The 141,285-nt window shown below is 52.2% G+C and overlaps 2 protein-coding genes across 7 annotated transcripts; both read left to right on the top strand.

Moving 5' to 3' along the window:
• Positions 1 to 71,825: 71,825 nt before the first annotated feature.
• Positions 71,826 to 121,548, top strand: CD82 (CD82 molecule). The gene is made up of 9 exons (XM_004763192.3): positions 71,826 to 71,969; positions 98,674 to 98,756; positions 103,050 to 103,122; positions 107,363 to 107,487; positions 107,626 to 107,700; positions 116,669 to 116,770; positions 119,806 to 120,012; positions 120,292 to 120,375; positions 120,631 to 121,548. The coding sequence occupies exons 2-9, from the start codon at positions 98,694 to 98,696 to the stop codon at positions 120,706 to 120,708; spliced, it is 807 nt and encodes a 268-aa protein (XP_004763249.2). The 5' UTR covers positions 71,826 to 71,969; positions 98,674 to 98,693; the 3' UTR covers positions 120,709 to 121,548.
• LOC123387752 lies at positions 121,458 to 127,633 on the top strand. Of its 6 annotated transcripts, XM_045065995.1 has the most exons (6): positions 121,458 to 121,598; positions 121,893 to 121,994; positions 124,242 to 124,395; positions 125,954 to 126,109; positions 126,572 to 126,689; positions 126,857 to 127,633. In XM_045065995.1, exons 3-6 carry the CDS (start codon positions 124,274 to 124,276, stop codon positions 127,400 to 127,402), a joined length of 942 nt encoding a protein of 313 aa, XP_044921930.1. In that variant the 5' UTR covers positions 121,458 to 121,598; positions 121,893 to 121,994; positions 124,242 to 124,273; the 3' UTR covers positions 127,403 to 127,633. The 6 variants fall into 6 exon arrangements, with proteins under 6 accessions (XP_044921930.1, XP_044921928.1, XP_044921931.1 ...); XM_045065993.1 differs by lacking the exons at positions 121,458 to 121,598; positions 121,893 to 121,994 and adding an exon at positions 122,001 to 124,117; XM_045065996.1 differs by lacking the exons at positions 121,458 to 121,598; positions 121,893 to 121,994 and having other exon boundaries at positions 124,263 to 124,395; positions 126,857 to 127,068; positions 127,308 to 127,633.
• The last annotated feature ends 13,652 nt before the right edge of the window (positions 127,634 to 141,285 follow it).

Here is a 141,285-nt window from a genome sequence, read left to right as displayed (position 1 = left end):
CATTGGAGATGGTGATGCTTCTTTTGTTCCTGGGAGATGCTGGGCCGCAAGGAAGTGTTGGCAGAGCCTGGATCCCATGGCAAACCCCAGACACACGGGGAGACTCCAGAGATAGCCCCAGTCACACTTCCCTGTGCAACTGATTGCTTGCTTGTTAAATAAGACTGGAGTGCCTTCCAGTCAGGCCCTGTTCTGGGAACAGGATGGTGGGGCAGGATGGAATGGCAAACAGGACAGAGAGGACCAGAGACAATGAGCAAGGACATAAAGAAAGATAGCAGACACTTCCAGATAGCAACAGATGCTGCAAAGACCTGAAGTATGGTTATGGGTATGGCATTGTCTGGGCCTAGAGGCCTGGAGCAGCTGCTCCAATCAGGTGGTCAGGGAGGCTTCCTGGAGGAGGTGACATGAGAATGGATCTCTCAGAGATGAGAAACAGCCAACCATGCAAAGGTCAGAGGGAAGGGTATTTTGAACAGAAAACCCAACAGACTTCAAAGTCCCCAAAGAAGGAGCAAGTAGGGAAGGGCAGAGTGGCTGGTGTGAACAGGGGAAAGGGGCACCAGATGCGGTTGGTGGGGTAGCAGTGGCTGCATAGACATGGAGCCAGATAAGTCAGGGGTGGCCAAGGGGAATGGAAGCTACTAGAGAGCCATAAAGAGAAGCATGGTGTGATCCGGCTTTTGTTTTCTGAAGCCCACCAGCAGTGGGAGGAAAGCGAGTTGTAGAGGGACAGTGGGAGGAAGTGGGAGACTTTGTGGGTCCATTTCAGTTCCAGCCAGGGGGATGATGGCACGGACTAGGGAGGCAGAGCACTGTGCAGAGTCAGGCTCTATTCTAGAAGGTTGAGTTGCCCGTGGAATAGATGTAAGAGGATGGATAAGTGGAGGGTTCAGATTTGGGGCTTGAGCAGCAGGCTGAATGCTAATGTCCATTTGCTGCCATGGGGGAGGAGGTCAAGGTAGCGCCACCTTCAGGGGGAAGCTGGACCTGAGGGCCAGACTCAGGTTTTCACAGAGCACTAGGAAGTTTATGGAGCTGCCACCAGATGTGGGAAAATCATGGGAGAAGTCAAATCCCAATTCAAACACTATTCCTCTTCTACTCCTCTTTTATGTTTTTTGTACCTAGAAATGATTTCCAGTGATTCATAAGGGAAAAAAAAAAAAAAGGTACTGGTTGAGCCTAGTGGTCAAGATTCCAGCCGCTGACACCCGTGTTCAGAGCAGTCTTATTCACGGCGGCCAAAGGAGGAAACAGCCCACGAGTCCATTCACAGATGAACAGGGTATGTAAGTACAACGGAATATGATTCAGTCACTAGAGGAAAAGAAATTTTGGGGGCGCCTGGGTGGCTCGGTGTGTTAAGCCTCTGCCTTTGGCTCAGGTCATGATCTCAGGGTCCTGGGATCGAGCCTCGCATTGGGCTCTCTGTTCAGCAGGGAGCCTGCTTCCCCCTCTCTGCCTACTTCTGACCTGTGTCAAATAAATAAATAAAATCTTAAAAAAAAAAAAAAAAAGAAAAAAATTTTGATAAAGGCTAAAAAATGGGTGGGCCTTGGAAACGTTACCCTAAGTGAAATAAACCAGACACAGAAGGACAAATATTACATGATTCCATTAATACGAGGTACCGAAAATAAGCAAACTCATAAAGACAAAATGAAATCAATGTTAGCAGGGGTTGGGAGGAAGTGACAAGGGGGGATTTTTATTTAATGGGCCCGGAGTTTTTGTATGGGATGACGAAAAAGGTGTGTTATAGATGGTGGTGATGGTCGCACCTGACTGTCTGCGTACCTGGCCCTGGGTGCAGGCAGATCTGCACCACCAAGAAGAGTGCCCCCAGGGGGAGGTTCACCCGAATTCACTTCTTTGTCTCTACCTGTCTGCCAGGTGCCTTCATGGGATGTCCCACGTGGTCTTGTCTTCGCTCAGGTTGCCGTAACAGAATACCATAGACTCGTTGGTTTACACAAGAGTTATTTCTTAGAGTTCTGGAGTCTGGGAAGTTCAAGATCAAGACATCAAGGTGCGGGTCAGTTGGATGCCTGGTGAGAACTCTCTCCCTGGGTTTCAAATCTTCTCGGTCTCATGTGGCAAAGGGAGAGAGAGTGGGGGGTGCTTTCTGGTATCTTCTCTTAGAAGGACACTAATCCTACAGGTTCAGGGCTCTGCTTTTAAGACCTCCTTGAACCTTCATTACTTTCTTACTTCAAATACAGCCACACTGGGGTTAGGGCTTCAAAACACGTGAATTTGGGGAGGGTGTTCACGGCTCAGTTCAGAGTGGCTTGATCCAATCTGTCCCCTTGACCCCAGGTCAGGACTTGGGGGACTTCCTCTTTACTTCTCTGTTCTACTAGTGGCAGCTCAGTGCTCCCATTCGATTCAGTGGTGGTCCTCCCCATCCCTCATCCTCATGTCCCAGCTGTGTCCTGCTGTCAGAGGGGTCATCCTAAAACACCAATCAGACCATACCTTCTCTATGCCCATTACCCATGTTCAAACACTCTCAGTGGCTCCCTGATGCCAACCAGATAACATTTAAAACTTACACCCTCATTTTCAAGGCCATCCCACAAAATGGCCCAAAACTGTCTTTCCAAGTACTCCCTTGTTTTCTAGTCAACTGTTATACTTTCCCAACCCTCAGTTTCTGCTCACACCCTCCCGTCCACCCACAGTGCTCTGCCCCCTCCTATCTATAGGATTTACATCCTCCAAGTCAAGTGCAAGCTGGACATCCTCTGAGGTATCTCTTCTGGCTATTCGGGCTGAAGGAGACCTCTCCCTCCTTGACGTCTTTTGTTTCTTGCATCAGTCAGTGACACCTTCGATAACGAGCAACAGAAATGCAGTTCATGTTAGAGTAAGCCCCCGAGGGGAGCTAATTGGCTCACGCGCCTGCAAAGTGCATGCTGAGAGCAAGTCCCAGAAATGAACACATTAGGACTCTCTCGCCTTTCATCGCTACACCCTTGTCTTTGTGGGGGCTGTGCCCTTATTCTTTCTCGCTACGGGTGGAGTACCTACCTCCATACTGTGGTGGGGGACGGGGCGGAAAAAGAACTCACTCTCAGCAGCAGGTTCCCATCATCCCAACGTATGGCCCCATCTGAAAGAGCCTTGGGCTACGACCTTAGGGAATGATTCTGATGGGCTGGGTTTGCATCATGTGCTGACCCAAACTGGATACTGAGACCAGGAGAATAGGGTCCAGTGATGGCCTGGCAAGCATCACATTACCACCTGGTAGGCCAGAAACCTGGAATACTGTGATTTGTATCTTGTCCATAATGGAGTAAGAGAGAAAGAAGCAGCTTCCCAAAGGACGGGCTATGTGGCAGATGAAAAACCGAATGTGCTTATTACATACTTTTTCTATTTGTAATTCTCTTTGCACGTGTCTATGTGCATCTCACACAGCAGAATTGAGACTTTGGGGGGGCAACAGAATGTGTCTTGTTTTTCTCTAGAGTCCCACATTTGCCTAGGATCTGACCCAGAAGTGCTCCTCAAATGCTGCTAGCTACGCAGAGAGTCCCCCTCTTCCCCACACACTGACCTTTCAAATGGTCCTGGGTGGGGGAGGGGACAGAGCAGGGGGCCGTGTTCTTCAAATAGTGCTACAGGGTCCCCAGGAGTTCTGAGACACTTCCCAGGACCTCAGAAGGATAATGAATCATCAGGCCTCTGTGTTGTTCCATTCCTGTTTTTTTCTGCTCTGCATAAAATCTGTTAGAGTTCTTATAGACAGTAATTTGAAGAAAGCCTTCTGTGTCTTTTTAGAAGTTTGAAAACCACGGTGCAGGGGAAGTTTCCATGAACTGTTGTTTCTTTGAGTCACCCTTCGCTGAAGGATTCCATGGTCGAATGAGCCTGGGAAACTATAGCCCCTTTTTGGAGATTAAAAGAAACAAACAAACAAAACACATTAATGTATCAAATGCTCTGAAAAGTCCTGCGTGAACATCTTGGATTGCTTAATTCCCTGATTTTCAAGATGCTTGAAATCGTCATTTGGCTGGTAATACCAATGCGCCATGGAAGCCAAATTGGGAGCTCCTGAGCTGGGGATCCTTAAGGCCATTTCTGGCCCTGCCCTTCTTGGTTCCCTATGAGGGGCGGCTGAAGGACTTGGGGACAAGGAGCCTGGAGGAGGGGACCCATGGTCACAGTCTCCAAATCCCTGAAACGCTGTCATGGGAAGAGGCGACTATTTTGTATGAATTCCATCCCCCCACTTGCCTTGAAAACCCAAGCTCTCCTAACTCGCCCATGAATTGGGTCAACTTTTCTTCAGATCCTTTTAGCAACGTGCCTAAAATCTGAAAAAGATGGGCATCCTTTGTTCCAGCTCTTCCATTTCTGAAACTTTATCGGCAGGAAGTAACGGCACAAACGCACAGAGGGAATCTGAACGAGGATGTTCATCAACTATTGGTGATGACCTTGAACATCATCTGAATGTCCAGCACTAAGACCTGGCAAACAAACACCGGGGAACACGGATGCCATGAAAGCGGGACGACCACTAGGCACAATGTGAGATGGATAAGGGAGACCCGGTATGAAGACAGGAGAGGGGACGGGGTACAAAACAAGATGCTTCTTAAAATAATATCTATGTGTGTGTCTCCCAAACCACCTAGGCTTGGAGGACCGCTTTGTCATGTCCATTCTGTTAACAAGTGAATACTTTTGGAAAACACAATACATACAAATGCGGTGGCCACGTCAAATCACAATAGAAGCTTCTCTGTGCTCACTCGTGTTTTTCACACTTCATGAAACAGTTGGCAGATCCCACTTGGCATTGCTCTGTTTTCTGTCTTATATAAAAGTCTGGGAAGGAATGCAACCCGGGGTCAAAATTGATTTTCTCTAAATAGTGAGTTGGGATAATAATTCTTTTTCTTCCCTGTATCTTAGCTTTGCAATAATGCATATGCATGGCTTGAGTCATAAGAGAGAAGCTGTTCTGCCCCAGGGGAAGAAGCCAGGAGCAGAGGGCCACGGGGGTTGCCTTCCAGTTCCCAGACCAGACTTGTGGCTGTCTTTGTAGGAGACACTATGGGTCCTAAGCTTCCTGCAGCCATAGTGGCAGAGGCAAAATGTTCCAGTTCTCTTGGCCCCCATCCCCGCTGTCTCTGCCACTCCATCCCCATCCCTGGGCACTGAATTTTCTGGAACCCCCAAGGAGCACGTGAGTCACCTGCTCGGCGCAGCTCCGCCTGCCAGTGCCAGACCAGCAGACATCCCGTCGGCGCATCCAGACTGGAGGCTGAGCCGCGGAGGAGGCATCCTGAGTCCAGGAGCCCGCCAAGGCCCCGGGCACCGTCTGCTGACTCCTCGGCTCTGAGAATTTTCCCAGGGACCTCCACCCTGCCGGCCGCCAGCCGAAGAAGGAGGGAGGGAAGGCAGGGGCTGTACAGTTGTGGTTAGCCAGGGAGGGGGGGCTGCGGAAAAGCTCTTCCCACCACCATTCCTGCGGGGCGGGGGCAGCACTGTCCCCTAGGACAGGAGTCCAGCTTTGTTGTTGTTGTTTCCTCAAGAGAAGAAAAGGCAGAGATGAGTTGCCACATCCCCCGCATCTCTCCCCAAGGCAGAGATGAGTTTCCCCCAAATGGGGAAAAATGGAAAGCCCTGCTGGGCTCACAAAGCCTCTTCTTCTGTGGTACCCAGGTCCTAGGGATGCTGGGAGCCGGGGCACCTCAGCGAACAAAACTGGCCACCCAGAGCCACTGTTCATTCTGGCCCCCAGAGGGAAGGCAGGTGACGTTGGGTAACTGTTCTTTTCTCTGTGCCTGCCCGAGGCCGCCAGCCGGAGAAGCGTTCAGACCATTCTGCAGTTTTGCACTAATTCAATGGGACACGAGTTAGTGTTAGCCTAGTTTTACAAATGTGGAAACTGAGGCTCAGAGGGATGTAGTCGCAGAGCTGGGAAGGGACAGAGCCTGGCTCAGACCAGGCCAGGCTGACTCTGAGATGTCATGCTGTCCCTGCCAGGATGCTCTGTCTCCGAAGATAATAAAGCACGTGAAGTCTGATTCTGGTTTGCGCCCACACCCCTTCCCAGATACCCTTGCTCCGTCGAGGGCCCCGAACTCCTGGCATACAGTCTCTGCTTCTCCCTGGCCTTCATCCCTGGTGGAAGGTGCCAAGAAGCTAGCTATCAATGTGTTCATTGCAACAATTTAGAAAGCTTCACCCCAGAAAGATTAGCATTTTCAGTGGTGGACTCTGGGAAATCTAAAATCTTTAAGACCCAAAGGAATAAATGTCTAATGGTGGAATTTCAGACATAGTGGCAGGTCATTGATCATGGGATCCTTCCTGGGACTTTTCAAATTGTCCTCTGCCCTCCATATATCTAGCTCCATTCCCACTGACCTGTCTTGAGCTGGATCAGAAGACCTAGATCTTCACCCAAGTTCTGAACCCCCTTAGCTGTGTGACATTAGAAACCTACCCTCTCTGAGCCTCAGGAAATCGAGGAGTGTGTACCAGAAAGTGATTTAGGGCCCACCTATATCAGAATCCCCTGTAAGTGTGATAATTGCAGGTTCTTATATTCTACCCCAGCCCTCATGGATGAGTCTGCCTGGGCAGTGATGCCTGGAAATCTACCTTTTAAATAGATTCCTCCGGTAATTATAACTGCAGAAGAGTTTGGTAATCATTGACCTAGAGGACATCTGAGGTCAAGTTTCGGGCTCTGCACATGACTGTGACCATAAGGTGGCAAGCGTTATCTGTTTCTCTTCCTGCCTCTCCACCCCCAGCTCCACCCTAGTTTCCTGGACTGAGGATAGGCAACTGTGGAAGCAGGGAGCTGGGGCCATCCCAGCCGCCGCAGCAGGATGGTGTTGGGTGAAGGGCTGGAGCCTGGGTGGAGTTGAGGGCTGCCCTGGGGCTTCCAGTCTGGATCTTTGCTCTCGACTGGCTGGCCCCGTCCCCAAGTCCTGAAGTCTATGAGGCCTGGAGCCTGGGCAGGGCCACTGCTTCAGCCCACACTGTCCTGGTCTGTTTCAGACACACCTCCCTGTGCCACAGCTCCAGCCAGGGCACCCGACCTCCCAGGCTCTGGAGGGCCTGCCATGGGCCCAGGTCTCCCTGCCCAGGCTTAGCTGTGTTAAGCTAACCCAGTCCTCCTTCAGAGATGCTTCTGGATGCTGTCAAGGACCAGGTATGGGTCAGACAAGGGTAAAAGTCTAGGCTGGGTCATTTTGATCTGTCTCAAACTTGGGAAAAGCAGTAGAGGCCAAGAATTCTGGCTGGGTTACGGGAGTAACCTGGGATTCAGGTCAAGTCCTTGGAAAGACATCAGCAATGACATTCAAGGAGAGGCGGAGGAAAGCATCTTATAAAATAAGATTTATAGAGCAATCCCATCTTTGTAAACACATGCCTTTCAATGCGTGTTTATGCGTGTAATTCCGTATCTTTATCCATATGGACCTGGAGTGGCGCCAAGCCTCGCAGCTAGAGGGCACAGCCTTCCACAGGACTCTCCTCCCTTCAGACACCAGCCTCTGGTGGTCCCCAAGACCACCTGCACCTCAGACCAGTGGGCTACAAACCTGGAGGTCCCCTTGAACTCCCTCAGGTTCAATAATTCTCTGGAAAGGCTCACGGAACACAGAAAAGCACTGTCATTGCAATTACCATTTTATTGCTGCATAAGCATGCAAGTTAGAAGAGATGCATGGGGCTCAGTCTGGGAAGGTTCCAAACCCAGCACTTTTGTTGTGCTTAGGACCACGGTACCCTCCTGGCATCGGGATGTGACAGAGTACTGCCAACCAGAAAACTCGCCAGGGCTTCAGCATCCAGAGTTTTTCATGAGACTTCACTTAGTTTCCCTGATGGATTCAACTCAGTCTCGAACCCTCTCCCCACCCCAGAAATTGGGCAGCTATCATGTGGCTCAAAGCCCTAACCTCTAATCCCAGGGCTAGTCTTTCAGGGGTGGCTAGCCCCCATCCTGAATCATCCTGTTAGCATAAACTATCAGGGGTGGTCAGAGGGACACCCCAAGAATAGTGAAGTCACTCCTATTACTCAGGAAACTCCAAGTGCATAGAGTTTGCCTCCCAGGAATTAGAGACAAAAGTTAGCTGAATGGTCTATGACACAACATGTACATGGCTTAGAAAAACGAATGGAAGGGGGTTCCTCAAAACATGAATGGTTGTTCTCAGAGCACCCAAGTTCAGGATGCAGCAGACACTGCTATGGGCTCCCCAGGACCCATCCCTTCTTTCTAACACATAATTAGACTACGTTTCCCATTCTCCCTTGCGATGGAGATGTGGCCATGTGACCAAATTCTGGCCAATGAAATGTGAGCAGAAATTCCGCTTGCCATTTCCAAGCCTAACCCATAAAACCCGCTGCACCATCTTTACTCTTGTTTCCACACCCACTGGCTAGAGACAAAGCACGTGGGGCCCTAGAGGATGATGGAGGCACACATATGAAGATCCTGGGTCCTGAATCATCAAGAGAAAGGCCATGTACCAAACGCTGTCAATGGACTTTTGTATGAGGAAAAATAATCTATGATGGTAAGCTGCTGAAATTTGGAGGTTTATTAACAGCAGGTGGCCTACCCCCATTAACGCATGGGCAATCTTCTTTTATCCCCTTTGTGTGAATTTTCTTAACATTCTATAATAAATACTACTTATTCTTTTCGTAAGAAGCAGAAGGAAACACCAAAGTTATTTTTTAATGACAACATGCAAAACATTAAATTAGATGGTTAGAGTGGAGGGCGCCTGAATAATTTTCTAATGTTTCTGAAGACAAATTTTATAGAAATATTTGATAGCCCAGAAAAAAAAGCTTTGTTTTTCTGGAATCCCTGAACCCTGAGGGGCTCTTCCCATCTCTCAGTGATTCACCCAGCAGGCCTTAAAAGTACCTTTTCTCCAGAAGCTACCCGCCTCTCCCCGCCCCCTGAACATTAAAAATATGTTCCCCAAGGGACTTTTCCCCAGCCTGATTCTTGGGTTACATCCCTGGAGCTTCTTGTGCTCCTACCCAGTCCCCTCTGCCCCTCCGCCTGGCTCACTGTCCTGCCCATCACCCCCTGCGGCATCCCCCCCGGTGGGCGCTTTGGAAATGTTAGAGCCCTAGCCCTCATTATGCCTTATATATGAGGAGACTGAGACTAAAGACATAGGCGCCAACTCAGCCGAGGACCCCAGGCTTCTTTCCATCCACAGTATTTTTCCACAAGGCAGGTACTTGTGTGTAGAGAAAGGTCTAGGCTCCTCACCAAATTCATTACTTTGATGTTTTCCCCAAGAAGGAGCTTTCTTGCCTTCTGCTGGATCTGCAGTGGTTTCACAAAGTAACCAGACCCAGCTCTGCCCCTGCCCCCATACCTAACACTCCAGGCCTCCCCAGGGTCTACTGGATGCCCTTCCAGTTCTATTTGAAAGAACCTTGCTGAAGACGGCTTCTTTCTCATTTTTTGTCTCTTGAGGTGGCTAGCGCTGGGCATACTTTTCTTTATCAATAAACACAGGATCTGTATAAGGGTTCTCTAGAGAAAGAGAACCACCAGGATGTGTGTGTATAATATATATATATATATAATGACAGAGACACAGATTTATTTTAAGGAATTGGATCATGCAATTATGGAGGCCAACAAGTCCAAAATCTGCAACATTGGTCAGCAGACTAGAAGCCCAGGGAATAGCCATTCTTGCAGTTCAAGTGCAAAGGCTGTCTTGTGGCAGGATTTCCTCTTGCTTGGGGAAGAGCCGTCTTTTGTTGTATTCAGGCCTTCAACTGATTGGATGAGACCCACCCACCTTATAGAGGTCCATCTGCTTTAGTCAAACTCCACCAAATTAAATCTTGATTTCATCCAAAAACACCCCCACAAAAACATCCGGAATAATGTTTGGCCAAATATCTGCAATTATGATTAACCAGCAAATATCTGCACATGCAATTAACCATCACGGGATCCTTGAAAGCCCAGCCTTTAGATCCGTTTCTCTTGACACCCAAGACCTCATACTCCAGGGTATCCACAAGTACCCACAGCCCGGGGTAATCCCAGCCACGGGAACAGGCTGGAAGGAGCCACCTGCTGAGCGCTTCCAGGTACTCCTTCCATCAGCATCACTACGTTACTGTTGCCACCATTGATATTCCTCCTCGACTGAGCACGTGCCCGATGTTCACAGTGACGCTGTGACTCTTCCTTCCGTTGCTGGGAAGAGAGAAAGTTTGACTTGAACTCAGACCTGGAACCCAAACCCATTACGCCGTGCTGTCTCTTTGAGCAAACACGGAAATGTCTACAACACAGTGTGGCACTGTTCTGGGCAGCGACAGCCACTGACCCCTGACATCCCTAGGATGCCAGTACCTCTAAGAGCCCATGTAACAGATGGGAAAGATAGAGCACAGTGGGGGTGGGGGGCAGGAAACCTGGCCCACGGCAGAGCCCATAGCTGGGCCACTGTGCTAGATGGCTTGTCTCCAGTGTCCCCCTATCCTCTCCATCCTACACACATTTTTAATTAATTAATTAATTAATTAATTTTAAAGATTTCACTTGTTTATTTATTTATTTGAGAGAGGGAGTGTGAGTGAGGGGAGGCGGGGAGAGAGGGAGGTTGAGTGAGGGAAATAATCTCAAGCAGAGGCCCTGCTGAGTGATGCAGGGCTCGATCCCATGACCCTGTCACCGGCCAGTTTCCTCATATCCGTGGAGTCAATGTGCTGCCACCTCCGTGGCATGGTGTCTCCTGACTTGTGGATTTCCCCCAGTTGTTTGCCAGCATCCTGAGATTGCTGGGGGTGTCCCTAAGAGGGAGCATTTCCCCCCAAGAGCCAACACCGGGCCAAGCCTGGGCTCCTCAACCCTTCTAGCAACCCCGTGAGGCAGGTGCTTTAGCATCCCCATTACACAGATGAGGCAACCGAGGCACAGAGCCATTAGGGGCGTGGTCAAGGCTATGCAGCCCCCCTCCCCCGAGTGTGGCCCAGCACAGGTCTGGCTGATTCGACAGTGGGAGCCGGTCCTGGAGCTTGCCAGGTGGACTTTTCGGAGACATGAGCTGAGCTCCTACTGTGTACCTGGTCTCAGTGTGTGCTGGGAACCCAGATGGGAGTGAGATGCCGGCCCTGCTCTCCTCCACTCGCAGTCCAGCCAGGCAGCGCACAAATATCTTATCTAACAAGCAAGCAGCTCGCCAGGACCCCACGATGCAATCCCTGGCCAGCTTCCCGGTCACAGCTTCCCAGCCTCAAGCTTGCCGCCCCGTGCCAAGGCCTGGCCTCTGCCACTGGCTGGTGGCATCTGCTTCTGCTTTGCTTGGGAAAACAGCTCCGTTTACAAATATTTGGACCGTGGAGCTTCTATCCCCTCTCAACCTCAGCTTGGGCCTCAAAAGGAAATCTTCCTGAAAGGGACCTGGGACCCTACCGATGGGGCTACAGATGGGGAAAGGGGAGCTCTCCGCTGAAATCATCATTTTCCCTAATGGTAACTGCGTTCCCCAGCCCCTCAGCTAAGCAGGGCTGCTGGTGGTCTGGAGCCCCAAGGGGGGTGGGGTGTCATTTCCAGATAGCAGGGCTGCACTGGTGGGGGTATGCCCACATTCAGACCCGGACCTCTCCCCTTGGCACCTCAACAAAAGGCCTTCGAATCCCTTTTCCAGTAACTCCCTCCCTGTTCTCCCTCCAGCTCCCCTAGTTCTGGCAGCCATTTTGGCCCTCCCTGGAGCTCTGCTGCTTGGAGAGCAGGTGACCTGGGATTGAGGGTCTAGCCTCATGGTGACCAGATAGTTCTTCCGGAGGGGAGCACCAGCTGTGTCTCAGCCAGGAATCTCCCTTGAAGATGCACAGGCAGGAGGCAGAGCAGTTCAAACTGCTAAGAGACATTCATAGCCAATTTTTGAGCTCCTAGTCAGGGCCTGCTCAGAACTAAGAGGTGGTGAGAAATCACACTGCTGGGTGGGAATTAAAACCAAGAGAGGTACTGAGGGGAAGAGGAGTTTGATTCTATGATGCTTGAAACAAAGAACCAGATGGGAGTCTGGGAAGACTTCCTGGAGGAGGTGATGTGTATAGTCTGTGTTCTGTTACATGAGTAGGAATTAACCAAAGAAGGGGCAAAAGAGTGGGAATCCGAGGTTTGGATGGGTAGGGAGATTTGGAGGAAGCGAATGAAGTTCTAGTTGATAAGAAGACAGGATCATGGGGAATGGGCTAGAAAACCATGGAGGAACGAAGGGAGAGGCAGACCAGACTTTGAAAGATGTGTTAAAGATCTGGGTTCTGACCTCAGCAGGGCTCCCAAGCTCTTCACCTTGGGTCCCTGTGCCTCTTGGGCAACTCGCCTAATGCCCAATGTGTCTAATGTCCATTCCTCATTTTGACATCCACACAGACACATTATCTATTTGATTTTATTTTGGCCATTCTTCCAGTATTCTAAGGAGATGTTAAATAATTTAGCCAAGTGATGAAAGTTGTTGGAAAATAGAAAAATGTTTTAAAACACAACGATTTCTTAAAAGCCTATTGCTGAGAAAAGTTTAATTATGAAACCACTACTGAGTCTAAGAGCTCAGAGCTGGCAAACTTGAGTTTGAATCCCAGGTCTGTCCTTGGTAAGCAGAGTGTCCACTTCCCCTTTCCCAAATTCTGTTCTCACCAGGAAATGGGAAAGTTCCATTTCACAGGATTATTGATAAATTAATGGAATGAATGTAAGCAAATACAAGTACATTGTGCTCAATTAACTGTCGTTACAACTGTCATTGTTGTCATTCATGAACTTTCATTTCCCCGCACCAAAAACATGTTCCGGCTTCTGTTATTTCTCATGTGGAAAAATAACCTCACCACTTAACTCATATTGTTCAAGCCAAAAACCCAGGAGTCACCAGTGAGTGTCCCCCCGCTTTTTTTTTTTTTTTTTTTTTTTTTTTGATAGCTCACTTCTTTACCCTCCAGGGCTGACCCATGTGCAAATGGCACAACTTCTTAAATCTGCCGCCATTTTGGCCTGCCATGTTGGCCATGTCGGCTTTCCTCCCCTCCTTCCTCTCCTTCTAATTCTCCATCATCACCCCCTCAGCTTACTGCATGCTTCCTAAGAGGTCTCCAGCTTGCCCCTGTCCCCTACATTCCCCTCTCCATAGCATGGCCACAGTGAACCCCCCTACCCTCTCAACTCTGGCTCCTCCTTAACAACTGAGCATACCTTAAATTTCAGTTTCTCAGGTAAGCCTCTCCTAACCACCTGTCTTAAGTCACCCTTCCTATGCCTCACTTTCTATCCCTTTACCTTACCTATAGCACTTTTGACTATTTGAAATTATCTTATTCATTTATTTGTTTATTTGCTATTGCCTAGAATGTAAACTCCTTGAGGGCAAGGACCCCTCTGGCTTACCACCATCCCCAGCACAGGATAAGGGCAGGGTAAGTATTTCTTAAATGAAGGGATTAATGTCAATACTGGTCATATGGAATTAATTTGGAAATGCCTCAGATGTCACCTCCTTTCTGAAGCCATCCCTGATTTCCCAGGACATTTTGTGCTTGTGCCTCCCAGCTAGCTGCCCTGTGGTTGAACTGGGTTTAAGCAAGTAGGTCCAGAGCAGCTGGCAGGAGCTACAGGGTTTCTCTGAGAGAGGAGCTGAGCCCTGTTGCCTTAGGGGCCTGGAAATCCTACCCAGCAACAGGCTGACACAAGCAAGGAGCCTCCATCCCTACCTTGCAGCTGATGGACCAGGCAACAAGAGGTCAGGGCCAAAAACTAGCAACATTTTTCAAAAGAGGGAGAAAACTCCAACCACCAACCACAGTGTAATGAAACGAGAGAGCCACCCAGAGAAAATTTGCATTTTAAAAACTGCGACCTTCCAGGGTTTGGTCTTACCAACTCAGTGTCTGGCTTCGGACCTGTAACTCAAGTCCTCACCCCATACTTGGAGCCGGCCCAGGTGGTTCTGCCCAGCTGGTCTGATACCCTGGAGGCTGCCTGGAAAGCTGGGAACCCCTGATTTCTTGGGCTGGATGAGTCAAAAGAGATGCAAAAAAGAGAAGGCAAACTCGGGTGAATCTGGACTTGGGATTTGGAGGTTATTACATGGGGTTCGGAAGAAGGAACTGATTTCTACCGGGTTTATCCCCATTGCTATGGTGGCCATGGGCAATGGAGTATGGAGTCACTGGATTCAAATCTTGGATCTCCCCACAATAGCTGTACGCCTGTGAGTCAGTTGCTTAGGTTTTCTGTGTCTCAGTTTCTTCACCTGTGAAATGGGGCTAGCAATGGCACCCACTTCACAGAGTTGCTGGAAAATTCAATGAGACAATGTATATAAAACACACAGGACAGGATCTAGCCACAATTTCCATGCTTGCTTTTAATACTGTCCTTTATCCACACAGATGGATTTCCCACAATATGATCCTAAAGCAAATCATGACAAAATTTGATCTCAAGGAACTGCAGATTCATGTCACCACATTGTCATTGCAGCAGGCAGGCCATACTTTTGGGTTCTTGTCAGCTCATCTGAAAGTTTTCAGTCCTAACAGATTATAAGAAGGAAGACATACTCGATACACTAGCCCACTTAGGGCTAAGGCCCCGCCCTGTATCTCCCACCTCTCCCGCTCCAATTTTTCCTAAAGGATGATCTTTCCGAAGCATAGATCTGAGAGGCAAGATTATTTTCATCTACCTACAAAGAGCAAGATAATTAATGGAAAAATTATTATAAACAATGGAACAACTTGGTACAATGTGTAGTTACAAACTAAATGTATAAAAATCAGTAGCTTTCTTAGATAGCAACAATAACCAGTATAATGGAAATAAAAATCCGTTCACAAAGGTAAGAGTAACAATAATAATAAATGAAATGCTGGGAATAAATTCCATTAAAAACTTGCAGGTTTGTATGAAATGTGTATTTATATATTTATAATACACACACTATGTATAATATATATCATACATACATCTATGTATGTGTATGTATAAATCTATACATATATTTATAAAATGTACACATATACATATAAAATATGTACATATACATATACAATTATATATTTATAATATATACACATGTATATATATAAAATCCCCAAAAGTATAGAAATGAGGACTTGAATAAATAGACACATACAATATCTTGTTCTTATCCAGAAGGACACAAAATTGTATAAATGCCAATTTTCCTAAGATGTGTTGAACAGTTCAACCCAATCCCAACCAAAACTCATGGTTGTTTATTTCTGGGGCTTGACAGAATGGTCCTGAATTTCATTCGGAAGAATAAATAGGAGAGAAGAAATATCTGGGGCAAAATGAGGTGAGAGGGAGAAGTTACACTAGCAGATATTGAAACACATTACAGATGGAATAAAAAGGATGCTTGCGTACAGGTTGGAAAACAGGCAGGTCAGTAGAATAGAGCAGAAAATGCGGCTTCATTTGGGAGCTCAGGACACTGGAAGAGACTTCTAATCAGAGGCAAGAGATATATTATTTAATAGATGATGTGAGCAACTAGCTAGCCAGTTGGGGGACAAAAAAGATGGATTCATACTTCTCTCACCAGAATCAATTCCAGATGGAATAAAATTTAAATGTAACAACCCAAACCATAAAAATATTAGAAAAAAAACTATGGAAGAATATTTTATGAGGATAAAGCCTTTATAAGTGGCAAATAAGACCCAGAAGCCATAATGGAAAAGATAGGCAGTTTGAGGTTTTACAGACCTCATAGTAAAATACGTTGCCAATGAAGTTGAAAGACAAGCTTCGCTTAGGAGAAAATACAACAGAGGTAGGTTTACTCTCCATGAGATAGAAAGAGCTGCTACAAATAGATGAGAAAAAAAAGCAAGGAGCCTGAACAGCATTCAAAAAGATGATCAATCTCTCTAATAATAAAGGAAATGGAAATTGGAACAATGAGATGTATTCTCCCCACATCACACTGACAGTTTGCAAAGATCAAATACTCGGAGTTGGCTAAGAGGTTGAGAAATCGGCATTTTCATACACTGCTGGTAGAAGTATAAATTGGTTCAAGCTTTTTGGAGAGGAATTTGGCAATATCAACAAACATTTTAAATGCGCAAAATGTGTAGAATACATCGCTGTTCTCTTTTAGGCTCTTAATACAGATCTTTTCATGTGAGAACAGCTGTGGCGTCGTGCGCGCTGCGGTGAACTGAACAGGGCTCCTTCCTGCTACTGAAAGGATTGACAACTGGGGGCTCACGGCTGCCTCGTGCCCCCACCCAACCACCCAGGGATGGCTCTTGGCTGGAAAAAAAACATCTTGCCTGAGGTCATGCCTGCCTCCTGGGGCAGCCGATAGCCAATGACTGGTTAACGGAGGTACAAGAAGACCCAACCTTCTCACCCCAATCTGGGGCGGCTCTGCAGGGTTGTTCTAGCTCCAGAACTCCTTGTGGGGTGGGCTGAAGCCCCCGGTGTGTCTGCATTGTGGCCCATCCTCTCCCTGGGCGCCCACACATGCTTCCTACACACCCTCTCAGACCTTGATGTTGAGAACATACCCCAAGAAGCCTGCTGCAAGCAAATCCCAGTCTTGGAGTCTGATTCCCAGGGCACCTGACTCATAATATGGGGCGCCATGAGTGACCCAAGAAGGCAGACTTTCAAGTGGGGTTTGGAGTTGGATTCTTTGCTGCCTGAATGACCGTGGGGACCCCATCACTGTTGGTTTGTGCAGTGCTGACCATCACTTGACCACAGTAGCCATGACATCACCGGTGTTTGGCTAGTGGTGAAATGAGATGACATGTGAGTGGAAGGAAATGATGACTGGATCATGTAATAGGGACAAGTATGGGGAAAGTCGTAATTCTAAGGAAGATGAAATTCAATAACTGTTGCTAAGGGCAATAGATGGGATGGAGATAGATAAGGGTGGGCCGAGGGTGTTGAACCAGCAATGAAGAGCTACTGTGAAAGCCAGAGGGCCTCTTTGGCAGCTTGAAGGCTAGAAGTAAGAAAAGCTGAGTATGTGGTCCAGAACATTTATGCTTAAGAGTAGAAGAGCGCCAGGGAAGGAATAACTATGGAAAGTCAGAGCTTTAAGAAGGAGTAGGACCCTGAGATATGTATCTGGGTTGATACACTTGAAAATCTTCTGTCTTCAGATGACCTTGATCTTCTGGTCATTGCTTATAGACAATGCAGGGATGTCTGACTTACAAGGCAATATATACCTTCCTTAGGATGTGCCTCTACCTCCCCTCCTGACCATCAGACCGATAACTAGGACTGATTCACAGCATAACTCATGCAGGCGGGGGAGGGGTGCCAGCCCTGTGGAAGGAGGACAGGGACTGAACTTTGAGGGAGGAGAGCCAGCCAGAGTTGACCCCACCAAGGGTATGTCTTAATCTACACCATTAAATTAAGGAATGAATAATCAGGAGTTGAAGAAAAACCACCTAAATAAAAAGCCACAATCCCTTGAGCAGTTTCTGATCCTGAGCCAGTTTCCAGATCTAGAACCCACTGGCTGAAGAAGAGCCTGGGGGTCCAGCGGGAAGAAGCCTTTATTACTAATGCAGGCGGATGTAATAAGGATTCCCCCAGCCCTTCCACCAGAGAGACCTACAGCCACGCACTGGGGTAACTGTACACCAGAGGAAGGTTTGAAGACTAAACATTTTGAGGACTAGGATGCCCAGGGCATGACACTGACATTAATACTTGGGGACTCAGAGCATCATCATGGGCTTTCCATTAGGGTAGGGACATGTGGGAGTCAGGTCCAGCCTACATGGGTCTATTGCCTTACTCAGATCATTTTCCTGGCCCCCACATTTATCATTAGAGTGTCTATGCTTGGAAGTGGGCAGAACACTTTGGTTCCTTGGTCTATTGCATAAGATCCAAGTGTAAACATGAATCTTAAACACCCTGACCAAGATAGTAAATAGTAGTAGTAGTAGTAATAGTAGTAGTAGTAGTAATATTAATAGTAGTACTAGTACTAGTAATAGTAATGGTAATACTAGTAATAACAATACTAGTAATAGTACTAGTAATAATAATAATTATATATATATATATATATATATATATATATATATATATATTTATCTCAGTGTTGGGAAATGTGTGTATGAGAGTTGGCAGCAATCAATTCCACTCTAAAAGTTCTGCCCCCACAAGAAAGCCAGGGAGACCCTGAAGGGTGACAAGTGCCACCACTGTGTTCTTCATAACATGATCACTCCTGGTGCTGTGGTGTCAGATGTGGCTTTTTTGTTAGAGCAGATCAGAGTGGGCTCCAGAAAATGATATATGACTGTGGACCCAGTGAATGTGTTATTTTCCATCTATTAAATAAGAAGGTCAGGAGCAGTTTGCTTTCACTCAGAAGAAGCCACAGTCTACAGGTATTGCCTTGCCCCCTGGGCTATGTGAACGCTGCCTAGTAGAATCCGGAGGCACAGGGCCTTCTGCAGAGCTCTGCATCCATCCTCCATGCTGATGGCATTGTGTTCATCACACTAGAGGTACACTAAGTAGCAAATAGCCTGAAAGCTTTGGTACAACAGGCACTCTGGGGAGCGGGAGGTGGAGAAAATTCAGGAGCCAAACTAGTGAAGTTGGGGGGAGGCAGTCTGGTCCTGATCTACAGCATCCCAGAACATTTCTTGTAAAGTAGAGGTCACACTATTGCGTCTTCCACCTGTCACCACTAAAACAGAAGTACAGGGTCCAGTGGGTTTCTTCAGGTTCTAGAGACAGCATATTTCACAGGTGTCCTAGCCCATATGTTCTGATGATAGGAAAAGCAGCCGGCCTGGAGCAGAGATGTGTCTGCAACAGATCCAGACATTAGTGCAAGAAGCCCAGCTGCTTGGGCCATGCAACTGACAGACTCGTAGTATTACTGGAGCTCTCCATGGTGGGGAAAAAAAAATGCTGTGTAGATTTTAGGGCAAGCTCCAGTAGGAGACTCTCAGTGTAGACCACTTTGAAGTTCTGGAGCGTGGTTGTGCTACCTGCAGTGGAAAACAATACACTTTTCAAAAACAGTGCCTTCAAGGATCCTGGGTGTTAATAGGGTTAGATCCTCTGACCGTGGACCATCAGGTCTCTGCAACCAGAGCTGGCCATTGTCAGCTGAGTTCACACACTATTGCAAAGCTGTGAGCTTGGGTAGACCCAACAGGGCCAGAGGGTCCAAATAAGTTGACCGAGCTGATAAATCAGATCCCCACATCAACTATCACTATCCCACTGACTCTCAGCTCTCACACTATGTCTATATGTGGGATCACTTATACACAACTCACAGAGGAGTGAAAACATTCACAGCTGGGGTAGCTGGACATGTGGGTGCAAGCCGCAGATAGATCCCAACTCCATGTGGCCTCACTCAGTGCTGAAAAACAGTGCTGAGGGATATTCTCCCCTGAGCAGTTTTGGACAGTGACCTGGGGATTCCCTCTGTGCAGAAAAAGCAATGGCCCATGATGAGAATATACATGGACTCACAGGCAGTGGTGAATGACTTAACTGGCTGTACAGGAATCTGGAAGGAGAAAACTTGGAAGAGTGGGAACAAGGAAGTCTAGGGAAGAGATATGGAGATGGATTTGAGGGCATAAATGGTGAAGACCTTTCCATCCTGTGTTAATGCCCACCAGAGAGCATCCATTTCAGATGGAGCACTAAACAACCAAGCAGACAGAGTGACTCAGCCAGATGATGTCAGGCAACATGGTATCAGCTCCCACAGCACTTGACCAGAGTAGTCATGGTGGCAGGGCTGGAGGGTGTGTGTGGGAGGGACCCACTTCTCAAGGCTGAACCTAGCTATAGCCTCAGTCGAACAGCCAACCTGCCAGCAATGGGGCCAACGTTGAGTCCCTGATGAGACACCATCCCTCAAGGTGACCAGATGGCTACTCAGTGGAAGTGACTGTGTTGAATCTCTCTACCCAGGAATAAGCAGATCTGTCTTCACTGAAATTAATCTGTCTATTCTGCCACAGGGCTTTGGCCAATACCTACGAGTCTGCAGATTTTAGCTGTGTGTTCATATACCCCCACAGGACCCAGCATACTACTGCATAGGAACCAAGCAACCCACTTTACAGCAAAGGAGGTATACCCTCCTTCCTCCACCTGCAGAGTACATCTGTCCTGTCTCTGTTTCCATCTTCACATTTCTCCAGTTCTGACCACCCTGCCTTCCTCTTGTGAGGACCCTTGGGATCACCTTGAGCCCACCGTGATAATCCAGAATTCTCCCCTCCCGCATCTTCAAATTCACCTTTGCCATGTACGGCAACATATTCATGACAGTCAGGTATGAAACTCTGCCTATAGTTCTTTTACACACTGTGATTTGAAATCTAGTGAACTGGTCTACCTGATCTTGGCCAAGAAAGAGAACAGAGCAAGACCATGTTGAACTTTGAGCCGTCGAAAGGCTGATGGTTTGGTGAGAGCTGAGGGGCGGTGGCGGCGGTGATGCTGGGCAGGAAGGTTAGCCCAGGGTCTCTGCACGGGATGGCGATGGAGACAGTGAGACACAGAAACTGACATGATAGAGCTGTTGTGTTGGTAAGAAAGGCTTCAAGCCAGAGTTCATAAATAGACCCTGGGTGCCTTGCTATCACAGTTAGAACACAGGAGAAACTGTTGATTCTGAGACCCAGAGGAGCAGGAGGGCCTCTTTAGCTGGAAGGAAGATGGGGTGATGCACATCCATGAAGGATAGGTATAAAGGGCATCACATGGCGCCAGGCATGCAGCTTGCTCAGGGAGCACCAGCCACTGAGATGGGGGCAGTCATAGGTCCACCAAGACTCATTCAAGTCCTTCTGGAGTACAGAGTTATGGTAGGCAGAGTACAGCCCAGCCACATCTCCCAGGCCTCTTGCATCTGTGTACGGTCATGCCCTTGTTCTGATCAATGAAATCTGGGGAGAAGTGATGAGTTTCTTCCAGACTCAGCTCATACAACCCCTCTTCTGTACTGTTTCTCGGGGGTCTGGTGGCTGAATGTTGAGGCCCAGCATGACCTTTGAACCTAGGGAGTGAAGATGGCAGGACCTCCATCTGCCTGAGTCCCTGAGCACAGAAGGTTAGCATCTTCTTGGTATCTCACTGCCATGTTTCTATTGTTAAACCACTAAGATCTTGGGGAGCACTCATTGTGTACCTTAACTGATATTGTTGACAGTGATTGTTTGGCCATCTGGTCAACCTGAAGATCTGACTCAAGATGTAAACTTGGCATGAGGCTCAGAGAGAAGCCTCAACAGATCTGAAAATGAAGGAGGGGACAGTGCATTGATTACAACCTTCAGATGCCAGGACAGACCCTTCTGGGCAGTTTGGGGCACACAGGCTACATGCCATGCCTGATGTAGATGGACCTGTTCCCCATGACAGATCCAAGTCATTAAGCACTTCTTATGTGCTGCTTCTCAGATGCTCTGTGATTTTCTTAAGATTGTACGCTGGAGAGCAGGGTACCCTCCCTATGCCCAGACCAGGGCACCCTCCCTATGCCCAGGGCACCCTCCCTATGCCCAGACCCCCTCCATGTTGAGCTGGTAGGAGCGAGTTGCTAGAATCACAAGGAGATTTTTTGTTTCAATCATGTCCAAGACATAGCTAAAGCCATCACATTAAGATGCTTAGAATCAGATCCGTATAATCAACAGAAAAGTCCTCAGGGGAGGGCTTTAGTTTATGATTCTGGGGCCAAGAAGTCTACAACATTTGGGTTAGAAGATCTAGAAAGAGAAAATGACCTGGCCTGTTTTCTCCCTCTCACTTCCTCTGTCTGGCCAACATCATTAATGTTTCTGGCATTTTTATTCTTGGCTCTTTACCTCAAACAAAACAAAACAAAACAATGAAGCTTATTTGTTATATTTTAGATCTTGAGATTTATGGGTTCACAGTTAAATAATCTTATGGGGATTAGGACAAGGGTGAACTCTCATTACAAATGTCAATATCTTTGGGTCCCAGATCCCTTAAGAGTCATCTGAAAGAGTCTGCATTTTATAAGCAAGCATTAGGAATATGGCATATTAATATCTATATTCATTATCTATTGCCACAATAATGCTGACTTATAGCCACAAAGACCCAGAGGTACACACCAATAAGCGTGTATTTGGCTCAAGTGTCTGCAGGGTTCTGCTGATCCCGGGCTTGGCTGGGCTTGGCTGACCTTGGCTGCATTCACCCATGCCTCTGCGGCCAGGTGTGGGTTGTCTCGGCGGCTCTGCCGATCTTGGCCAGGCTTGCCCACCTATCTGCACTTGGCGGGCTCTCAGCTGATCTGGGATGGTCTTTTCCCTGATGGTGAACCGACTCAGCTCTGCTGCACAAAGCACGTGCTCCAGCAGAATAGCCCAGACCTATCCTCATGGCAGGTGCAGAGGAGGAAGTAGAAATCTGTAGATGCTTTTCTAAGTGTGTCACATCCGCTAACATCCCATTGGTCAAAGCGAGTCCTATGTCCAAGCCAGCGGCAAAGAAGAAGGACACTAAAAACGTCTATAACAGGGATGCCTGGGTGGCTCAGTTGGTTAAGCAGCTGCCTTCAGCTCGGGTCATGATCCCAGCGTCCTGGGATCGAGTCCCACATCGGGCTCCTTGCTTGGCGGGGAGCCTGCTTCTCCCTCTGCCTCTGCCTGCATTTCTGTCTGCCTGTGCTCACTCTCGCTCCTCTCTCTCTGACAAATAAATAAAATAAAAAATCTAAAAACAAAAAACGAAACGAAACAAAAAAATGTGTATAACAAGATATAGGGAGGGGTAAAGAATTTGGCAGTAGATCGAGGGGAAGAGATCTACTGCACATCTGACCATTATTGTGTATTTACTCTGAGCCGGGTCCCGAGTCAGGTCCTTTATACATATCACCTCCAATACTCAGGCGTATTCTGTCTCTTACAGCCTCAGAGAGGTGGAGTGACTTGCCCAGGGTCACACAGCTGGTGAAGAGCAGGGCTAAGACTGGGATTCCAGGTCTACTGACCGCAGGAGGTGATCTTTTCCAGAGAAGCCCATGGCTTGGGTAGAAGCCTTTTTATGACTGATTTTGAGGATGTCTTACACCCTAACTGTCCAGATTTCTAACTGAAACAGAAGATATCAATGAAGAGGGTTTGTGCCTTTGTTGGTTTGTTCGTGTAAACCCTGTGAATATAAAATTTTACTATAAAATGATTTCTCCCAATTAACAAGAATTACAGTGGTTGTAAGAAAAACCTAACGTCCCGTGGGACGAGACCTAAGAATCGTCCGTATATTACGCTTCATTCAGGCCTCATGATTATCTTCTAACATGCTATCGGTTCTTCCTCACTTCACAGACGCCAGTCAGAGGGAGGTCCTGGCTAGAACACAGGTAGGATGGCTGGTTCCAACCATCACGCTAAATGGCTTCCTTCCTCTGTTAGGTAGAAAGCAATGTGTTTGGGGCCGCTCTGGGGACAGTCAGCCACGGCCGCACAAGCCGCTCGGCCCTCCTGGTGCCCCTCTTTATCTCAAGTGATTGATCTTCTCAGGCAGGGATGAGCCAAACCTGGGGTGGGGGTCAGGGTGGGTGGAGGGGAAGTTTCCAAAGCTGTGGCCAGGAAATCGTGTGGGGGTGGGGGGAGTGGGGGCCTCTGCACCCAGCAAGCAGGCACTGGCCACCAGGACCTGGCTTCTTGGCAGTGTAGCCTCCAAGATGGATGGCCATGGCCTTCGGGGCTGGACACCCTCTTCTCAGGCCTTTGATGCCGAAAGCAGAACAAATGGGAGCCGGCCGCCCGGCCGCAGCTGCCTCTCATTAGGGCCCGCTTCCTGCGGCCCAGGACAAGGTGGACCTGCGCGGTAAGCCGGGGCAAACACCAGATGTGTCCGCTGGCTGCAAAACCTTGCTCTTGACTTCTCGCCCCCCGCCCCTCACCCAGCGGACCCCAGTTCTTCCTGCCGGGTTCTGAAGTCTGCCTGGCCCCTCCCTCCCTGCAACCCCCACTTTCTCCCACTCGTCCAACCCCGTGCCAGCTCCGCTGTCGAAATATGTCCCTGTCGAAACACTCTCTCCACCTCCAGGTCCACTGACATGGCCCGAGCCAGGCCACATGCGATCTCTCCGGAATAGTGCAGTAGCCTCCTGTGATGGGTTGAAAAAGTCAATAATTTTAAACTCTTATGTTGAAGCCCTAGCCCCCGCCGACCTCGGAATGCAACCCTTATTTGGGAATAGGGTCATTGCAGATGTCATTAGTCATGATGAGGTCACCCTGGAGTAGGAGGGGCCCCGAATCCAATATGACCAGTGTCCTTATAAAAAAGGGAAATTTGGACACAGACAGGCACGCTGGTAGAACACCAGGGGAAGAGGAGGCAGACATCAGGGCGGTTCTCTGTAAGCCACAGAATGCCCGAAGTCGCATGGGCAAACCACAGGAAGTTAGGGGAGAGGCATGGAACATGTGCTCCCTCCCAGCATCAGAAGGATCCAGCCCTCTGACACCTTGATCTTGGCATTCCAGCCTCCGGGATGTCGAGACAGTCAATTTCTGTTGTCTGAGCCACCGGCCGGTGCTCCTTTGCCATCACTAGCAAACCAGGACATCCCTGAATTGCATTCTCTGCTTTCTCTCTTGCTCCTCTCCCCTCCCCCACAGGTGCGTCACACTCCAGAGAAGACGGATATTTTAGAATTCCAGTTTGGGCCCAGTCATGCTCCTGCTTGGCATTCTGCAACAGCCTCGTGTGGCCAGAGAGGCCCTGGAGGATATGGACTTCCAGGGTCGGGGACTTCCTCTCTTCTTCCTTCTCCCCAGCCTACTGCCCGCCACTCACGCTGGGCTCCACCATCAGTTTTGAGAGCACTGAGTCCCTCCAACTAAGGGCCTTTGCACATACTGCACCTTCACCCCCATTCAGAGTCTTTGTGTGGTCACCTTGGCTGAAGAGCCCCGGGGGACATGGACACCAGATGCCATCATCATGAGGGGGGTGGAGGATGCCGACAGAGAAGGGGAAGGGGCAGGGACGCTTTCTGATGGGAAGCTGTCCAGCTCATAGCTCTGAGAGGAGACTTTTGTTTGCCAAGGATTTTCACCTTTTGATAGGAAGACCCAGACTCTAACCTCTGTTCTTCTCTAGGCATTTGTGTAACCTGGTATAGTGAGTCTCTGGTGGAGTGGTGGGGTCTCAATTTACCCATCTGTAAAATGTATCTGTGTATGACCTCATTTAACCCTCCCCCAGTGTTATCTGGGGGATAGGTGAGATCTCCCTCGACAATCAAAGCTCTTACTATATTCATTTGGAGGAAGAGGGGAGAATAGACTGAGAGTGACAAAGGAACTTTCCAGCATGAAGAAGGTCAGAGCTGGGATTTAAATCTGACTGTCTCTGGCTCCAGAGTTCACATTGTTGGTCACTTCGCTTCAGGGCCTCCAAGAAGCTGGACCTCTGACTGTCCACACCAGTGAAATGGGCCAGTATCCCTGGAGGTGAGGTTATGAGGTACTGGGGACATCTGTCCTTGTGTGATTCCGTGGAGCTTTTCTAAAAGGTCAAGTCCCTGCGCGTATAACGTGAAGTGAAAAATCGCCCCCCAAGGACACTCACGATGGATGATGTACACGTGGGGCACACTGTGCTATCTGCTCTGGGGCTTAAATAGGAGAGAATCCCAAGGGAACAAGTCATACGCTGTGGGTTGCCTCCAAAGGCAACAGTCACTGCTCTTAGGGAGGGAGAAGTGGCCGGAGTAATCCTCTGAGATGTTCATTAAGAACTGAGGAATTTTTGCTGCCCACTTCAGCCCAGTAAGGGCCCCAGAAGCTCATTGCTATCAAAGCGTGGGGGTGACAAAGTTTTAGTACGTCTGCAGAATGAGGGCTCCTGGTAAATGAAAGTTTGTCCCAGAAGAATAAATTTTCCTGTATTAGTATGTGAGGTTTATAGCCTGTAAAACTTAGACCTGCCGGGTTGGTCCATCTCATGCTTTGAGTTGGTTCCTGCTAGAATGTCCAGCTCTCTGCACACCTACCCAACACACACACACACACACACACACACTCAGGAGGGTCTCTCCCTGACCCTGTGTGATGGGCAGAAAATGCCTCCCTCCCCACATAGGTCCACGTCCTAATTCCCAGAACCCGTGCTGTATTATGTTCCGTGATGGGGAGAGTAAGGGTTGTCCTAGTTCAGGTTCTCACAGAAATGCCCTGGGCCGGGGGGGCTTACACAACATGAACTTGTTTCTCACGGTTCTGGTGGCTGAGAAGTCCAAGTTCAAAGATCCTGCGGGTCCAGGATAGAAGGCTCAGGCCTTGGTGGCACTGTGAGTGTGAATATCTGAAAATAAAACTTGAACATAAAATGAAGACTCCCAAATCAAAATAGTGATGGAAGACAAAAACAAAGACAAAAACACAAACACAAACCCAGCATATACTAAGAACTGACCGCGGGGACCGGTGCTGTGTTGAGAGCTTCCGGCTTCCCAACTTAGAGGCAGGCACCTTCTGCTGTATCTCGCCCAGGGGCGAGGGACAGGACTAGCTCTCTTTCCCTTTCACTTCTTCTAGGAACACGGATCCCGTTGGGGGCTCCATCCTCAGGACCTAGGTGCGTCCTAAAGACCTCACTCTGAATGCCATCACGTTCTGGGGTATAAGACATTCTGCCCATAACAGGGTTACAGAAGGAATTAAAAGAGTTATGAATCTGCTAAATTTAGAGGGGGAGATTAGGCCGAATTATCCACGTGGGCTCACAGGAATCTCAGGGGGCCTTGTAAGTGAAAGAGGGAGCTGGGAGAGTTAGCCTCAGACTCCCGGAGAGGTCGGCGAGCAGGCTTGGACGGCTGCCTTTGAAGAGGGAGGAGGGCCCTGGGCCAAGGACTGTGGGACCTCTAGGCACTAGAGAGGGCAAGGAAATCCAGCCCTGCCAACACTTGATTTTAGCCCAGTCAAACCCATTTTGGACTTCTGACTTCCAGAACCATAAAATAATAAATCTGTGTTGCTCTAGCAGCCAACTTTGTAACAGCAGAGATAGGCAACTCATAAACCCACTTCCTTGGGGCATCCCTTTCCCTCTGCTTCCTTCCTCCCTGCTGCTATTCCCCTCATGCCATCTGACCACCATTCCCTTATTTTCCTGGGCGCCAAGACAATTGCTCTCCGTTCCTGGACCTCTAACCCAGTCTCGAGTGGGGCCCGCTCCTGGCACTGGGCAGATCTCCAGTTCTAGTTCCCATGGGGCGAGGTGGGAGTGAGACATCTGGGGCGGAGGCCTGGACCTTCCTGGGCCTCTCTAGTCTTTTCTGAGTCAGGGCCAATGGCCCCCACCCTGGCCAAGGGTGAGAGAGCCGACCGGGACTCCTGCTGGAATGAATGGCTCAGTGTGGGCCGGGAGCAGGAAAGGGGGTTGGAGGGGCCGCTGGAGGTGAGTGGAGGGGGTGGGAGGGACGGGGGAGGGAGGCCTTTCGAAGGTACCAGAGTGTATCACACCTCATAAAACAGTGCAAACCAGAGCGTGGAGAGGGACTGGCCTCGGGACTTTCATCTCCTGTCAGTAAAGCCTGATCAGCACTGAGCCGGGTTTCGGCTCTTAATTCCAGATGTGGCCCAAGGCCCATCCGCAGCAAGGGTCCTTTTCCACAGCCCTCTTCCTACCGAGGCCGAACAGGGCAATACTGGGCTGGCTGGAGAGGGACGAAGGCCTTTCGGGACTGTGCTCTGGGCTTCCAGGAGCCAAGCCAGCCTGGCCAGGCTGATGGAACATCATGGATGTGGAGGCAGTATGAGGCCATGAGCAGGCTGGTGGTGCCTCCCCCAAGAGTGTGTCTGTCTTGGCTGAGATGTGGGGCGAGGGCACACTCTCGACTGGGTGCTTGGAGGCCCGGACTTTGGAGGTTCAGGTCCTTCTCCTGAATGGCGACCTTGGGCAAGTCAATTTCCTTTTCTGGCCTCAACAGTCCTGGTAAAATGAGGAACTCGCTCTAGCTCCTTGCATTAGTCAATGATTATACACGAAGCGTGTAGTGCAGGTTGCTTTCTGTTTAGTCTCGGGAGATGCAGGAGGACAAAGGGTAGGTCTCTCTGCTTGTACACATTACCTGTTCTAGTGGGAAGAAGCAGGGATCCCAAATAAACACACAAAGAAGCAAAATACTCAGACCATGAGAAATGTAGTGAAGAAAGGAAATGGAATGGTGTGACAGAAAACTTTAGGGGAAGGACCTTCATGAGGAAGGTGATCAGGGCCACTCTCTCTGAAGAGGGGATGTTTGAGTGGAGCCAATTGGACAACGCAGAGGAACAGCATTCCAGGCTCAAGGAACAGCAGGTGCAAAGTCTCCAACTGGAGGACAAGTTCGAAGCATCAGAGGAGCTGGAAAGCCACTAAAGCTGGCATGGCATGAGGGAGAGGGAGAGGGATAGGAGGTGAGGACAAATGGATAGTCAGAGGTCAGATTCTCTAGTCTTAATAAAGATGAAGTTGAGTGCATGGCAAAGTCAGGAGGTACATAGTTTGGAGCTGGTGTGACACTACAGGGTCTGTCCCCAGTTCCTTCCATGTTGTTACTCCACACTCTCAGCACATGACTCACTTCTCATGATCCAAAATGGCTGCTGGAGCTCCAGACATCAAGGACACTTCCCAGTTATCCAGAAGGAGGAATTAAAAACAAAAAGAAGGCAGCCTTTCTTCTTTTTAGTGCACTGTACAGTAGTTAACATGACCTTTCTGCTTACAACTTATTAGCAGGAATGCTGGGAAATATACTCTTTATTCTAGGTGGTTACACTCTTTACTAGAGTAAAGAGTTAAACTCTTTACTCTAGGTGTCAACTAGGAATCAATGGAGGAAAGAGGGGACTAGGTATTGGCTTAGACAACAAACCACTCAACCACCTGCCTACAAGATAGAAAGTTCTCACCCAGAACCCCCAACCCCTGCTGCTTCTACCTCTCCAGCCCACATCCAATAAACTTACCCCATCAACCTAGTCTTCCCCATCTTAGAAATTGGTACCATCCATCCGTTGCCCAAGACAGAAATTTGACAACTGTCCCCCACCCTTCACAGAGACCCACATCCAATGTGTCACCAAGTTCTGCCTATTCAAACCTCGGAATAGATCCTGAATCCACCCTCTTCTTTCCAGCCCCCTTTGACCATCTTAATCAAAGTCTCAGCTCTTCCCTTGCCCACTGTAGTGGCCTCCAAATAGTCTTCCTGCTTTGCCACTATCATTTATCCACAGAGCAGACATAGATATCAATCTAGAAAGTCACTGGCTCTGTCCCAAGTCCTTCAGTGGCTTTCAGGATTAAAAATAATGAAGTCCCAAATCCATGACATGACCCTGTGATGACAAGGCTCCTATCTTGTCTCATCTCTCTCTCCCCCACACTTTTCCTCTCCCCTCCTGCACAGTGGCCTTCTTTCAGTTCATCAAAGACCCCAAGCTCCTTTCTGTCACAGGGCCTTTGCACATACAGTTGCCTCTGCTAAGAGTACCTCTCCTGCCTCCATTTTCATCTGATTAAATCCTATGTAAGAGGGCCTTCTTACCACCACCCTACCCTAGAAGAGGTCATTTTCTCCCACACTGCCCTGTGTATCTCACAAATAACATTCATCCCAATTGCAGAGGACCCGTTGTTTCAAGGTGTCTCTCTGGCCAGAACATCCACTCCCAGGGGCAGGAGATGTGTCATGTTCACTAAGAGGGTGCACAGTAAACGTTGGTTTAACGAATACACTGAAACTCTCCATCAAACTCTGCACTCAGTCTTGGGCCAGCTGAGTCCTCTCAGTTAAAGAGGGATCTCCAACATCCCAGGGTGGAGGAATGGTATGTAAGAGTAATGAGCATGTCACTTCTACTCTAGGCCTGCCTCAGTTTCTCCAACCATGAAAAGGGGATGGCTGAATTATCCAGAAGGTCCTGAGAGTCCTTGCTATTACTTCTCATGTTAATAAAAAGAGGAGCCCTTGAGTAGCTCTGAAAAATCTAGGAGACTTATTGAAATGTGAATCTATGAAGAGAGGCTCAGCTAAGCTAGGCGCTGATAAAGCCTGACATCTTGGTGGTGTAGCACATTAACAGTGTATTTCTTGCTCGCATAGTGCCTGCTGTGTGTTAGCTGTGTCATCTGGAACATGTGGCTGCTGAGGTCCGGAGCAGGGAAGAGAAAGATGAGGGAAGGCATGAGGGCTCAAACTGCCTTTGCCTGGAAGGGACAGCACTGTTTCCATTCAGATTCCACAGGCCCAAAGAGTCCTGTGGCCCCATCCCAGCTGCAAGGGAGTCTGGGAGATGGGAGGAGCCCTTGAACTATTTGGTGGGTTCCAACTGTCTCTGACACACTCCATGATGTGATGGTGTGTGTGGAGGGGTACTTTGTGTCACCCTCCCAGCACAGGCCCCCAAGAAGGCCCCCAAGCCTCCTCTCTTTGGCTCACATCCGCATTTCAGCTGACATTCAGAGACCCCGCCTCTGCTCTATACCCCTCGCCCCTCCGCCGAACATCCAGCTCCTCTTCCAGAAACATCTGGAATTCCTCTTTCCCAGTGGGAGACCTGGAGCTGACCACAGATGGTGTCTCGCCAATTCTGGGGGGCATCCTTGGTATGACTAAGGGGACATCTGTTCTCCCTTTGTCTCCCTTTGTATGGTCAACGTGAGTGAAAATGGAGGTGGTCATTGCACCAATGAGAACACACTTGACATAGCTAACTTGCTCTGTCTCCCATTCATTCTCCTACCACAGAGCCCATGCCCCCATCGATTCAGTTGTTCAGGACTCATGCGTACCAGATCCTGGATGACACTTTTGGAGTGCAGAGCCCCTAACAGGCGCAGAGGAGGGCTGAGGACCCACGAGAGCACAGTATCAGGAACCCGCCCTCAGGAGCAAGTCTAACAGGCTTGGCGAGATGAAGAGTCGGGAAGTAACCATGACAATGACAAGAGTGCTGAAGACCACGGTGACAGCTGCCATTTCCTAAGCGGTTGTGTGCCAGGCACTGGGTCACTGTGCTGAGTGCCTGACTGATAGGATTGCCTTTGGGCCTCAAAACGATCCCAGGGGAACAAGAACTATTACCCGCCCCCACACACACTTTTCTCAAAGGCGATTGGTCCAAAGGCAGTTGTGGTTTTCCTGTGCAGGGAATGTGGTGGTGTCTCCGCGGACCCGTAATACAGCGTGGTTGAGAGTGGGTCCTCGTAGCACAGGCTCTGAGCCTGGCTCTCCGGCCCTTGTCTGTTTCAAGTAGCTCCGTTTGGTTTTTGTTGCTTGCCACCAGGAGCTCTGTGTAGTTGGCATCAGCCTGTGGGTAAATGGGCCAGCGAATATAGGGGGAAACCCACCAGTCCTCCCACAGTGCCAACTCTTCCTTCCCCTCTGCCTCTATCTGGATCCAAAGCCACATCAACTCCCCCTGTCTTATTGAGATGGTCCCCTAAATGGTCTTCTGGGAGGCTCCTCTAGCCATCATTCGCATGGCCAGCAGAGGGCGCTTTTCTACGTTGATGACCCTCCCACCCAAGCTGCTTTGTGTGGTAACCTGTAGGACCAAGGCTCCCTCCACCACCAGCCTTCTTTTAGATCCGCCACAGCCTGCCTGGGGCCCCCGCTCCAGCCCCGCCTTCTCCTGACACCTCCGGACTGTTTTCCAAATGTGCCGCTGACCCTCAGAACCCTGAGACCTTCTTCACCCTGCCCTACCCAGGAGATCGTTGAATATGGAGCCCATGGAGGTCTTGTCTGCATCTCCAGGGTCTACCCAGTACCCGGCAGGCGCCGAGTCCCCGGGAAATGGTCATTGAACTAACTGAATTAAAATGGGATGGGACCCTGAATGATCCTTTCATTGAGAGGTTCCAAGCGGGTGGTCCACAGGCTGGGTTCAGCCAGCATCATTTAAAATTCAATTTGAAGCAGCTGTCTGCATTTTTAAAGCAGGAGATCGCTCTCAGGAGTGAACCCCAGCTTCTGACTTCTCTTCAATAAGCAGACGAGCTGCCCCCCACCCCCTTCCCAGGACCCACTCTGACAATGACCAGTGGTTGAGCTGGGTGGCAGCTGCTTCTTCCACACGAGGCGAATGCTCTTATTCTTCTGCAGCTCCTACCTAGCTTACTTCTGTCATTTAGGCAAAATGTGTGCTGGGCTTCTGTGGGCCCTGATATCTTTAGCCCCTGTCCCATTTTGCAATCAGACACAGGTGCCTGCCGGGGGTGATGCCCGGTGGCATTTAGTGGCAGAGGGGGGCTAGGTCGCAACCCCTCACCTCACCTTCTCTGGGCACCGCTCCCGGCGCAGCGCAACTGGCCCAGCACGCACCCCCCACGTGCTTGGAATCTCCGTTTTGGATTTTCCTTAAGCTCCTTTTGCTACAAGGTTGGGATGTTTCAGAGCCCTCCTAAGTCTACCTCGGCCCCTCCCATTAGCACCCCCCATGAGATGCTCTGTGCCCCTGAGCTGGGCGTCCAGAGCCGCATCCATCACAGACACTGGGCTGTCAGCACGGACACGTGCCCCACTCAAAGGCCTGAATCTAGAATGGATTTATCCCGGGGGGAGCCCCGGATGCTTTTATGTCTTCAATCCATTAGATTTTCTGTCAGCAGCATAAATCAGGGCTGGACCCTCTTCTCACACACTCGGGACTGGGGAAGACACGCAGGGAACAGATACGAAACGCCCAGAGGGCCGGACGTGGCAGATGGTGATTTTACAACTTTTCTATTGATCCCTTCGTTTTTTTTCTTTTTTCTTTTTCTTTTTTTTTTTAAACCACAAAGAGATCTTCAAGAGATCCTTTGGGGGGACAAAGACGGGTGAGGAGACTAAGATTGGAATTGTTCCTTTTTCATAATTCCACGAGATTGCCCCTAATTTCTTCCAATTCCGTAGTCCAAAAAAAATCTCCCTTTTTATTCTGTTCAAGTGCTCCTAAGGGAAGTGGTCGTCAAATAAACAGAAGCCAAAATCATAGTCAAGTCTTGAGTGTTCCTCACTGCAATTAGTACAAAATCCAAACTCCGTACCCAAGTCAGGCAGGACCTCAGGAGTCTGAGCCTCTCCCTCTCTCCATGTCATCATGTACACACCTGCCGCCTTTGCTTCATAAGCTGCAAAAACACTTTCATTCAATGAATGTTTAATGTGTATTAGCTAGGTGTCAGATACTTTTAATATGTCAGATACTTTTTTTTTAAAGATTTTATTTATTAATTTGACAGAGAGAAATCACAAGTAGACGGAGAGGCAGCCAGAGAGAGAGAGAGATAGGGAAACAGGCTCCCTGCTGAGCAGAGAGCCTGATGCGGGACTCGATTCCAGGACCCTGAGATCATGACCTGAGCCGAAGGCAGTGGCTTAACCCACTGAGCCACCCAAGCGCCCCCCCTTTTTTTCTTTTTAGATTTTATTATTTATTTGGGATAAAGAGTGAGAGCATGAGCCGGGAGACAGAGGGAGAGGGAGAAGCAGGTTCCCCCACTGAGTAGGGAACCCCACCCGGGGCTCAATCCCAGGACCCTGGGATCGTGACTTGAGCTGAAGGCAGCCACTCAAGCAACTGAACCACTCAGGTCCCCCAGGTGTCAGACACTTTTATAAACTCTTGGATTAAAGGAGGGAACAAACAGACAAAAACTCCTCCTCTTACAAGAGCTTACATTTTTAGTGGGAAAGAGGTGATACTACAAATAAACAATCACAGATAATATGTCAGTCTGTGGTAAGTGTTATAAAAAAGAAAATGAAATAAGGGATAGAGCATGAAAGGGGAGACTATTTCAGGTGGGATGACCCCAGGAGACCCAAGAAGGCAGTGCCATTTGGGTAGATAGTGGAGTAAAAATGAGGACACGAGCCAGCAAAACAGAAGGAGGGAGAGCTCTCCAGGAAGCCATACAGCAAGTGCAAAGGCCCTGTGGTAGGACCATGCAAGTTGTTCAAATAAGTACAAGAAGGCTCGTGGGGCAAGAGTGAAGTTGGAAGAGATGGCTAGAAGCTCATGCTGGGGCTATTGGCCATGGTAGGGACTCTGGGCATATTCTGAGTGTGATGGGAGCTCTGGGGGGTTTTGGCTGGGGAGTGAGACTCTCATCTTTACATTTTAAGAGGATTACTCCATGTGCTAGCTTCTGAAGGGACAAACCATGGGAGGCCTGAGGGAGTAATCTGGACAGGACCTGTGCTGGGGAAGGGAGACTGGGGAGGGAGGAATGGGTGGGGGATTCTTGGCATCAGAAGAATGGAGAAGGTGGGTCCCCTCACCTCCAGCACCTTCACCATCCCATACTTCCCAGATTCATATGTTGAAGCTCTAACCCCCAGTGTGGCTGTATTCAGAGTCAGGGCTTTTAGGAGGTAATTAAGGTTAAATGAGGTCAGGAGGATGAGGTCCTAATTCAAGAAGGTGTGTGGCCTTATAAGAGGGGAAGAGACTGAGCTAGCTCTCTCCCCCCTGCCCCACCCCCACCAGAGGCACACAAGGCCATGTGAAGACTCAAGGAGAAGGCAGGTGTCTGCAAGCCAGGAAGAGAGCTCTCACCAGGAACTATATTGCCAGCCTCTTGACCTTGGACCCCTCAGCCTCCAGAACCATGAGAAATAGACGTCCGTTGTTTAAGCCCCCATCTATGGGGTTTTGTTAGGGTGGCTTGAGCAGGTTGGAACAAGGGGTCTCTTAACTCTTGATCACGTACCTCTCCCCAGCAGTAAAAATGCTGGGCATTACCCGTGACGTATAGGTACTTAGAAATGTCATACATACGCCCCATACTCCACCATCAGTCTGTATATTAAATATACAGAAAATGTCAGTTTCTCATTTTTAAGATGGAGAACCAAAAATAAATCGAAGTTTAGCTCATCTCCTCACGGACCCCATTGGATTCTCGTGTCCTCACTTTACGTTGGAGAGATTATTTTAGAACTCAACCCCTGTTCCTCAGAAAAGCCTTTTCTGACCTACAACTCATCCACCCATCCATCCATTCACTCACTGAACAAATACTCATCCAGGACCTACTAGGAACAGAGTCAACACACGGGCACATCAAACAGGGTTCCGCTCCCGGTAAGCCTCCCGGTAAGGCAGTCTCTTCTGTGATGGGCTGTAATTGTTCAATTACCTGTTTACAAGACAAGACATCCACCTCCCCTAGCAGAGGACAGAGACAGTGACTGTCCTCACTCACTGTGGCCTCTCTTCGGGGCTTGACATAGAGTGAGCCTTCGGTAACCAGCGGAGGGATGAACCATGAATGAACCACCCGAGGAAAAGTGAATGACGGACTTCACTCTCCCTCTCCTTCACTGGCTCCCTTTCCTCCAGTCGGTCCTGCCCTGAAAACACGGTGGAGTAGCTCTGGGGCAGGGGGCCAGCCAGCGGAGTGGGAGCAGGGGAGGGGAGAGAGGTCTGCGAGCGGGAGGCCAGGTTAGCAATGGTTCTATTACATCCCATTAAGCATATGGTCATGATTATAATAAGCACATGAGTTATGGCGAGTGACATATGTTTCTTAAAAGGGGGGAAAAAAAAAAAGGAGCGAGGAGGAAGAGAGAAAGAAACACGGGAAGCCCCAGAAGCTGCCTGGCCGGCTGGGCAGGGGAATGGCCGGGAGGGGGCCTGCTCCGCCCTGGGTTTTAACCCCTTCACACCCTGGGCGTGGTGTGCAGGGTAAGAGGGACTCCTGGGGGCCAGGGAGGGTTGAGGGCCTCCAAAGGGGATCTTGCCCGCTTGACTGAGAGCCCCCAGAGGACGGGGATGTGGTCAGCTCAGCGGGGTGGCCCCAGGATCTGGAGCCCCGCTCGGACATTTGGTGTGGGTGTGTGTGGCTGGAGAGAGGGAGGACGGACAAAGGGAAGGAAGAAGGAGGAAAGGAAGGAAGGGAAGAGGGAGCGGAGGGAGGAGAACGGAGTTTCTCAGCTTCTGAATGTTCCTTCAGCCACAAAGCTCTGCGCTATACATGGCATGGGGGGAGCTGGGGAGCTCGGGGCCAGGGTCCTCCCTGGGGTTCACCAGACACATCCTGTGTGGCCATGGGAACGTCCGTTTCCTTCTCTTCATCTCACTGGTCTAAGGAGGTGGTCAGTCAAGTCTCTCCTGGCTCTGACCTTGTGAGGGCTGTAGACCCCTGGGTGGATGGAGGAAAGTCACCCTCCTCCTGTCCCCCCCGAAGTCTCCTGCCTCTTGTCTCAGCTTTCAGCAGCGGCACACCCAGCCCTTAACTGGGCAGGTCCTAAAAGTTACCCACTCGCTTTCTTTCTCACCCATTTTTCAGGAACAATGGCCTGGGTGTCTGTGCTGCTTGACAATGAACACACGAGCTTTCTTCCACCTCTCTTTCCTACCTTCCCCTTGCCCCAAGGTCAAAGGGGATTATAACCAGAGAATCACGGACCCAAGCATCTTTAAGCCCATCTTCTGAGACAGAGGAGAATTCCACATCTGGGCAGCACAGAGGACAAAGGCTCCTGGTCCAGAAAGCTCTACCTCAGACACGGGTGGCTGCTGATGGAGGGAATGGGACTGGAGACCTTGATCACCCCAAACCTGGGCCGTCAAGAAGTACCAAGCCCCATCTCTGAAAATGTGCCCACGAGCCAGCTCTCCCCTCCAGAACTGCTCCTACACTCACTCAAATGGTTTCCTATCCTCTTGCCAGACGGGGAGGGGGGCTGTCACAGCAGCAGGAGGCAAAACCAGGCTGGGACCCAGGCCCATCTGACTCCAAAGCCTGTACAAGCGACCTCCTCCCCAAGGCCTCTACCTCTTTGGAGGAGAGACTGGCTTCTCCTCGGCCAGTGGGACCGTGGGCAACGCAGGCTACCTCCATAACACTCGATGTCCTCACCTGCAGAAGGGGACCACCCTCAGAGGATGGCTGGAGGGGTAATCCCAGAGACACCAGGCACAGAGCTGGGGTAGCAGCGTGGGCCTTAGGGCTGGACCAAATTAGAGTTTCCCGGCCTTTTCCCCAAGGAAGGCTGCTTTTACTATCCTGTGTTTTGAAAGATCTTATCTCTTGAACAAACTTTGTTTTAAAGCAATAATTAATTTATTTCCCTCTACTTATCCCTCCAACATGCCTGTGGTCATCCTCTGAGTTGACCGCCAAGTCCATACTGGGCTGTCAGAATTCCAGGCACCTCCAAGACAGGACGCTCTCTGTTCAGCCAGGAGTCCCCGAGATGAGGGGCTGTAAGGGCCTCAGATCTGTGGGGACCCATTGTTAGCACCCCTCTGAGGACCCCTGGCTGAAAGCCCCTGAGAAGTGATGATGATGACCAACACAGTCACAGGACACCGTGGAGCTCACTTTCTGTGTGACATGTCGTTCCAGGAAGTCACCCTACGGGTTCCATTACATGTCCTCCTTCTACGCGGGAGGAACCCAAACTCAGAGACATTAGTAGCTCCTAAGGTCAGGAGACACGGCTCAAGCCCTATCTGATTCCAGAACGAGCCCTCTGACCCCCTTCCCATGCCTGAGTCTAGGATCCTGTGATTGGGGTGGGGGCGGGGAGGCACCCTGAGTCTTGCCTGGAGGGCCTCTCAGCCCAGGAAAGGTCACCAGAAATGAATTAATTTGCCCCAGCCTGCCAGGCAGCAAAGCACAGGCCCTGCCTCATTTGGCCAGACGCTGGCTGTTGGTACCTGCGGCAAAGCCAGGCAGCCAGGCAGCCAGGCAGCCAGGAGAGCATTGAACCGAATAGCTTCCTTCTCTGTGCCTGTTTCCCCCAGTATAAAGCACAGATGCTAATGCTTCAAAAGGCTCTTGCAAAGCTGCCAAGAGCTAGAGGCCAGAATGCCCAGCCATCAGGGCCTGTGGCTAACAAGAAGGGCCCTGGGCTACAGGCCTTCTCTGAGCCTTGCCACGCGGGGGTGGGAAAGGAAGCCGGGGGAGGAGGGCATTCTGGGGGCCTGTCCTGAGAACCGGGCCGTCCTGCAGAGTGATGGCCACAAGGGGACAGACCTGAAGATAAATAAGAACAGTCCGCGTGAGCCGGGGCTCATCTTAACACTAAGCAGAGGGCCCGAGGCTGGACTTGAAAGCCTCCGAGGGAGATGGATGGGCTGCTGCCGAGGCGGGGGCGGCCGGGCGTGGGGGATGAGTGATGGGGTGTCGGGGCGCTCAGTCCCCGCCAGCCCGAGATGCCGGCCTCTGTCCGGCCGCTGGGACATGTGCGGGGGCCCGCTCCTCCCACCGCTGGTGGGGATTTATGGCTTCGTTAGGGCCCGGAGAGGGGCTGCGGCCAGGCCTGCGGTGGGAGGGTTTGATGTCAGCCCGGCTGCCCCTGCTGGATTTCCGCCCAGCGCGGTGGAGGGGAAACCAGGCCAGCCCCTGCGGGGCTGCAGTGACTCGGGTCACGGATGGAGAGGGCGAGGCCTGGCCGCCTTCCTTATGTCAGCTGCCCCAGAGGGCGTCAGGGTGGAGAGGCATGGGGGCCTCCAGGTGAGGCCCCTGGGCTCCTTGCCTCGACCGGCGCAGGCGCCTCTGCCCGGAGTGCGAGCACGGGCTGCTAGGTTGGGAGTCCCATCCGGCCTCGCGGCCTTGGCCTCTGTGCCACCTGCTTTTGGAAGGCTCCCTTGGACACCCCGGTTCCAGCCAGGAAGGCTTAGGGGTTTTCCTTCTCAGGGCTCTGCCCCCTCCCAGTCCCCACCAACCCCTTCCACAATCACTGGGTCTTTGTCCTAAATGACCATGAGGCTGAGGGCTGAGAGCCCTTGTTCCTTCCCCTTGACACCTCCAGAACGTGCTCAGTGACATTAACCAAACTACCATTTCTTTCTTTCTTTCTTTCTTTTTCTTTCTTTCTTTCTTTCTTTCTTTCTTTCTTTCTTTTTAAGATTTTATTTATCCATTTGACAGAGAGAAATCACAAGTAGACAGAGAGGCAAGCAGAGAGAGAGAGAGGGAAGCAGGCTCCCTCTGAGCAGAGAGCCCGATGCGGAACTCGATTCCAGGACCCTGAGATCATGACCTGAGCCGAAGGCAGCGGCCCAACCCACTGAGCCACCCAAGCGCCCCCAAACTACCATTTCTTGAGCTCTTCCTGGGCGCCCTCGGCTGTGCCCAGTGTTGGACAGGCACGGAGACTGAGGCTCAGAGCATCTTTAGCCATGATTCAAACGGAGTCGGCCCAGTGCTAAACGCCTGCCTGCGGGCATACTGGGCCAGCGGAGAAGGCGGTTTCTCTTTGCCTCTGAGGGCGCCACCCAATGGCCGCTGTTGCATCTGCATGACAGTCCGACTGGGCACACCCTCTCCCCCTGACCCGTGCCGCAGTCCGCTGAGGTCAGCCTATGATGCTCACCCATCTTACAGACTGAAAAAAATGAGATGCAGAGAAGGGACGCATCCTGCCAGGGTCATGGCCCGGCCAGCGGCTGGCTGAGCCAGGGCTCCTGGACGTTTCTCTCCCGCCCCACACACAGGAGGGCCAACCCCCCGGGGGGTAATGCAGGGACTCCGCAGGTGGACTCTCAGCCTTTCCACCAGGGGAACAGAAGAACCTTCCAAAGTGCAGGCCTTCACTAACGCCTCCCCTGTCTGGGAGGGATGATTCCCTTCGGTGGAATAAAATGTCTGGCCAGCAGCCAGCCTGTTCTCTCCTGAGTCCGGGACACTCCCCCAAGCGGCCCTGACTTCCTGCTGACCTTCAGCCCTCTGGGCTGGGCAGTGGAGGCTGCGGAGGGTGGCACTGCCAATATTCCCCTTCCTGTCCAGGCCTGCCGCTCCAGAGTGAGCACAGCTGGTAGGAAGCAGCTTCTCCCACCACCTCGGCCTCCCTGGTAGGGGTTCTGCTTCAAGCAGGGGTGTGGGTGATGGTCCATCCAGGCTGTTGGGGACGAGTGAAACCAGGCAGGCTGGTTCTGTCTCTAGTCTCCCCCCTTTGCCCTCCACGCCCTCATGGCCTCGACGCTCACTGGCTCTCATGTTTAACAAGTTGGGACTCTCAGTGCCTGTCCCAAAGGATTAGTCAAGATCCCGTCCGCTCAGCGACTTAGGAGGGAAGGGAGGCTCGGAGGAGGGAATTGACAAGTGGCAACCTCTTCGGGATGGGAGCGGGGCCAGAAGTTGGGTCTGCCTCCATCATCCGTTTAACCACCTGCCTGTCCACCCACTGTGTGCAAGGTACTGTTGGCGGGGGGACTTAACTGTGTGAGGCCCTGTTCTGAGCGTCGAGATGCCATCATGCACAAGAAAGCGCTCATAGAGCAACAGTCTGGCAGGACATGAGAGAATAATCAACTCCAGCTGTGATAAATCACTTCCCCTCACAGCTCTGCTCAAATGTCACCTCCTCAGAGAGACTTTCCCTGACCCGCATGTCTAAAATCCCACCCTGTCAATCACCATCCCATTTCTTGATTACTCAATAGCGGCATGTGTTTTTGGTGCTCTGTACTCCTCCATATGCTATCTTTCCCATGCTCTGTCTTCACCACCTGGCAGATAGTAAATGCTCAATAAATACCCTTCGAATGAGTGATGAGTGGATGAATGAGTGGAGGCAGAGGAACGTCAGCTCGTGCAGCTCATGCAGAGCCCAGGATACCCAGGGGCACTGATAAGATCCCTTTTGGTGTTCTCACAGTCCCTGGAGGCTGTCCGAAGGGTCCTTGGGCAGACGGAGGGGGTGGGGTGGTGTTTTCCGGAAAGGCCTAATGCCACAAGGGGCTTTAGATCTTAGGATTAAATCCTAGATCTGCCACCTGCTCTGTGAGCCATCTTGGGGAAGTATTTAACCTCTCTGAATCTTGGTTTCTTCATCTGCAAAATGGGGATGAATAGAGCAGTTACCTTGTGGGGCAATGGTGAGGTCGCAGGGAACAGCATCTGCGGGTTTTTGCAGACTAGAGCTGCCCCGTGATGTAAGGGCTTTAAATCCCGGCTGTTGTCACCCAAGTGCTGCCTCTCTGGTCCCATGTAAAACTGGGCCATGGCATTGAGGATTTTAAAGAAGTGGGTTCTGGTTAGCTTCGGTTTAGGAATGATGGGAGGGAAAGTCAAAAGCACTGAGTGTTAGTCCCTTGCCAGTCTCTCCCTGGAACACATCAGCTGCCCCTCAGCCTCAGTGTCCCCATCTGCTCGAGGAGGCGTCAGCCAGCTTCTCTCCAAGGCTGAGGCTCCTCCCCCAGCCCATTTCCAGCCAAACTCCCTGTTCCCCAAGGCTTTAACTTCCCGTCAGAGACCTCAAGGACATGCACAGCCAGGCCTTCACCTCCTGCGCGAATATTTTGCACCTTCCCCCAGCCCAGATGTCCTGGAGTCTTGCCTCTTTGGCTCTCTCTGGGCCTGTTCTGGGCCTGCTCTCTGTCCCTGCTGGCTCTTACCCAGAAAGCCATTGGCTGCTCCCCATGCCCTTAATGCCTGCCGGGGGGCTGCTCTGATGTGAAAGCCCCCCAGGGCCCCCTGGACCCCACATTCCCTAATTCCCATCCACCTTCTACGGAGGAGGTCATGCCCGTCCTTGCGGTAATTAATTTTAGAGGGTTTACTCACAGTGTGGGTTGGGGGTTCCTTAGTCTAAAGGACTAAGGTACCCTGTACCTTCTATCTTGGGGAGACATGCCCCAGGAAAGTACACACACACACACACACACACACAGCCTCAAAAGGGCTGCAAAAGCTTTCCCCTGAGACAGAGGGCTTGTTCCAGAAACTCAGGACAGTGGGAAGGGGTGGCCAAGGGGCAGGCTCTGGCTGCAGGCCCAGAACTCTGGTTTCTGATGCTGTGGCTGCCTGGGGGTCGGAGGGGAGCTGGGGAAGGGGGAGGAGGGACGGAGAGAAAGCGCTGAGTGTGCATTTGAGCCGTGATGTGGAACATCTCACAGGGCAGACACTGGGGCCAGATGACCCCGCTTCGCCTAGTTTGGCGACCCCAGGGAAGTCATTGTCCTTCTCTAGGCCTCTTCTCACCTCTGCAAAATGTCAGTTGCAGAACTTAGGCAACATGTGGCCATGCAAAGAACAAGCAGACTCAGGTCACTGTCCCAGCCCAGGCCCCTGAGGACCATGTGGCTCCAGGAGAAAGCTGTACCTTACCTTAGAACTGCCATGAGGACAAGAACTACTATGGGGCCTTTGCTCACACACTCTGCCCTCGGCAGCAGTGACTGCTGTCTGTAATTCTGTATGGACCTATGGGATGTTTGGAAGAATGCCCTTCTTCTCCGCTGGATTACAAGCTTCTTGAAGGCAGGGACCTGAGTGTGGCCCACTGTAGGAGGTCAGGAAGCCAGAACAGGTATTTCAACTGAGGGAATTTAACACAAGGCACTCGTTCTGAAGATGCTGGAACAGCTGTAAGGCCTGAGCAGGATGGTGAGCATCCAGAGACAAGCAGCAGCAGCAGGAGACCGCCACGTCCTGTGACCCAGGGGACCAGGGAAGAAGTGATGACAGCAGAGCCTGGAGGAGGTGGGGTGGACACTGGAAACAGCTGTGCAGGGATTGCCCACAAGAGCTGGGACTTGGAGAGAGGGCCTGTCCCGGGGATCTGGAACCACGGAAATGAGTTCTTAAAGCCACTACCCAAGATACCAAGAAAGCAGGCATTGGGGGTACCTTGGCTCCTGCCCTCTGGTTCCCTACCTGTTCTTCCCATTGTACCTGGCTAACAGGAAGCCAATGGCAAGGGAGCCTGGGAGATGTAGTTTGGCAGCTCAGTCCTGAGATACAGTGTAGGACGGAGAGCAGGGGTCAGATCTGAGAATGAACAGACAAAAGGCAGGCCGGTGCCCCAACTCCTTTATCCGCTCACAAATGCTTATACAGTATTTACGAGGCACTGGGCCCTTGCTTTCTGCAGAGATGAGCTCATTTCACGAGCATTTGTGTAAAGAAGGAATGGGAGACACACAATAAGTGTGGATGGTCCTTGTTGGCAGTGCTGCTGTTGTCCATTGGGCCCTGAAGGGCTCAGTCCTGCTGTGATTCTAGGATTTTCCTGACTCCAAGACCGCCACCCCTGCCCTGGCCTTCTTGGGCCCAGCGAGCCAGCACCCAGGCCCCAGCCTCCTCCCACTGAGAGCAGAGGAGGAAGGGCATGGAGCCCCTCCATCTCCGCCCTGGGCTCCATGGGGAGTCAGCGCTCCCTTTCTGCGCCTGTCAGTCAAACTCAGCCTCTTGGAAGTTCAAGCGTGGCCAAAAGGAAGCAGATTTCAAAACACACCTCTGCTTGCCCCCTCTCCTTCCCCCACCCCTCATGGCTGCTGATCTGGGCTCCCTGGGGGGCTCCCTTGCCCCCGGCCTGTCCCAGGCAGAGCCCAAACCATACGGATCTGGGGCAGAGGCCCAGGGCAGGCTAGGGGCAAGGAGTGAGGGGGACAGGTTTGGGCCCCATCCCTGGCTGTGGGCTGTTTCCAGGGGTCGGTCAGAAAACAGAGGCAGATCTCCTGCCCCTTCTTTAGTGAGGAGGGACCATGGGGATGGCAGAGGAGAGGGGCCTAAACCCTGAACATCAAGGAGGCCAAGGGCCTTATTGTTTTATTGCTCTATCCCTGTACCAGGGCAAGCTTTGGCTTCTAGAAGATTCTGCCTACTTTTCTGTTGAATAAATGAATGAATGAGTATATGCCCTAAGGAGCTTATTTCTTCCAACTAAGAAGTTGGCCCCACATTGACACTGAAGGTAAAAGGGGGGTGTCGGGCTAGAGGGGCCTCTAGCTGTCTGCCAAGAACCAGAAGCTTTGTCTCAGCAGGGACTGTTGGGTCAGAGCATTTGGGATGCCATCTTGACTCTGTGGCCTTCTTGCCATGTGACGTTGGACATGCCTCAGCTTTCCTAACCTATAAAATGGGGAGAGACCTCCCTCCTCCAGAGCACGCTGGGAGGCCCCAACTGAATGGAGTCCTGCAAATAAATTCTAACACAGCCCCCGGGGTGCAGTTAAAGGATATCAATGACCTTTGGACGTCACAGAATGAGCCAGAATGTCCTCCTGTGGGGTTGTAAACAGAGTTAAAAGCATGGCCAAGGGCTCTAGCAAATAGCCATTGCTTCTTGTAATTTCTTGGCAAAAGCTGATGAAAATGAACCAGTGCCCAGTCACGGAGGCCTGCTCTAGAATGATCGCCCTGACTGTGGGGGTCTGCCCTGCCCAGCTGGTGGGTCAGGCTCTCACTGGTCTTTTCGTCCCTGGCCCGCCCTCCCTGCTCAAAGCCCAGCCAGGAAAGCAGGGACAGCTTTTCTTTACTGCCCTGTTGTTTTCCATTTGCAAAGTCTCTCTCCAGAACGGGCTTGGAAATTTTAAAGAAGTGAGTTAATATATTGATGATGTCTTTATTGTCAGGACACTTCCTGAATTAGACATAAAAGACTCTGCTGAATTCAGTAAAATGACACGGAGGGAAATGGTGCCCCCCCCTCCTCAGAATCAAAGCCCTCTTTTTGTGGCTAGCTTGAGGGGCCGGAGGTGGGGGTTGAGGGGGGGGGGAGCCTTCTGAAGTTCAGGGCTTTGCCTGGAGATCCCTCTGATAACTCAGAAGCAGGCTGGGCATCAGCTGCTCAGCTTCCCCCAAAGGCAAGGGAGAAATCCCTGCTCTCCCCCGAGCAAAGAGCGGGGCCCGTGGGTGCCCAAGAGGTGGGCTCCCTTCTGGCCCTTTCCTGGCCTTGGCGGCACCCCCCTCCCTGAGACACCCCTAGCCTAGGACCCACCCGGGAGCATGGTGCAGACCCTTCCGTCTGCAAAACTGGGAGGTGACAAAGCCTGAAGAGAACCCCTTCCCTTCCTCAGGCCCCACCAGACTGAGCTCTCATCTCTGTAGCCCCAAGGCCCACCCTACCCCCTCCTGATTGATCTTTTGAGTCTAAAGTCTGTCTAGGATTCCCTAGAAGAGGTAGACGGCAACGTGATCTGGAAAGATAAGGCTTTGTGGGCTCACACAGATCTGGACTTGAGCAAGTATCTTCACCTCTCTGTTTCTGTTTTTGCAAGTGATGTGAACAGCCAGCACAGGGCCTGTGGGGAATGCTGCTACTTAAGCATTCCCGAAGGTCTCGTTATCACTAGGAAAGAAGCGAGGTGGAGGAGAACGAGTCTACCAGATATTGGCAACGCCAAGAGTCGGCTAGCATAGGTTTCCTCCAAGGGGATACAAAGGAGGGGAGGGCCATTTTAATGAACACCTGCTATGTGTCAGGCATACAGCAACCTTACCACACAGAATCAGAGAGGTTAAGTTACTTGCCCAAGGCCACACAGCTAACAAGACGCTGAGATTCAGAGCCGGTCTGCCAGGATCCCAGGTCATGGTTAGCGTATTCCACTCTTAAGAATGTCTCCCCAGGAGCCCTGCATGGGAAGGAGTCTTGAAAGGCAGACTGTGGCTATCCATGGCTCTAGGAGTGGGCAGCACAGGAAGTCTCTCAGGACAGAATACTGCTGTAAGGGAGGGTGCGGAGGGAGAGCAGGGTCAGGGCAGAGGCCCCAAGCAGTCACCCCTCCTCTGGCAGCCCTCGCTGCCTGGGATGAGGGATTCTGCTCCCACACTGTACCAGGCAGGTCTGAGTGGTGCCATTTTTCCCTGAGGGAAACCCCCCATGTCCTGGGAACAGCTTGTTCACCCAGACGCCCGAGTGGGGTCTGTTGCCCAGTGTAACAGCGTCTCCAATTTCAATTCTCGTGTCTTGGTGATGGATTTGCCTGTTCAACCTGACCCCAGTCACTCTGAGTCTCTACAGTCTGCCTTCCCAGCCGCCATCTTGGTCCCGGTTAGGGCAAGCTCACGGGGGTCCAGGACCCAGAAACAGGGAGCTGGGGAGAACCACATTCATTGGCCAATCTTCTCTGCATGGGGTGAGGGCTCCCATGGTTTGGAACTCCCAGCAGGAAGGAAGCATGTTAGCTGGGTGGGGAGATAGTCCCCGTCACCCCTGGTCTGCACAATCCTCAGGGAGTCACAGGGTTGGGCCAGGGAGGGCACACCTTGACCATAGCTGCACCTTAGCCAAGGACAAGAGGGATTTTCAATCCTAGCAGTCTACCCCACTCTCATTCCCTCCAGCCACCCTGGGAAACAACAAAGATACCAGTCCCTTTGCTAGAAGTCTCTCCAGCTGCTGTATTCCTTGAGTGAGTGAGAGCTTCACTCTGTACCTTGTTTCCCCTGAGAGAAAAAAACAGAAGGGATGACACCCTTCCTTAGACAGTCCCCACTTTGGGATGGTAAGACCTTCTCTACCTTCAGTGTTCTCATCTTCCCCTAAAATAAGATGGCATCCTGCTCCCTCTTCCCTCTGGCAAGCCAGCTCTGTGTTCCATGAATCTCCAGCTAATCTAAGAAGGCATCCTGTGTTCCTGTGCTCACCCGCCCTCCCTGAGGCCTCCTTCCCCAGTTCTGCCGAGAAGGTCACACCAGTCTCGCGGCGAGGCCAGCGCCGCGGTCGCACCCCGACGCTACGGCCCCCAAGCCTGCACCCTCAGGTGTCTCGTGCTCCCTGTGTGTGTGTGACAGTGATGACCGCCACCGGCTCACTGGGCTGTCTGGTGTATGACCTGAGCTACCATGGTCTGTGTCACCCTCTTGACCCGCCTGGCCAAGAGTCAAGCGACCAGCCTTTAGGTTTCACACTGGTCCCTGGGGTAGGCAACTCCACGTCTTTGTGCTTTGATTTCCCCATCTGAGCAGTGAACGCATTCCTCCTCCCCCTCCGCCCAGCTCTCCTGCTGTCCCAGACACCCTGAGATGCCAGCGTGGAGGGTTTCGGGGGCCGCCGCCTGGGGAGGAGCTCTGTGGCCCAGCCTAGGGGCCCAGAGGAGGCTGCAGAGGTGGGAAGGGGGTGCCCCTCCCAAGCGCTGGCCTCCGGCACATCTGCAGTCCCATCTGGAGCAGCCGGGCCCCACCCGCACACACCGTCCAGTGGCCAGACCTCCAGCACGTCCCCCCCACCCCGCCGCCTGGCTGCCTTTCCCACCACCCCCGGATTTGTACCCATAATCTGCATTTTTAGCAGTTCACCACATTGGAGGCCAAACCATAAATCCTTCTCAGGCGGGGCCCTGGGAAAGAGCGCCCGGAGCTTCCGCAGAGCCCTAAGGCTCTGCTTCTGAGACCCTGCTCCCTGGGTCTCCAGGAGGGCGGGGTTGGGGGGGGGGTCAGCTGAGTCCTCAGGTGTCCCATTGTCTCCAGAGGTTGAGCCAGGCGGCTGAGGAACTAGGAAAATCCCAACAGTGGGAGGAGGACTGAAAGGGAAACATTCCACTCTCAGGCACTGAGTGAGACAGACTGGGCCATACCTTTCCGTCCTGTGGCAGAGAGGTAAACTGAGGCCCAGGTTCAGTCTTGAGTCATTCAGGGCCAACTCAGCAATGACGTCAGGATGACCTGGCATGTCTCGATGACCTTGCATGCCAATGCAAGTGTGTTTCTAATTCTTGAGTCCGGAAGCAGCTAGGAGCTATAGGCAGAACACAGAGCAGGAGCCCCCTCCCCCAACACTTGGTCTTTATTTCCAGCTCTGCCCCCAACCAGTCATGTGGTCACAGTAGTGGGTTTGACCCCTCTGAGACTGTTTCTGTCCCTCTTTTCCTTCTGGACTCTCTCTAGCCTCCTGAGTGAGCCTCTCAGCCTCCCACCTCCCCAGCCCCAAACCCAAAGAAATGGGACTTTCAGTGCCACTGATTCTCCTCAAAAAAAAAAAAAAAAGGAAACAACAGTCTCAGAAACTTGTTACCAAGAAATGTTCGTAGCAGACATCTCGGTGTCCCTGACCCATCCTTGAACCTGAGCCCTACCCTAACATGGTAGCTATGAGCACTTTCTGAGCTCTGTCTCTGGTCCCGATGGTACAGTATGCACTCTCTGGGGACTTTCTCACTTAGTCCTGACATCAGCCCCTTGGATAGGCAGGAAGATGATGAAGAAGATGGTGTTGCAGAGACGGGACTCCAAGCAGAGCTGTCCGTTAAGGAGTCCAAACCTCCACTCCCTCCCTGCGGATCCCGCGGCCTTGGGAGACCTTGGCTAGCAGGAACCTCCACTTCCTGCTCTTTGCTGTTCCCCTCCACCCCATCAGCCTCAAGGGGTACAACCTCCCTCCATCCCAAAGGGCAGGCTGAGCCCCCTATTCTCAGTCCTACCACCTGTAACCACCTTCCACTTCCGCTGTTCCTGGGGCAGCTACTCGCAGAGATTTATACCAACAGGTGACCTCCACCATCGGACCTGCTGCTAGAGACTCGGTCTCTCCCCCCAGCAGCCCCGGGTGCCCCTCAGAGCAGGACTGGGGGTTCCAGGCCTTCTGCTCTCTATTCCATTCATGCCTCTAACAAGGGTTTGTCGAGCTCCTGCCTCATGCCCAAAACCATTCTGCTGATGGAAATAAAACCTTTGAAAAAAAATGTCCTCTGTCTTATCACTTTTGTCACAGGCTGCTCCTGGACCTCCCTTAAGTGTCCACTGAGGGACAGAACCGAGAATTTATAAGAGAATTTACAAGAGAAATTTATAAGAGAAAAGCCATGCCTGGCATTAGAAGACCAGGGTGAAAGCGTTCGCTTTGCCCTTAACTTGCTGGGTGACCTTGAACAAATCTCTTGGCCTCTGGGCCTCAGCTTCCCCATCTGTCAAGTGGGAGACGGGGACTCCAGCAGCCCCTTGATTGAGTTGTTCCGGGTTCCACCGTCTCAACTTTTGCCGTGCCCACCTACCACTTATAACTCTATTAACTGAATATTATGCTTTAAATAAAGGTACTTTTTCCAATTAGATGAATTTATTTTAAAAGGAAATTTTAAATCAGCTCCACACATGAAAAAGCTCAGTAACGTTTGCCATGAGAAATAAAAGGTACCCAGAAAAATACATACAATGAAGACAAAATAATGTTATTAGCGTCATTGGAAATTATTCCCTGTCAAAAGCTGCAGTCCTAGTGCTCCGTTCTCTGCTTTATTCATTCACTCGACAAATGTTCCTTGAGCCTCTTCCCTGTGCCTGGCACTGTTCTGATGCCAGAGATAACACACTTAAAAGAAATAGACCAAGTCCCTGCTTGCCTGGAGCCTAGGGGCTGGGCGATGGTGGAACACATGCTGTGGAAGAAAGCAAACAGAGGAGGGGTGGCTCCTTACCCAGGACGGGCAGAGAAGGTCTTCGTGTGAATTCAAGTAATGCTCAGAAGGAAGCAAGGGCTCGAGCCATGAGGGTATCTAAGAAAAGACCATTTCGGTGAGAGAAAATAACAAGTGCCAAGGTCCTGAGGCAGGAAGGTGCTGGTGTGTCTGGGGACTCACAAGGACCCCAGTGTGGAGTGAGTTGGAGGGGAACAGTCAGAGCTGAGCTCAGAGAGGTGACAGGGAGCCTGCTGGGAGCCAGGAAAGGTAAAAGGATCCAAGAAGGGCTAAGAGACGCAACACACAGAGACGGTCTCCCTGGCTTGATGAGAAGGAGAGAAAGGAGAAAAGGAACAACTCTCTGGGCCCGTGACTCATTGCTGGGAACTGCTGGGTCTTTGTAACCATCTCAAGTCACGCCACGGAACTGCTGGGACAGCCCCATCCATCGCACGCGTCCCCACTTCCCAGTGAGCTCACTTTGGGGCAACTGGAGTTCTTTCCTCCTCTGGAGGTTCATGATTCCTCATGCTTCTAGGCTGGGCACAAAGCTGCTCAGAGAGTGAGTTGAGGTCTATGGACCCCCAGGAGCCTTACTTCCACCTGTCTGCCCTTCGTATCTCCAACCTTCCTGGACAGCCAGCTTCCAGACTGCCTAATTCCAAGTAAAGTACCTGGAAACCCTCTGTGTCAGAGACCCCATGAGCACAGGAAAAGGGGGTGGCCTCCGATCAGGGAGGCCCATCCATGTTCTTCTTCAGTTAACCCTTATAGCAACCCCAGTCGGGCCGACTGTTACTCCCCCATTTTACGGAGGAGGAAACTGAGGCATAAGGAGTCAAGACAAGACCTCCTCCTAGGAAGTCATGAGACATTTGGCCACCCAGGCTGGACCGGTGGGACCCCCAAAGCTTGTCCTTTTCCTCCATCCTGCGTGTCTCGCCCTGACAACAACACTGGTAGCGAACCACAGAGGCTCCTGGTTGAGAAGAGAAGCTCAAGGCTGTGGGGTAAGGGGTTTCTGAGGCCAGATGGAGCCAGACGCGTGCTCAGCTGGAGAAGTCAGAGAAATCAAAGTCCGGAGCTCCCCGCTCGGGCAGCCATCAGCATAGGGAGACAGTGCCCAAAGCCCTCTTTCCAGAAGGATCCACACTGGGGGAGGGGAGGTGGGGGGGGGGGTCAAGGGCTGGAAGGGGATGAAGAAAGTCAGCACTCAGGGCACAGAGTGGAAGGAGCACTCCCTGGAGAGTGGGTACCCCCACACACGGAGCCAGGTGTCTCCCTACACTTCGCTCCCTGGTGTCTGTCTTGCTTCACCCCAGTCCTGCCCTTGAACTGGTGCCCTGTCCCCCAGCTTCACCCAGGGCAGAAGAAACTGCTCCCGCCCCCCACCCTTTCCAACAGTCCACTGCTTAAGAGTTGCAGGCTTAGGCTCATGAATCAGGTTCTGCCTCCTACTCTGTAGGATTTGAGGCCAGCCCCTGAGCCTCAGTTTCCCCACCAGGAAAAGTGGAAAGTTGAACAAGATAATACCATCAGAGCATCAAGACTACTTGCAACGCATGCAGAGATGGGGTTAGGGGAGCCCACCGAAGATTTCAGGGCCCCACTTGTAACGAACTAAACCAGATTCTTGGGGTGGAGGGGCCCAGAAATTCCTATTTTAAGTCTGATGAAGCACCTGGTCTCTGAACTACTCAGACCTTTCCAGCTCTAGAGAAAAATGGCAGCCGTGCATGCAGGCAGGCGCTCATCCAATAAAGCAGCATGGATTTCCTGAGTGGCTAGAGCTGTCCTAGGTTCACAGCAAGCAGGAGGTGGTGACCGCAGTGCTCCCCTCATGGGACACACATCAGGTGATGAGGTGAGAGACAAGAAACAGGGTGAGATGGTTTTAGAGGATAAGATCCCGAGGAAGAGACACTGTGGTGGGAGGGGGGAGGTGCAGGGCCCCGTTAGCATCTTTCGAGATGCCTCTTTGAGAAGAGATAATTGAGCTGACACCTGGACGCTGTGACACTCTGGAGAAGGGGTGCTCCAGGCCAGGAGAACAATCGGTGCAAGGGTCCTGGGGCAGGTCCACTCTGGTGCATGGGAGACAGAGGGTGGCCAGTACAGATGGACGGTGGTGAGGGGAGGCAGGGAGTAGGTGACAAAGGGGTGAGGAGAGCAGGGCCCCAGGGTGAGGAGGGGAGGGTGAGCCTGGGTGAGGCATTTGGCCAGTTATAGTAGGGTGGGATCTTCTTCAACAGATGGCCCCGGGTCCTGGCCAAGAATGGACTGGAAGGGATGCCAGAAGAAGCAGCGAGGCAACCTTGGTTGTCCAGATAAGAAGGTCGGGTGGCTGGGGTGGAGGTGGGATGCACGGGAGGGAGGTCTGATCAGGCACCCTTTTGGAAGGAGGAGTGGTAGAAGTTCTGGATGGAACTACCTGTGCTCCTGTGGTTGGATGTCCTGGGGGGGATCTGAGCGACTCAAGGGCAGGGTGGGTCTTCCTGGCTAGCCCCTCCAGAGGCCAGGCCTGTTGGGTGTGTAAGAAAGTAACAAAATAGATACAAGCCCAGCCAAGCCCAGGTAATTCCCAATGTGCCCGCAAGATGGCAGAATTCCAGCAAATTCAGGAGAAGCTGACAGCCGCCTCTTCAGGGCAGTGGGGACTCAGAGCCTGGACCAATGGGTGGTCCAACGCCAGGGAACACCCCTCACACTGCATTCCATGTGAATGGTGCCACCTGGGGTGGCACAGTGGGCAGCCTGTCCTGGAGTCCAAGTTCTGGTTACCCCTAACCCTAACCAGTGAATGGGGACCAAGCAGGACCTCACCTGGCTCCCCGCCCGGAGCGACCAGCACCTCCTCAAAGCCCAGACTTGAGCTGTCCTGGCTGGGGCTGGGGCCTGGCTCTGCTGGGTACCAGACGGGACCCCGGAGGAGCTGCTTCCTCTACCTGTGCCTCAGTTTCTTCATCTGCACAATGGGGAAGGTAACAACCCCCACCTCCCTAGGGTTGCTGGGCAGATTAAATGAACTGATTCATAAAAAGAACTTGGGAGAGGGCCCAGCTCCTGTGGGTCCTCAAGACACAGGAGCATCTGTGATAAATGCCATGGCCATTACTATTCCTTTGTTTGGAAATTGATCAGGGAGGGAGTTTGGCTCAGGCAGGACAAGGAGTGAGGAGAGAGGATGTGAAGGCCCTTGGGGAAGGCAGGTGGGAGACGGACACCACCTGCTGGATGGGGCCTGGTTGAGCTGGACACGGAGGGTGCAGACAAGACCTGCTTGAAAAGCTTCAGGGCAGAGAGAATGTTCTAGCCCAGCAGGTATTTGTAGTGGGTATTTGCTGAAAGAGCAAAGGGGCCAGTACCTGAGGAGGGGTGGTTGGGAAGGTTGGGGAGGAAGGGGAGAAGTTCAGACAGAGGGCCTGGGGACAGAGTGAAGAGCTTGGAATGCTGCGGAGTGAAATTTCAGTTTTTCTCACTGGGCGTCCCTGGAAAAAAGATAATAAAATGATCTGCTGATGACATATACTGTGTCCGGTGTTTACACACCCCCTATGTCATATTCTGAATGATCCTCTTGTTATCAACAGCTAGTATTATCTGTTAGGAATGAAGACCCTGAGGGCCAGAGATGGGTAGTGATTTACTCAAGGTCACACAGCTGGGAAGTGGTCGAGGCAGGAGCAGAGCCTTGGCTCCCCCTCTGGGGTACCCTTCCAAAGGTGAGAAAGGTGGTGTGCTGGGCTGAACACTGGGGGCAGGTCTACTGTGGCCTTGGCCTTGCTATGTGACCTTGAATCAGAGGATCCTGCTCCTTCTATGGGAAACGAAGGGGAGCTGAAGGAGAGGCAGCTGGGAGAATTGAGAGATGGGTCTGGAGGAGAAGCAGGAGGTGGTGGAGCCCAGCCGTGACCTAGGCAGGAGCCAGAGGCTGGGTTCACCCTTGCTCTGGAGAGCGATGGTCTGGTCTGGTTGGGGCGAGGTCCCAGCTCAGTAGCGTCCTGGGAGCTGTGGCGGGCCTGGCCTGGAGTTAATTAGCCCCTGGAAGGGGAGTGTGCAGGCGGTGACTTTCAGAGGCGCTGGCCTCCTGCTGGCGCGACACCAGGCCAGCACCCACGCTATCCGGCCCACTCTTAAGCAGGCCCGAGAGAGGCTCCACGTGAGGGACAGAGGTTGGGTCCGGACTGGTGGAAAGGGCCTAGCTCAAGCTTGGAAGTCAGGGAACCTGGCTTCCGGCCCTGGCTCTGCCCCAGGCGCTGGGGACCTTGGACTACTCCCAGGTCACCTCTTGGCCAGTTTGCCACCCACCTATGAAAGACGACGGATGCAGCCGTGGACTCCCTTCTGGGGGCCTCCTCCACAGCCTGTGAGTGTGCGGAGAGGCCAGGGAGATGGGAAGTCCCTTGAGGGTGGGGCTGTCTGGGCTGTGGGAGGACCTGCAGAGTCATCAGACTCGCAGTGGGAGGGACTTTGAGGAAATGGCCTGTGCTTAGAGCCCTTTGAGATGCTCAGGGCCAGTGGTCGAGGGCAGAGCTCCTGGCCCTGCCCTTTCAGACCCCTGATGGCCTTGCTTTATCTGTTTCCACGCCTGACTCCCACAGGAGATGTGGCGAGAAGCAGGCTTCTCCAGCTAAAGTCAGCCTGAGAATTCCGGACCCAGCCCCATCTCACGGAGAGAACAGCGCAGAGAGGGGAAGAGACTTGCTGGAGTCACACAGCCGAGGAGGGGACAGAGGCGAGAAAGGAGTGCCAACCCCACCTCCCTTGTCCCGTTTAATTCTAGCATGGCTGCCCCTCTAGAAAGTCCCTTAGTCTATCCGGGTGGGCTCATGCAGGCATAGAAGTCACCCAGAGGTAGGGCCCACCTGGGCCACTGGCTCTCCTGACACCTTTGAGCAACCCAGACCATCTCATTTATTCCTCATTCTTTGTCTTTTCTTACTCAGAAATCCGGGCTGGTGAATTTTTCGTTTCGTTTCCATGCAGAGAGCCAGAATTGGTAAAGTAGGGAGGTCTGCACGTGGCCACAAACTTCGCCAGCAAATGCAGGGGAAAGGTCAGCCTAAAAACAAGCGACAAGAAGGGAGACCAAACCCTCACCGACTATCAGGGGTGGCCAGGTAACCTACCTGCGGCCGGTCATGGTATTATGGCTCCCATCTGGTGGATGAGGAAACTGGGCTCAGAGAGATAGACACCTGGTGTTCCCCCGCCAGGACCAGAACCCGGGGCCTTGAGACTGTACAGCGCATGCCTTCCAGGCTTCAGAACGACTTCTCCCCGGTGTCCCATCTGCTGGGCCAGCGGCATCCTCAGGTGTCACCCTCCCCTAGGTGAGCCTGGACCTCAGTGCTCAGGGCCCAGAGCTGCCCCATTTCAGAGACACGGGCGACACCTGGTGGGCAAATGTGATCATGACACGCTGCTGCAAGTTACCCCCTAAGGTGCCTGCGCATGCTCACTCCCACATTTCCTCCCCAAGTGCCTATTTGCTGAAGCCCTACTCTGCGCCAGGCAGTGTACGGTATCGGGAGCGTAGAACTAAATGTTTAAGTGGGGTCTTTAATCTCAATAAAAACTCCAACATAGGAGAAGATTCCTTCGAGAAACTTCCAGCATGTAATATTGTTGTATACCGATAATCGCAAAGTATGAAAACCAAGCTTCACATTTTTCTTTCCTTTTAATAAGAGCAAATGAAATCCTATATGGGAGTGTAATTTACTAGCCAACACTTTAATAGCTAGCACTTAGTGAGCATTTACTAAGTGCAGGACACTGTCCTCAGTGCTTTGTGTGAACAAACTCATTTAATTTTCCTGATGACCCTTAGCAGGCAGGCACGATTATTATCTCCATTTTTACCAGCTACACACCACATCATGCACATGTTAATAATATCATTAGCTCCATTTGCAAACTGGTAATCAGAGGTGAGTAACCTGCCCAGGGTCACACAGCTCAAGAGATGCAGAGTCAGGATTTGAACTCGGGCTCTAGAAGCCTCAACCTTCACTTCAGTGTTATAATGCCTCTGGGTAGAGCTGATAGAAATGAGCCTTCTCTGGATGAAAGAGAGGGGGATGATTTAGGAGTCATGCTTGTTCATCCCGTCCTCTACCTCCTGTGGATGCCCAAGGAGCCATTAACAGCTGTTGACCTCGGTGTGGAAATCGGTGCGTACTTGATGTGGAGACATGGACAGGTTTTAAATGAAGATGAGGAACAATTAGATTTTTGTATTGTAATGTGGGTGTTCCTTCAGAGTGGAGCAAGGGGCTCAGGACTGAAAATTGTGATCACAGTTACTAGGCTGAATTGGGGCAGTAGCCACAGGCGGAGGGGGCAGGAGGACAGAGGTGGAAAGGTGATCTGTCTTCATCATAGAATCATGTGGACACAAGTTTAGCTCTCCCTTTACTTAGAAGGAGGGAGATATGTTTCTAGTTTGCTTCATGAACCAATCGATTCCTTCACTACTATGTGTAGAACACTTGCTATGTGTAAGTCAGTGTTCTAGATGCGTTGGATAGAGTGGGAAACAGGGATGTTAGGTCTTGTTCTCCCAGAGCTGAGGCTATAGTTGGGGAAGTCCAACAATAATCTAAAAAGTAAATAAGATAAATGCAGATGAGTCAGATAAAGCAGGACAGGGTGTCCAGAAAGGCAATATTTGTAGCAATTCAAAGTAAAGACTTCGGAGCCAGACCTGCTGAATTCCCACATTGTCACTTGACTCCGCAGATCTGGAGACACAGTGTTTCCAGCAGAGGGAGCAGCAAATGCAAAGGCCCTGAGGTGAGAAAGTGCTTAGGATTTTAGAGAAACAAAAGTGTGACTGAAGCATGGGAGGGGAGGAGGTCAGAGAGGTAGGCAAGGGTCAGACCCCACACATGGCAGTAAGCTTGGAGCTTGTCCAAGGTGACGGAATATGATAGGAAAGTTTGGGGCAGGAACAGGACAGGCTCCGATTTGTGTTTTTAAAGAACCACTCTGACTGCTGAGCAGAAAAAGATTACAGGATAGTAGGAGTGGAAACAGGGAGTCCAGTTAAGAGGCAACTATTTTCATCCAGGAGGGAGATGGATGGTGACTTAGAGTAGAGTGGACATGGCAGATACCAAGAGAAATGAAGGGATTCAGATGTTTTTGGAGATAGATTTGGCTGAGCTTACTGATTGGTTATAAATGAGGTGTGCACAGGGAAGGGAGGAATCAAAGTTGTGTTCAGAGGTTGGACTACGGATGACTGGTGCCATGATTTGGTGAGACATGGAAGCAGAAGGAACAGGTGTGCTGCAAGAGACTGAGGGAAACATGCATATGTGTGGTCCCGTAAGAAGAGATGAGGCATAAACATACAGATGCAGTAATCTGGAAACAATTGAACAGATCAGATCTAGAATTATAAATTTGGGTGTCATTAAGAAAAGGAATCCATGGGCAGGGAGAAGATCCTCACAATTCTGTCTGGGCACATAATACATTTATCAATGTCACTGTTAACACCACCAATGTCAATACTAGACCATGATCAATGGAAATGTCAGTACATTACAGTTATCAGTGTCATCAATAATTACAATAACCATCACCACCATCAGCAGCATCATAACCATCAATGTCACCACCATCACCACCACCACTTCAATTTCACTGTTAACACCACCAGCAACACCAACAGCCATCCTAACCACGCCATCAGCATTGCTATAACTATGACTATAATCAGCTCTGTCTCCAGCGTGCCCATCTGTACCACTACTGCTGTCACCATTGCTCAATCACATGACCCTCACTGGCAGTAGCAGCAGCGTATCACCATACCGCCCTTGCCATCAACACCAGCATCACTGTCATGATCCCCGCTACCTCACACCATACCACCACCATCCTCCTCCTCATCACGATAGCCAGTGCCATTACTGTCAGTGTCATTACACCGTCATTACTGCCATCCCCACCATCACCCCCTCCATTGCCACCAGTGTCACCATGAACACAACCAATACCATCCTTACTATAACCCTACCGCTGTCACCCACCATCCCCAGCATCCGCACCATCCCTGCCATCCTCTCCATCACTTCCACCCTCTCTATCCCCTCCAACCCCACCATCAGCAATAACCCCCATCACCCCCTTCACCAACACCATTACCCCTCCATGACTATCACCGTCATCCTTATCATTATTAGCTCTTGAATTTCACTCTTCCATTTAAGCCAAAAGCCCTTCATGTGTGATCTCACTCCTCTGCCCTATCCTCAGTGATGTTGCGCTCACACTTCCTACTTTGCAGATGGGGGTGAGGGGAGATTCAAGCAGGGAAAGGACCTTGTTGAGGACCAGCTGTGAAATAAGAGACAGGTTTTGCTTCTGGCAATGTGGATTTGAGCCATGGGTCCTAGAATTTGAAGATGAGTTTGGGGAAAAGGTTATCCTTTTCAGTATCCACAGACACTGAAAAATTCTTTCTAAGACAAACTTCAGGGATACAGATAATCTGCTGCTGGATGGACTCCAAAATCCAGTGGCATCAGCAAGATGGAAATTTATCTCTGTTTTGGGCCAGGCTGGCGTGTTGCTCCAGGTTGAGGGGGACCCAGACTTCCCATCACATTTCTCCAACATCCTCAACCTGCAGCTTCCATTTACAGCCCAAGAAAGCTTGCCCAGTTCTCACTGCTATGTCCACATCCCAGGCAGTGGAGGGGGGACGAGAAGGGCATTCCCATCTCTTGTGGAGACACAATGCAGAAATCACACACATCACTTCTCTGCACACCCACTGGCCAGAGAGAGGGGTGTCCGTCCACCCAGAACATAATTTGGATTCTACTAATACTCTAATACTAGCTATCATATTAATAAAATCTGTTGCTTATCTGGTAACTACTAAATGTTAAAGTTAATGCCAAGAATGTCATACACACCCTTTATAATCGTATACAATAGATATTACTGTTTTTATGTGTGAGAAATATGTTGTTCAGAAAGCTTAGGCCGTTGATCTCTGACATACCTTTCAGGCTCTTCTCTGGATCAGGGAGCAGGCTGACAGTAAGACATCAACAACCTTGTCTATTCACTCATCCATCAATCCAAGGTCAGAAAGCCTGGATTCAAATGCTAATTTGATGACAGTAATAATGATGATAAAGGTGATGGGAGGGTAGTGGTGGTTGGGAAGGTGTGGTAGTAGATTGTCGTGGTGTGGGTGAGAGGTGATGGTGTTGGTAATAACATTGATGACATCAGTGGTGATGCTGTGGGTGGTGATAGTGGTGGTGGTGGTCCTAGTGATGCTGCTGCTAAAACAGATTTTTCTTTTATGTGAATGTTCAGGTAGGTGGGCCCAGCTGAGTACAGAGTTGAAACACTAGTTCTTTCTGTCTTATTATTCAGCCCCCTCAACATTCAACTGTTATTTTGAGGTCTAAGATTGCTGCTGCCTCTCCAGCCATCACATCTGTATTCTAGCCAATGGAGCAGAGGAGCAGAGATGGGGGAGGAGGAAAAGTTGGTCTTCTGGCCTTTTAAGGGCACAACTTGGAAATTTTTGAAATAGAACTCAGAAAACGTTCTTTCAAATATAGCAATTATGGATAAAGTTTATAAATGGCTATCTCCCTGTGCATAAAGACCTGCAAACGAATTCCTCTCAGATTCAGAAAAAAAGTATTTAAAGCTTGTTTTGTTTTGCTTTGTTTGTTTATAGATTTCAACATATAAGAGAGATCCCACAATATATGTCTTTCTCTATCTGACTTATTTTATTTAGCATAATGCCCTCAAGGTCCATCTATGCTGTCACTACTGAAATGGCAAATTTTAATTCATTTTTATGCCTGAATACTATACTATTGTGTAATTATACCACATCTTCTTTATCCATCCATCCTTCAATGGACACTTAGGTTGTTTCCATATCATGGCTATTGTAAATAATGCCATGATAAACATAGGGATGCATATATCTTTTGGAGTCAGTGTTGTCATTTTCTTCTGATAAATGTCCAGAAGTGGAATTTCTAGATCATATGGTAGTTCTGTTTTTAATTTTTGAATTACCTCCACAGTTTTCCACAGTGGCTGCACCATTTTGCATTCCCCCCAACAATGCAAGAGGGTTCCCTTTTCTCCACATCTTTGCCAGCACCCTATTACCTCTTGCCTTTTTAATGACAGCCATTCTGACAGGTGTGAAGTGCTATTTCATTGTGGTTTGTTTTGCATTTCTCTGGTGATGAGTGATGTTGAGCATCTTTTCATGTACCTGTTGGCCATATGTATGTTTTCTTCAGAAAAATGTCTATTCAGATCTGCTCATTTTAAAATCAGATTGTTAAATTATAATAACATATTATGAGCAACTATCTGCCAATGAATTGGGAAAAGTGGAAGAAATGGATGCATTCCTAGAAAGAATAAACTACAAAAACTGAAACGGGAAGAAATAGAAAACCTGAACAGACCCATAACCAGCAAGGAAATGGAAGCAGTAATAAAAAAAAAAAATCTCCCAACAAACTAGAGGCCAGGGCCAGATGACTTCCCAGGGAAATTCTATCAAACACTAAAAGAAGAATTAATACCTATTCTTCTGAAGCTGTTTCAAAGAATAGAAACAGAAGGAAAACTTCCAAACTCTTTCCTTAATGAGGCCAGCTTTACCTTGATCCCAAAACCAGACAAAGACACCACCAAAAAGGAGAATTACAGATCAATATCCCTGATGAACATGTATGCAAAAATTCTCACCAAGACACTAGCCAATAGGATCCAAGAGTACGTTAAAAGGATTATTCACCATGACAAAATGGGAAAATGGGATTTATTCCTGGGATGCAAGAGTGGCTCAACATCCACAAATTAAGGAATGTGATACACTATATTAATAAAAGAAAGGACAAGAACCATGTGATCCTCTCAATAGATGTAGAAAAAGCATTTAACAAATACAGCATCCTTTCTTGATTAAAACTCTTCACAGTGTAGGGATAGAAGGTACATACCTCAATATCATAAAACCAACATACAAAAAGCCCACAGTGAATATCATCCTCAATGAGGGAAAACTGAGAACTTTTCCCCTAAGGTCAGGAACATGGCAGGGCTGTCCACTCTCATCACTGTTGTTCAACATAGTACTAGAAGTCCTAGCTTCAGCAATCAGACAATAAGAAGAAATAAAAGGCATCTGAATCAGGATGTCAAACTCACTCTTCACAGATGACATGATACCCTATATGGAAAAGCCAAAAGACTTCACCCCAAAACTGCTGGAACTCATACAGGACTTCATCAAAGTGGCAGGATATAAAATCAATGCACATAAATCAGTTGCATTTCTATACATTAAAACTGAGACAAAACAAAGAGAAATTAAGGAGTTGGTTCCATTTACAACTGCACCAAAAACCATAAGATATCTAGGAATAAACCTAACCAAAGAGGCAAAGGATCTGTATGGTGAAAACTATAGAACATTCCTGAAAGAAATGCAGGAAGACACAAAGAGATGGCAAAACATTCCACACTCATGGATCAGAAGAACAAATAATGTTAAAAATGCCTATGCTACCCAGAACAATCTACACACTCAATGCAATCCCTATCAAAATACCATTAACTTTTTTTTCACTTTTTTCACGGAGGTGGAACAAATAACCCTAAAATTTCTATGGAACCAGAAAAGACCCTGAATAGCTAAAGGAATATTGAAAAAGAATACCAAAGTTAGTGACATCACGATTCCAGACTTCAAGCTCTATTACAAAGCTATTATCATCAAGACAGTATGATACTGGCCCAAAAACAGACACATAGATCAATGGAACAGAATAGAGAATTCAGAAAAGGACCCTCAACTCTATGGTCAACTAATCTTTGACAAAGCAGGAAAGAATGTCCAATGGGGGGGGGGGGACAACAACAGTCTCTTCAACAAATGGCATTGGGAAAATTGGACAGCCACATGCAGAAGAATGAAACTGGACCATTTCTTACACCACACACAAAAATAGACTCAGGAGGAAATCAGAGAGGGAGACAAACCATAAGAGCAAAGTAAGGGTTGCTGGAGGGAACGGGGGTGGGGGTGAGGTAATTGGGTGATAGACATAAAGAAAGGCACATGATATAATGAGCACTGGGTGTTATATAAGACCGATGAATCACTGAACTCTACCTCTGAAACTGATAATCAATTATATGTTAATTAATTTGATTTAAATTAAAAACAGCAATAAATAAATAAATAGACTGGATTGCATCCAATCTATATATATTGCAATCATATATATATATATATATATATATATATTTGCTATTGAGTTGTCTGAATTCTTTATTTATTTTGGGTATTAGTCCCTTATCAGATACATGATTTGCAATTACTTTCTCTCATTCATCTCATTTCTCTCATTCATCGTCTCCTTTTGTTGCCTGGTTTCCTTTGCTGTGCAGAAGTTTTTATTAGTTTGATGTGGTCTCATTTATTTTTGCTTTTGTTGCTTTTGCTTTTGGTGTCAGATTTAAAAAATCATTGCTAAGGCCAATGTCAAGGAGTGTACCACCTACGCTTTCATATAAGAAGTTTTATGATTTCAGGTCTTATATGCAAGTCTTTCATCTATTTTGAGTTAATTTTTATGTATGGCATAAGACCGATCCTTTCTTTTGCCTGTGGCTGTCCAATTTTCCAGGCACCACTGACTGAAGAGACCGTCCCGCCCCCACCGCATATTCTTGATCTTCTGTTACAAATTAATTGGCCATGCACACTTGGGTTTAATCCTGGACACTCTGTTCTCTTCCATCGATCTATGTAATCTGCAGCTTTCCTTTCCTGTAATGTCTTTGTCTGGTTTTGGTATTAGGTTTATGCTGGCCTCATAGCATGAGGTAGGATGTGTTCCCTCTGTTTCTACCTTCTTTGATTTTTTTATTCACGGCTAAATTTAGAGCACACACCAATGAATATAAAACTGTATATGTTCATTATAAGGACAATGTTAAAAACAAGTGTCTGTCTACCCAAGCCAGGACTTGCGACCTTGGGATAATGACTCGACCTCTCCCTTCACTTTCCTCTTGTGTCACCTACCATCAATCAGGATAAAGAAAAAAACCTCACCTACATGCCTGTTTCAAACATGAAATAAATTACACGATAAAAGCTTGGCACAGTGCCCTGGACAAGGGAAGTACTCATAATACTCATTATCACTATGACCAGGTCTATAGCTTTGTACCGAGAGGTATGCCTCAGTGTAAAAATCTGATCCATCCCTGAAGTGTTAGATAGTAAATTTTGCAGAGTGAGGCACTACACTCTTTTTAAGTGGGAAAAAGAATGCATTCCTTACCCATCCAAAATTCCTAACAAGTTCACCAAAAGTGATGTGACGATACATAATAATCTGTATAACATAAAGCATCTAAAACAGCTATTGCCTAATTGTTCAACCACCAGTGGGTCCATTAGTTGGTCTGTTTGTCCACACGGCAAGCCCGCCTGGTGCCCAGGGGCTCCTCGCTGGGTGGAAGTTGTGGGTCTATCACTCAAGGTTTTTCAGAAACACCATGTCATACTCAGGAAATGTGGTAATGCATTTCAGAACCAACTACACTTTTATAATTGTCTTTTGCTTTCTTAAAAAGGAAAAAAAGTAGAATCAGTAGATGGAGGTAGATGTGTGGCCAAAGGAATGGTTTCAGCCTCTTGTTTCCTTCACTACCAGACTTTTCTATTAGTAGATTAGATTTTCTAGGTCCCTTGGCTCACCTCCTCTCTTCACAGGCTTTTCCTCACTCAGGGAAGACATTTACATTTAATAACGCAGGGTCGAGGATCTTGGTGGCTCAACCCCTTGGACAGTGTAGACACTGGCTATGGATCTCTGGGAAGAACTGCGGAGGTGCTGTGGGGACTCACGTGAGTCTTCTCACTGATCCACACAGCATACGCATCCCAATGCCACCATCCTGCAGACTCATTAGAGCAGGCTGTTTGCTCATTAGGCAGAGAATAAATTTGGGGTAAACATTTTTTCAAGTCTGTGTGTGCGCATGCGCGTACATGTGCACGTGCACCGCCCTCTCTTCAGAAGAAATCTTATTCTGATATCTCCAAGAGTGGAGAGCAGGGCCAGAGGGAGAGGGCAGTGGGCCCAAAGCCCCTCCCCACTGAACCACCATAGTGGACTCCAGGTACATCGTCAAAGGCATAAAGCTGATCATCACCATAAAGCTCACTCTGGAAAGCACTGACCCCAGTTCTTTCTCTATTTCCAGCATTGCAGGGGCTAAAGTGTGGTCAGTTTGGGGCTCCCCTGCAGAAGCTGATGAAGAGTTCTGCTGTGTGACTTGCTTTAACCAGTGGAATTTGGGCAGAAGGGACACACGCGACATCTGAGCACAAGTTATGGGACCCATCCTGGGGCTTGACCATGAAAAGAGCCTGTCCCAAATAAGGGCCGATTTTCATCTTGAACCTAGGAATGACAAAGACAACAGGCAGCAGGAGCCACCTGACCCACAGAAACCTTCAGCAGTCATTCACATACAAGAGAAACAGATTTTTGCTGTTGTAAGTCAATGAGATGTTCCGGGTTCTTTGTTCCTATAGCATAACCTCAGAAAAGCTGACTAATACAGGGGTGGGGGCAGTTAGAGAAATATTTAGGTTGAAGACCCTTCTAGGCCCTCATTCTAGACTCTCTGGTTCATTCTCAGTAAATGGACATGGGTCCCGAAAAAGAAGGCACTGAAAGGGGGCTATATAGCATATTTTTAAAGTTTTGGAATCAGGCAGTCCCTGGCTTGCCACCAGCTTTGCCGCTTACCAGCTGGGGGTCTTATTTGAATGAATTTAAATTCACTGAGCCTTAGCTTTCTTCTCCACGAAAGGGATGTGATAATGTTCCCACCTCAGGGGGACGAAGTATGGATGAGAAGAGGCTAGCCCAGGGCCAGGACCATGCCCAGACCTTCCGGTGGGCAGAGCGTTGGGCAGAGCGGTCTATTACTCTCACAGCTGCCCTGCCCTGTGTCTTTTGAGTAGTCTTTCTATATTTAAGGAAATTCCCACTGGACAAGTTCTACTCCCCAAAGTGAGCATCAGAACTCTGGGCTCTGCCAGGGGCTCGCGTGCTTTACTGGACTGATTGGGGTAAACTCCTGCAGGGGGGTTGGTGGCCCAAGGGCCGCGAAGTTGACTTCCTAGAGCCTGGGGGGCATTGGATAGAGCATAGTGACAGTGACAGTTGTCCTATTAGGCCAGTTCTGCAGTGGGGTTTGAGTCTGACTCTCCAGCCAATCCCACCCCTCCCTACAACAATTAGGGGGCTTGGTGAGTGCCTTTGAGTGAAGTTTTCTACGTCAACAACTAGATCCCACTTCTTGTGCTTGCAGTGCCTACTGTGGTTAATATTATTTTGTCACCATTGTTAAACCGGAGTCTCCAGGTCCTCGAGGCCTCCAGACACCAGGGGGACTGTAAGCCCCCAAGAACCCCCTCTTGAATCCCACACCCCATTTCCTTTGGTGGGATGAGTGGGGAGTCTAGCTGAGGTCGGCTGAGACCTAATTTCATGTCTACCCTAGCCTGGCCCTCATGCCAGGGCCCCACTTTGCTCCTGGGGGCCTGACTGAACGGAAGCCAGGACCAGGTGGGGAGCAGGTTGGGACCTATCTCCCACTCCCCCACCCCCTCCCTCTCTAGGTCTCTCTCCTGCCTCTCTGGATTGGCTGCACTGAGCAGTGTGGACACCAGGGGGCAATGCAAGCTCATTTTGGAGGGAAAGGTGTGGTGACGTTTTGTTTGTTTTTCTCTCCACCTCTGTGGGGGACAGCAATGACTTGAAGATAACCAGCAAGTCCGTCTTACAGCGCTAAGGTAGCTAAATGCTATGTGTGCACCTTACAGGCGGGGAAACAGACCAGGAGAGGTGGAGGGGGGGAGTGTGCCTCGGGTCTCAGGGCTAGGAAGTTAGCAGAGAGGGGCACTGGAGCCTGTGCCATCTCTCCCAGGGGGGCTTGTACAAGCGAATCCTGTAGCTGTCCTCGGGAGGATGGTGGAGAGGAGGGGAAAACAGAACAGGGTGTCCTGGTCTTCCTCAAAAGTCTCTGTGCTGCCCCTACTCAGGAAGCTCTCAGTGTGAACACCAGTTCAACCAGCATCTGTCCCACCAGGGATTGCAAACCCAGCTGCCCGCAGAGCTCACAGAAACAGGAGAAGCAGGTTGGGTGGGCAACAGGGAGTGGTGGGGACTGTGGTCAGCTCTAGAGTATAGATTATGCGTGAAGGGGATGGCCACACTCAGGCCCAGCCAGTTGTCCCTTGTCAGAAGATTTATCAGGGTGTTTGGATTTCTTATTTTTCAACAGAAGCTGCCAATCTACATGTTATGTGAAATTTCCCAATTTTGAAATGCTGGTGACAAATTCAAAGCTTTTTCAACTCACCACTCTGAGCTTTGGTATTCTCAACCCTACCAGCGGGAGTGTGTCTACCCTACTGGCTTCGTGGGCCCAGGAGTGTTCTCTTTGAGGATCTCACACGGGTTTGGTGCAGCTCTACCCAGTGGTAGGCGTAAAATGGCAGTTCCCCTTCCTAAAGCATCTCCCCGTCCACCTGAGGGACTCGTAAGTATCTGGAGATACCGAAGTTAAGGGTCGCCCTGAGCAACATTCTCTGTTTTCTGCTCCAGCAACTCTTACCAGGGCATGAGTGGGCAAGGAGGCTGTGACAGCTGGACTCCGATGTGAGCCACTGGCTTGCAAGGGAAATATAATTGAGAGAGGCTTATCATTCTTTATTTTTATTTTTGTACATATTTAATATTTTAAATATTTTTTCTCTCATATGTTTAAGTTTTGTTTCTGTGTATGGTTCAAAATATCCAAAATGGCTAGTGAAATTATAATATATCTCAATAATAAATCCATAAACTAACATATGTTGGGGCGTGGGCTCAGGACTGTTTGGGGTGCCCTACCCCCTGCCACAGGGTTGAGCTGAAGCCTGAAAGGGAGGGAAAACAGGTATCCAGGGAATTGTGGATGGGGAGACATCACTGAATCATTTCCAACAGTTAAAAAAGAAAAAAAAAAAAAAGCTTTATAATATGCGAAGTGCTTCGCAAATGCTAGCCATCAAATTAGTTAAATATATTCGAAGTCATTTTTTAAATGTCCTGTGCAATGTGACAGCTTACCTGGAAAATGAAGGTTGTTTTTTTTTTTTTAAGATTTTATTTATTTATTTGACAGAGAGAGAGACCACAAGTAGACAGAGAGGCAGGCAGAGAGAGGGAGGGAGGCAGGCTCCTCACTGAGCAGAGAGCCCGACACAGGACTCGATCCCAGGACCCCGAGATCATGACCCAAGCCAAAGGCAGAGGCTCAACCCACTGAACCACCCAGGCACGCATGAAAGTTGTTCTTACTGATTTCCCTTTGCAGTTCACATTGTAAGCCTACCGTGCACCCCTGTTTATGCCTCAGCTTCCCCACTGTGCCAAAAGGCCCTGAGATCAGGGCTGGGTGGCATTAACCTGCACACCCCGAGTTGTAGCAGGGGGTCAGAGGTGGGGATCAGAGCAGGGGTCTAAATGCTTTTTGTGAAATGGCTGAGCTGGGAAGGAATTCGTGGTCAGTGTCTCTGGTGGGAAGACGGGCCCTCCCCAGCTACAAACAGCTATCAGGGCCTTGGAGTTCAGATCCTCGTGGAATCCTTTGGAGAAGCTAGTAAAAGTTGGTGGCCCTGCGGAATGCATTTAAATGAGCTCAGGTTTCAGAAACTGCTGTTGACTACTTGTGAGCACGGATATTGGAGCAAGACTTGTGTCAAGTGAGGGCTACAGCCCAGTGTTCCAGGGAGCGGGGACTTGCATCCTTTCTGCTTCTTAGGCAGGAAGCGGAGTCCCTTCAAGGCCCTAGAGGGAGTTGTCGTTGTTGTTTAACTCACTGTGAGCCTTTAGGGATGGCCTGCATGGCTCAGGGTTGGGTGCTCAGAATCTGGGTATTTGGGTTCTGCCCAACTTGGGCCTCTCCCCAGGGCTCACAGTCTGCAACAGCAAACTGGGTTGGTGACAAACTGTCATTTCTCTCTCCTCCATCACTGACTAGCTGTATGACCTTGGGCAAGTTACTTACCTTCTGAGGGTCTCTATTTCCACATCTTGGAAATGGGCATCCGATCTCTGAAAAGATTGTGGAAGCCACTCTTAAGAGGATCAGATGAATGGTGTTTACATGTACGGATTTAAGGAGACAGTGTAGACAGCGAGGAGTCTTAACTCTCTTCTGAGGACTCTCAGAAGAAGGAAGATCTTAAGTAACCCAAGTGTACCAGACTCATCGCCCACCAGCCTTCTCATCCATCTGTGCACGAACATATACCTTTCTCTTTAAATCGGCTTAATTTAGACACTCAGTTCCCACTAGAGGAACTTCTCCACTTATTCGAGGACCCACTTGGTGCAGACTGTGTTTTCCAAAGATGTCTGTGACAGTCTCTTCTCTTCTGCAATCTCTTCTAGAACTTTGCCACCCTGTCCTCAAGAAAGGGAGACTATATCTCCTCCCCTTGAACCCTGGGGGCCTCTGCGGTTGCCTGCACGAATAGAATACAAAGGAAGTGATGCCACATGGCTTCGGGCTGAGGTCCCAAGACACCATGTGCTTCTACCTTGTTCTCTGGTTGCTCTTAAAACCCAGCTGTCTGGCACTGAGGAAGCCCCAGCAGCCTTGCAGAGAGGCCTCGTGGAGAGGAAGTGAGGTCTTGGTCCGCAGCTCTCTCTGAGTTCCCAGCTAGCATCTAGCACCTCCCAGCAAGCATCTAGCACCACCTGGCTAGCCATGTGAGTGCACCATCTTGTGAAGGATCTTGGACATCCAAATGAACCAGCAGATGTTGCCTAGAACAGAGATAAGTCTTCCCCGATGAATCTACCCCAAACTGCAGATTTATGAGCTACATAAATGATTGGGTGGTTTGCTACACAGCAACAGGAAACAGATACACCATTCTCCCTCCCTCCCCCCTCCCAGAGTTGTGTCAAAGTCTTAGGGTCTTACCTAGGCCTAGGTACTTAGGTACCAACAAGACTCTGACAACTATGTTTTTGACCATAAGGACCTTCAGGTCTCCTGCTCTGCAGCTCCGGTGCCCCTTTGAAGTGGGGGATTCATCTGAGAGACTGGGAACCCCATAGCCATACCATACCCCCTCTTTTTTTAAAGAGAGAGAGCACAAGACAGGGAGAGATGGAGGGCAGGGGGAGAGAGAGAGAGAGAATCTCAAACAGGTTCCATGCTCGGCATGGAGGCTGATGTGGGGCTCGATGTCATGATCGCAGAGATCATGACCTTGGCTAAAATTAAAAGTTGGACACTTGATGGACTGAGCCATGCAGGCGCCCTTAACCTTTTAAAGTCTTGACCATACCACCATCTCCCCTACTTCCAAGCTTTCCATCTGGTATCTTCTCTCAAGTCTTTCTAGAGTAGTTCTTCCTGTTCCTTTTCCCAGCTCCTAAAATCCAGGCTTCACTTCTGGAATGGCCTGAGGAGTTTCCCAAAAGAAGGAAGTCATCTCTCTCACTAGAGGCTGCCCGGCAAAATGCCCAGGGTAAATCATGACAAAACCTGACTCTGGCTGGAAGAGGAAACACGGGGGGGAGCCAAGCCAATCTGATATTTTAGTAATACTTCAGACGCACATCTCCTCAATGACTTCAGCTTCCAATACGTAGCAGGCAGTGTGCTAGGTGCTGGGGAGATAGGGACAAATATCGGGGCCACTCACAGACCGAGGCAAGAGGGCCACCTGTGTCCACTCAGAACCTACACCTCACTGCCTTGCACAGTCATGCTTCAGATAGCCAAAGCCCTAGAAACCTCTGCCTAAATGGTCCACATAAGCAAATTCCCCAGGTCCATCCTTCCGAGGGTACAGGGGCACTCCTAGAGGGGTGAGTGAGGGACAGCTGTAGATAAGAAGTATGGACAGAGTTTGGGCACATGGGCTAGGGTGTATATGTGCCCAAGCCCTAGGCCACTTGTGTGCACAGGACAACAGGGCGCTGGGAAGAGAATCTGAGCAGATGGGCTGAGGTTTGAGAGTCAGGGCTAACCCACTCCACACTGCGATGTTCCTGCAGAGAATTCTAAAGAGTCCAAGAGTTCTAAATTCGAACATGACCCTCTTGGTCATGATAAAGAATATTTCTTAAACATTTTATTTGTGTGGGCCTCAATTTTCCTATCAACATGTTATGGGAGTTCTGTGCCATAGGACCGATAGACTCTGAGCTCCTCTAGAAGGACCCTTTTCTAGGGGGCTCTAGCAGGTGGTAGGGGAGTACGACAGAGATTCTAGAATCTGCCTGCGACTGGCCCCTCCGTGTTGCCACAGCTGCCACTATCTCTAATCTGGAGTGACACACCAGAAGGGGTAGCAGATGGGACTCATGGAACTGAAAGTCTGCCTGGTGGGGAAGGAGGTACTGATGGGATCCAGCTGTTTTGCTAACTGCCAATCGCCATCACACACCCCCGGCCTGAAGGGAGGGGCATGGAACAGGGTAGAAGAGGAGGGTATTTTTATGCCCATTTTGCATGGATTCGCTAGGAAGTTGGTCCAAGATGGAATAGCACAGTGGTTCTGAAAGTGGCCGTGGGACCACCGGCATCAACATCATCTGAGAGATTACTCTGCTGGCTGCTTGCAGCAAAGATGGCATCCCTCTGTGGGAAGGACAACAGAGTGGACCCTGCTGGGCTTAAAGACCCCCTAGCCTCACTCCCCCGACCCCAGCCCCACTCTCCCGACTTGGTGTGGAGATTCTATAAAGGGGACTTTTTACTAGAAAGAGAACATTTACTGAGTGTGCACAGTGTGCAATAGCGGGAGAACATTTCATGACCATTATCGCACTTAATTCTCAACAGCCACCCTCGAGATTGGTGGTATAACTATTCCCCTTATATGGGTGTCTCCCAGAGAAGTTCAGTACCTTGCCTTGCCTTGGGTCACAAGGCTCCCGGGATGCTCCCTGTCTTCCTGATTCTTAGACCACCGCACCTTCTTCGCCATTATGCCTGACCATGGTTCTCAGACTTGCTTGTGATTCAGAATCACCTAGAGACCTTGTTAAAACAGATCGCTAGGCTTTTACCCCAGAGTTTCTCATTCAGTTGGTTGGGGATGGGGCTCTGAAACACACTTTCCTAACATGTTCCCAGATGCTGCTGAGGCTGCTGCTGAGGCCGCTGCTGTTCCAAGGCACCACGCTTTGGGAACCACCGTGCTGGGCTGGGCTCCAAGCTCCCCGCCCTACTCCACCCAGGCACAACGGGCATAATCATACCCTCCCCACAATGGCGTCCTTGTGAGATGCCAATGAGATAATGGGAGTTAGAGAGCTTTGTCAGCTGCAAGGTGAATGGTCCTGGTCATAGCGAGGAAACCTGCCTGGGGCTGATCCCTGGGCCTGGGAGTGCGTAGGGCTGGGACACAGGTTCAGGCACCACGGCTGTCTGGAGATCTTTGCAGTCCATCTTAATTCTGAGTCACTTCTTAAGGGAGAAAACCAGCTTCTGGGGCTCAGGCCAGCAGCCCCTCCTGCTACCTGCCTCCTCAGCCCACGCCTCCTCCCTCACCCCTGGCAGCCTGCTGAGCACAGCCCCAACAATTAGCTGGCCTGGGTCACTTTTCAGGAGCCAGTCCAGACAAGCCCGGGTAGCATTGAGCTTGTGATTCAGGGCTTGGGACCGGATCCGGCTCCTCTCCAGCGTGAGACGCAGAGGCCACGACTACCCTTCTCCCAGCCTCAGGCCGTTCACCCGTGAAATGGGCGCAACAAGAGTACCATCGCATAGAGTTGTGTGAATTTAAGGGCCAGTCCTTTTAACAGGGCTTGGCGTTGAGCTCGGTTGCTGGCAAGGGTCCAATCAGTGCTTGTTAGTATTTTCAAAAAGCGCCTGGGCCCAGGGCGCCTGCTGATAAGGGCTCCGACTTGGAACGCAAACCGCTCCCACGCCGTCCCCGGCCGCACCCGGATACACCCGCCCTGGAATGCCAGCTTGGGGGCCGAGGCCGGCCCGCCCCGGGTTGGGGCTGGCAGGGCAGAACAGGATTAGTGAGGCACTGAGGCAGGGAAGGGCGAGCCTGGGGCGGGGGTTCGCCCGAGGCTGCTGGTCCCGGGGGAGAGGAGAACGTGACCCGGGCGCGGTGGCGGGAGGGTCTGGGGGGAGTCTGGGACAGACAAAGAGGGCCCAGAAGGGGCGGGGCCGCTAGGCAGAGCAGTGAGTAGGGCTTCCCCCCCACCAGCAGGGCTCGAGCGCGACCCGGGTAGGGGTAGGAGCCGGGATCCGGCCTTGAGGGGCCGGGTGGCAGCAGCGGCGCAGAGTACCTATCTGAGGAGGCGTGGCGAGGAGGCGGGCACAGGGGCAGGCCTGGCGCGTGAATTAGGGAGGCCACAACGAGCGGGGCGGGGCAAGAGGAGCCCCTCCCACCCCCAGGCCGGGGGCGGGGCTTACGGGTATCTCCTAGGGAGGCCTGGTGGGCGGAGCCGGGTACGGCTTGGAGGCAGCAACATTCCGGCAGGGCAGGGGGGCGTGCCCAGGGCGTGTCATCCGGGGGCGGGGCCTGCTCCAGTCCCTGCGTTCCCCGACGGTCGCCAGGAGAACTGCAGAGTGACTGAGCTCAGAGCTGCGCAGTCGGACGCGGGTGGGCGCGAGCGGGCGACGCCGGGCTTGCAGCGCCGAGCAGAAAGCAAAGCCAGAAGGTGAGAGGGGCAGGGGGGAGGCCGGCCGGACCAACAGCAGCAAAGTTAGTTTTCGTCTCCACTTCCAGAGCCCGCCTGGGCGGCTTTCTCGGAGCAAGTGACAGCAGCAGCTGGTGGGTGAAAAGGAGCCTAAGTCCCCGAGTCCTGACCCCCAGTTTTCCGGCTGTGTCGTCTACCAGCTGTGTGGCCCCGGCCCCGGCCCCGACTCCCCCACCCTGCTCTGGGCTTCTTGGATTCCGTAAACGGAGTAGGTTGAACCAGGTGAACTCCATGCTCCGGTTGCCCTTTCTCACGAAAGCCCTGGAAAGCGAGGGCTGGCAGGTGAGAGCGGACTGCAGTTCAGTCGCCGGTGTTCACAGCGTGCTGGCTGGTTCTCCCTGCCCGGTGGCGCTGGGCCAAGGGAACGTTCCCCTAGAGTTAAGCGAACTACTTTAAAGTTCACACTAGTTTCTCCGATGGGGCTTGAACCCACAAGCCCCGGGGAAGCAGGGTAAAGCAAGGAAATGTCAGTCTCGCCTTCCCCCTAACACTGAGATCCCAGTAACACTTCAGACCACATCCTCAGCAGAGGCTTTTGTCCCCTTCCTGGGGCATTTCCAGGTGACCTGGCCTGGGAGGCCGTGGTTGGAAACCAGGGGACAAGTTCTTGGTGGGGTGGGGAGAGAAGGGGAAAACCCCGACAAACTTTGGGTCCAGAGTCAACCCTGGGGCCCGGGGCTCTTGCTGCATGCTCAGGGTTAGTTCACTGGCCTGGAGGTTTCTGTTCCTGGTGCTAGTGTGTGCTCTGTGCCAGGGCCATTGTAGCTAGGCAGCCTCATTCAGTGGGCACGATCTGAAGCTCTGGGACCAAACTGATTAGGATTGCACTTCCCTCCAAGCTTCAGTTTCTGCGTCTGTAAAATGGGAGTCCTGGCAGAATCCAAGGGCAGTGGCGAGGACTAAACAGAGTAATTCATATACAGTGTTTAGCAAGGTGTCAGGCACCCAGTCAGCCCTCGCTATATGACAGCTGCTCTGAGGCAGGCAGGCAGGTGATGGACTGGCTTCCTGCCTGGGAATGAGCCTGTTTTTGGAGAGCAGGCTGCAGCCATTCTTGACCCTGTGAGTGCCAGAAATTGCCACCTGCCACCTGCATCACTTTGTCCATTTCACATTTGGGGAGTGTGTCATCTGGACCAAAAAGTGGCTGAGTTTTCTGTCATAGCGCTTGGGGCTGGTGGTTGTCCAGTTACAATGTTTACTGAGCACCTACTATATATGAAATGGAGCTAGGGGATACAGAGAAGACCTAGACAGACCTGGGCTCTGCCCTCATTTGGGGCTCCTGACAGTCAGGCTCCACCATGCCCCTGCTGGGGAAGATAACACACACCCAGAGCCTGGAGCCAGATGAGATTTCATGGGTTTGCGCTGCTCTGGTGTCTGGAGCCCAGCTATTCCACTGAACACTTGTCTTGGGTTGAAGGTGAGGGTCAATGTGGGCACTTGTTAACCTGTTCAGTCAAGGCTGGGCACCGAAGGAGACCGGGGGTGCTGCATGTCGGTTCCCGGAATGTCCTGGGGAGATGAACCCTGGAACACTCTGGAACCAGCTAGAAAGTAGTATGGGACAGAGTGTGACTGAAGCCTGCTCTATAGGGAGGAGACTGTGTGTGCCTTTCAGAGGGGAAGGTGCTTAGAAGCAGTGAGATCCTAGAGAAACCAGGGCAGAGGGTGAGGAGCTCCTGGGCTCCCAGGAGCCAGTCCTGATTGGGCTTGGATCTGCTTGGGGCCTCAGTCTCCCCTGTCCAAGCATGTGAACAGCTCAAGATTAGAGTGTGGTATTGTGGGGGAGGAAGAGGGTCACTAAGTGGGATCCATGGTGGGGGATAGGGGGGTAGGGGGTTGGGGAACGAGAAGATGTTCATTTCAAAGAGTACTTAGGAAGCAAATACTAGAAGTGCCCCCCCCTCCCTTCCAGCCCACATGACGCATGACAAAGGATGACACACTGCCTCTATCCTCAGTTGCTTACTGCCTGGGAAGGGATACCAGTGACCCTGACAGGAGATCAATGAAAAAAGTATTACAGGGAACTTTCATGGAAGAGGTGGATTTGGAGTGGGTCTTAAGAATTGGGAAGGTTTCCCCTGCTGCAGTGACAGTTTTGGGCATTGGGCAGAGGAAAACACCTAGGCAAAAGCGGGAGGTCACCGTGTTCAGGGACTTTTTAAGAAACTGCTAGTTTGATCAGTCTGGCCAAAGAATTGGGACTCAGCAGGGCTGTGAAGGGGGGAATGGTAAGTTGGATTAACTCATGGAGGGCCTTCAATGCCAAGGTGAGATGTTTGGATCTGATTTGCAGAAAGTGAGAGCCACTGAAGGTTGTTGAACCGGGGAGTGACGTATTCAGAGGGGCGCTTTAGGAAACCAGTTTGCCAGATGTGCTGGGGTGAGGGACTCAGTGGTCAAGGGAGAAGGATCGCAGGCCTGTGGTGATGGGGAAGGAGGGAGGGACTTGCGGGCTTTTGGGGTGTCTGCTGCTAGGAGTGAAGGAAGAGGTGACATCAGAGGGGTGGGTGGAGAGCCAGGGTGACTAGGGGATGTGTGCCCTGTTTTTTTTCGTATTCCTCCCCCCAGCCTTGACCCTAGTGTCTAGCAGGGGCTCAGAGGTGCTGGGGAGGGTGAGGCATGCTTTGGAGTGATAGGGAGGGAAGCTGCCCAGTAGGCCCAGTATTTGCCTGTGAGGAGGCCAACCACAGGCTCAGGGCCTCTGTCCCAGGCCCTACGGGGCGAGAGGTTGTGGGGGGGACATCTGGGCAAGTGGTGGGAGCTTGCTCCAGCCAGAAGTGGGTTTGAGAGCAGCGTAGGTGGGGAGAAGTGCCTGGGGCTCTCCCCTTCCTGGCTACAGTCCAGGGAGGGCTGGGGCGAATGGTCAGGCGGTGGGGACACCAATTTCCCACGTGTGGGGGTGTGGGTTTTGGTTGGCTCTTCTCAAGTTTCTGCCAAGTGGGGCAGTCCCGTCTCTCTCTCTTCCCTTCTCTCCTCTCTCTCTCTCTCTCTTTCTCTCAGCCTCAGACTTTTGAGCCACTGCCTAGCTCTCCCTCCCCCCAATACCTCCCCAGCCTGAGGACCCAACCCTGTTCCACCTGAACACCAGACAGCCCCCTCCTGGCCTGAGGCTGAGCAGACCCAAGCCTCGAACATTCCCGTGGATTTGGAGAATCTGGGGCCAGCTGGCACCCCCTGGTTTGGGCGTGGCCCTGACCCTTTACTCCAGACCGTTATAACCACTTCTTCCACCCCAGGGGAAGCTGAGAGGAGGCGGTTAGGGTTTAATCAAGAGCATCAAACAGTCAGGAGTTGGCTCAGCAAGAGCCTGGGCCCCCCTGTGGGACAGGATGGGGCCAGGGCTGGGGGGCCTGTTTCATCTCAGCAGGAGCTGCTCTGCCCACCGGCTTCCCCTCCTCTAAGCCTGGATCCGAGGAGCCAGGAGGGAAGCCCAGAGGTAAACACAGTGAGCCCTGTGGTATGTGTTGCTTCCCCCCTCCCCACACCCCATCCCGATGTGGCCTGTGAGGAGGCCAACCACAGGCTCAGGGTCTCTGTCACAGGCCCACTTGGTGTCTGGGGGCTGGCTGGTTCCTGACTCACCCCTGGGGTTCCCCCTACACGTTGGTTTTCCTGTCAGCAGCTGATTCACTCTGTGCTGACACAGAGAAGCAGCTGAGCGGGAGAGAAGAGGCCTTGGGTTCTGGTTCTTGGAATTAGTTCCGGCTCCTTTGTTTATAGGTTGTGTGACCTCGGGTAAGTTCCTTCTCCTCTCTGGGCTTCCCTTCTCTGTGGTGCTTCGTTCCTTCCCTTGGCCTTTTAGGAAGTTCTGGGGCCTGGAATCTGTTGTTTGTAAAGTGGAGCCCATGTGAACACATGCACGCGCGCGCGCGCACACACACACACACCCCGGGGTGAACTGCGTGATTCCTCTCACACAGGCAAGAATTGAGACCACCTCCTTCCCTTACCCTTGCTTACTGCACCTGAAGCCGCCTTACCTACCTTCTGCCTGTCTGCCGGATCAGGGAGATGGTAGAGCATGGCGAGAACGGGACTCTGGAGCTAGAATCTTGGTTCTGTCCTTCCCAGCTTTGTGACCCTCTCTGAGCCTCAGTTTCTGAATCTGTGAATTGGGTAATGGGAGCAGCCTCATAGGATGACATGAGCATAGAACAAAAAGTGCATTCCCCGGGGCATGTGCCTCCCCAGTGCAACCCCAGGCTTTCTGAGGGCAAGGAGGTCTGAACGTGGATGGCAGCTTTTTTCTAAACCCTTCCTTTCTCTCCCCCTTCCTCTGTGCTTGTCTGCACTGAGTACTTTACTCTCCCGCTGCTCTTTGGTGGCATATGGAGTGACTCCATGAACCCTCTCAGGCAGGGATTGCCCTGTCCATCTCTGTATCCTTGATTGCTGGCACAAGACCTGGCCCACAGCAGGCTCTCAGGAAATGATGGTTGAATGCATAAGTAAGTGATTCTCCTCGGGGTGGCCCAGCAGGACCCAGCTCGGTGCCAGATCCTTGGCGACTCCTTGGCAAAGGTGGAGCTGGGAAGCCGGGTCTGGATGCCCATGCTTTGCCCTTTGGGCCTGCCCATTCTGCTCCTGGAACCTGGGACCAGGGAGGCGAGAATGGTTTGGCTGGCCTGGGACTGCTTCGGTCAGGGCTTCAGCTTCCCTTGTGAGGCCTGGCCTTTCCCCTCCTGAGAGGGGAACAGCTCGACTTCCTCTGGCTCCAGCCTGGTGAAGGGTCTCTGGCTTAGTTCGTGTTATTTGTGGAAGGTGCTACTGTCCTGTGAGGGCACAGGCTCCAGGCTGGGGGAATGGGAAATTGCCCTGTGGGAGGCCCCTCCCTGACAGTCTCTTTGCAGGCCACTAGGTGTGTCACTCTGGGAGGCCCCTCACTGTCCCTTCTGCCTTCATTCCCCACAGTGGGGGTTTCTGACTCTACTTTGGGCCCTGTGCCTGACTTTTTTTGTTGGTGCTGAGGGGGGGTATCCTGGAAAGAAGTGGTTGTTTCTGAACCTAGGCTTCTAGAACCAATGTAGGAAAGTGGAAGAAGCACTGGAAGTCTGGGTTCACATCCTGGATCTGATGGGAAGTTGCAGGGTGACTTTGTCTAGGGAGGTGAGCCTCTAGGTTGGTTTTCTTTCTTTCTTTTTTAAGATTTTATTTATTTATTTGACAGATTGCAAGTAGGCAGAGAGGCAGGCAGAGAGAGGAGGAAGCAGGCTCTCCACCGAGCAGAGATCCCAATGAGGGGCTCCATCCCAGGACCCTGGGATCATGACCTGAGCCGAAGGCAGAGGCTTAACCCACTGAGCCACCCAGGCGCCCCTAGGTTGGTTTTCTTCTTCAGGCGGTCAGTGCTCCAGAAGCTGGCCTGGGGACCAGCTGGGGTTGGCCTAAGTTGGGAAGGAACCACAAGTGATGTCCCAAACCTAACTGCCTAAAGGTGATTCTTGCCTCTGCTACTTGCCTGCTGGGTGAGACCTTGGGCAAGTGTCTTAGCCCGTCTGTGCATCCATTTTGGCATCTACAATAGGGATCATAATAGTGTTTACCTCATAGGCCTATTGAGAATGATGTGATTTTTTTTTTAAGATTTTATTTATTTATTTGACAGAGAGAGACACAGTGAGCGAGGGAACATAAGCAGGGGGAGTGGAAAAGGGACAGGGAGCCCGATGCGGGGCTCAATTCCAGGACCCTGGGATCATGATCAGAGCTGACGCCAGACACTTAACAACTGAGTCACTCAGGCACCCCAAGAATGATGTGAATTAATATACATGAAGCACTTATGACATGTGCTTGGCACATGGTGAGTGCTACATACATACGTATTTCAGCTGGTTTTGGTAGTGCTGCTATTATTAAGAGGAAGCAGAATTTCAGTCCTTGGGGGGTGAGTCTTTGGGGAAAAGCTTGGTGAATAGCCTGAGAGTGGGGATCAGGAGACCCTAGCCTGTCCTTTATTTGCCTTGTGACCTTGAAAAAGTCACAGCCTTTCTTGGGCTGCAGAACTAGAAACTGTTATCCTGTATTTGCTGCAATTGACTTTTGTAAATGAGGCACACGTGACGTCACAGCTGGCAGTCTCAGGGATTTATTCCGAAAGAGGACTCTGGGTGCCCAGTCCATTCTCCTGCACACCAAGACAGACAGCCAGTGTAGGTGGGCAGGTCCTAGTTTCCCCATGGGGGCTCTGTAGACACAGAATAGCAGAGCTTCCCCCACCCCACAACTGTACTCCAGGCTGAAAAGTAGATGAATAAGTACGTTTAAATACACAATAATGGGATTATACAGATCAGATTGCAGACCTTTATTTTTTCCTCCTTCCTCAATTTTCTGAATCTCCTGCAATGATTCCATAGTCTGATGCTCACGAAAGAAGGAATGGACTTATACAGTAAAGTTATGGAGAAACTTACGATACATATTTAAACAGAAAGATATTATTTGAATTTGGGATCACAGTCTGGTTTTTGTTGTTGATCAATCATATTTGTTCCCAAAGGGATTGGGTGTTGGTTTGATGTATCAATTGCCATGCCTTTTATCAAAAGACGGAGGGAGTGTCTGTGGAAGCAGTGGCTACGTCCACTGGCCTCAGAGCCTGGGAGACGAGTTGGATATATTTGGGAATGTCATCCTAACTTCCATCCCCGGGGAATACACCCTGAACGCTGCCTGCCTAGAAAGCTTTCTACAGTCCTTGACACCAGAGGGCTTAATTTCCTCTTGTAGAGAATAGAGATGATAATAATCTCTCATTCGGGGCCGCGCTACAAGGATTGAAGGATCTTAACATATGTTGAGGTTTTAGAGAGACCCCCTTCTTCTGAATTTGGAACCAAATGGAAACAGATGACAGAGATGGGGCTCGGACAGGAAGCATCAACACTGAGAAGGCTGGCCGGAGAACACGGCTTTAGATCCGGGGCCAAGAGGGCTTTCCAACCGTCTGCCGTCGAACTGGCAGAGTTACCTGTCCGGTCACAAGCAGCGCTGGACAGGGGCCAGCCTCCCTGCAGGAACAGGTGGTAGGAGCGGAGGGCAGCCAGGATGGAAGGCTGCATGCCCCGCCGAGCATGCCCAGTGTGTTTTTGAGACGAGCCAATCACAGAAGCCTCTGTTGGGGTCCAGGAAGTAAGGGAGGAGGCGGAGCGAGACTAGAGGTGTTCTCCTGGTAGAGGTCCCTCCTTAGGGAAACAAGTGGAGAGGACAATATGCGTTCCACTGATAAGTAGAAGGCACTTGGAATGATGTCAGGTAAGCAGTAAGCACTCAATACATGTTGATTTGTCATTGCTAATAATAATGGTAACAATGAATAATATTACTGTGGTCGGAAAATCACTTTCACAGTCACTGGTTTAGGAGATGGTTTATTGGAATGTTGTTGCCGTGGGACCCGGTGAGATGCTATGGTGTGTAGAGGAAATAAGTCAGTGGGGCTGCGGGAGGATTGGTTTGTCTGAGGTCCTGCGTGAGTGAGTGGGCGGCTCGTCCTTGGGTCCCTGTGGGTCACGTGGACAGCTCACCTCCCCGACCTTTCCTGACCACACAGCGGGGGAGTAATGGAGGCAGGCAGGATGTGTGGGTCTACTTGCGCTGAACATTTAGAGGCTGGGCAAGGCCCCCTGATCCCCTTCCTCTCTGCCCACGCCCTCTCCTGCCCTCTTTTGCCGCGACACTGTGACACTGTGGAGCGTGCTTTTCAAACCCTGCGTGTCAGAAGTCCCCTGGGGGCATGTAGGGGACCTAGATGTGGGCCAGCTCGTCCTCCCAGCATCTGCTCACCTTTGGGCAAGTTTCTCAACCGCCCAGAACCTTGGTTTCCTTATCCGTGAACTGGGGAATGATAGTGGGACCTCTCCCGTGGCTTGCCCGCGGCGGGGGTGTGGGGGGGCGGGTTACATGAGGTAATGGGTATGGGTGAAACACTTAGCAGCGGGCCCAACACAGGAAGCCCCCTCAGTAAAAGCCAGAGAATGGCACATGAAGGCTGCGCCTACCACTGCTATGGAGAAATAAAGAGTCCTTCTCCCCTGCACAGATCTGACTTTTTTTTTTTTTTTTTTTTTTTTAAGATTTTACCTATTTATTTGAGAGAGAGAGAGAAAGCATGAGAAGGGGGAGAGTCAGAGGGAGAAGCAGACTCCCTGCCGAACAGGGAGCCTGATGCGGGACTCTATCCCAGGACTCCAGGATCATGACCTGGGCCAAAGGTAGTCGCTCAACCAACTGAGCCACCCTTTGGGTACAAGGGACTCCAGGTGCCCCAGATCTGACTCTTAAAAAAATATATGTGCTACAGAATTTAAGCAAACCTATTCTCCCTTAGCTTCCACTTACAGTCCTAATCTTGTGCACTGGGATGACGTCCACATGGAATGTGGACATTCCCTGGGAGAGGCCATGTCCCCCTTGTAGCAGAGGCCACCCAGACCGGTGGTTCTGAGGTAGGAAGGCTAGCTCTCTCAACTGTTTAGAAACGTCTTCTCCATCCGAACCAAATGGGCAGACACACACACACGCACAAACTTTATAATTACTGACAAAATTTTTTTGTGTGGAAAACCTTAGAGGTTAAGGGATAGATGTAAAGGAGGCAAGAACCATTCAGAAATAAGTACTGGGAACAGTTTGATGTACACACAGACACACACTCACAGACACACACACACACACACACACACAGTTGGGATTATACCATACGAACCACTTCCTCTGCCGCCACGGTGGGTTAACATAGTAAAGGGAGGATTGTTCCATGTTATTCAATATTCTTCCTCAGCACGTTTCCCAGCCCCATAGTATCACACTGTGTGGATCCACCATGACCCAGTTTCGCATTCTCCTACTGTTACACGTTTCGGCCATTTTGAGTTTTTCATTAGCTCCCAGGTCGCTAGAGTGACTGCCTTGTCCATACATATATCTTGTGCTCACATCTAATACTCTCCACAGAGTAGACTCCTAGAAGTGGCTTTCTAGCCAGCTGGTTTTTAAACTTGGAGTCTGAGGGACCAGTTCTCAGGGAAAAATCCTTTCCTCCATACCCACCAGAATGTATCCCCAAACTTAGCTCTAGCCCCACTAGGGAGAGAGGGTGTTGTGTCCCTAGGAGCTAGGTAGCAAGCACATAGAAGGAAAGGGGCCAGTGCTTGGGATCTGTGTTGGGGGGAGGCGGGTAAGAGACAGAAGGAAAAAGACAGATATGGGGAGCTGTTCCTCTTCAACTAGAGTCTGAATCTGACTTTTGACCCTCCTCCTGTCTCCTTTCCAGGAGCCTGTGGTGTCATTAACTAATTATGAGATCTCTTTAGTATTTAATGACCTTTCTCCATGGTGACTCCTTCCTTCTCAGCAGTCTTCTGGGAGCCAGGGAATGAGAAGATGAGTCTGTGGGAGGAAGTTTGTCTGGAGTAGGAGGTGGGTCATTGGGGGGGGGGGGCAGTGGTTCCCAAACTCTGACATATGGCAGAATCTCCTGGAGGGTTTGTTAATGCATGGTTCATGCCCCTAAGTCTTCTGATTCCATTGGTCAGAAGGACCAATGGAGTTGTAGGGGGCAGCCCAGGAAAGCAGATGGCTAATAGGTTTCTAGGAGATGCTGTTGCTGCTGGTCTGGGAACTACAATTGGAGAACCAATGGAGTCGTAGAATGGGCCACTGGAGGCTCTGTGGAGAATCTTAGCTCCCAGTAGGAACCGTTTGGTCCCACCTGGTAAAGGCGTGCATGAGGCCGAAACTCACCTTCCCCCTGCCTCCACCTCGTCAGCTTTTCCAGGATGTGCAATTATATATTTATGTGCAAGAGGATAAGATGCTTATCACCATCCCCATTTTGTAGGAAGGAGAACTAAGGCTCTGACAGGGAACCTAATATGTCCAAGTTAGCCCTGAAAGCCATCGGAAGCACTACAGAAACCCCAGCCTTGTCACCTCTCCGTGCTCCCCCTCAACAACACTCCCCACCCCAAACTGTATCATATACTCTGGGCTTCCATCATGTGGGTCCGGTGCGGGGGCAGAGGTGCATTCCGTGAACACTGAGGGGGACCCAGAGGGCCCCAGGTGAGGGGGCTGGGGGAGGGAGGGTCCCCCACACTGTCTCTGAACCAGGGTCTTGCTCTGCTTTTTATTCCCCCCCACCACCTACTAGCCATTCAGTAACGTGCCCTTCTAAGATCTAATGTTTTCAGCCCATTTATATTCCCAGTTATTGTTCGGGGCATTTTTCTGGGAGGCCAGGGAAACGTGTGCCTAAGCCTGGCTGTGGTTAGGCAGGCACAGCAGAGGAAGAGGAGAGAGCCCTCCTCTGTTGGGAAGCTAAGATGTGCCAGGCCCTACCCTGGGCACTTTGCAGCCGTGGTGTCAGTGACCGAGTGGCCCCTATTTTACAGATGAGGACGTGGAGGGTCCCAGGGCTGTAGCAACGTGCCCAAAGCCACAGCTGCAGGGCTCAGAGCTGGGCTTCCGTTCCCAGATTCCCTGGTCTAGAGTGGCAGCAGGTCCTGGACCGAAGGAGCTAAGGGTTGGTGGGGGTGGGCTGCACCCATCAAAGAGGGTCCGTCGGAGGGGTATGGCTACTCTGGGACTCGTAGTCTGGCTGGGGGAGGGCCCTGGTCTACCCATCTGGAGACCCAGGTCACACAGTGCTGTGCTGCCACCTGGCTGTGTGACCTTGGGGAAGTCACTCCCCTCCTTGGGGTGTCAGAGTTCTTATTTCTGCTAATGATACCTTATGCTTTATAGCTTTTAGCCATGGACATTTTCTCACGTACTTCTTCCCCACAGGCCTCCCCACACCTTGTGAAGCAGGCAGCAAGGGTGTTATTTCTGAGCCCATTTTACAGATAATGACAGGCTATGGGTGACATGCCTGGGATCTGACAGCTAAAGAGGTGCTGGAGCCAGGACTGGAATCCCTCTTACCTTTTCTCCCTGTCCTGAGCCTGGCCCATCGCCCCCAAGCTGCCTCCTTACAGAGGAAGGGGACCTCTAGCCTCCTCTCTATTCTCAGCCTCTGCTTTGGAGGTCCCAGGGCCTGGTAGATTTGGGGTGCAAGGGTCTCCAGAAAGGGACTGCACCGGGATCCTTGCTTTGGCCCAGGAACCTGTGGAGGGAAGATAGGGTGGTTCCGGCCATCCCTGTTATAGGCTCCTGCCTGGGCATTTGGGGCCCCTGGTGGTGATGGGCCCCAAATGCCCAGGGAGTGGGGTTCAGGCCCGGCTATGCCTCCTCCCTAACCCCCGTCTTCCCCTCTGGATTGTGTCTGCCCTCCTGTACTCCTGAACAGTACAGAATTTTCCAGACTCCCAGACCGAGGTGCCTGGGCCCCATAGCTCCGTCTGAATGCCTTCACCTCCTCCCCTGTCCCCTGACCTGAGTCTTCCTCATTCTCTGAGGCCCGGCTCTGGCCACCATCTTCCCTGGGGCCAGCCGTGGCACCTGGCCAAGCCAACTCAGCTTTCTCAGGGTCTGTCCATTGGGTGAGCTAGTTAACAAGCCCCCAGAGTAGAGGCTGTGGCTGCTGTGGGTCTGAGCCCCCCAAAGGTCTGCCTGGCTGGTAGGGCTCAGGGTGCTGGGTCTGTGTGTACTGGGGGCGCCTGACCCCTTCAGGGTCAGCCTCAGACCTGTGGCTTTCACACTTCGTGATCTCGAGCAAGTCCCCTGTCTTCTCTGTCCTCTGGCTTCCATCTCCTAAAAATAAGAACACAACTTTCCTCACTGACCACTTGCAAGCCTTGCATGAGATAAGCGTGCAAAACATCAACCTCTGACGTCTGGTGGGTTCCAGGCACTCAGGAAATGCCTGTCCCTCCCTCCCCTGCAATCAGCTCAGGCTTCATTCTGCCTCCACCCACCTGACACCCTAGAGCAGGTGTCTGGCTGGGCTTTGGTCTAAGGCTTGCAGTTATATCTGCTCTAGCCTGGGTGGTGTTCTAGACTGATAAAAGGGGACAGATTGGGCAGAAGGACAGAATCAGCTGCAAACAAATGTGTTTAAACAGGCTCTGCTGGTTCCAAGTTGTGACCCCAGGCACAGTACCTCCCTGAGCCTCAGTTTCCCAATCTGTAGAAGGGGGATACTCCTACCTTCTCTGTTCTTAGGATCCCAGTAGAGGTGGGGTAGGGGTAGGAATCCCAGTGGCCTGAAGCCCAAAGCTGCCTCCCAGGAGCCTTGAGTCCAGCCTGCCGTGGCTGATTTATTTGTTTGCTTTCCTACTGCATCACAAACAGTCCCTTCTCTCTCTGGCCACCTGGAGGCTCACCAGGCCATTAAGCCCTTGGCTCTGGTGCTGGTATGCTGGGCCGCCTGGGGGAAACAGCATGCCTGGGGTGGGGGGCCAGGCCTGAGGCCCTGCCTAACTGCCTGAGACCAAGGTAGTGTCACTGCAGGTCTTTATGCTGAGAACTCTTGGAATGCCAGGGGCCCCTAGGGACAGAGACCCTTTCCTGTAGTGCCAAGCACCTTTCCTTTCCATTTCTGTCCATCTGTCTATATACCCCTCCTCCTAGTTCCCTGTGGCCTGGAACCTTCTCCCGGTGATAATAATCACATGCTTCCCTTCCTTGTGCTAGAGCATTTTGATTTCTCAAATCTCCTACCTCCCTGTAAGGTAGGAACGAACTGTTGTTAGCCCAGAGAGAGAAGGGGGCTTGCCAAGGCCCATGGCGGGGACTCGTGACCTTTCCACCCACACCTATTCCCCACCTCTTGGCCGTGCTCACATTCTTGGCTAAATTTTGCCTTGCAGTGGCATGCCCCAGCATGGGAGTGGGAAGCAGGTTGAGAGGAGGTGGAAATGGCAGAGCCCTAGGTCTCCAGGGTGAACGGTCCTAGATTCTGGCCCCAGGAGCTCTGGAAGCTGGCATAGGGCTGGCCTGCCCCGTTGTACAGAGAGGGAAACTAAGGTTTAGGAAAGGGCAGTGATTATGGGGTAGAGCAAGCTGGGCTCGGTTGCTCTCTTCTTCTGCCTCCTAAGGACCCTGGGGACTCAAGTTAGGGGACCCCACGGGGCTGTTTGGGACCTGGGTGCTCATTTGGGCTGAGCTGCTGCTGGCTGAGATCAAGTCCTCTGCCTCCATCGGCAATCTGAGGGGTCCATGAGTGGCTCCAGTGCTCCTTTGGGTGATTCAGACCCAGCCTGCTCAGAAGGGGTTATCAGAGGGGGCAGTTTCCACCCAGGGCTCTGCCTGGTGCTCCCAGAATCTGGGGGAGGCCAAGGCTGTGGAGAATGTGCTGGGGAGGGGATGGGCCATTGTTGATGACTGGTTGTGGGGAGGACAGTGTGGGTAAGAATGGGAGGGTGCAGTCTCTCAGGGGGGCCACAGGGAAGGCAGGCTCTCCTGGCTATGGAAGAAGGCGAGGGGTGAGCAAGGGGGAGGCGGAGCTGGGCTGGCTCCCAGGGCCAGATCCTGTCTAGGTGAGCAGGGCCTGCATTCCTGGGTGGCTTTTGCCTTAGGCTCCTCTGGGGGCTTCCTGTGCAGACCTGAAAGGGCCGGAGGCCTGTGGGTTGGAGTTGGGGATGCCCAGGAGGCTCCCTTCACCTGGGATCTCTCTCTGTGTTGCCCACCCCTGTCATTCTGTCTCTCTTTCCTTATGTCTGCGTCACTGCTCTTTCCTGCCACTCTTTTTACTTCCCGCCCAACAGCAGCCTCCCACCAGTCAACCTTTGCCTGCCCTCCAAGTACCTCTGAAGCCAGAATGTCTCCAGAAGTGCCGAGACCCAAGGGCACCCTGGCTGAGGCTGCCCAGGCCTTGCTCCTGGGCAATCCCAGAGGACCCGACAGGCCTGGAGCCCTTTCTCCCTGGGGATGGAAACCTGTCAGGCTGTGCCTCAGCTGTCAGGTATCTGTGCTGCTTCAGTGTCCCCTACTTTGCCTGGGAATCCAGGCCTTGGATGCCCACAGCCAGCTGTGGAAATGGATTTCTCCAGGCCACTCCTCCCTGGAGCTTGGTGCTGGCCCTGGGGAAGGCTGGCTAGGCTGGAGCCGGGAGCCTGTGTGCTGGCCAGTTGCCATGGGACATCCTGGATGTCAGAAGCTCTCAGGATGCAAGAGGAGGAGACTTGAGAGCTGGTCTTGGACACAGGGATGAAGCCACTGGCAGAGACAGGGATGTACACAAAAGGGAAGACGCAGGTGGGGGGGAAGGACTGAAGGAGAGAGTATGAGACCCTAGAGAGCCCTGACTCAGAAAAGTCAAGTAACAGGGGCAGATAGAGCCAGGGCTTGACACCACGTGTCTGATGCCCACCCTGTCTGATGCCAACCCTAACTACCCATGCTGAGAGAGTTAGGGCCACCAGACAGTGCTCTGAGAGATCCTGTGCAGAAGAGTCTTCTGGGAAGGCTGCTTGGAGGAGGTGGCCTCTCAGCTGCTCGTTCTCTTTCTTCTTGAACCCAGTGCCTCCGAAGAGGATGCCGTGACTGAAGGGCCTGCCTGATGCCATGTGGGGTCCCTGATTAGAGCCCCCTTCTTCATCCGCAGTTGCCTCCCCAGGACCCACAGTTAGCACCCACCCTCAGTCTTGGGAACCCCAGCCCTGGCCCAGAAGTTAACCCTTTATTAACCACCCGCTGCCAGGCTCTGCGATGGGTGTGCAGGCTGGCTCCTGGTGCCCCGTGTGGCTCCAGAGGTCTTCAGTGGGCTGGGCTTAGAGACTGGGCTGTAGAACCCAATAAACTCAGGCTGGGCCTTGGTGAAGCTATTTTAGTACCTGACCATTTGTAAACTGGTTTCTGCGGGCCATGTCGCCTGACAGCAGAGGGTCGGACTGTGGGGTTCAACTCCTAGCTTTACGATTTGTGTGACCTTGGGCAAGTCCCTTTCCCACGCTGAGCCTCACTTTCTTCACCCATTTACCCATAAACTGGAGATCAAAGCAGTCGTCCCCTCATCGGCTCATTGCAAGGATGAACCAAGCCACGTGAAGCACTTACACGATCTGACCAGTAGTCATGGCCAAAGCGCTGGCTATTGTTACTGTCCAGTACTGGACACTGTGTTCTCAAGTGACTGTCTCATTCCAGAAGGAGAGCGGGAGGCTGGGTGCTACTTGAACATGATGTTGGTGTGTAATTGCTCCCTTGCAGGGCTCTGTCCCTCCAGACAGGGCACTCCCTGAGGGCAGGGATGGGGTGCGTTCATCTGTTCCCATGTCCAGCTCAGGGCCCGCCTGGAGTGGGGATTCCATGCACTGCAGTGGGCTTGGCTTGGGGTGGAATCTCTGAATAGAAGTGACTACTTGGGAGTCCCGGGCCTCGGGCTGTCTGAGGTCGCCTGTGCTGATCAGGCCCGAGTCCATGTCCTGGTGTTTCAGCCCGGCCCTGCAGGCTAGTGTGGGGTCTGGGTTCTGAAACACTTGTGCGTGAATCCTGTAGGTGCCTGGCCCCACCCTGGTGGCTCTGATTCCATGAGTTCAGGAGCCAGGAACTGCTGCCCTCATGCCAGGCTTCTGTGACCCCATGTGAGGAGGCTTGGCAATGGGGAACAGGGTCACAAAGTAGGCGGGACACTGGGCTCCAGAGTCAGAGGGTCTTGGGGGACACAAGTTGGGCCCCCATCTGCCACGCAACAAGGGCAAGTGCTGCCCCATTCCTGAGCCTCGGAGATCCTGCTTATAAAACAGGGACGTTGAAGCCCCACTCTCTACCTCACAGAATGGTGTGGGGTTCAATGAGGCCAGATTCGTGAAGCCGTGCTAGTATGGGGATGCTTCCTAAATTTACATAAAATTCCATGAATGCTCCCATTCATCAGTCCTCCCTCTGCCCAATGTTGGTTTCAAGTTCTTGGGGACAGCAACCTTCCAGGGACAGTTTGTAGGAACCTGTGTGTCCTGCATCTTAAGGGACCTCCTGTCCTGTGAGTGGGGTCATCGTTTTGCCCAACTCCTCCCCCCACAGTCTCGTGTCTCTGTATGCCTGCCCCCAAGGGCATGGCAAGCTGATTCCACCTTCTTCCTGGCCAAGCCTCCATATCCCCATTTGATGCCGAGGCTCAGAGTGGGTAGGCAACTTGACAAAGTCACACAGCTCTGTGAAATGGGATTGGCATTTAGGTCTCTCTCAATCCAAAGGCTGCACAATCACCCAGTTCATCATTGTTTCCCCTGCTGTGGGGCTGGGGAGGGGTCTGGAGAAGGAGACTAAATTCTGAGGGCCCACCTGCGAATCAGGGTCTTCCTGCTGAAGCCCCTGGAATCTGGGGCTCCTGGACAGCCTCTTAGCCAGTTCTAAATATTCCTCTAACTTAGGGCTTCCCAACTGAGATGCTGAATGTGCCCAACACTTTAGGATGGTTGGTTATCTTCTCAGCCCCTGGGGACAGAGAGAGCTCTGGGCTGGTCACTGTAGACCAGGCGGGATTCTGTCTGTCCACCTCTGTACCAAACAAACAGATATGCTTCTCTACATGAATCTCGAGGTGAAACACAGATGGCTTTAACAAGTCCCCTCCCTGCCCCCACTATACATACTTAGCACATACCTTCCCCAAAAGGGTGGGGCCTCAGTCTCTTCAAAGGATAAATGGGGATGAAGTCAGTGATGTCAAAAGCATCCTTTTGGTGCTATGGAGTTTGTAAGCCCTAGAACTGGCATTGGGAGGGAGTAGGGTCTGCAAGGGGTCATGGAGAGGGAGATGTCTGAGGCTATGGCTCAGCCTCAGTTTGAGTCTTTGGCTGCATGGTTGCCAGGCAGAGAGGCTGGAAAGCTCCAGGTACCGGCTCTTCCCAACATCGCACCCTCTGTAGGAGTGGCCCCTTCTTGGTGCCGATGGCCTCCCAGACTCGTTGCTTGGTTTTGGAGCAGAGCCTCCTAGGAAGGGCCCCATGGAAGAACATATTGGCCTGGATTGGTGGGGTTCATCTTTTCTTTCCTGACAGGAAGCCAAGAGTCAGCCTCAGAGCTAGGGCAGGATGAGGAGCAGGCAGGCAGGCAAAAGTGTGGAAGGGTGGGCTGAGCTGTCTCTGCCATCTCCTTCCTTCGCTTAGACAGTAGGGGAGGTGGGGGGAGCTCTAGTCTCAGGTCCCAGCTGAATTTTAATCAGGGCTTAGCCACTTACCTGTGTGACCTTAAGCAAGTCACTAAACCTCTGAATCTCAGTTTTTTTAATCTGTTAAATAGGGATAACGGTATCTTGGGGGGTTGTTAGAGAGATTAGATAAGAGACAGTGGAAATGGTGTGCTCCAAACTATAAAGTCCTGTTATTCCTCTGCCACAGTCGGGCCAGGAGGGGGTCGGCTGCTGCCTATGTTCCTGGGTACCCTTGGCCATCTTCCCTCAAATGCCAGATGTCAGTCCCAACTTCAGGTAGTAAGTAAGGTCCGCAGGAGAACCAGAGCCTCTCACCCTGGCTTGTGGGATCGTGTGGCAGGAGTGTTTCTTATTGGGCCTCGGGTTCTGCATTTGTAAGACAAACAGCAGGACTCGGGGCTTCAAAATCCTATGATCCCTCAGAGAGTCTGATCTGGGCGAATATTTACTGACCCAGGCTGGCAGAGGTGGTGCCGCCGTGTAAGAGATGAGATTTGGGGGCTCAGAGAGATTCAGTAACTCCTTTGTTCCAGGTCACACAGCTAGTAGGAAGTGGAGCCGGGATTCAGACCTAGGTCTTGAAGGAAACTTGAGCCTAATCCCGTTCTATGGCCTCGTGATCTATTTTTTTTTTTTTTTTTTTTTTTTTTTGTGTTAGTTGTTTATTTATCAAGACAATTCCATAACCCAATATTCATGCTTCATAGTTCAGGAACACAGGTCAGTGACAAACTTCAATTGAACTCAACCCAAAGAAATTCTTTACATTCCAAAATCACTTTGCACTCTGAAAGATACCAGCCCTCCTCATCGCCTCAAAATCTTTCATGGAATCGTAGTTTCTGTAGAAATCTGCATATGCATTCTATGGCCTCGTGATCTTCCCGTCGCCCAGAGAAACTGCCTTTTACTTTTTCTTTTCTTTTTTAAACAACAGCAGCAAAAGGTAAGAGACGAGAATGGGAAATAAGATCATGATGAGGTCAAAAAGCCAGCCCCCAGAGCTAGCTGAGGGTTCAGGAAACATATCACCTGTCACACGTGAAAACAAACACAGCCACCTGTGACTGGCCTCTTTTTATGGATGACCAGGACAAAGTCCGGAGAACTGGAGAGCTGAGTGGCTAAGAACCAGCTTGCCCATGCAGAGCCCCCAGATAGGCAGGCTTCCAGAGCAGAACATTTGGGCCAGACTTTCTCATTCTACTTTCTGCCTGAGCAGGCTGACTGAGCCCACGTGGTGAGATCAGTTGTCAACTCACCAAACCGGCTCGATCTCCAGGCCTCAGGCAGGCCCCTGGGGCACAGCCAGAGGCCCAGAGACAGAGGCTGTGCCCATGTGCAGGGCAGAGGCCCTGTTCCTTAGGCCGCCCAGGCCTCGCCCTGCTTAATCCCTACTCTGGCCCATCCCTGCCCTGCTTAACCCTCACCCTCTTGCCAGGGAGTGGTAGTCATCACGGTCTGACATGGAGGCCTCCAGGCCTGGCATTCGTTAGGAGGCTAAATTAACACCCCCTGTCCCCGAGGGTTTTAGACTGTTGGTCAGGCGGTCAGCAACTTCTGGATAGTAATTGTTGTTCTTATGATCGGTAGCATATATTGGACACTTCTGGGTGCCAGGCACTTTGCAGAGACAAGCTCGTGTGCATCTTGCCATACATAATCCATTAGTAAGTCCATTTTACAGGTGGGGAAGCTGAGGTACGGTGAGGAAGTGATTGCTCAAGGCCACACAGCTGGTAAAGATGGGGCGGATTTGGCATCTTCGGGCAGGGAGAGTGGGAGGAGTGACCAAGGGGCCCAGTGTGGATTGAGCCCTACTCCGCACTAGCCTGATCGTGGTTCTTCTTCATACCTGTGCGGGCTGGTTGGGGGCGGTGGGTGCTTAGTGCCCTCATCTGCTGAGAAAGGCAGCTCCACAGTGTCTCCCCAGGTTATGGGGCCGCTCTGGGGGTGGGAAGGAAAGGTACTGTGTGATTCTTCTGTACGTCTCTGTGCAGAAGAAAGGCCCGGGGAGCCAGGGCAGGGCGGCAGGTGCACCGGGGATGGCCAAGTCTTCTGCTGTGTGTTCGGCCCTGATGGTGCTGTGTGACTTGCAGACTCTTGCTCTCGCCACCCCCTCTGAGAAATGCAGTGATCTCGAAGGTCTTCAGAGTAGATATTGCTCCTGGAGTAAAGAACCCTGGAGGGTGTTAGCCTCCGGGTTAGCAGAGGTGCTGGGAGCTGCATGTGAGATTCTCTCCAGCTGGGCCCTGATGCCCAGACCCGCCTGCCTCCCCCTCGGAACAGAGGGGTCAGGCCGTGCTGAAGACCAGGCCTAAGGCAGTGGGTCTCAACACCTTAGAATCCTCTGGGAAGCTTAAAAAAAGATCCCAATGCCTAGACTGTGCCCCAGACCAACTTACTCAGGATCTCTGGGAGGGGGACCTGGGCATGAGCAGTTGTATAACTCCCAGGGTAAGTCTGACATCGCTGAGATTGGGGACCACTACTTGAAGGCAGCTGGGCTGGGAGAAGTAGGCACGTCTTGGCATTCTAGGGTTAGTGATTCCCCTGAAACCCAACGGAGGCATGTGCCTGCCCGTCTGCATCTAGGGAGAGGGCCCACAGCTCCCACCAGCTTTTCTGACACAGAGGAGATCAAAATCGATTCTTGGGAGTAAGCAGCCACCCCTTCCTGTAAACCAGCAATGTCATTTTAAGGACCAGAAACCCCCAGTTGCAGGATCTAAGTTGGTTTGTTCCATCTCCTTTAAGAATTCCTTCCTGATCTCCCCAGACACCTCCTTCCCAGTTCTTCTTTCTGCAAATGCACACCAGGTGCTGAGCATGTGCTCGACACTGCTCTAGGCTCTGGGATCTAGGGTGAATGAGACACAGACAGCCCTCACCCGAAGGAGTCAAGTTCAGACCGGGCTCTAGAGGCACTCATGAACCAGTGCGCTAACTGCAGTGAGTGGACCATGTGGCAGGTACACCCCCCTGACCCCCACCGCCCCCCATCAAGGGTGCTATTCTGACAGTCAACAGGGGAACCTCCCCACTACCCCCAAGATTCTGATGGTTGACTTGGTCGGGGCAGGGTCGGGAGCTGGGTGTTGGCAGGCTTTGATTCTACTGTGTGGCTAGAAGCTGGGCCTGCTGTGTAGATCAAGTATTCGGGGAAGTTCCCTGGGAGGAGAGAACTTGGCCCATGGGAAGGGAACGAGCCAGTGGATGGGTCTGAGGGGACCGCCAGGGCAGAGGCACTGAGCCGGTCAAGGGCCTGGGGTACTGGCATGACACAGAAGCGTGGCCTTGGAAATGAGTGTGCGTACGGGAAGCAGGGGGTGTGCCAGGGACAGAGGAGGGGCAGGGCAATGCGGGCAGGGCTGCACGGCTCCAGAAGAGCCTGGATTTTGTAGGAACTTGTGTGGCTGTATCATGGTTAGAGGATTGTATGTAGGGGAGTGACGAGGTCTGGCTTACAGCTTTCAAACCTCTTCCTGCGGTGTGGATAAGGCCTTGGGGAGGACGGAAGGGGAACTCGTGACCAGCAGGGAGCTATACTGGGCCAGGCGGGAGGTGAGATTTGGGCCGGGTGAGGTGCCGGACGGGAGGAGATGCTTTTGGGCTGCGGGGTAAGAGGGAGGAGGAAGGAGAGGGGGTGTGGATGAACAGGACTCCTACATGTCTGGTCTGGGCCAGCCCAGGGGACAGGAGAGGGAGAGGAAGGGCCATCCCCAAGGGACATCCCCTGTCCCCTGCCGGAAACCCTACGGCACTGAGACTCCTTAGTACTGGCCCCCAGGTACCCTCGAGAGCCTCTGGTTGGGCTTTTCCTAAGAGGCGCTCCGTGCAGTGTTGAGGGCTGCTAAGGGAACAATGGCTTCAGCTTGGCCATGCTTGCTGCTGGGTGAGTGGAGAGGTGAATGGCCTGATGTGCAGGTGGCTCCTGGGGAGAAGTGACCCTCCACAGGGCAGGTGACCGCAAACCCTCCTGTCCTCAACAGCGCGTCTTCTAGGACTCCGATTCTGAGGAGCCACTCCTGAAAACACTGCTCTGGCCCCAGCCCGTCCTTGGCCCGGGGAGGGCTGTCACTGGGCTGGGTCTCATCCCTTGTGTTCTGCTGGAGCAGGGGTCTGAGCCTGCATCTCCCTAATCTGGGCCCGCATGTGCCAGGCCTTCATGTAGCTCCCTTACCCCAGGGTTAACCCATGCTCGGGTTCTAGGATCAGGCCGGAGGGCTCCTACCCCATTCTCAGGGGAGGGACAGACCCACCCTCCTACCCTGCAGGTGCGAATTCGCAGGCACCCGCTGCAGACGAGGGGTTTTCTTGAAGGTCCCAGCTCTTCCCCAGACCCACGTCCTGTACTCAGTCTTCGGGGAAGGTGAAGGAGCCTTGGCAGCGGGTTCTGGCACTCAGAGCTGGCTCGGGTGCTCACCCCCCAGAACGCCCCTCGCCCCCACCCCTTGGATGAGGACAGGAGAGGCCTGAAAGGGCTCAGCTGTGAGTGTCAGACCCGTTTCAGGTGGCTCGAGCATATGGCAGTCCTGGTATTTTATGTGGAAGTCTCTCCTCCCTTCATGCCTCCATCTCTCCGTTCTCCTGTCCATCCGTCCCTCCTGCCAGCCTCCTCCAGCCCGCCATTCCTCTGTCTCTTCAGTCCTCTGCTCATGCCTCCATTCTTCCATCTGTCGGTCCATCATCCCTCCATCCCCCTCCCCCCACCCATTGCTGCATCCAGCCACCCATCCCATCTTTCACTAGGCAACCGTGGCTGGGAGCCTCCTTTGCTCTCATAAATAATACATAGTCTTTCCTCTCGAAGTATCACAGGTTCACAGGGAAGATGGGACAATTTACGCAGAGAATTACTGTATAGCATCAGACACGAGGACAGTAACCTCCGTTTATGGAAAGCCTACCCCATGCCAGGCATTTCATCCACATTATCTAATGTAATCTCCGGGCAGAGCTTCCGAATAGGTTTTCTTTTCCTCCTTTCACAGCTGAGTTAGGTGAAGCTCAGAGAGGGTAAGTCGTTTGTCCGAGATCACACAGCTAGGAGGTGAGAGAATGACATTCATACCCAGGCAGCCCAACGCCCTAGCCTGATCTGAGAACTGATCCAGTATCCAAAGCTACTGTAAGGAAGCGGAGAGGGAGTGTGGCTAACCAGCATGCCTGTGGGCAGGGCCAGGGTGATGGGGATGAGGCTGGCTGGAAAAGGAGGCTTCCTGGAGGTGATCTCTGAAGTCAGTCCCGAGGGATGAGTAGGAGTTAGTAAAATACCAGCGCAGTCATTTCATTGTACGAATTGATTTGGCGTTAAATTATATATTTGGTCAATTTAAATTGTAGCTGCTTAGAAACGATCAATTTCCCTACTGTAAAGCATAACATAAAATCAGGACCTCCTTCCTACTGCTCAGACGGCTGCCAGCGGCTGCTCTGGAATTTTCCACTCAGATATGCATGCGTGTCATTCCCTTGTGTTGTTGGCGGTCCATATAGCTCGCAGGAAAGTACAGGCTGACCCTCCGGTGTTTACAGAAAGTGTATACCCGGAAGCGTAACGTGGGGAGACATTTCTTTTGTTTAATTTCGTCTGCGGATGAAACCCTCCGCCCTGACTGGTTCCACAAGTACTGAGAAGGGTCTGCCCGACCCCCTGCCCACTGCACCCTGTCCGTACCAGCTACCGACCTTCCTCTGTTCATAGTGGCGGGTTCCGTTAGGTGAGGGGACAGGTGAGGTTTCGACAGGTGAGGGGATCAAAGACCTTCCCTCTCATGTGCTGGCGAGCCAGCGTTTGAATCCTTATCCGGGGGTCTTCTGTCTTCTCTCTCCCAACTGCAATTCTTTACATTCAATTCTTGCCACCAGATTGCTCACCCCCCAAGATCTCAAGCTAACAGCGGTCCTGACCCTTGCTGCCTCTTACAGACGTGTGGGTGTACGTCATCGGATCCCCTGCACTGTGGGCTGGCAGACTTGTTCCAGAACAGGCCAGGGAGTAAATGTTCCAGGCTTTGTGGGTCCAGTGGCCTCTATCGTGATGTCCACTCTGCCACCTCAGTGCCAGAGCAGCCAGGGACAAGACCTAAGCTGGGGAGAGCATGGCTAACTTCAGATAGGGCCATTAAAATGTGAATTTCTTGGGCTAAAAAATAGATTTTTTTCAACTGTTTAAAAATGTAAAATCTGTTCTTAGCTCACAAGATGTACAAAAAGTAGGTGGCAGGTTGGATTTGATTTAAAGACCCCGTTGGCCAGCCCCTGCCCTACACCAGCCCTTAGAGCCACCGCATGGATGAGAAGACTGAGGCTCAGATCCCCCAGGTCATCTGAATCCAACTTTGGGCGGGGGTGGGGTCCCTGAATTTGACACCACCCCACATCGCGATGCCACCTGGGCATGTTCTCATCCTGAGCTGACCCCCCAGCCTTCTTGGAACTGCCCATCGTCTTCTCTGTTTTGCTTTGAGGGGGAAACATCTGTACTTGGAGGGAACAAAGACCATAAATCCTTGGATGTTGGCCAACATGCCCAGGAGCTGCCACCCCAGGCTCTGGTTCTCAGCACCTTCTCCCCCTCCAGGTGGTTCCCAGGTGGTCTCTGGGCCTGCCCAGATTGGCTGGACTGTCTGCCAGGCATGGGGCAGCCTCGACTCCCGTTCTGGCATTGGAGCTCACCCAGATACCTCCTGGAGAGGATCAGGGAGCCCGAGGGGCTAGGCAGCCTGGGTTCTGTCCTCGATGGTCCATGTACTGGTGATCTGGGGCGAGCTCCTTCAGCCCTCGGTGCCTCAGTTTGCGCGTAGGACACTGAAGGGCTTTGCCCGAAGCCTAGGACAATTTGTATGAGTCCCTGAGACCAGAGAGCTTGCTCAGAGTCTTGGAGCATCAAGGAATAACCGTTCGGCAGCCTCTGCCTCCTTCTTTCCCACTAGGGAATCCCAGCCATCCCCGAAGATCCCTTTATATGGTCCAGATCACTTTCTGGAAGGAGGCACTTCCCAGTGGACAGACCTTGGGCTCTGGAGCCCAGCCCTGCTTGCGAGCTGTGTGTCTTGGATGAGTTATTTCACCTCCTGGGCCTGGGGGGATTGAAGGGGATGACACACAGATTTTGGTGGCTGCCTGGAGTCCCTCCCGTTCACCGGCAGCTACCCCTCCCTCAGGGGCCCCAACCGAATCTACTTTCGTCCACAAACTGCTCGTTTCTGAGCATCCCCAACCCTGCGAGGCTGCCCTGGCTGGCCAGCCTGAGCAGAGGATGTGGGAGCGGAACCTGTAGAAACCCCCTTCCCGTACTTTCTAGAAGCAGGCAACGGTTGCCAAAGACCGCTTGCGTACTTTTCCAGTTGCACAAGAACCCAGCGCACGCCGTCAGGGCCTTGGTTGCCCCTAGAGTATAGTCACTGAGGTTCTTCCCAGTAAAGGCGTGACCTTTCTGTAGATTGGGGTGCAGCCTGGGTCACCCCCCCCCCCTCGGGGCCTCCTGAGTCACTTACGGGGAGGAAACCCAGCGAGGAAAGCTGGTCCAGGTAGGAATGAGAAACGTGACCCTGGGTGAGAGGATCTCTCCTCTGCTGCTGTTCTGCTCTGTGCAAGTGTACGCAGAGCCTGTGGTCGGTCCAGAGCTGTGTTGGGACCATTCGCTGCAGGGCTCCCTCCGGCCAGCCTGGGTTCGGGATCTCCTGCCACAGCGTCGTCCTTGTTCGCCCCACACTGGGTCTGGGGTCAGCCCCAGGTGGAGTTCCCGAGGGCAGACCTCCCTGGCTCCTAGAGTCCCTGGTGTCCCTGCGTTTCTTGGGCCCAAGCCTTGGACCCTGGTAGACCGGAAGAGCCATTCAGTCTAACGTCTCCAGGTAGCACTTGAATCCCCAAAGTAGTAACTCACACTTTGCTTCCATGCTGCTTGTGACAGGGTGCTCACTACCATCCCAGACAGCCTTTTCCTTCTTTGGGCAGTGTTGCTTCATGGTGTGCCCCAGTCCGACCCCCAGCAAGGCAGCTAGAGAACATTCTCCCGAACTGAGATGTCAGAACCCCGAAATGGACCCCCTGGGAGGTAGTGAGCCCTCCCCGCTTCAACCCTCTCTCCTCTCCCTGAAGGTATAGGGAGTCAAAGCTGAGCTCCGCCTGGCAAGGATGATAGAAGGTGGTTACTTCCAGAAAAAGGCAGAGGGGACTTCCTTATGGAGTGGGGAGATTCACAAGGCTTAGGACTGCCTTCTACCCTTGCAGGAGGAAGAAGGGGTGAAGCCAACCCATTAGTTCTCCTTCCCTCTGCTTTGTGCCCTGCTCTCCCCCCCCCCCGACATAGGGCCTGTGGGAACAGGACTGGGCCCAATGCCTACTTCCCTGCCCCCAAGCCCCACTCTGCCTGAGCAGCTGTCCCATGCAGCTGTCCCGTCCCCAGCTGCCCCGCACTGGCTCCTGTCACCCCACAGGGCCCGAGAGCTGGCCGCTGTCATTCCAGGATTGTGTGGCTTCGGGGAAGGGATGAGGGCAGCCAGCTTCCCTCTCTGAGTCCTGCCCTGGCCTGGGGTCCGTCAGTGTGGAGAGACACACCAGCGCGCTCCAGCATGGTCTGTGCTGTTTCAAAAGCACGTGTGTGTGTCACCCAGGATGACAGTGAAAAATGGGCAACAGCCGTGTGTCTAATGTCGAGTACTGACTACATGCTTTGGGACAAATCTGTATCTGGGACTTTAACCCTGGGATCCTTGGGGGCTCCTGAATGGGCTTAATGGGGCTTCTGAACCCCCAGACATTATATGTAAAATGCTGCCCATACCTGAATTTTCTGGAGGAAGCTGACCCTCCAAAATGTGAAACGATCAACAGGATGGAATCCTACGCAGCAGGTGAAGTTACATTGTGGGGCATTTTACCAGCACACACAGAGTGTATTGTCGAATGAAAAAAGCAGGTTACGGATCCCTCTATACGCTAAGAGCCCGGTTTTGTTTAAAACCATCTGTGAAACACACATGCTGCAAGTTGAGCTACTAAAATGAGGACAGTTTTTATTTCTGGGGTGAGAGAAAAATTTTTTTTTAATTTGTGTTAACTCTGTTGAATGTTCTGTTCATTGGATGTTCGACAATGCACACTTGTGCCCTTTGTGAAGAGATGGTGGAGGGAGCTCTCGGTCCCTTTTCTGAAAGGCTGGACCTCCCTCCTGACCCAGCAGGCCCCTGGCCCCAGAGAGGGCTACAGATCTGTGCCACAAGCCACTGTCTCCCCTCTGGGTCTCCAGCAGTCACCCGCTAACTTCCTGGCCTCCTGGCTTTGACCAGCATCCATCTGGGTATTTCCAAAGTCCGAGAAGGTCTTAAATCATTTCCCTCCAGGCCCTGCCCAGTCGAGGGGCCTGTCCAGACTCCCAGCTGTCAAACATCAAGCAACCGAGATGGCCTGTAGGCCTACACTGCCTAGCTGTGTGGCTTTGGGCCAGTCATTTAACCTCTCTGGGACTCAGGGTGCCGTAAAATGGGACCTCATGTTAGTCCCTCCCTCTGGGAAGAGCTGCGGTCGGCGGGTCCAGGATGCCTGTCAGCTTTGTTCCCTTTCCCTCCTGGCCTTGACCCACCTGCCTTCTCTTCTTCCTGCCAGGGAGCTCCAGGACCATCAGGATGGGGTCAGCCTGTATCAAAGTCACCAAATACTTTCTCTTCCTCTTCAACTTGCTCTTCTTCGTAAGTATGACCTGCACCAGCCCACTGCCTCCCACAGAGACTCTCCCCTGGGGCTACCCAGGCTCAGACCCCCCAGAGACTCCAGGCTGCAGGGTGGTGGTCAGGGGCGGTGGGTGGGGGCTGAGGACAGACCATGGTGAATAGAACTGGGAGGGGCCAGCCAGGAGATGGCCTGCATTCCAGCTGGTTCTGTGGCAGAACACTGGATGCCCATCCCCGCTGTCCCCTCTCCTGGGGCACTGAGGGCTGGGCTGGTCCGGGTTGGAGGTGGGCATGGATGGGAAAGAGCCCCCCGGGTGTCCCCTAACTCATCAGCAGAGACGTCTCTGTGCCGGCCCCTGACCCTCCTGCACCCCCTCTGAAGATCTTGCTGTTACAGCTGCCACCCCTCCCCCGCCCTCATGCCCACTGTGGGGGATGTACCCACACCCCCAGAGGGTGTGCAGGAGACCTGCAGGCTTGGGGCCAGTGTGGGGACACACACCCCCGACCCCAGACCCACCCTGGCATAGGGCTGCCCAGATGTGTAAGGCCGGTGCACATCTGAACTGGTTTTCCTGGGACCTCAATTTTCCTCTCAGGCCTGACACTGACTCCTCTTGCTTGGAGTGTGTGTGTGTGTGTGTGTGTGTGTGTGAGTGTGTATGAGTGTGTGCATCATGGGGCAGGGGGAGGGTGTAATGTGTGTGTCAGTGCACATGTGTGAATGTATGTGTGTGCATAAGCATGTGTATGTGTTGGGGAAGAGGGAGAGTGTGATGCGTGTGCAAGTGTGCATGTGTGTAAATGTGTGAGTGTATGTGATGGGGCAAGGGGAGAGTGGGGCATATGTGAGTGTGCACATGTGTCAATTGTCTGTGGGTGCTTTAGTGTGATGGGGCAGCAGGAGAGTGTGATGCATGTGTGAAGTGTGTGAGTGCATGTGTGTGTGCGATGGGGCAGGGGGAGCGTGTGATGCATGTGTGAGTGCACGTGTGTGCATGTGAGTGTGCATGAGTCCATATGTGATGGGGCAAGGTGTGTATGCATGTGTGAGTATGTCCGTGTGTGAATGTATATGTGAATGTGTGATGGGGCGGGGGAGCGTGTGATGCATGTGTGAGTGCACATGTGTCCATGTGAGTGTGCATTAGATGTGCGATGGCAGGGGGAGTGTGTGATGCATGTGTGAGTGTGCATGTGCGTGAATGTATGTGTGTGCAAGTGTGTGATGGGGCAGGGTGTGTGTGCACATGTGTGAATGTGTACGTGCATGAATGTGTGTATGATGGGGCTGGAGAGCGTGTGATCCATGTGTGAGTCTGCACGTGTGTGTGTGTGTGTGCATGAGTGTGTGTGTGTATGTGTGAGAGAGACGGGGCGCGGGGAGTCCTGAGAGGCTTTCCTGGGTGCAGGGTGCTGCTGGGGGCTGTCTCCTCTGGGTGGCCGGTTTATCCCCTACTGTTAGAAAATCAGGCTGAAAAATAGGATGTTTATTATTATATTTATTATGATTCATATTTACTCTTAAAAAGTGCACACGTCCAGGGATATTTTTGAGAGAAGAAAGTGCCTCTGAACGTTCATTTTGGGATTCCTGAGAATTTGGATTTTATTCTTTATGCTTTCCTGCCCCTTTTCCAAGTTTTCTACAGCGGACACGGATTCCTGGGGGAAAAGTTGTTCTACATTGCAAGTTACATAGGGTCGTAGACAGTTTGGGAAATAATCATTCTCAATTCCCCCTCCTAACTGTGCCCCAACACACAGAAATGAGCGTGTTCCCGGCACTCCTACAGACCGCTGAGGTGCCCCTGCCCTGCCGGCTCTCATCCTCTGTGGACCGCAGCCTGGTGTGGAAGCTCTGCTGAGGGCAGGGCACCTGGGCTTCCCCAGCCAGATAGTCATGTCCCTCCTGGCTGGACCGGGGCTCTAGAAAACAGTGGCCATACAGCCAGAGCCAAGCCTTTCTTGGCAAGTGCTTGACCCCTGGGCCTCCACCCGGCTTCCAGGGCCAGCTGGCCAGGACTGGGGAACAGGAGGGTCGCAGTGCCGTGCTTCTGTTCCCAGGGACCCTAGGATTGGAGAGAGGCGGCTTTGCAGTCCAGGGGCCCAGACAGCCAGCTCACTGCATGCAGCGGGAGGGAGGGGTGGAGACTTCATGGAGAAAGGAAACAGGGTTGATGGTTTTGGCCAAGGGGTTCCCTTCTCCGTGGAGCCAGAGACTGGAAAAGCTGGTCCCTGGCCAGAGCTTTGGGGGTTGGCTCTAGTCTGGTGTTAACTCCCTGTGTGCTGGGGCCAGAGATGGCCCACCAGAATATGGGGAGGGGTGGGCAGGGTGAGAGGGAGCTCTTATCACAGGAGGGTGCAGGGAGAGGGGAGCAGGGACAGTATACCTTGGTTGGTTCGTCTCCTTGTTCACTCACCACACATTCACCAAGTGGGTATTTGACCCTCTGTGCGTGCAGACCCGGTTGTAGGTGCCAGGCGGATACTCACCAACAGGGGAGTCATGCTTTCTGCTCTGGGGGTTCTGTTCGGGGCAGGGGATGGGTTCCGGCAGCTGTGCAGGGTGCTGGGCATGAAGGTTACGGCCCCCAGGAGAGCAGGTTATAAGGCCGCCGACCTTGTCGGGACGGTCCACAGAAGCTCCCTGTCAGAGGCAGTGGCGGTGGGAGGAGTTCCAGCAGAAGCATCGAAGTCCAGTGTGGGGGAGTGGGGCGGAGTGTGGGGCTCCAGGGTGCCTGCCGCGTCGGCCTTCCAGGAATCCTGCTCTCTGTTCTACGCACATCGGGAAGTGGTTCCGTGATCAGACTTGTGGTTTGGAAAGTTTGCTCTGGCGGCTGTGTGTGTTCGCGTATGCTCACATGTACATGTGTACCTCCTTGCCTGCGAACTCCTGGCCCCAGACGCCCCAGAAAATTACCTCGTCAGCTTTTCTGAGCTTCACAGAAATCCAGGAGCCGCTGACGCTCTGCTGTTCCAGGGGAAGGACGCTGGTCTGAGGGTCCCGGCTCCTGGCAGAGCCCTGTCCGGAGATTCTGGCAGAGCTCGGGGGCAGTTTGTGGGCAGTGTGGGGGGGGGGGGCAGGGTGGTGCCCCATAGTTCCAGTCTGGGTTCACAGAGAAAGAGGGGGTCATGTGCCTCCCCAGTTCTGGCTGGCCGCCTGACTGGGTCTCTTCCTGGCTGGCCCATCGCCTCAGGGCTGGTCCAGCCACTCCGGATGACAGTCTCTGGTTGGGAAAACTGCAGAGGCCCCCCTGGGTTCTTGCTGGGGATTTCCTTCGTGGGTGCTTGGAGATGAGCTGAGGAGGTTAGCTGGGCAGTCCTGGATTTCGATCTCCTGGGGGTTGTGCTTGCCAGGAGGGAATTTTCTGTCCCGCCCTCACAGGAGGTGAGCAAGTCAGGCACTCTGCTGCAGGGCTCTGGGGGCACAGAGCAGACTGTGGGCCCAACGCCTGGCCACTGGCCAGCTGTGCCATGAGGTGCGGGCTCGGGGTGGACAGGGCCTCAGGAATCTGGGAGCCAAACTCCCCTGTTCTATGAAGTCCCCCTTCATCCCGGCAAGCTGCGTCATCTGAGACACACCCACCCAAGGGCAGACCCTTCCCCTCAGTGGCTCCTCGGTAGCTCCCTGTCCTCAGAGACTGGCTTTCCAGGTGATGTCCCAGGACGGGTCCAAGTATCCTGCAGCTAGTGTGAGCCACAGTCTGGCCCGGGGTAGTAGTCAGACCTGGCTGCGAGCCCCAGAAGGATGGAATGGGTGACCCTTGGCAAGGTCGGGGCCTCTGTGTCCCCATCTGTAACGTGAGGACGATGACAGGGTCCACCTGGCAAGGAGGGAGGAGGGGACAGGTGGCCTGCTGGGAGACACTGGGGAAGAATGTAGGGTCATCAGCAGCTGCTGTTGTCTTTAAGGCGGCCCGACTAGGGTAGGGTAGGGTGAGTGAGGTCCTCGCTTGGGGATGACGAACAGCATTGCAATGTTCCTATCAGGGCTTAGCTCCTGGAGTGGAGGGGGTGAGCACAGGACAGGGCCAGGAGGTAAAGTCGTGGGGTACCCCTGGGAGGAGGCTGTACCCCTCAAAGCTAATAAGTTTGGTCTGACCATGTATGGGGGTGGGGTAGGGGAGATGGGAGGCACGAGGGACTCCCCCACACACGGCTTTGTTGTCTGGATGGCTGGGACTTGGGGTGTGGGGCCTGAGGATGGAGGTGGTGCACCCCCCCCAACCCCAGGTCCTCCTGGCCTGGTGCAGGGGCAGCTGGGCAGGGGTCCCCACAGGCTCCAACTGACTGCACCTTTTCTTCCAGATCCTGGGCGCGGTGATCCTGGGTTTCGGGGTATGGATCCTGGCCGACAAGAGCAGTTTCATCTCTGTGCTACGTAAGGGTCCTTCCCCGTGATCCCCCTGCCAAGCTGGCCCCGGAGCAGTGAGCCAGGGTGGCCCTCAGGGCTGCCTGCAAGAACTTGAACCTGAAAGGTCGCTTTTCTAGCCATCCTTGGGGCCTCGCCCAGGTCCTGTGCTGACCACTCTACCCCGGGGCCCCCCTCTGCAGGGGTTTTTGGGAGGAATTTTCTCTCCCTCCCCACACAAAGCTGCTGTTGTCCGGAGAACACTAGGGGTTGAGGGAGGCTTGCTGTCCCAGCCCGGACCCCTGCCCTCAGGCCTGACCGTGAGAAGGCCTCTTAGAGTCTCTCCCTCCATTTGCCAGCTCAATGAGATGTGGGCCACACTCCATCCCCGGTCAGTTTAGAGAAATGTAGGAAAGGCTGGGAAACACAAATTGTCAGGAGTCCAAGCTGTGTCTGCTCCGTGCCTGGCACCAGCTAGGTTCTTTGGGCTTCTGGACTGAGGAAGAAGACGCCAGACATAGCACCCACGGTCTGGGCTCATTATGGGGCCGGCAAGGGGCCAAGCATTTTGCCCATAAAAATTGCCTTGATCCCTCGACCTTCCTGTGAGGTAGGAACTGTTCCTGTCCTGCCTGACAAATGAAGAGATGGGGCTCAGAGAAGTGATGTCCCTGGCTCATGTTCCCAGAGCTTCCAGTGATAGGTATGAGACTTAAACCCCCAGACCTTTGGTCCTCAATGCTGCCTGTGGTAAGGGGAACCGCAGCGTGGAAGCCCCTTCTCTCACTCTTGAAGAAGGAGGAGAGCAGCCCAGGGCACTCCTGCACAGATGGTAAGAGCCCTGCCCGATCTACCCCCAGCCTCCTCCAGGAAGCCGGCCAGGCTTGCTGCACTGACCTCATGGATGCCCTGAGGTGGACGGGAGGCACAGCTGAGGGCCCCAAGGAGCACAGTGATGCCACTGCCCTCAGTGAGTGCGTCCTTGGCTCAGTTCCCTCCCAGCTGCCGCTGAGGCAGCAGGTTTGGACTCAGGCCCATGACAGCTGCTTGATTTGAATAAAGCGGAACCAGGCTGGGATGGGTGATGGAGAGGCCACACCTGTCACTGTGGCCCCAAGGGGCTAGGCCTCCCCTCGGACCTGAAAGGAAGCAAGGATGAGCCACCCTCCAGCCACATCCGATGCAGCCTGGGGCTCTTGGCCCTGCCTCCTGCTGGGGGTTGGGGGGCTGCAGACTGTTCCCCTGTTCTGGGGTGAGGCTCTGCATTTCCAACCCTAGTGGGATGCCCGTGCTCCCCACACCTTCCCAGCCTGGGATGCACTCTCCTCTGCCCTGATTAGGCCCGGGCTCCCCACTTCCTGTCCTGGGCCACACCCAGCAGGCACAGTGCCAGGGGGCAAAGTCTGGATTCCCAGCTCAGCCTTTGCTTATCTGTCCCCTGCACCTTGCCCCAGGCTCCAGGAAAACCTCTTAACTGCTCCTCCGGCCTCCTCCCTATTCAGTTGGAAGACTCTCCAGCTGCCAGAAGGCAGAGGTCCCCTAGATACACTGGTAGATGCACCCAGAATGTTTTCACAAATACAAGAGTCCCGGGCCCACCCCAGGGGATCAGACTCCATTGGTGTGCGGGCGGGGACCTGGAGCACTGTGGTTTTTACAAAGCTCCCCGGGTGATTTCCCCAAGCAGCCAGGGTTCTGAAACACTGATCCAGCAGAGAGAGAAGACTTGCTAAGAATCACACAGGGCTGGGACCCAGGGCTCTGACTTACTACAGACGTTCCAGGCCCACATGACACAGCTCTCCCCTCAACCTAACTGGTGAGGACTCCCTAACTGGGAGTCCATGGGGTGAAGTGTGTCTGTCTCCATTTCACAGTGGAGGAAATGGAAGCACAGGAAGGGAAGTTAACTTGTCCCAGGAGACTCAGCCAGGAGTGGGAGCTGGGATATGAACAGGGCCATGGCTCCTGAGCCCCACATACCCCAATATACTGCAGGGTTTTCACACTCGCTACACAGTCCTGCCTTAATCAGACCTTGCTCTGTGGTCAGGAGCACAGACTCTGGAGCCAGGCTGCTGCGGTTCAAATCTTGGCTCTGCTACCTCCTAGCTGAGTGATCGTGGGCAAGTTACTTCACCTCTCTGGGCCTCTTCGTCTGGAAAATGGGGATAATCATCAAATCTATGTTATAAGGTGGTTGTGAGAAATGAAAAGTGTTTAGAACAGCTCCTAGTAACCAGTCAACCCTATGGAAGTGATGGAGTTGGTAAGAACATCTTGAAGAAGTAGGATTTAGTTCCATTTCACAGAGAAAGAAACAGAAGCCAAAGGATGGCCTGCCCAGGCTCAGACCCTGTTCACAGGAGAGCTGGAATGGGAACCCCTTTCTTGTTGCTTCCGGTCCCTTTCATGTGGAGCCACTTCTGCTACTCTGGCACCTGCCAGGCCCGGCAAGACCCAGACGTTTCTGCCGTGCACAGTGGAGGGCCTCCCCAGAATGTCCACTTGGCCCCTTCCTAAGTCAGGGTGCTCAGATCGGGGCCAGCCTGAGATCCTGGGTGCGGTCAGGGACTGCTGTCCGCTGGGTGTTCTGAGAAGCTGAGACACTGCAGCTGGGCTGGCCTCCTGGGGAAGAAGCTGAGTTGGGGAGGTCTCAGCCCTGGGTCTTGCCTGCTGGGCATCTGGGTGGCCTCTTAGCCTGGCTGGGCATCAGGGCCCTTAGGGACAAATCAGGATATAAATCGACCCTCATGGGTCTGGCGTGGACATGAAGCGATTTGGAAATGAAGGGATGATCCGGATAAAGAGCCGTGTTCTGGCAGGCACACAGTGGATTCCAGACTCTGCCAAATTTCTTTTCTCTGGGAGTCATCCCTGGGAGGAACCCAAACCAAGGAAGCTTAGAAAAAGTGGATTGGATGGCCTCCTCCTGACTATGCCAATTGCTGAGAGCAGGGCGCCGAGGACCTAGAATGAAAATGGGAGCTCAGTGCCAGGAGCCCCCCCCACGCTCACCCCAGCAGGGGCACTGCTTCCCCACTCCCCTCCCTACCCCACCTGCCTGGGGGGATCCTGTGTGGAGCTGGGGGGTAGGCAGCCCTACCCTGCACCCTGAGAACAGGGTGGGCTAGCCAACTCCTCCCGAGCTCCAGAACATTTCTGTCTGTGACCAGGAAGTGGGGCTGAATCCGGCCCTCCTGTCCATCCACACTTGAGCTTTGTAATGATTGCTTAAGGGTGCTCAGGGGTCCTCGGTGGCTGGGGTGGGGGTCTCAGCTTCTCTCAGGCCCCCCCACGGAGCTGGCCCATGTCCTCCCTGATGACAGCCACTTGTGCCAGCTCTGGCCATGCCTTGCCTGGCACATTAAAATTGCAGGTTCCGGGTGGCCTCCCAAGAAAGTCTGTCCAGTTGTACGGACCCAGGAATCTACTTCCCTAACGGGTTCCCCCTGATCCAGTAATGCATTCCAGGCTGCGCGCCAGCCTTCTGGAAACATCCTGCCCTCCGCCTCCCGGAGAGTGCAGGGGCTTTTGTCGGGGGAGTCTGCCACTCCCTGCCAGGGGGAGGCCCATCTGCCCTAGCTCTTCTGCATCTGACAGCCTCTGGGTACAGGGCATCTGGAGGTGGGCGTGAGTTGCGCCCTGTTCTGGCGGGCGATGCGCTGGGCTTCTTGGGAACTGCTGGTCAAGTGCTCTGACGGAACCCAGACCTTTGCCCACAGGGGCGCCCCCAGAGAGGGTATCTTGTCATCAGGCACCTCTCTATGTCTCAGGCATATCACAGGTCAGACTTCCACGGGCCCACTCTGTCTTGCCTTCTTTAAGTATATCCTAGCTCCTTCCTCCTTGCTGTGCCCACCCCCCACCCCTCCTTCCCCTCCCCCACCCACCTGCAATGCCTTCCCCTCTCAGAGCTTCACTAGGCTGCTTCTAGGCTCTCCTCTGCTCAGACCAGCCTTTCCCAGCCACCCAGCCCACTCCCCGCCCCATGGTTGTCTACTGGAGCTAGCCTCCGTGTCCCTGTGGCTCTCCCCACAACTGGGGGATCTGTGCTGTGTATTGTCCCTACATCCCGCCCCACTGGGTGGCAGCTCCTGGCCATGGGGACCTCAGTATTCTGACTCCTGTCTACCCAGCAGCTAGCACAGCGCCTGGTGGGGGCCGAGCCCAAGGGAAGCAGTGCTCGATCTTCGGCCTTCCCCTGATGGCGTGCTTAATGAGGGTGAGACAGCTGGGCCTGACTTAATGTCCTTCTCTCCATCCCCAGAGACCTCCTCCAGCTCGCTCAAGGTAGGGGCCTGCATCTTCATCGGTGTGGGGGCCGTCACCATGTTCATGGGCTTCCTGGGTTGCATTGGTGCCATCAAGGAGGTCCGCTGCCTGCTGGGGCTGGTGAGTACTGCCGGCCAGCTGAGGGGCACCTGCGTGTACCCTGGTTCCAACTGCGGGAGCGCCTGCAGGGGTGAGCAGGGCGGGTGCACCCCAGGGGACTGGGCATGCAGCTGACTCCTTGCTCCTCTGTGTCCCCAGTACTTTGCCTTCCTCCTCCTGATCCTTATCGTCCAGGTGGCTGCAGGAGCCCTCTTCTATTTCAACATGGGCAAGGTAAGCACTCTCCTGGCCCCTGGCTGGGCTGGGCCTGGAGGGGGATTGGTCCCAGGGAGTAGGGGAGAGACCAGGGGCCCCTCAGCTGTCTCAGACAAACCCAGAAGGTCTGGTCCCTGTGATCTCCTAGTGAGATGGGAGGGGTACAGCATTCTGGGCAGGGTCGCCGTGGGCCTGAACGCAGCTCTACCCCAGCACCTTGTAGCTGGGGGACGGTAGGCAAGCTGCTTGCCTCTTGGGGCCTGTCTCCCCTTCTGCAAATGGAGGGCAATAATAATTTAGCTTCTGGTTCTGATGAGGATTCAGGGGGATTATCATAGTAAAAACATAGCACAGTGCTCGGCATGGTCAACGCCCAAAAGATGTTGTTCATCTTGTTTTTATTCAAGCACCTCAGCAAGTACTAAATCCATGCCACTCATCCATAGATGGGGCACAGGGAGGACACTGTCAATAAAGAAAATCAGTTTTGCGTCACAGGGAAGGCACTCAGCATAAAGGAATAGAAAGGCTATCAGGCTGACATTCACTATTGACTTAATCAGAAGTCAGGCTAGATCAGAGACAATGCTTCTGGCTGTCTGCTCAGCATCCTCACCATGCCACTCACTAGATCACTCCACTCACCTCATGGTCACAAGATGGCTGCCAGAGCACCATCTGTGCTGCTGTAGCCGGAACAGAGGGAAACGGGCAGTGCCAGACCTGGGCCATCCCTTTGATCAGAAAAGCAAGTCCTCCAACAGTCTTCTCCAGATTGGGTCACAAAGGTACCCTGCCTTTAAGGGGACTCTAGAGACACAGGCACAAGGGAGAAGGGAAGCCAGGAATAACTGTTGGGTGAGCCAGTTGATTGTGACTATCAAAGTTAGCACTTAAGGAGCACCTACTGTGTGCACACAGTATCTTCTGGAAGCTTTACACACATAGTCTTATCCTTCTGGCAGCTGGGCGCTGTGTTTCATTGACAGACAGGGGAGACAGGTGTTCAGAGAGATATCAAACAATACTGTCAGTAATACAGGGACTAGAACCCCCGCACCCCTGCGGTTGGTTCAGTGCACACCATGTATTACTGTACGATGCTGGCCACTTTGCTTTCATTCTTTCACATACTACCCCGTGATTCCCCATCCGACAGGTGAGGGGCTAGGGTACCCAGTCAGCCAGTGGCTGGGCCACGGGAGGGCCCAGAGCTCACCCCAGATCCACTGCACATGGCCTATGCCCTGGATGCCCCTGGGGGCCACCGCTTTCCTCCAGCGATACAGTTCTTACCTAGCGATCAGGGAGGCGGAGCTGGTGGCTCATGGGCTCCTAATTTTACCACTCGAAGGTCCGGTTGCTTCAGATCACTTCTTAGAAGGGAGGCAAGAAAACATTACACCAACATCAACAACTAACACTTCGTGAAGCCTAGAACAAGGCTGCCACCCCCTGTGGCGGGCAGACTGTGCTCACTGAGCTTTTCCTCCCTGGGGTCCTGTGTGGTCATGGGCATGTCACCCTCATTTTCAGATGTGGAAGCAGAACGCAGAAATGAGCCCCCTTGATCAAAGGTCACATGGCGAGTAAGCAGCAGGGCCAGGCTTTGAACCCAGGCGGCTCCTGGTTCATACTGGTGTGATTTTCATAGCAGTGGCTCCTACCTGAGTCTGTTTTCCTTCTTTATAATCCACTCCTAGCCTCCCAGAAGTAGAGTTGAGTTCCAACACAGGCACCGGGTAACTAAAGTCAAAACGAGAGGGACTGGAATGCACAGTGGGAGAGGAGAAGCAGTGGCCCTTTCCCAGAAGTAGAGTTGAGTTCCAACACAGGCACTGGGTAACTAAAGTCAAAATGAGAGGGACTGAATGCACAGTGGGAGAGGAGAAGCAGTGGCCCTGACACCAGGACACTAGACACAGTAGCTGAGGGCTAACTTGAATACTGAGCTTCCTGGAAGCCAAGGCAAAAGGGGAAATAGTGGTTTCAGCAGATGAAAGGGAGCTCGCTTGGCTACCAGACAGGGAGGCAGCATTTAAAGGAGGGCAACTCTTTTCTCAGTGAAAGGATTGTAAAATCTGGTCTTTATTTCTGCCCTGTGCCACCTGGGGATTCTCTGGGACCCAGTTGGTGGTAGGTCATAATCAGGGTGGATAAGAACTGGGCCCTGGTAAGCTGGGTTCCATGACTCAGAAGGCGGTCGGCTCTGTAAGGGTCTCGGGCAGTCTGCCTTCTCACTGTCTGATTTCCCCATCTCATAGTAATAACGACGACCCCCATCTCGGGCCCCTGTTGAATGCCAACCACATGCCAGGAGCGGAGCAAGTAACCTGATACACACTTCGGTTTTACAAACATTTTCCAGTTTTAAGAAACTGAGGCAGAGAGCAGCAAAATGACTTGGCCACAGCCACACACAGCTCAGATGCTTCAGAATGGAGAATTCCATCCCCATCCCTCTGACCCAACCAAGGCCCATGCCTGCCTTTCCAGCACCCTGCCTCCCTGTGGGCTGGTATGATCTCCGCTTGGCTGACAGCCAGCAGCTCCGCCTCAGTGGCGTCCCACGGCCCCAGAGCAAGGCTTGTTTGGAGAATCAGGACTCCTGACTCCAGTCCAAACTGTCCGCCCTACCCCGTGATTCCCTCTCCTGCCTCCCGCTCCTCCTCCCCACCAGGCTCCATACCCCATGCCCCCAGGTTCCAGCCCTCCTCACCTTGGCCCACCTCTCCTGAAAGGCAGAGGGACATTTCCTGGATCTGCTGGGGATGTTCTGGCAGTGCTCGCTCACTCAAGTTAGAATGAATGATTTATTTTTTCTTTCCCAGCACATTGTAAATCCCGGTGGAAGACTAAACATGTCCTTGATGATGTTTATTCCTGCCGATGAGGTCCAGCTGGGGAGGTGGGTCTTGTTGAGCCTAGAGGAAGAGAACTTCTAGAGGCAACGGGCTGTCCTTTCTCTCACTCTGCAGGCCTCCTGGGCAGGTGGAAGGGGTCGAGCCACTGGGGTCCCCTCTGCCCCTGCCCGAAGTGGTCTCTGGGGATGCCATTTGTCCCTCCTGCCCTGAGTTCCCAGCAGCCACGGTTCCCCGGGCAGCAACAGGGTAGGCTGGGGGCCTGGGGCAAGGCACATGGCCTCTCGAGCCCGGGCTTCTGCATCTCTGAATTGAAGGGAAAAGCGGCTGGGCCCCCACTCCCACCCAGAGTTGAAGGGAGCACAGACTGCAACACTTGTATAAGATAGGGAGGGGGCCAAGGCCTCAACTCTAGGACTCAACTGCCCGTGTTGGAATCACTGCTCTGAGGCCCTCAGCAAGTTACTCAACCTCTCTGTGCTCCACGCATGTCACTGGTCAGACAGCGGTAACAATACAGGTCCGTTCCCCTTAGCCGCAGTTCTGAAATCCGAGAACCACTCTGAAAAGCAAAAATGCCCTTTGCAGCTCGTTCAGTGGCAGAATCAAACCCAAAGAGAAGCCAGGCTATTCGTGGCCTCTGTGTACCCCATTCAGGGGGCCCTTGGGAATTATGAATGGGAAAGAATGCGGGGTGTGACCCAGACCCCAATCCCTTTCTAAAATTGGAACACTGCTCAGTGCCAGAGCACCCGGGGCCCCAAGGCCCATCTCCCCAAGGCCATCTCCTAGCTCTTTGCTGCGGATTTGAGAGCCCCACCAATGGGAAGGGCCTGAGTAGCGCCTGGCCCGGAGCAGACACCTCCTGGACTCCTTGGGAGGGCTCACTGGTTCCCATCATTAACTTCATTAATGCTTAGTAAGGGCTCAGGAAACGGCAGCTGTTCCTCTTGTCTTTGGTGTTAGTCTTAGCGAGAGCCGTGGGCCAGGATTTGAGAGTGGGGATTCCTTTAGCTCTTTGCTCATCTGATCACGTATATCCAGCCCCAGTTTGGTGGGCCTGGCCCAAGTCTGGGCTTCTAGGGCCCTGTGTTCTCGGCTGGGATCTGCCTCTGGCTGCCCCAGGGGCTTGGACAACTTGCCCAGCCTCTTGGAGTGCCAGCTGACATCTCGGGGGCCTTTCCCAGCTTTGACGCTCTGGGATTCTGGCTTGTCCTCTCCAGGAAGAGGAGAGTGGGAGAGGGTCTCGAGGAAGAAAGGGAGTACTCTCTGCTGGGACATGCCGGGCACTGGCCTTGGCACACTCAGGCAGGCCCTGCTGCTCCCCTGCCCAATGGCCCACAAGGGTGAGGCCGCTGAGGCTTCAGTGGATAATGTCAGGGGGCTGCGCAGAAGAGCAGGGCGCTGAGGGCTTGAAGGGGAAGGAGCTCGAGTTGGGCTGGGTGGGTGCTGGGGATTGGGGTTGGGGGCAGTGGCCCAGCCACACTGCTGTGCCCTTCCTCACCCTGGGGGAGGCTGGTCAGGAACACGGTGATGCCCTCCCCGCTCTTACCCTTTCCTACCGGAGAAGTTCAGAGGAGCCAGTGTGCGTGTGTCGCAGCGCCCTGACCTATAGGTGGTAAGGGGTTCCCCAAGGACAGTGCTGTTCTGTGAGATGCCTGCTCCCTATGACGGAAACTTCCTGATGCTCTGGCCCAGGTTGCTACCAGCCTTGGGGGTGGACAGCTGGAGCTAGGACAGAGACATGTGACCTTTGTCTTCCCTTTGGGAAGGGGAGGAAGGCCTGCAGGCATTCCTTCTGGAAGGGGATCATGGAGAGCAGTGGGATGGAGAGTCTTTTTTTTTTTTTTTTTTTTTTTTTTTTTTTAGTATTTTATTTATTTGACAAGAGTGAGAGAGGATAAGCAGGGGGAGTGGCAGAGGGTGAGGAAGAAGCAGGCTTCTGGCTGAGCAGGGAGCCTGATGTGGGTCTCTATCCCAGGACCTCCGGATCATGACCTGATTCGAAGGCAGATGCTTAACCGACTGAACCACCCAGGTGCCTTGGGTTGAAAATTCTTAAGGCGCTGGGTGCTGGGTGCCCGTGTGGCTCCTTGGCTCCGTGGCAGTGGAAGGTGGAGCCTGACTCAGACCCCGCCCTCAAGGAGTTAACTGGAGCCTGGGGAGTTCTGGGTTGCTGGTTATGTACTTTGCTGCCTGCTTTCAGGAAAGACTCGGGTGCGGTGACTAGGAGTAAACACACCACCCCCTCTGCATCCACCACTACCAACAAGGGCCCTCATTTCTTATTGGGATCCCAGGCTGAAGCCTCAGACCCACTGTGTCTGCATTCTGGCAAAGCACCTGGCAACATGTCCTATGGGATCCCCAGGAGAAGACAGGAAGATGTGGGTCCATTTCATTGCTTGGGGCGGTGGGGGGCACCTCGTTCTCGAGGGCAATTTGATGCCTAGAATAAAGAGCATGGAGAGAGGTCAGCACACCATCCCAAGGAGTGGGTGGAGGAGCCGGAGAGGAGAGGGGGTGGAGGGAGACCCAGTCTGGTCTTGAATATCCAAATGGTTTCTCCTGGGAGAGAGTGATCTGATTTGTTTCAGCTGGTCCCCTCTGGAACTTAAAATGAATTGCTTACATCAAGAGCCTCCCCACCCCCGCAATGTGCCATTCTGTGGGGTCCTGAGTTCTCCATACGGGGAGAATTTAAGCAGAGCCCAAGAAGGTATGGGAAGGGCTCTTACTGAGGTCTCTTCTAATCCTGCCTCTGTGCGAAACAGCAGGCTGCAACAAGGTGGAGTGCAAGCACAGCCGGTGGTAGTGGGGAGCTGCCCCAGAGGGGACGGTGGGGTGGGGGTGGGGAGGGTGGGGGTGTGTGGGGGGTGTGGAAACAGTGGGGGTCGGCTGCAGTTCAGATCGCAGGCTTCTGGAGCCTCCCCATTAGGGTTAAGTCCCGTCTCTGCTGCTCGCTAGCTGTGTGATCTTGCCAAGTCGTGCCTCTGGATCTGTGCTCTGTGCTGGGAAATGGGGAGGAGGGACCGGGCAGCTTTCCAGGACTGGCCTCGGAGGCGTGTGACCTGAGTGGTTACACAGGGCCCTCCGCTTCAAAGGGTCCATGCTTGGTTTATACTCTGCTGCTGCTGCGTTGAAATTTATAATCCTTTTTAAGCAAGGGACCCTGCATTTTCATTTTGCTCTGAGCTGTAATGAATGCTGCTGGTCCTTGGGAAGGACTGTTTTTTGTTTGTTTGTTTGTTTTTTAATCCTGGGCACAACTCTTCATTGCATAGATAGTAATGAGATAGGCCAGAGCTGGCTGGAGGCTCTGTGGGATCCAGATTTCTGAAGGCTGCCCCTGGGACTCTGTCCTTCTCAGTCCCTTGATCTGGCTCTGGTTCTTCTCTGTCAGCTGCCTTCTTGGGCAGGCAGTCCCCGTAGGCCCTCGTGTTGCCCGATGAGCAGAAAGAGAAGGTCACATTGGGTGACAAATCCCATCCTTGAAGCACTCCCTGTGCCCAGGGTGGGGGAGGTCGCGGATGGCAGCCTGGGACTTGCCCATAGCAATGAGAGGGGCAGGGCTTCCGGGCTCATGAAGGGATTGGGGGGGTTACCCCTAAGGAAAGGAAGTGCTGTTTCTAGAAGGGAGAATTGGGTGCAGCGCAGGGAGAAACCCCAGAAGCGTCCCCTACAGGGACGAAGGAAGAGAGTGGGCATCTTCCCCCTTCCCCTTCCCGCTTGCTCTTGTCTTAGGCATGACCTGGTTGCCAGGGTGACTGCCCCTGAGCTCCCGACTCGGCCTTCTGGGCATGGGGATCCCAAGGCATCTGCTGAGAGCTGAACCAGCCCCTGCGGTGGCCGTTGTCCCTATGGCCTTGCTGGGTCTCTCAGCTCCCTTCTGGGCTGCAGGATGAGGTGGTGTTTCCATGGAAACCCCCCAGCCTCAGTGGAAACCACTGGGCTTCCATCACTTTTCTCATGTCAGGGGACCTGAAATAGGGAAGTATGGGCTGGGGTATAAATAAAGACAAGGTGGGGGGCGGGGAGGGCAGGTAAGACCGCTGTGGGAGAAGCAGCTGTCCATGCAAATGCCCCGGAGACAGCCCCCTTCTTTCCGGATCATTCCCCCCCCCCCCAAAAGAGGCGGAGCAGAGAGGGTCAGGGCAGAAAGACCCAAGCCTGCAGGAGCCCCAGCTGTAGGACCGGGAGCTAGCTAGCTGCTTAGCTTCTCCAGGCCGTTCCTTCACACGCTCTGACCTCCTTCAAGCTGTGCCCAAGTGGTTTCAGTGCTGATAGAGCTTCACAGGTCAAAACTTGGGTTCCAGGGCCAAATCCCAGCTCTTCACATGTTGGCCGTGTGACCCATGTTGCTGTGTAATCACGCTCTCTGAGCCTCATTTCCTGCATCTCTATTAATGCACAAAAAAGTACTTAGCATGGCTGGTTTCTGAGAGGTATTTGATAAAACTTAGCCGCCGTGATTCGTTGCTGGTAGGAAGGCTTTGTACCTTGTAAAGCTCAGTGTGAGTGAAGGGAAGAGAACCACGCTGGGGATTCTGTCAAGAGGGAGGGGCAGAGAGAGCAGGCCTGGGGAGCGGGGCTGGTTTCCCAGGGCCGTGAAGGGAGGGGGCAAGGAGCCAGGGCTGCTGGTCTCTCCAGAGGGTTGTGGGTTTTCTGAGCTGCCCGCGGAGAGCTGAGGCAGCCCACTCACCGCGTTGTGAGCTGGGCTCTGAAAACCCCTGCCAGGAAGTGTCTGTCCTATATCCTGATTCCCCTTTCTCCGGAACCCAGGGATAGGTTTGTGGCGGTCCCCTCGGTACCCTGGCCTCTCACCCTGGGCTTCTGTGGTGACAGCAGGTGGCTGTGACTCGCTTATTTGTGCTGGTGTGCCAGGGAGGCCCCTGGACAAGGTCCATGGGAGAGGCCAGGCGGGGCCAGGCTTGGTCTGGCTCTCAGGGTGGAGGGCAGCGGAGGGGGGCGGCGGGGCCTTGTTCCTACCTGGGGCTCGGGGCCCTGTTCTCAGTTCTCAAGGTTGGTTTCGGGTTTGCCTCCCTTTGCACGGCTGACTTGTTCCTGAAAAGCTGCCTGGGTGCGATCCTCTGTTGAGAGCCGCCCCTGGGCGGCCTTTGGGGCTGAGTCCTTTTATTCCTTGTGCCCCTCATCTGCCTTTGTAAATCGTTGTTTCCTTGGTGGCGTTGAGAAAAGCAGATGCTTCTCTCCCTCACCAACGGACCCTGAATTCCCCGACACAGTCAGGATCTGGAGTTCGCAGGGTTGCAGGGCAGGCATGAGGACTAATGGGGAGAGTATGTGAGTACTGCCCTGGGGCGCAGCATTAGGCGGTGAACGTACAGCCATCCGTTATTCAAGTACAGCTCATGTCTGACCTGGCCAGGCTTCACCAGGTATGGTCCTTGCTCCCATGACTCTGACATTTTAGTGGAGGGGAGACACAGTACATCCTGAAAAGGAATGAGCTCGCAATGACAATGCTATGAAACAGCAGGCCCACCCTTGCAGGCTGAGGAGAGCCTGGGAGGGGGTGTTGGAGGGGACAGAGAAGAGATATATTCTGTAGGATGGTCCAGGAGGGCCTTTCGGAGGAGGTGACCTTTAAACAAAGCCCTGGAGGAAGTGGACCAGTGAGCCATGTTAATATGTGGGGGAAGAGGATGACAGGTGGAAGAGGAAGTGCAAAGGCCCTGAGGCACGAGCATGCCTAGCAGAAAGACAGCAAAGCAGATCTGGGTAATTGAAGTAGAAGGTGAAAAACAGAAAATGGTTTGGGAAGAGCGGGGGCGAAACAAGGCTGGGCCTTGTGGGCCACTGACAGGATGGCGGTGTTCTTCCTGAGGGATGAGAGGCCACCAGAGGGCGCTGAGTGCCGAACAGACTACAGCACAGCTGTGGTAGGTCCTGACTGCCCCGGGCTTCCTGTGATGGCCAGCAGGGGCCTGGCACCCTAGAAGCACTAGAAAAGCAGCTGGCATGAATAGTAGGATGCTTTTGAGTGTGAGCATGTCCCCAGAGCTGGGGTGGGTGAGGAGAGAGGCCGTTTAAGTAGATGTGACCAAAGGTGGGGAATGGGTTTCAGGAAATCCGACCTTGACCCTTACTCTCCCCTCCGTCTGCAGCTAAAGCAGGAAATGGGCAACATCGTGACCAACCTCATTCAGAACTACAAGGACAGTCATGAGGACAGACTGCAGGAGGCCTGGGACTACGTGCAGGCCCAGGTAAGGCGACGGTGGCAGGGGTGGGGGTGGCGTGAGCGTCCTGGCCCAGTGTGTCTGAGTCTGGGTGTCGTCTGCCTGACTGAATATTCCAGAGAGTTTGTATATGAGTGTGTATCTGTTGGGGGCAAGGGGCCTATGAGTTGTACCCCTGCCTAGCACCCCAGCTCCCACCCCAGTCTCTCAGGGGGCCCAGGGTCTTGGAGGCTGCCCGGGGCTCCTGATGCCCCCAGTCTATGGCCAGAGCAGGAGGGCCCTCCTCGCAAGCCAGGCTGGGGAGTGTCAGGAGTCCCTCCGGGGGGTTAAGGAACTGGGTGCCAAGGCTGATGTGCAGACACGAGTCTGAGTGGAGGCTACCTCTGGGAGGGTATTGGCATGGGATATACCCATGGGAACCTTCTGGAGTGAAAGGAATGTTCTATCTAAATCCTGATCCAACTGGCAGTCATGTCAGTCTATGTTTAAAATTTTGTCAAGCTGTGTGTGTGTGTGTGTGTGTTCCACCTCAGGTAAGTGAGAGAGACAGACTGACTGAATGAAGGAATGAGAGAATGACTGACTGACAGATTCCATGACTGACAGACTGAATGAATGAATGATGGACTGGCGACAAAACGACTGACTGACTGACTGAACGAATGATGAACTGTCTGACTGAATGAATGAATGAATGACAGAATGAATGAATGCATGCATGAATGATGGACTGACTGGCAGACAGAATGACTGACTATATGAATGAATGAATGAATGAATGAATGGTGGGCTGGCTGACTGACTGAGAGACAGAATAACTGACTGGCCCACTGGGTTCCCAGCATGCCCTGATGGCGAGCCAGTCACCACACACACAAACGGACCTCGGGGATCAGGTCCCAGAGGCTGTATGCCCTTGGTGGGGACCCAGCGTCTCTGGGCTGCCGCAGCGGCCTCCTATCTCCCGAGGGGGCACCGGCCACAGCGGTCACTCAGGGCCTGCCTGCAGCTCTGACTGACTGCCGCCTGGCAGGGGACTGGGGTATGAGGGGCAGGGGTGGGGGCAGCGGGAGTAGGTCCGACTCCACGGCACCAGGAGAGCAGGGATCTGGAGACGGGACTCTGTCCAAACCACATGGGTGCATCCCCTTTTCTGGGCCGTGAAGAGGGGAGGGTAGTGTTTCCTGCCTCACAGTGTTTGGTGAGGAGGACCAGATGGAGCCGGGTTGGGGGGGGCCTGTGTCCGCTGTGGCGCTCAGTGCCTGTGGGAAGATGTTTTCCTCACACGTTCAGTTTGACCCACAGTTGCTGAGGTTGGGGGTTCCCTCATGTCCCAGGATGAACACGTCCCTCCTTCAAGGAGCCTGGGGGAGAGGCGGGTCCCTTGAGAGATGGTGCGCACCCTGCCGTGGGAAGCACTTGACTGGTTGGGGGATTTCTGCAGCTGGTGAGGCCTCTAGATCATTCTGATGTCTGTCAGATGCCTCCTTGGCACGGTGGTTAAGAAAGCTGACTGAGTCAGGCCCCTGAGGCTGGGACTGCCAGCTCTGCTGCTTGCGGAGCCTGGGTCCCTGTCTGGCAAACAGGGCCTTGGACCCGTGCTTGTGTGAGAGGAGTGTGTGAAGCCGGTGGCGCTTACACAGCGCTTTGGTGGCATGTTGGTGATGAAGGCTTCTTGGTCTCGGCAAGAGGCGGGGTCGGGGACTCTGCCTGGTGTGGTGGTCAAGGAGCGCTGTTGCCTTCTGATGAGGGTATGAGGGCCTGGATGCGCCCCTCAGCGGTGCTGGCCTCTGGCCCAGGCTGGAAGCTGCTAAGCATCCAGACAGAGGGAAGAAGGACAGAAGGAAGGAACCTGTCCCAGCCACTGCCTGAGCTTGGCTCGCCCCCTGCTGGTCACCAGGCTGCTGGTCAGGGACCCGCCACGTTGAGCTGGGAGGGAAGCAGGGGGGACCATCCATGCACCCAGCGAGGGGGACGTGAAGCTTACCCTGCAAGTCCACTTAATCCTCCCAGGGACCCTGGCAGAGTGGCTCTCGCTAACCCTTTACCACGAGGAAGCCGGGGCTGGTGGCTGGCACAGGCCCTTCCCCAACTCGGTTCTTCCTTCCCAGGGGCCTTTTCAGCTCAGGCCTAGCTCCTCACGTCCCAGCCCTGTCAGGAATTCAAGCCCAGATGTGACCCACAGCCCCTCAGGGTCCCTTCACGAGACCCACGGAGGCCCTTCTGGCCCAGGGAGTCTCAAAAGGCCTTCTTCCCCTCTGGAGCTAGAACATTTTCTCTTCCAAAACGCAGAATTGGCCATATCTCCTTTTTCACCTTGACAACCAGGAAGCTCACAGCCAGATCTCAATTCTAACATGTACACAGCAGCTAAAAGTGGAGCTGGCCTTTCCCGAGCCATCCAGATCAGAGCTGGACACTTGGCCTGCCTCGTCCCGGGGAGTCCTCCCAGCAGCCCCTTGACTTAGGAACCTTTGTTACCCCATTTCGCAGATGAGGAGACTGAGGAAAGCACTTTAACCGAAGTTAAGCTGCTGGTACATGGCAAAGCTGGGATTTGAACCCAGTCGCTGGACTCCAGACCCCACGCTCTTTTTAAAAAATTATTTATTTCAAGTAGGCTTCATACACAATGTGGGGCTTGAACTCACGACCCAGAGATCAAGAGTTGCCTGCTCTACGGACTGAGGCTGCCAAGCTCCCCGAGACCCCCACTCTTAACTGTGTGTTGTTTGCCCTGCTCTGTCCCACTTATCTGTGTCCTGTCTTTCAACTTGAACGTCCCTCCTGTGCTGCTTTGTATTTCTACTGCCCCTGACTTTTTGTCTCTTGCTGTTTTAATGTTTATGATGTCTGTTTCCTGAAAGCCCCTTTAAATTCCCTGTGGCTCCCAGAAGCCAGAGTGAAACCTAAACTCTGATCCTGGTGGTTTGCTGGGCCTGGGCGGGAGGGGGGTGGTGGCTGAAAGTGGTCGATCTGAGCCTCTGTCCTGGAGATGCCGCCTCCCCCTGGAGGGCCGCCTGCCTGAGAGCTGTGGGCGTGAGCAGCCGGTCTCCCCGCAGGTGAAGTGCTGCGGCTGGGTCAGCTTCTACAACTGGACGGAAAATGCGGAGCTCATGAACCGCACCAACATCACCTACCCCTGCTCCTGCGAGGCCAGGAGGGAGGAAGAGGACAGCTTCGTGGTGAGGAAGGGCTTCTGTGAGGCTTTCGACAGCAACAGGACCGAGAGCGGGAACAGCCCCGAGTACTGGCCCGTGTACCATGAGGTGTGTGGACAGCTGTGGGGCCCGCGCTGGACTTGGGGCACCCTGGGGTCTGGGTACTCGGGCCACCCTTCCTTCACTTAGCTGTTTCTGCCTTTGATTCACCTGTTTGCTTGTCATTTGTACCTGCAGCAACATATTCGTTGATTTACGCAGTCAGGGAACACACAGACCCCGCTCTGCCGGCCCTCTGGGCCAGGTCAGGGCGGGGCGTCCCGGCCATTGTGCATGGTGGGGTGAGGCTGCGTGGTGGGGTGACGCGGTCGTGTTTTCCCCTTGTAGGGCTGCATGAAGAAGGTGCAGGCCTGGCTGCAGGAGAACGTGGGCATCATCCTAGGCATCTGTGTGGGCGTCGCTGTCATCGAGGTCTGAATCCCTTCCCCCTCCAGCACCCCGGCTCCGCCCCCAGCCCTACCATCCCCGCTGATGGCCTCAGGGAGGCCAGGCCGGCCTGATCACTGTCCCCTCCCTGGGCGCCTCTGCCGCAGGAGCCACAGGCTGGTCCTGAGGCTTTCGTTGTGGGTCCACTCCATCCCGCTCAAGCCCCGGGACCCTCGCCGACCTGCACAGTGAGATGCTGCCCTGGGTCCTCCCTCTGACTCCTGCCCTCTGCCCCGACAGCTCCTGGGGATGCTCCTGTCCATCTGCTTGTGCCGGCACGTCCACTCTGAAGACTACAGCAAGGTCCCCAAGTACTGAGGCGGCTGCTGTCCCCCATCTCCCTGCCAGTCCCCCCGCCTCCAGGCTCCTCAGGGTCTCCAGGTTCTGCTCTAGGCTCACCGCCCACCTCACTCCCCGTGCCCGTCCTGTGCTGGCCGGAGAGGGGAGGCTTTCTGGGGCCTGGACCTGTCTCCCTACCTTTCTGCCTCCAGACTTGAGCCCCAGCGGCTCCGTGGCTGCTTTGCTTCTTGCCTGCCGGGATCCGCGTAGGCTCCCAGAGAGAACGCTCCCACGGCGTCTCTGCACAGGGGCACGGGGTCTCTGCCCACCTTGGGAGCTTTGTACATGGGGTGGGGAAAGGTGTATTCAACATTGGGGATGGGGGTGGGATTTGGAGAAGGCATCGGGGCTGCCCACTGCGTGGGTAAACTTTTTTTTTTCCACTATAATTCTTCTATCTTTGGTTTTCACATTTTCATTGAAGGTGGTGGGAGAGGGTGGGCTTTACCTCACATTCGTAGGAGCAGCAGCCCATCACCAGGCCAGCTCAGATCAACCGAGGATGAGGCTCTGAGCTGGGCCGAAGAAGGGGTCCCCTGGGCCGGGGAATCTGGACTGGCTCTGGGCTGCTTAGGGAATCCGGGGGATGAACCCCGGGGGTATGACACAGCTGGTCCTGCGTTTGCCAGGATCCCGAGTTGTCCAGGGAAAGGGGGGTGGGGGGAGGATGCTTTCCCCAGAGAAACTAGGCGGGCCTGTCCTTTGAGGGAATGGGTGGGTGAAACTGTGCCTTGTAAGGCAGTGGGAAGGGGCCCTGTGCACAGTTCTATAAAACACGTCCAAGATTTGACAAGTAACATTAAAGAGGATTTGTAACGATCCAGCTTGCCGCCTGGAGATGCTGCTTTTGGAGTCCTGAAAACAAACTGGTAAGAGGCGGTCTACCCTCAAGTAGGGCTGGAAGGGGCATTGGTTGGGAGGTGTTTCCGCAGGGCCCACCAGGTGGCGCTGCTGCCTAGCCTTGGAGCCTGGCAGAGCCCAAAGTCCCTGGCTTCTCCAGGCTCCTCACCAGCCCCAGCCCTGTGGGTCTCTAACTCCAATGGGAGCGCTGGTGAAATGGTTCTGGGCCCAGGGGATTCTGATACAGCAGATCTGGGCTGGGGACAAAGAATCTGCATTTTCAGCAGCTCCCCCAAGTGACTCCTGAATCATGTTGCTTTTAGATTCTCTGGTCCCAATAAGTTGTAGCTACAGAAGCCCCCAGGAGAGATGGGCAGGGCAGAGGAGGGGCACGCAAACCAGACAGCCTTGTCTTCACTGAGGAGGTGAGGGGGGGGCGTGCATCTTAGGGACAGTGCAGCTGTTGATCTGAACCTAATTAATTTCTTGCAAGAGACGTTCTGTGGCTGACACTCTGGCCTGTGGAGGACATGGGGTCAGCCCCAGGGGGCTGAAGAACCCTTAAGCTCCACAGAGCCTGTTCTCTGCTGCAATCAGAGGCTCTCCCCGGGGCGCTCAGCCTGCACAGAGGCCTGAGGGCTCGGAGGGAAGCCATCCCAGCTTATTTCCTTTATAACCTGCCTCATTCTGTAGGCAAGTACATGTAATAAAACATGAACCATAACAGGGAAAATAAGAGCTTATGAGGAAGTGCAGCCGTGGGTGAAATGAGACCAGCCGACTTGGCCAACCTGGTGATGGCGAATCCATGCTGTGCACATCCTGTGTTCTTCACTGCTGTACTTGCAGCAGATATCACTAGTTGATCACCGTTCTCATTTCCTTAGCCCAGAGGCACCCTGGCCATGCTCCAAGCAACCCGGGGATCGTTACCAGTTCAGTACTGTCCATCAATCCAGTTGGCCTGGGACATGAAAGCAATTGCCGTCTTTGAGCTCTAGTTGTTCAGTTGAATCGAACTAATTTTCTCTCTGAGCTTCCTGGAGGCCAAAGCAAAAAGGGAAACTTTATCAGTTCTATAGCTCTCATTTCCCAGTGCTTCCATAGCTTAGCTACTAGGAAGACTGTGGCTGGCTGGAATCTAGAATTCAAGCCCACCCTCAAACACACAAACTTTGATATCCCTTCATGACTGGAGCAGAAAGCATAAACAAGCCCCCTATCCCTGACCTTGTGCTGGTTAAGGGCAGCGAGGACAGAAGCTGTGCATCTGCCAATGAGGAACCAGGAAGACCCAGCGAATGCCTGAAAAGTGATTGGATGACAGTTGTACATAGTAATTGGGGCCTGAATAGCATCTGCTCAGTTCCAGTGCCTTTGACTGTCAACTGACTGACTCCCTATAATCCTGGGAGGCCCATGTTCATTATCCCCAACTTACAGATGAGGACAATGAAGAACACATGGTTAAGTAATTTCCTCCACATTCTCCTGCTTCCTGGGGAGTTGGGAGCCGTCCCACATTTACTGTCTGCCTCCTCTTGCCCAGGGAAGGGACCCACATGCCACCCTTGCACCAGTGATGGCCTTCCAGAGGGAGAAAGGCTGGGTTAAGAGACAAGCCTTGGTCCCTGGCTGTAGGCCAGGCTCCCCAGTCAGATAAGGAGACTCTGGGGCTTCAGCTAGATGAGAAGCTGTGTGGGGTGGGGACACAGTCCAGTTCAGCTCAGAGGTCCCTTGGTGACCACGTGACCATTCCCCATTAGCAGGTCTCAGGGAGGGCTTCCCTGAGAAGGGCTTGGGCCGTGTTGGGGCAGGAGAGTGTAGGTTACCAGATGGTGGGGTTTTCCTGTCGCTCTGTGATGCCTGCTGTGGGGAGCTCCAGGCATGAGACCTGGGGAGAAGCAGGTACCAGGGGGCTTGCGTGTTCCAAACTGTGGTCTCCAGCAGGCCCCTGGTGTTGGGGACAGTACCCAGGGTGGGGCTAGCAACCATGAACACAGAGAAACTGGGGGCCCCTTTCTCCATGTGTGTCTCCCCTCCTTACTCTCTCTAGGCTGGGGTGGGGGGAAGAAGGGGATGCTGGGATGGCCCAGAAAGCTGAGAGCTCCACCCAAAGAGCAGGAATCGGCTGGCCAAGATGCCCAGGGGTTTGAGGCTGAGGCTGGGAGTCTGAAGGATGGGAGTGGGGGTGGGGCAGCAGGCAGGAGGCAAGGGGGACCATTGTCCCAGGCCACCTGCTGGCCCCCAAATTAAATGGGACCAGCTGTGGGTGTCAGCGGTAGATCCCCCTCTGTGGCCTTGGGTTGCCTCCCTCTGGGTAGGCAGGCGGGAGAGAAGGTAGAAGGTTCTACCCAGCCCTTGGTTGAGGGTCCTGCCATCTTAGTGGTGGCCCCGCACCTCGTACCTGGCATAAACGAGGACCCCTGGGGAGGGTCCATGTTGCTTCTCAGGTTGGCTCTTCAGAAGAGGAGGGAGTCCAGGGATGTGGGTTGGATCTAGCTGTTCCTCAGTCTTCCCGTGTGACCCTGGGCCACAGAGAGCAGGGGTGAGCTCAAATCTGTGTTTGCAAACTACATTAAAGAAGGCTGAGAAAATGTCAGAAGTTATTAAGAAGATGGGCTAAACCCCCAGCCAGCTTCCTCCTGAGGCTTCTCCCCTGTGCCTTGCAGCTGGAAAGTACCAGAGCCGGCCCTGGGACTCCATGGATCTGACTCTAGACTTCCTCCTGCCTCCGCCGCCTCCCAGGCTTCCTGGGACCACCCCCAGGCTGGGCTGTGTTGTCAGACCCAGACCACGGCATGACTTCAGTGACCTCTGGTCATCGTGAGCACTGAGTCTGCTGGGACCCTCACTCCTACCTCCCGGGGTGGGGATGGGGGGCAATTTCCACCGTCTTCCTTTCCCCCATCCCCTACTCCCCCCCTCCCATTGCCTCCAGGCCTGTGAGATTCCGTAGGGAGGGAGCAGAGTCCAGCTTCTCTAGTTCCCAAGTTGGCTTCTCCATCCCGACCCCACCTGGGGCTTCCATCCTTCTTGCCTCCCTCCATGGGCTGCCGGACCAGCTGGGGGGGCTGTGAGGCCTTCTGTGGAGGTGGGGGGGAACCCCCAGGCTGTCATCTTTGCCATGAATGTCCTAGCCAAGGGACGTGTGGCTCAGATGATGGCCACCGCGGCCCCATGATGACCTGGTTGCTGGGACAGAGGGTAGGAAGGTGCGAGGGTGCCCCTGGGTAGAGCCAACCCATGGCTCCCTGGGACCAGGCAGGAAGCATGGGGACAGGGTACTGCTTGCTCTCTGGGTCCTTTGGGGAGTCAATGGCAGCGTCCAGGAAGGGGCTTGGTCTGGCACGGACACGGACTATGGGCATGGGAGCCAGACTGGAACCGGAATAAGTTCCTTCTTTGTGGATAGGCAGGAGGTGTGGGGGAGACTAGAGGGTGGGCTAGGGTAGACAGAAATATTCCAGTATTTTTGTAACTGTTATGGCTATATAGGCAAGTACTGCCGGATATCAGCCCAGTGTGTGCACACACACACATACACACACACACACACACACAGGCCCTGCCACCCCCTGAGGGCTCAGTCCATTCCTAGCTGTGAGGGAACCCAGACATCTCCTCCGACTAAGCTGTGGCCAGCGTTGGGCAGGCAGGAAAGGTCAAATGTCTGCCAGCCTAGAATGTTCCAGACCTGCCCTGGCAGACCCCCACCATCCTGCCTGTTTCCTGGCAGAGTCTCCTCCAGCCCCGTCCCTGGGGTCTTCCACGTCAGCGGGTTTCCTGGGCCAAGGAGCCAGGTGCTGAGGGTGGCTAGTGTCCCTAGTGACAGTCCAGCCCCCAGGGCCTCTCCCAAGCCAGGACTGCCACCACTTCCTCCCCAACTTGCCACACTGCCTCTGGTCAGGTATCTGGCTGCTCTCTGGAGTTTCTGGAACCTGTGGGCTAAGCTTCATTTGCTCACTGTCTGATCGTTCATTCGTTCAGTTATTTGTTCGTTCATTCATTTGTTCATTCATTCATTCAATGAACACTTAAATGGGCACCTCGTCTGTGCCAGGTACTGTTCTAGTCTCCCAAGAACACAGCAGTGAAGAAAAACAGATCCTGGGCTGTATGGCACCTGTGTTCTGGTGAATATAAGGGATCTCGTACACCTACACTCCTAAGCGTGTGCACACAGGCCGCTCACACACGGAGCCACCATCGCTGCCCCCAGCTTGGTCAGTGCTGACTACTGCTGAGGGACCCCCTGGGGCCCATGCAGAGCCTCTGTCGTCCTGTGGAAGGAAGTAGCATAATGAACAGCGAGTGGACAAACAGGAAAGGGTGCGGAAGTTCTCACATTCAGCCCCCTTCCCCTCTGGCCACACTCCCGCAGGAATCACACCCTCGTCCCCCGCCACCCCCAGGCAGCCCGTTCCCCGTGGAAACAAATTGGGCAGCTCTTGCTCCTGGGCAAGCAACCTCTCGGACTCATCCGTGACCTGGAGGCTGTCATGCCAAAGTCCCGGTGTTACTGTGGTTGTCACATGAGGTAACAGACACCATGATCTGCTTCCCCGGGGACGCCTCTTCCCGTGAGGGCTCTGAGCTTCAGCGGAACCCCGCATCCCTCGGCACTGGCCCTCCCTGGACAGGAACAGGCCAGTGAAGAACATCGGTGCCGCCAAGGCAGGAACTGCGGATGGGTCCAAGAGGCTGGGACTGGGGCAGGAAGCAATCTGCAGCCAGCCAGAGCGCCACGGCGGGGCAGGGAAGGCAGCGGGGGGAGGGGGGAGACCCTCCTTGTGTCTGGGGAAGGTGTGGGGCGTGGGAGGTGGGAGGGGCCGTTCGAGGCCATCTGAGCTGGAAGTACCCACCCCCACTCCCAGCTGCCCCCTCTGAAGTCATTTCCCACCTCTCCCACCCCCCCCCCCCCACACACACCTGCCTTCAGGGCTGGAGCGATGTCAGTCCCAGAAGCAAATTCCTCCCTCCCCCTCCAATGTCACCTCAGATGCCTCAAGCAGGTCCTCTGGGAACGGGAGTGGGCTTCCTGCAGGATGCTGGGGGTGTGGAGCTCGGCAGAAACAGCAGAAAATGCAGAGAGGCTGCAGGGGAGAGAAGGGTGGAAGGTGAGGTTGAGAGAGGCCCCAGCAGCCTCTTGGAGGAGGCTCAGGGCTGGAGGGTGCCGGTGGCAGCTGACCGAAATGAAGAGGTTTAGCCTCTGCCCTTGTGTCACATACCTGGGTGAGCCCAGCTTGGGCTTTCCAGGGGGACAACGACCCTCTATTCCCACTAGTCAATCCTCCAGGTGCTGGTTTACAGAGGACTCTGGGCCTTGGGGCCAGGAAGCATCCTGCGTTTGCTGGGATGGGAGGAGAGAGTCCCTTCCCCAGAGGGGCCCAGCTCCAAGCCTGAGGGAGCCCACAAGGAGGAGGGAGGGGGTGCTGGGGTGAGATGGAAGCTGCGAACAAGACCCCAGCCAGAGGAGGAGCTGGGAGCAGGAGGCAGGTCAGCTCTGCAGGGTGAGGCGTGCCTTGGGGAGCAGACAGTGGCAGTGGGAGGGCAGAGGAGGAGAGGGGGTGGGAAACCAGCAGGCGCAGGCCGGTGCCTCTCTCTGGACCCTGTCCCCTTCCCAGTCAGCAACATCATCGTCCTCTCAGCAGCCATCATGTACATAGTGCTAACTTTTAACCCCCCCCCCCCCCCGGGCAGAGAAGACACATTTGCTACCCTCTGGCCCCCATCAGGTGTGGACACCAAGGCTTGGAAAAGCTACATGGTGTGCTGCAGGCTGTCCCTCTGCCCCAGTCGAGGAGGAGGAGTGGTTCACGCTGTGGTCTGAAGCAGCTCCCCTGGAGTTGTCAGTGAACAACCAGAACGACTGTACTTGACGATCACCCAGGGGAGATCCTGGTATTGGAAGGATACCAGGTTGGAAGGATACCAAGTTGGAAGCCATGGCTCTGCGTCCTGTGCCTCCTCCACCCGGGAGGCCAATGGAAATAAAGACAGCTGGTTCAAAAGGGAGCCCTCGAGGCGGTGGCCCTTTTTGAAGAGGCTCGACTCAATGACATCTGACATTTCATCCATTGATCTGCACAGTAACTATTGGGCACCCACTGAATGCCAGGCTCTGTGGAGGGAATCCGGGCTCAGCCAGGTGAATGAAATCCCTGGGGTCCCCGAGCCAGCAAGCTAGAGGGGGAACATAGGCAAGACCCACAAACCCCAGCGGCAGTCAGCTCGCCCTCAGACACAGAGACACCCAGCTCACCCACGGCCAGCCGCAGATGCGAGAGGACCCAAGGACCACCCTGCTGAGCCCAACCCACATTTTTGACATGCAGAATCATGAGCTACATAGATGGCGGTTGGGGCCCCTACATCTGGGGCTAGTGTTACACAGCAGTAGCTAGCTGATACAGTGTCGGCCTGAGGGAATGATGGCGAAAATGACAGCCATCTCTTGCTAGGCCCAGTTCCAAGCTCTCGGCAGAGATCACCTCACTTAATCCTCCCAGTGGCTCTGAGAGTTGGTCCTTGGCTCCTCACTTTATAGGCGAGAAAACGGAGGGCCAGGAAGACCATCCTTATCTCTGGCCACCTGACCAGTTGGGGGGAAGAGACAAGATTGAAACCCAAGTCTGTCTTCAGGAGCTCAGCCCTGAGTCACCTTCGCAGACGAGCCTCAATGTCAGCGCGAGTCGGCAGCAAGGAGAGGGTGTAATGTATTCTGCACACAGGGGCTGACGTCACTGAGAATGTTCTCAGCCTTCCGTTCCCCAAGAGTTATGCCCCGCATCCCGCCCTGCTCTTGTGTCTCCCCCAGCCAGTGGCTCTAATTCCGGTGTGCTTTTAGGAAGACAGACAAAAGCACAGATGTGGGGATCATTTATCTCTTTTTTCATTCAACCTCCTATTTAATCAGCAAATATTTCTTGAGCACTTGTCATGGGCTCCTTTCCATAATGTTCTTTCTCCCATGACATTTCCTGGGCCCGTGTCACATGACAGCCCCTCACTCAGCACAGGTTCTCCTGCTGGCGACTCTGTGGTCGTTGGGATCACCATCCCCCCCGCCCCCCACTTCACAGATGGAAAAGCTGAGCTTCCCCACCCCGTGGTCAGCTGAGGCCACCTACCCGCTACATGGCCAGGGCAGGATCCCACTCGGGTTTGCCTGACTTCGGCAGGCCCTCTGCTTTCTCCGTCACCACAGTTGTGGCTTTTTATAAAGGGATTTTGAAATCTCCACTGGGATCTGTGTATGGAGGAGAAAGGGTAGTGGGGTGTTGGCAAGTGTTCCCTGACTCCGAGAGCTGGCCTGTGGACCGCCGCGGGCAGGCCTGGGAAGAGGGGGCGTGTGCTGGGGATGGAGGGAGAACCACAGGCTTCACCCTGCTTCCCCTGTGTCTAGCAGACAAGTCCCCGCCATCCTTGGTCCCCACCTGCCGGCCCACCCCTCCGCTTCGCTGCTGGACCGTGGCCATCTGTCTGCACCAGGCGCTGGGCTCGGTGCCCTGCCCCTCCTGGCTGACCTGTTTACAAATGGGGAGTTCAGGCACAGTCTGGGCTGGAAGGAGGGCAATCCCTGGGGTAGGGACTTAGCTGTAGGCCTCCCCAGTTTCTCAGAGCCCAGCCGCTGCGGAGGCTGCTTCCTCCAGGCTGGCAGCCAGCCCCACCCAGATGTCCTGGTCAATCGAGCTTTCTTGTGGTCCGGGAGCTGTAGCAGTTGTGTGGGGGGGAGCGGGAGGGCTTTAGAGGTGATAGGCTAGGAGGCTCGAGGGTCTTCTAGGAAATGGGGGGAGAATCTAATCCCCTGAGGAGGTTCTGCACCATTAAGGAGCTCCCCAGGGTCACGCAGCTGGTAAGTGTGTGGCCACAGGCTGTTTGAACCCAGCCCAGGGGCTCATATGCACAGCTGCTGGCCTCCCTGCTTGGGGACCTCACGGTGACAGGTGCCTGGACACCCTGCCCAGTACCCGAGCTGCTGGAGCATCCTGATGTCGTAGAGCAAGTTGCCAGCCTGTATGCCAGGCTCCCTTCATGCCCTGAACTCCTCTGCTGTGCTGTCCCGCTTGGAAATGAGTCTCCTTCTGTTCTCCTGGCTAACCCCATCAGCCTTTAGGGAGCTTGCCTGTCACATCCCATAATGACAGGGTGGCCTCGCTGAGCCCTCCCGTGGCCTTCTTCCGAAGCAGCAAGAAAGTATGCCACCTTGCTGCCCACACGTGGGCCACGGGTTCGAATCCAGACTCTGCCCGCCCGAGCTGTGCAAGCCTCAGCAAGTGGGTTGTTTTTGGTTCCTCCTCTCAGAAACGGGCACAATCATAGTGTCACCCTCGAGGTTGCTGCAAAGGCCAACTAAGTTAGCACACGAGCAGGCTTAGCCAGCTGCCTGGTGCAGAACGAGCTCTCAGCGCCAGGCTCCCTGCTTCCTTTCCCTGTTGGGGTGACCTTCGGTGACCATGAATTGTGACTGTTAGTTAGGGTTTCTGTCTTCTCCCCAGACTCTGAGTTCCTTGGGGCAGACAGAACTTCTGGCTTGTTCCTCACCTTGACCCCAGATTGAGCACAATGTCTGGCCCAGAAAGGGCACTGAAGATGTATTTGTTGAATGAACGAATGAATGAATAAATGGTTAGGTGGATGGATGAATATAATGGACCCTGTTCTCAGTGCTAGAATGAAATCAGGCAATGGAAAAAGAACTCAGGCAATAGTATTAGAGTGCTGGGCCACAGTTGTCTGATTTAACCACCACTTGAACCCTAATTTAGAGATCTGGATTCGGGGTCCCATCCCTGGATTATGAGGGGCTCTGGGAGCCTGGACTTCCTGTACACAGGCAGTTTGAGAAATGTTGGCTTAGAACCATGCTCAGAGAGGAAATCCACAGAAGAGGGGGGCAGATACACCATTAACATGGCCCAGAAGCCCGGGGCCAGGGTTGTCATGCTGTCTGAGAGGGTGGGTGAGGGAAAGGAGCATGGAGGGCTTCCTGAAGGAGGTGGCACTGGGGCCAAGGTTGAGGACTGGGAATGAAGATACAAGGGTCAGGGATGTCCAGCTCCCTCCCCACAATGACCCCATCTAGAAGATAGAAGAAGGTATCAGTAGCACCCACTGTGGGCCAAGTCTGGGGTTCTATAAATTGGGATGCCCCAGGGGAGCTTCCAAGTGTGATGTCCCGCCTGCCCTGTTTGAGAGGGAAGGGGATCGGGGGCAGCACTTTCTCTCTTTCTTTCTTTCTTTCTCTTTCTTTCTTTCTTTCTTTCTTTCTTTCTTTCTTTCTTTCTTTTTTAAAGATTTTATTTATTTCTTTACCAGACAGAGATCACAAGTAGGCAGAGAGATGGGCAGGGGTGGGTGGGGGCGGAGGGCGGGGAGGGAAGCAGGCTCCCTGAGCCATGCAGGGCTCAATCCCAGGATCCTGGGATCATGACCAGAGCTGAAGGCAGAGGCTTTAACCCACTGAGCCACCCAGGGCAGCACTTTCTAAAGGAAGCTCAATCAGGAAAAAGCCTCAGGCCGATGGGCCTTGCCCGGAGGAGGTTCCACGGGTTCTGTAAGGACTGGGGGGGGGGGAGGGTGCAAGTGGGTCATGGTCGATAGTCCCCATTTTTATCATGACCCATCTAGAGCTACATAGCGGGCACTAACACCGGAAGTTGGTGAAGGGGCCGGGATCATGTCCTGGACACAGGCAGGGTGGAGAGAACACCTGTGTTGGGAAGGCAGTGGGAAGGGCATTAAAAAAAGATTTTATTTATTTATTTATTTATTTATTTATTTGACAGAGAGAGAGAGAGTACGCACAAGCAGGGTGGGTGGGGGAGAGGGAGGGACAGGGCTGGAGGGAGAAGCAGGCTCCCCACTGAGCAGGGAACCCAACTTGGGGCTGGGCTCGATCCTGGGACCCTGGGATCACGACTTGAGCAGAAGGCAGACACTTAACGGGCTGAGCCACACATGTACCCCATGGGAGGGGCATTTTATTGTTGGATGTTGGCCACGAACTTGGGCCTCCTGAAATCGAACCCCTGGAAAGCCATCGTACACCGAGGTCTCTATCCAGGTCTGAGTCTGCACGCACGTGTGTGCGCATTTGCACTTGTGTGTATGTGTGTGTGTGTGTGTGTGCACGTGTGTGTGTGTTTCTGCAGGTGCACTGCAGGGCTCCTGAACGTGTATAAGGCTCTCATAGATTCTTCACTGCTGTATCCCGAGTGCCGACCACAGTGGCTGCACGTGCTGGGTGAACGAGTGACCCATTGTCTCCGCAGACGTGTCATCTGCACAGTCCAGGCTCAGGCGGAAGTCCAGGCTGTAGGACTCACTGAAACCTGAGCGCTCCCGGCAGGACAAGACCTGCTCGGATCTTTAGAGTTTGGCTGTTTGGAGAGACAGGGAAGGACGCATGGGCAGGAGACAGGGACCCTCCTTGACGGCCCAGGGTTTCATGGGAATGAGCAGCAGCACAGGTGTGGAGACTTCTCTTTGAGAAGTCACACTGGTTGCTGTGAGGAGAAGAGGCTAGAGGGGCTTGAGTTGGGGCACAGAGACCGCTGTCGGAGCGAGGGGTGTCTCGAGCTGGACCAGTTGCTGTAGGGGAGATGAGGAGGGAGACCAGGCCGCTGCTCTGCTGGGGACTGAGGGATTCCCCGGGACACGGCGCTGTTGGCTCGGACACCTGGAAAGTCCCTGGCCAATCCGATGGGCTGGTTCCCCCGAGGGTGGATGGATCCTCAGAGCTAGGGGCCGACTGGGATCAGCAGGGCTTAGAGAAAGCTCGCAGGTTCAGCATGGGCAGTTGAGGAAAGCCCCATTTCCTGGAGACGCAGGGCCCAGAGGCAGGGTGTGACCGGGGGCGGACAGCGGGTCATGACGGGAGGAGAGCCACTGTGAGCGGTTGGGCCAAGAATGGGTTCACAACACCCCTGTGCTGAGGGAATAAGAGAGTCGGGGGCTAGAGAGTTGGAAAGATCTTATCAAAAGGATTTCTTTGGAGGGAAATGTGAAGGCATTTGGATTTCTGCCCCTGTGAAGGGTGCCCCTCCCCTGGGCTTGGTCAGAAGCCTCGGCTGGGTCACCTGTCTCCAGCGGGTGGGGCACAGGGTGGCCTGGACAGAGCTAGTTCCCACCAGGAAGATCTAAAAGGACTGGAAAGGGGCTGCTGTGTGCTAGGGATGAGTGGGAAGAGGCAAGTCTGAGATGGCGGCGGGGGTGGGGGCGCGGGATGCCCAGAGCTCGTCAGGGTGTAGGACCCATGTGTTTCCTGTGGACCAGACATGGGCCTGGTCTGCCAAAGCAGTCCACACAAGACACAGAACTCATCATCATCATCGTCATCGTCGTCATCATCATGAGAGTTCTGTGGTCTAGTAAATTTGGGGAACAATGTGCAGGGAGTCTGTGGACTTGGAAAGCCAGGGAAGACTTGGGGGCCAGCCTGTGCAGGAGGCCCATGGCCCATATGAGGGAGGCACAGGAGAATATTCTCCGGGGCACAGGGGGTTGGGGAGGGGCCTGAGGACCCTCGAGTCAGTCCTACCCTCTGCAGGGCCCTGTGAGCAGAACCAGCTCACAACACGCCCAGGAAGTAAACCTTTCCTTCCCTGCGCCTCTCCCTCTCCCTCTCTAAGCGGCCTGACAACCTCTGAGATGGCCAAGAGCAGGCAGGACAAGAAAGGGGGCAGAGGAGCACGGATGTCTGCAGGGGGAAGGAGGGCCAGAGCCCTATCAGGGCTCGCTGCCTGCGGAGGACAGCAAGGCAGAATTACAAACTTCAAACTAAGTTCAAGGCCGGGTGACTATTACCATGGACCACATACTTTTCACTGTTCACCTGACTCTGGGGGTAGCTTCAAGGGACTGAAGAGTTTTTGTCACCTTACAGAGGTGTGACACTACCTGAGCCTTCTTCCAGGAACAGAGGAAGGACTTACTCCCAAGAACACATCCTAAAGAGCCATCAGGAGGCTACAACCCAGTTGCTATCTACTTCCAGCCCACAAGGTCAGATGAGGCAAGGAGCGGGTTTCAGTCATCCCGGGTATGACTCTGTCTCCCCTCCTAGAATGGGAGCTTTTGGAGGACAGGCCTTATCTGAGTCAGCTCCATCCCCCTCGTACCTGGCTACCTGGGGTGGCCTTCCTTTTGCCTGACCCTGTGTATTCAGAAGGGGGACGTCAGGCACCTGTGGGAGAGTAGCCCAAGTTCTCATGGAAGTGGACAGAGATTTGGGCCATCCCTGCTGGCTTTTCCAGCTGTCAGTCTCATAAATCAGACAGCCGATCCACCAGTGAGAAGACAAACAGGCCATCAGACAGTCGAACACCCATCAGGGGACGGCTGGACACTAGCCTGGCCAGTCAGACACGTAGACCAACCATTGAGCACTCTGCATTTGATCTGATGTGGACACCGCTTTCCAGAATCCCCTCCCAGGACTCTGAGAATGGCTCTCCTCTCCCTGAGCCCCCCTGCTCAGGAGGCCTGGTCTCGGATGCTCCTGGCATGGTGCCCAGTCCTGATCAGCAACTTGGCAGCCTCTGAGCTGCTGGTTCCAGCTCTCCCCCTCCTTCCTCTCCTTCCCAAGGTGGGAGCTTCAGGCTCTGCCAAAGCATTACGAAGTATGGGGGTGACATCATCCTCCTGGTCCCACCCCATCTCTGGCCCTGCTTACCCTTCACCCTTGGCTGCCCCTGAGAATATGACACATCCTGGGTGGGGGAGGGGGATGTCCCCTGGGACAGACCCTTGAAGGTCCTCAGCCCCAGGCTCAATGCACTTTCTCCCTCCAGCTGGAGGCTGTTCTGTCTTGCTGGAGCAGACTTGGTCCCAGAGACCAAGCCAGACACATCCAAATGCATACTCAGAATCTTCCAGCTGGGTGGTCCTGGATGAGGGCCTTTATCTCTTTGGACTTCATCTCTAAAGCAAGGATGACAATTAGCCCTGCCCCAGAGCAGAGAGGCAAACGCCTGAGGCTTAAATGAGGTCCTGTCTATCAGGGTTCTGCCCCAGGGAAAAGGAACTTCCGGTCTATCTTGATTGCCTGTGGGATAGTCATTCCCAAGAGGCACACCTGCATGCACCATTACCAAAAATAAAATAACAGTAGTTAGGGTATGTGTAGAGTAAATTTGGGAAACAATGTGAAAATCCTCCCCTCTTACCCCCCATGGGCCCAACCCTACCTCAGCTTTTCTCAATGAACACAAATTTTTATTGGCCTTCTTACTATAAAAATCTATGATGACTGTAAAAAGCCATAACAGAGGCAAAGGTAAAGCTAAAACATGAAGGTCTTCAGCATACTTCAACATACAGACGAGTAACAAGAACCCATACATACATACAGACATTCAGACATTAGTCAAACATAACTGCTAGAAATGAAAAATGTCATCCTTGAAATTGCAGAATTCAAGGTATGAGCCAAATGGATTAGGTAAAGCTGAAGACAGAATTAGTAAAATGTAAGAGAGAGCTGTTGAAATTTATCCTGAGTGCAGCTCCAAAAGGAAAAGAGTTGAATATAAAAGAAAAGTGAAAAGACGTGGAGGATTGAGTACAAAAATCTAACGTGTAATTAGAAGACTAGACAGAAAGGAGAGAGAACAGGGAAGAAGCAATATCTGAAGACATCATAGCTGGAAACTTCCAAGAGCTGTTTAAAGACAGCAAACCTTACATCCAGAATATCCAGTAATTCCTAAGCACTAAAAGTTAAAAGAAATCCACAGCTATACACCTTAAAGTAAATAAACAAAGTTGCAGGAGAGAGAAAGAGGGAGGTATTAGGAAAGAGGCCAGAGAGACAAAAAATTGCCTCTGATAGAATGGCACTCAAGCAGATGGGACTGACTTCTCAACAGCAAAAATTTAACCCAGAAGATAGCAGAATGGTATTTCTAGCATATTCAAAATTTATGTTGCTGAAATAAAATAGAATTCTGCTGAAATAGAATTCTCCATCTAACAAATCTACTTTTCAAGAACAAAGGTGTAATAAAATTGAGAGAGTTCACCACCAACAGACTTCCAGAGACACTCCTAAAATCAAATTCAAGATCCTCCTAAAATCAAGGATATCTGCTCTCACTACTTCTATCTAATGTTGTTTTGGAGGCTCTCTCCAGAGCAATTAGGCAAGAAAAAGAAACTCATGACATCCATATTGGAAAGGAAGAAGTGAAACTATTTGTAGATTATGTATTCTTGTATATAAAAAAATCCTTAAGAATCAACTCAAAAACTATTAGAACTAATAGACAAATTCAGCAAGGTTGCAGGATACAAGATCCATGTACAAAAATTCATTGTATTTCTGCATTTCAGCAATGAATAGCCCAAAAAATGGATGTAGGAAAATAATTTCATTTGCAATAGCACAAAAAATGAAATAAAATATTTAGGAATACTTAATAAAAGATAGGCAAAAGTTGGACTCTGAAGAATACAAAAACCTGTTGAAATAAAGTAAGGAAGACTGAAATAAATGGGAAGATCTCTATTGTCCATGGATTGAAGCCCTAGTATTGCTAAGACAGCAGTGTGCTCCAAATTGATTTACAAATTCAATGCAACCTCTATCAAAAGCCCAGCTGGCTGTTCTATAAAAATTGACAAACTGATCCTAAAATTACATATGGAAATTTAAGGGACATGAAGTCACTAAAATAAATTTGAAAAAGAACAAAGTTGGGGGCTCACACTTCCTGATTTTAAAACTTACTTCAGGGACATCTGGATGGCTCCATTAGTTAAGCAGCTGCCTTCAGCTCAGGTCATGATCCTAGGGTCTTGGGATCAAGTCCCACACAGAGCCCCACACTGGGCTCCTTGCTCAGTGGGGAGTCTGCTTCTACCTCTCACTCTCCCTCTGTGAGCTCTCTCTAATAAATAAATTTTTAAAATCTTAAAAAAAAACTTACTTCAAAGGTATAACAATCAAGACAGTGTGGTATTTGTATAAGACCAGACATATAGACCAATGGAACAGAACTGAGAGTCCAGAAATAAACCAGTACATTTATGGAAAACAGTACCAAGACAACTCAATGGAGAACAAATAGTCTTTTCGAGAAATGGTGTTGAAAACCTGGATATCCACATGCAAAGAAATGAAGATGGACCATTTCCTTAATACTACATGTGAAAATTAACTTAAATAGATCATAAAACTACATATAAGAACTGAAACTGTAGGGGCGCCTGGGTGGCTCAGTGGGTTAAGCCTCTGCCTTTGGCTCAGGTCATGATCTCAGGGTCCTGGGATCAAGCCCCACATCGGGCTCTCAGCTCAGAGGGGAGCCTGCTTCCCCCTCTCTCTCTGCCTTCCTCTCTGCCTACTTGTGATCACTCTCTCTCTCTGTCAAATAAATAAATAAAATCTTAATAAAATAAATAAATAAAATAATTTAAATAAATTTTATTTATTTAAATAAATAAAATCTTAGAAAGAAAAAGAACTGAAACTGTAAAACTCTTAGAAGAAAACATTGGTGTAAATCTTGGTGACTGTGGGCAAGGCAGAACCTCCTTTGATTTAACAGCAATAAGCACAAGCAGGAAAAAAAAAAGAAAAATAGATCAATTAGATTTCATCAAAATTTAAAACTTTTGTGTTTGAAAGGACACCATCAAGAAAGTGAAAGGGCAAATACAGAATGGGACAAAATATTTGCAAATCATGTACCGAATAAAGAACTAGTATCCAGAATATATAAAGATCTCCTACAACTCCACGTTAAAGAGACATGGAACCCAGTTGAAAAACAGGACTTAGTAGACATTTCTCCAGAAAATATATAAAAATGGCCAATGAGTACCTAAAAACATAGGTACATGCTCAACATAATTAACCATCAAGGAAATGCAAATCACAACTACACTGAAGACAATTTCACACACTCGCAGATGGCTATAATAAAATTTTTTAGAAAGAAGAAAGGAAATCTCAAATAGTGGTGAGGACTGTAGAAATTAGAACCGTCCTTCATGGCTGATGAGAATGTAAAATGGTGTGGCCATTTTGGAAATGAGTTTGGCAGTTTCTCAAAATACTATATGTGGAGTTATGAGGAGTTACCATAGGACCCAGCATTTCCATTTCTAGATATATACCCCAGAGAAATGAAAACATATATCCATACAAAAAATTATATATAAATGTTTATAGCAGCATTACTCATAATAGCTAAAACTGGAAAAGACCCAAACGTGCTTTGGCTAATAAATGGATAAATAAAATGTAGTATATTTATGCAACGAAACTTTATTTGGCAATAAAAAGCAATGAAGTACTAATATGTGTTACAACACAATGACCCTTGAAACCATTATGGTAAGTGGAAGAAGCCAGTACAAAAAACCCACATATAATATGATTCCATTTATGTGAAATGTTCAGAATGGGCAGATCTATAGAGACAGAGAACAGATTAGGGGTTGCCTATGGCTGGGGGATTTCAGGGGAAATGTGGATGGACTGCTAATGGTTACAAGGTTTCTTACTGAGGTGATAAAATGTTCAAATATTGATTGTGGTGATGGTTGCACAACTCTGTGAATGTACTAAAAAACATTGAAATGTAAGCTTTAAATGGATGAATTATATGATACAAATTAGAGCTTAATAAAGCTTTTTTTAAAAAAGATAATCTAAACAGAAAGGAAAATATCTGAGTGGGAAGGCCTGTGATGCACAAAAGAATGGTGAGCAAAGATGGTAAATATATGGCTAAATTCAAAACACAATGACTCTATAACACAAAGCTAATAGTGTTTAATTTGGGGGAGTCTTATAACTAGGCAGAACTTACTTAGCTGTTTTATGCTGAGTTAGAATATGAAAATATGAAGTGTAACCACCCCAAAAATAAAGAAAACTGCTTAACTAGTAGAGAAAGAAATGGAACTCAATACACATGGAAATCTGAACCTCATCTTATCAGTGGCCATCTAAGCAGATCATGCAGCTGCTGTACCTATGGGCAGAGTTTCATGGAGAAAGCAAAGCTTGCCACAAACCAGACAGACTGTCAAATGCAAGATATAGGATCACTGGCAGGTAACCTTACTTTTTGTTCCTATTGTGTCTTTTTTCTCCTATTAATATGTGTTTTGGTGAGGATCAAATCCATTTAATCCATTTAAGGGAAGGAGGGAAGGAAAGAAGGAAGGAAGGAAGGAAGGAAGGAAGGAAGGAAGGAAGGAAGGAAGGAAGGAAAAGAAAGAGAAGAGAAGAAAGAAAGAAAAGAAAAATAAGAAAAGAAAAGAAATAAATAGAAAAGATGTACAAATCACACAATACAATGATGGGATAAACCCAAATATATCAGTAATCACAATCAATATAAATGGACTAAATGTTTTAGTTAAAAGACAATGTTTCAGACTAAATTCAAAATTAAATTACAGCTCTAAGCCAGGTGTTTTTTTTTTTTTAAGGTTTTATTTTTTTGACAGAGAGACACAGTGAGAGAGGGAACACAAGCAGGGGGAGTGGGAGAGGGAGAACAGGCTTCCCAATGAGCAGGGGGACCAATGTGGGGTTCGATCCTGGAATCACGATCGGAGCTGAAGACAGACACTCAATGACAGCCCCACAGGCACCCCAAAGCCAGTTATTTTTAATCTTTGAGTCTACATTTGCTTGTATGTTTGTTTCTTTTTAAAAATAACAGCTCCAGGGTGCCTGGGTGGCTCAGTGAATTAAGCCTCTGCCTTCAGCTCAGGTCATGATCTCAGGGTCCTGGGATCGAGCCCCACATCGGGCTCTCTGCTCAGCAGGGATCCTGCTTCCCCCCTCTCTGTCTGCCTCTCTGCCTACTTGTGATCTCTCTCCCTCTGTCAAATAAATAAATAAAATCTTAAAAAAAAAAAACAGTTCCATTCACATACCACACAATTCAATAATTTAAAGTGTACAGTTCAATGGTTTTTAGTATTTTCACAGAGTGTGCAACCATCAGTTTTAGAACACCTTCATCACTCCAAAAATATACCCCATGTGCACTAGTAATCACTCCTCATTTCCTTCAAAAATTTTCAGCCCTAGGCAATTATTTCTTTCTAATTTTTGTCTCTATGGGTTTTCCTATTCTGGACATTTCAGTTTAATGCAATCAAACACTATGTGGTGTTTTGTGACTGGCTTATCCCACTTAGCATAATCTCTCCTAGGTTTGCCCACGTTGTAGCATGGGTCAGTACTCTATTCCTTTTTATTACCAAAAAATATCTCACTGAATGATATACACTTTATCTATCCATTCATCAGCCAAAGAACGTTTAAGTTGTTTCTACTTTTGGGCTATCATCAATAATTCTGCTATAAACATTCATGTGCAAGTTTTTGTGTGAACATGTTTTATTTTTCATATGTTTTGTGTGAAAATACATTTTCTAGGACTAAAATTGTTGGGTCATATGAGGAGGAACTGACTGATTTTTCAGAGTGGCTGCAACATTTTCCATTTTCATTAATGACATGTGAGGGTTCCAATTTCTCCACATTCTCTCCAAGACTTGTTATCATCAGACTTTTTAATTTAACCATTAAATTGATAATGCATCATGGCCAAGTTGGGATTTATTACAGGAATGTAAGGTTGACTTAACATTAAAAAAATCAATCAAAATAATTCTCCATATTCTCAAACTAAAAAAAGAAAAGCCATTTGATTACCTGAATGGAATCAATAAAAGCCTTTGTCAAATCCAACATCCATTCTTTATAAAAACTCTCAGGAATAGACTAGACTAGAATAGAATAGAAATTCCTTAACATAATAAACGTAACTATTAAAATAAAACCCTACAACTGACATCACACTTAATGATCATAAAACTGAATATTTTTTCTCTAAGATCAGGAACAAGTCAAAGATATTTGCTGTCACCATTTCAATTTAATGTTTTACTGGAAATTCTGGCTGGTGCATTCAGGCAAGAAAAAGAAATAGAAGACAACCTCATTTGAAAAAAAGAAGTAACGGGGCCCGTGGGTGGCTCAGTGGGTTAAGCCTCTGCCTTCTGCTCAGGTCATGATCCCAGGGTCCTGGGATCAAGTCCCACATTGGGCTCTCTACTCGATGGGGAGCCTGCATCCCCCTCCCCCCGGCCTGCCTCTCTGCCTACTTGTAATCTCTCCCTCTGTCAAATAAATAAATAAAATCTTTAAAAAAAAAAAAAAAGAAGAAGTAAAACTGTCTTTAGTTTGCAGATGACATTACGATCTATGCAACAAATCCTCAGGAATCTACAAAAACACTTTTGTAGCTAAATGAATTAAGAAAAGTGGCCAGATACAAGGTCAATATACAATAATCAACTGTATGTCTAGATTCCAGTCACGATAGGCAACTGAAACAAAAAAATACCATTTACAATCACATAAGAAATGAAATTCTTAGGGATAAATCTGAGAAAAACTGTGAAAAACCTGTACACTGAAAAATTTTGCTAAGAGACATTAAAGAACATTTAAATAAATGGAGAGATATACCATGTCTATGGATTGGAAGGCTCAGTATTTTTGAGATGTTAATTTTCCCCACATTGATCTGTAGATTCAACTCAATTCCAGTCACACTCCTGACAAGCTGTTTTTACAGAGATGGACAAACTGATTCTAACATTTGCTTGGACATAGAAACATACTAGAAGAGCCAAAACAATTTTGAAAAAGAACAAAGTTGGAGGACTCACAGT

This window comes from Mustela putorius, unplaced genomic scaffold (assembly GCF_011764305.1).
Source record: "Mustela putorius furo isolate JIRA1106 unplaced genomic scaffold, ASM1176430v1.1 tig00003859_pilon_pilon_pilon, whole genome shotgun sequence".
In the NCBI taxonomy this organism is placed as follows: domain Eukaryota; kingdom Metazoa; phylum Chordata; class Mammalia; order Carnivora; family Mustelidae; genus Mustela; species Mustela putorius.
Note: the sequence above shows the minus strand (reverse complement) of the source record. Positions and strands in the feature narration are given on the sequence as shown.

Coding starts and splice junctions, on each gene's coding strand:
- CD82 (XM_004763192.3), top strand. CDS start 98,694: ATGGGGTCAGCCTGTATCAAAGTCACCAAATACTTTCTCTTCCTCTTC. Junction 107,488..107,625: donor TCCGCTGCCTGCTGGGGCTG/GTGAGTACTGCC, acceptor CTGTGTCCCCAG/TACTTTGCCTTCCTCCTCCT. Junction 107,701..116,668: donor TCTATTTCAACATGGGCAAG/GTAAGCACTCTC, acceptor CTCCGTCTGCAG/CTAAAGCAGGAAATGGGCAA.
- LOC123387752 (XM_045065995.1), top strand. CDS start 124,274: ATGGATCTGACTCTAGACTTCCTCCTGCCTCCGCCGCCTCCCAGGCTT. Junction 124,396..125,953: donor TTCAGTGACCTCTGGTCATC/GTGAGCACTGAG, acceptor ACACTCCCGCAG/GAATCACACCCTCGTCCCCC. Junction 126,110..126,571: donor TACTGTGGTTGTCACATGAG/GTAACAGACACC, acceptor ATGTCACCTCAG/ATGCCTCAAGCAGGTCCTCT.